We start from the raw sequence: 143385 nt of genomic DNA, 5'->3' as shown, positions 1-143385 counted from the left end.
CCAACAAACACAGCAGGTGAGATGCTTATAAAACGGATAAAACTGGAGTCCGTTTCCTTCGCTCCAACACAACGTCACGTCCGGGTCTTAATACTTTGCTTTATGGAGAAAAAAGGTCAATGCAGAGTGTACGGGTCGTTTATTCGCCGCTTCAGGTCAAACAAAGATACAAACTTACGATCGATCGGCCACGCTCTTTGCCGGCAGCTCTACAGATCAATAGCTCCGGGAAAGACGGTCCAGTACTATAGAGCATCGCTATATTTAAGGGAAAGTTTCCTGTCCAGGGGGTCGTCTCTTCCGGGGCAGATGGTTCTTTCAAGTTCGTTCATGTCTCGTGTCACCTGGAGAGTAACTTCCTTGCTTCCCTGTTGCGTGGCCCTGTTACGTATAGAGTATAATCATTTTGAATCTAAGAGTTACATCATACACACTTTGGTCATTAAAATAGTCATGTTTGGTAATAATGATAAATACATTTGTGTGGCAGGACACACTGACATGCTGACGCTTATGGTCAAGGTTTTCTGGGTTCTGTTGTTGGTAAACTAACTGCTGGACTGGAGTCAGAGTGCTCTTGAGGTTCACCATGAACCCAGGTTAGCAATATGGCTCAACATCTTCTGTGTGTGAGCGTGACTTTCTACCTCTGACCTGGCAAGGATCAACCAGTCGCAAAATAGGTCAAGATCCTCACCCCATTCATATTTTATATTTTTTATGTATTATTTTTTTTATTGTTTATGAAAAATTGCTGGCTACTGGAAAAAAACATTTTTTAATTTTAAAGTTTTACCTTACCTTACCTTACCTTACCTTATTCTGCTCACTCTCCCTCAGTCTTTGTCGGTTCGTCACACTTGTTGTCCCGTGTTCATCTAGTTCGTGTTTCACGTTTCAGACTTCGGATGTATATTTCCTGGACTACCTGTGACGATCCCTCTGCCTGCTGCTAATAAATCTGTCAAGGTTGACAATCAGACACTTTCTGCGCCTGGGTTTCCTTCCGCACCCTGACAGAACGAACTGACCAACAATGAACCCAGCACAAAGTTCCTCCCCCGAGTCCAGTGTGACTTACCGTGAGCAGGTCACGAGTAATGCTTCTTCCCTCGCCAAGCTGAGGTACGGCATGGGGGCAATGGCCGCCTGGCACGTTTCCCAGCAGCAGACACTGGGCCATCAAGTGGCACAGATCCAAGCTCTGGGTGAACAGATGGAGGTGCTCTCCAACCAGTTCCTGCCCCCCCGGGCCTGCCCTCGCTGGAGGAGTTCACCACGGTCCTGGAGCGCATTTTTCAGCGTGGCCCTCTGGGTCGAGAGTCAGCTCGATCTCTCCTCCGCCTGCGCCAAGGGGCACAGCACGTGTCGGACTTCGCCATCCAGTTCTGCATCATGGCAGCGGAGAGCAACTGGCCCGACTCCACGCTCGCTGAGGTCTTCATCGAGGCCCTCACTCCCCGGATCCGAGTTCACCTCATCCCGCTGTCGCTGCCAGGGACCCTGGATAAGATGATCGAGCTGGTCACCCGCATCGAGATTCGTCAACGCGCCGAGGAGTCCCGGGGTCGGGCACCCATTTCTGCCATCCAGCGGTTCCACTCTGCCCATGCACCGCACCGCCGTCTGCCACGTGCAGTCTGAGGACATCGAGTGACACCGTGCCAGGAGATGTCCAGTAAAGGAGAGGAGGGTCAGGACGGGTCCGGCACCACCATCTCCTCATCCCTCACGTCCCGCCATTTCTGTGACTCTGAGCCGGTACGGGCACCACTGGTCCGTACCCGCATTCATCGATTCAGGAGCGGACGGTAACTTCGTCTCAGTGGCGCCGGTGAGTCGACACGACATTCCTCTCCGGCGGCTGCAACGTCCCATCCCGGTCCAAGCTCTCGACGGTCACGTCCTGAGCCGAGTGGAGCGCCGCACTCTACCGCTCTGCCTCCCTTTCGCTGATGGCCACGTCAAAGAGATCCAGCTCCTCGTCATGGCCTGCTCACCGCACCCCCTCATCTTGGGTCTCCCCTGGCTCCAGCAACACCAGCCACGGATCCAGTGGTCTCCTCTCTCGGTGGTCGGGTGGGGGTTGGGTTGTGACCAGCAGTGTTTCACCTCTCTCTCTCTCTCTGTTCTGCCCGTAGGCTCGCCTCTCCTTCCAGTGCGCCTAACCGAGTCGCCGATATCTCCTGCGTCCTGCGTGAGTACCATGACCTGAGGGAGGTTTTTTCTAAGACTTGTGCCATAAGTCTACCTCCTCATCGGTTCTATGATTGCGCGATTGATCTATTACCCGGTGCTGAGCCACAACAAGGGCGCTTGTACTCCCTCTCTCTCCCTGAGACTGAGGCCATGAACACTTATATAAAGGAGTCATTGGCGACAGGCATCATTCGTCCCTCTTCTTCCCCGGCTGGCGTGGGTTTTTTCTTTGTAGGCAAGTAGGACAGGTCCCTCAGACCATGTATTGATTACCGCTCGCTTAATAACATCACTATTAAGAACCGCTATTCCCTCCTGCTTATGTCATCTGTGTTCGAGACTCTTAAAGGGGCCACTGTGTTCACCAAATTAGACTTGCGCAACGCCTATCATCTCGTTCGCATTCGCCAGGGCGACGAATGGAAAAGTCATGTCGTTCGGCTTAACCAATGCCCCTGTGGTTTTTCAAGCCTTGATGAATGACGTATTACGGGAGTTCCTTAAGCAGTTTGTTTTCGTTTATTTAGACGATATCCTGATTTTTTGGAAGGACGAACGGTCCCACCGCCAGCATGTACACTCAGTCCTTAGCCGTCTTCTCGCGCATCAACTGTTTGTCAAGGCAGAGAAGTGGGAGTTTCATGTCCAGACCGTCTCATTCCTCGGTTATATCATCATCATCGTCCTGTCCCAGAGATGCTCTGCAGATGGCAAGATTCACCCCTGTGCCTTCTTTACCGCAAGCTCACTACCGCGGAACGGAACTATGATGTGGGGGATCGAGAGCTCCTCGCCATCAAGGGGGTTCCGCCACTGGCTGGAGGGGGCGGATAACCCGTTTGTGGTTTGGACCGACCACCACAACCTAGAATATCTGAGAACTGCATGCCGGCTGAACCCACGGCACACCCAGTGGTCATTATTCTTCGCCAGATTCAACTTCATGGTAACTTTGGTAGACCTGGGAGCAAGAACTGTAAAGCAGATGCCCTTTCGCGCATTTTTGACCCCACTGACTCTGACACAGCCCCGATCCTGAAGCCGGGGCTTGTCGTGGGGTCGCTGGTTTGGGAGGTCGAGGAGCGAGTCCGGAGAGCCAACTGCCGGACTCCTCCTCCGACTTCTGGTCCTTCTAACCGTCTCTTTGTGCCGGAAAACCTCCGCAAGCAGGTCCTCCACTGGTGCCATGCGTCCAAGTGGTCCTGTCACCCAGGACAGCAACGGTCCCTAACTCTGGTGCGGCGGCGGTTCTGGTGGCCTGGGCTTGCGAGGGACGTCGCGAAGTCGGCCTGTCCGGTGTGTACAACCAGCAAGACCTCATCCGCTCCCTCGTCTGGGAAGCTGCTTCGGCTGCCAGTGCCTGATCGTCCATGGTCCCATATATCTATGGACTTCGTCACCGGACTGCCGGCCTCAGAGGGCATGACTGCGGTGCTGACTGTCGTCGACAGGTTCTCCAAGATGGCCCACTTTGTCCCGCTGCCCAAGCTACCGGACCACGAGACATGGCCGAGGCGGTCCTGGCCCATGTGTTCCGTGTCCACGGCCTGCCCCGGGACATTGTCTTGGACCGGGGGCCCCAGTTCACCTCCCGCTTTTGGACAGAGTTCTGCCGACTCATCGGGCCCGGCCCAGCCTCACCTCAGGGTATCACCTCAGGCCAATGGCCAAACAGAGAGGGTCAACCAGGACCTAGAGACCTCTCTCCGCTGCCTGGTCTACGGCGCTCCCACCACCTGGGTCAAGGCTCTTCCGTGGGTCGAGTACGCACACAACTCGCTCACATGCTCCTGCACGGGAATGAGTCCGTTCGAGTGTGCCTACAACCTCCTCCCTTTCCTGATCTCAAGGAGGAGGTCCAAGTCCCGTCGGCTCTAGTCCAGCGGTGCAAGTTGACCTGGATTAAGGCAAGAAAGAAACTTTTGAGTTTGGCGGCCTCCGCCAAGTCTGCCGCTGTCTGGCGGCATTCAGACGCTCCCGCCTACAAGGTGGCGGACCGAGTGGGGCTCAGCACCAAAGACATCAGTCTCCACTTACCTTCACATAAGCTCGCTCCCCATTTCATGGGACCCTATGCCATCACCAAGGTGGTGAACCCTGTCGCGGTCCGCCTACGCCTTCCTAAGGAGATGCGCATTCACCCCACTTTCCACGTTTCGAAGGTTAAACCCGCTAGAGTGTCCCCGCTGGTTCCGGCCTCTAAACCTCCTCCCCCTCCTAGGGTGGTTGAGGGTGAGAAGGTGTTCAAGGTACGGAAGATCCTCAACTCTCAGCGGGTTGGTCGGGGCTACCAGTACCTGGTGGATTGGCAGGGTTACGGGCCTGAGGAGCGTTCCTGGGAGCCCACTCGGAACATTCTCGACAGGAGTACAATGCTCAGACTAAAAAAACATTCCATCACCCAAGACCCAGAGCTAAGACTTTTCACGTGTATTTTTGTTGTCTCTGTATTGCCTCATTCTGTGTTTTGTTTTTTTGTTCTGGGTTTTTCTCTCTCCTGCCTGGTACATTTTCTCATTTTTCTGCCTGCCTGTGCCCTTGACCTGTTTTTCTGGATATCGTACCTGTCGGATATATATTTCCTGGACTGCTGCTAATAAATCTGTCAAGTTTGACAATCAGACACTTTCTGCGCCTGGGTTTCCTTCAGCACCTTGACAATTATTCAATCCAAAAAAGAATTACTTCCATCAAAAAATATATTTTTCAATTTAAAATCGATTTTTTCAAACTGCTTTGTTTGACTTAAGTTTTGTGTAGGGCCATATTATGGGTAGGATGTTTCTGTTTTAATCTATGTCTTTCTGCCTTCATTGATCAATAACCAGCAGCAAACCACCTGCAACACACACAAAAACAAGATAGATTCATGAAACAACAGGCAAATATTAAGATAAATAAAAATATAATGAAGTCAATCTTATCTAATCTATAGTGTATTTTAGGCAATACAGTATCATATATGCTAATTTTTCATAGAAATGCTTTCGGGTATTCCTTACATGGTCGTGTTTGACATGATAAAAATGATTTCTATACGTGTAATGTGTGAGGATATCTTACTGTAACACTGATGGATATTATTATGAATCATGATATAAATATCAGTCAGTTTCTGTTAATAAATATCAGAAATGGACAGAATCTTTACTTGCATCTACAATTGTATTCCATGGCACTTTTAAACAAACAAGCACAATATCCCATTTGATTCCTGTGGTGTGACGGGTCTACATTCCGTGCACGGCGGAGGGATACAGTAATGATGTGACCTAATAGAAATCAGATGTACGCATGTTTTGAACAGATTCTACGTCTGAGGTGTGTAAAAAATTAAGGTCAAATATAGATTTTTTCAAGTTAAATAAACAAGGAACATTTATTAGGAACTGGATCATTACTTTGTCAATGTGTGTTTTTCTAAACTCCTGTTTATTAGCGTGTGATGTCAGCTCTGCAGGATCGCGATTACTGTTGACAAACCTCACATAGATCGCTCATAATAGCAGCTAAATATAAAGAAAACATATGTCCATATACGCAATCTCAATGAAAGGGTCTATTTTCATACAAAAGCGCACCGGATTATAAAGAGTATCAAGCGAAATAGCACATCCAGACTTTATTTTACTCATTCATAAAACAATCTCAACATTGTAAGTAAGTAAGTAAGTAAGTAATTTTTATTTATATAGCAATTTTCCAGACCAGGAGTTGTAACACCTACAAATATACAATATAGTCACTTTTACAGGACCGTTTAAGCATTTATAACTCCGCGGGAGCCTCTTGAACAATCCAAGCTTCAAAAAATACAAATCAATCAGAATCAGAATCAGAATCCTTTATTGTCCCGCGAGGGGAAATTTGTTTTAACAACAGCAAGAGTAATATACCAACAAAATAAAAAATAAAATAAAATAAAACACCCAGAAATAAAATATTAAAAAGAAAAGAAAAAATCTAAATAGAATAGAAAATAAATCTGCACTATATTATATACTGAAGACATATTCTAAATTACTTTCCTATAGGTGTATCCATTGATGAGTTGAATGTATGTCCTTTGTGTAATCAACTGTTAAACATTGATAATGTCATCTCTCATTCAGATCTTAAACATCCTGTGTTGTGTTTTACGACAGCTCCCTTCCCACAGCGGGGGTCTAGGGCTCAGGGGCTCTGCCAATTGTGACTTAACTTTTATGGCCCTTGGTGACATGGCTTAAAGTTGACTGTGAAGATAACATACTGTATGTATTGGGGGAGGAAGGATAAAGCCACAGTAACAAATGTTGTGATTGTTTAGACAAGGATGTTCCCGACTTTTGAAGTATCAAGACACAGAATTTAGGGCCCTCGAACCTGGTTGGAGATAACAGGTGTGAAGGAGGTCAGGAGATTCTTTGTTTAGATTAGTGATCAGATCAAACAACATCTGTTGTTCATTATGGAGTCAGATTTGGGGAACTTAACTTATGATGGGAGTGTCTTGAGTGTTTTGAGGGCTTTAAAAGACGAGACGATCTAAAGATTAAGGGCCACTCTCTGGGAGGACCTGGGTGAGCCAGGATGACTGACAGAGACTGGACCAAGCGCTGGAACTGTGGTATTTCTGAGCAATTTGAATAATTTGCATTTCTTTGTTTAACTGTTGTGTTTAAGGTCTTGTAAGACCTACTTTGGTAATCATACTTTGTTATCAATAAATTGACTGTTTTAATTCTAAAATGTCACTCTTCCTTGGATCAAACGAATGCGCAGAACTCATTAGACAGGAAAGAGATTTGAGTTCCTTTAAATTGGTGGACCCTCGACGTGATCCAAGGAGGAAAAGACGACTCCGGTTGAGGTGACGGGGCCTGGATTCCTGGACTCAAAAATTACAAGCTGCGCAGCATAAAACGGTAAGAAGACACCACTTTATTGATTAGAAGTCTTCTTTTGAGTCCAGATCCAAGTTTCGTGGCTGAGATCAAGATAAATTTAAATTTAAATAAGTATAGAGCAAAGTGTGTTTGATTGTTCGGAAATACCAGAGGTTGATTGTTAAATTTTGTTGTTGTTGTTAAATATGTGTAAGGAAAAAGGTCAGATGTGCTGCTTTTGATTTGAAATTTTATAAAGTAAGAAAATAAGGGTCATTTTTGATTTAATGAATCAAGTTTTATGAACCTAAAGGGTGTCAACATAAATAACTTGTTCATTGAATGAGAAATGATCATAAGCTGTTAAAATTGATAAAAGTTAAAAAATAAGGGTCGTTTTTGATTTAATGAAGCAAGTTGTACGAACCTGAGGGGGTAGACACAAACAACTTGTTCATTGAATAGGAAATGATCATAAGCTGTTAAAATTAAAAAGTTAAAAAATAAGGGTCATTGTTGATGCAATGAGACAAGTTGTATGAACCCAACTTGTTCATTGAATTAAACATGATCATAAAATGTTAAGATTAAATCAATAAGGGTTGTGACTACTTTCACGATCATAGAAAAGGAGACACATCTGGAAGAAAAAATAAATAAAAAATAGATAAATAATAAAAAATAAATAAAAATAGAATTGAAACAAATATTTTAATAAAGGCTTAGGCTTAAGACGCCTAATATTGATTGGGAATCAATGCCTTTAAGGTTTGGAACCTGCGTTCTCCTCGGGCTGGGCCCGGAGTATTGAGTTGTATCAATAACTTGAAGAACCGAAAAAGGTTGGAGGCCTTGGGGTCTGATCCGCCCCTAAAGAACCAAAGGAGTTAGACTCCAAGTTCAAACTAGGTTGAGTCTTTATAAAAAAAAATAAAAAAAAGGTTAGGAACCTGCGTTCTCCTCTGGATGGGGCCGGAGTATTGAGTTGTATCAATATCTAGAAGAACCGAAAGGGTTGGAGGCCCTGGTGATTACAACCAAAAGAGCCCAGAGTGGGACTCTGAGTTTGAACTAGGTTTAATTAAAGACGTCATTTTTGTTAGTTTTGTTTTGCGTTGTATTGTGATTATAGCTGGATTTTGTGTTGTCAAGAAATTCATTTTCTATGAAATTGAAATTAATCTGTGGTTCGAAGTGGAATTTTGGGTGCAGCCTGCTGAGCTGAGGAAAAAACCTACGATCTTGTCCTTTTTTAGGTGAATCCCTGGACTAAAACGCAGACAGAGCGTTGATAAAACAAATTCTCTTGAACTAAAACGTATAACATCTTTAATGTTACGTTTTTCTTTTCTTTCCATATTCTCTTGAAAAAACGTAACTTCTGTGAATGTTACGTTCTCCTTTTATATTTCCTTTGATAACAAACTTACAGCGTCTTTGAACGTTGCATTTTTTCTTCTTTTACTTTCCTAATTTACAGCCGCTGTGCTGAGAAACGTCTGTGGACGTTTTCATTTCTTGTAACAAAATGAGTGTGGAAATTGACCGGGAGAAAGAATGGTTTGACTGGGGAATGGTTCCACGGTGTGGTGAATCTGTTGGGATGCAACTTGAAAAAATATTTGAGCAAATGAGAAGTTCTGTCCCAACAGCCAAGGATGCAAAGGAAGTTGAAAAAGAGGGTAAAAAGAATGTGAAAGAATGGCAGAGTACGGGATTATTTTTAGCAAATAATCACAGATATGTTGTGTTGAAAGGATGTGCAGAGAAATGTTGGAAGGAGAGTGTCTCTGAGAGGAGAAATGAGGGGGAAATTCCCCACAACCCCGAAATACAGAAACACAGGAGAAACCTGGAACTACATGCAGGATCACGGCAAACATCCACGTCACTCGACCATCTGATCGACGGGAGGAAAGCAGACAACTTTCTAAAGCCAGTGACTTGACATGGAACTATTGACGACCCAAGAGACTTCTGACTCGGTAATATGAACACAAAAATACACTTATTATGAATGGTTTGGAAAACTAGGCCTTAAAATATTGTTATTGAAAATAAAAATTCCTATTAAAAATACCAAATTGATAAGAACTGAATACAATAAATTACTCGAAAGAAAATAATTAAGATGATAGCGCTAAAAATCCTATACCAATAAAAAGTAACAATAGGTAAAAAGATAAAAGCTTTTAAATAAATTAAAATAAAACATATAAAAGGAAATACTTAATATTTCCTTTGTTCCTCAACATCAGTGAAAAGACAAGAAACTAACTGTTAAAGATAAAAATGAATTTGAACATATTAAAGTAAAACCAGTTCCATTATTGAACAGGCTCATTGTTGGACAGAGTTCTGTCATGGAGTAACACATGTCTTAACAGGGGGGCTGGTAAGGTCAAAAGGACACTGTGTAGCAACAGGCATCCCTCCATACTGTGAATTTTACTTTTTGTAAATCTTAGTTTAAAAGCTTAAAAACACAACCCACATTGTATCATGAGGTTAAATCTAGTTGGTTTTATGGTTGTTCTGTGAATTTATGTTGCTTGACTCTATTTGGTTGGACTATGGAAGACTCTTGTCTTGATAAGAGTTATGGTTACTTGTTTAAATTGTGAGCTAAAGTTAGTCCTTGTTGTAAAGTTTCGACTCTGACTGAGATTGTTCTTTGTGGCTTGTTTGTTTACTCTGAGACTGTGTCAGCTGTTTTAACATCTAGGATTGTTTAAATTAGGTATATTTTTTAGGTTTTCAAGATCATTTTATAATTCAAAGCAAGTTCTGCTCCACTGAGTGTTTTCTTGTCCATGACATGGAATTAGACTGAACCTCTAGAGGGAGGAGCTCTATCTGTGGGATTGTTCACTACTTGGGGTTAGACTCTGAGATCTGTTCCTGCTCTACTAACACACTCCTTCCACTCTGTGACTTTTAACACAATTTTGAGACATAGTGTCTATCTAATTACACTTTTTCAAAAAAGCTTTTCTTTAATGGAGATGAAATTTTCTGTCAAACAATCAAAGTACTATGGGTCACAGTGAAACATCAGAAAATGACCATTACTTTGACAAACAATTTTCTGGGGTCCAACAGTCATCACAACAAATGTTTGATTTAAGAAAAAGGCAAAGTGGCTTCTCTCCCCTCTACTGTTATCACTCTCGCCCTATGAAGCAGCCTGGTTCAGGAGAGTATGGAAGGCTGGTTCGCTTATGACGGGTAAGATCCTGACTAAAACCATGGGACAACCTAAGACAGGCACAGTCACGATTACTTGACCTAAGTCCCGTGAGAAGATTTCTCACTGATGGGACCATGCAGGTGATGCTGGTGAGCCGAGGTGGAAGAGAAAGTTTGTCAGAACCCTGTCTGATGATACGACGAAGCCACTCATGGGTCATGTTTTGCGAAACAGGCCAAACCCAATACATTGACTGATCCCATGAGGATGTTTGCAGCTGAAGAAAATCCTCCTTTTCTTGCATGATATTGTTTTCTTGACATTTTCTTGTCCGTTAATTAAAAGCATTGAAAGCTCTGATTTAAAATAGAAAAGGGGAATTCTCTGTAGAGAAGATTTTGAGATTTTTATTTTTTGATTGGGAAGTATAATTCTCTAGTAGAAGAGATTCTGAACAGTCATAACTGTGAGACGGTGTAATGTAGGGAGTTAGGAAATTTAAGTGAAATGAAATAGTTTAAAAAACGGGAAGTAAACTATCCTTTTATCTGCTACTTTTGGAAAGAAAACAGGGATAAAAGGAGAGGAAGAAGATATATGGTTGAAAATGTAGTATCATTGAATTGGGATAATTTTTAGGATAAGTATTGCTACATTATATTCTGATTGTAAATGATTTGATACGCTGACTGGTTTGGAGTGACAGGCTTGACAACAGAACAATCTCAGATCTACTTTGAAGATGAAAGAGGAAACTTGTTAATTTGTGTTTAGGAATGTTGAGACTTTACCAACCAGAAGTGAATGAATAATCGAAGAGATAAAGAAGTTAATGAAGAAGTTGATTCTTAATTCAGTCTGTTGAGGTCTGTAAGTAAAAATAATTTTTAACTTAGATTTGAAAAGTAATCACGAGGCTTGATACATTGTCATTAGCGCTGATGGCAGTGAGATCATGTCCTATGAAGGATTTTATAGAAGTAATAATTGATAATACAATTAAAATGATTGATTTTCAGATTCTTTAGGGAACAGTTTGGTGTGTGTCATAAAGAAAAATATAAATACTTTAAATAACTATAAGGGGTTAGAATATTTTTGGGAACTTTTGATAATTGTTGATTTGAGGGTTACTTTAAAATGGTTAAATTCTAAACTTAAACTGGAAATCACTTATTATGAATTTGATTTGTGTAAAGTTTAATAAAAAAAACGTTATGAGTCGAACAACTGGATAAATGAATTGAAGAAAGAACATTTAAAAGAAATAACCGCTTTATATTTGAATCATCAGTTTGATCAGATGATACTGAACTTATGCATTTGACTGACTTACAGACATGACATGACGTAGACCGAACACTGTGCATCTGCAGTGCAACAGATTTTGTGTCTATGTGTTTGTGTGTTTGTGTGTCTGTGTGTCTATGTGTCCATGTGTCTATTTGTCTGTGTGTCTATGTGAGTGCCAGGATGCAAGAACATGAGATCATGTGTGTGTTTGCACTGAGAGAAAGAAGCAATGAACACTAACATATTAACGGCATGTGATACGTGCATGTGCATGATTCAATTGATCATTGTTTTGATATTTGTCTAACGAAGTGAACAAGATTTATCCTAAAGGTTCCAGGAATGCTGCACCTCAAGTGAGGTGGAGAAGAGTCCTCATAAATCTCTTCTTTCCTCAATTCTGTGTGTGTGAGAGTGAGAGAGACCCTTCACCAAAAACGTTTATTTTGCAGGATCAGGTCGGAACCTGAAGGCTCCATTTCACATATCAATGATGTTTAGTAACAGTGTTTGTTTCTAATGATGACTTAAATTCTCCAGGAACAGAAGCAACACATTTCAGTAGTTTGGTGGTCTAGAGACACCAGGACCTTGTTGAGTGTGTTGTGTCTCATGATATTGTGATAATGTGTAACTTTCTTGTCCTTTGTGATGAACATTGTGCGCTTGCGAAATAACCTTCAATTTTATACAGAAAATAATTTGCAGCACTGATAGGTTTAAGTGTGGGACCTCCAGGACTAAGAGCTCACCGCCGACATGGCTTTGAGGGTCTGAGAAAGGAGACCTAGTCCAGACGAACGGCGAGTCTAGCAGAGAGGTCGAAGGTGCCACGCTAGAGACAGGACGAGCTGAAGGAGGGTGTAACGTGAGACCAGACCAGACACGTGAGGGTTCTACACAGGAGGCTTAACCAGCTACATCCAAGTCCGGACCGGATTGGAGTTCCAGGTGGACAGAAGATGCGTGCTGTCCCCAACAAGTGGTAGAACGTTACCACCAACTGCGGCCCTACAATCTGCGGCCCCTACTTCCTGTGGTCCCTGCATCCTCACTCCTTGAAGTCTCACTGCTTTTCACCAGCAGTGATCCACCCCTGCACCTGATGAAGTCTCGCTGCCAGCGATGACCTTTTCCACCACATCACTACCGCTTGATGGCAATTTTCCTGCTTTTGCCTATTTCCTTAAACCATTTTGAAATATGGCTTTCCACAACAACCAGCGGAAACACCCTAAAATGCCTACATGAGTGCATTGTCCTGAGTCTTGAGCCCACATGGACTGGGGCGCTCAGGGAATTTCCATTTCTTTCTATCAAAGAGGTGCTGAATGGAATCCTGCGCCTCCACCAAGCGATCATGTCCCTCATTGAGAGTTTGTTTTGCTCATGAAATCATCTCAATTCACTTGATGAACTAAAAAGTTTGGAAGCCCACAAACGACATTGGTAGCTCGCTTGAATACTCTTTGAATGATATCCCTTGTAATGCTGCCTTTCTGACACAAACTTGGGAATTAACTATTGAGGTTTTCTTGTTTTAAGATTCACACTGGAAGTGATAAAATCTTGGTTGGTTTTGAACAAATAGATAGATAATGTTATTGAGATTTCACTGTAGCAATTGGTATTGTTCAGTGAAAGGAGGGTGTATGATTCATATCAAATTCACAGGTTAAATAGTTTTTGAATGCTTCCAAAAGTAAGAAACAGACACATAGGGTGTCCGTAAAAATTGAAAGATTGTATGAGATGATATTTTTGGGAGTAATCTGTGAGCATGAATTTAGTTGGAAGCCACAGTATTTAAAAAATAATAATAATTTGGAAAAAAGAAATGAGAAAAATCTAATTGTATAATCTACAAAGTCTGGGATTTGTAAAATTTTTGCATATTATAATTCTCACGTATAAGGCCATATATGAAATTGTGTTGAGGTTTTGGGGAAATACATGTAGAAATACATAGACCCTATGATTAAAAACTCCAGAATGAGTTATTAAAATAATTCGCAATGTTTCCCATTAGAAAAACTACTAATACATAACTTAGAAAGTCTGGCATTTTAAAAATTAGTTGACATTGTACATTTAAAAACATTAGAAGCATTATTTTGAGTTAAGAATTGAGAACTAATGTTAAATATAGTTGGTTTCATTTATGTAAGCGAAATAATGAAAGAGGCTTTGTGACATAGTTTTGTAGAAACTGGTCAGTTTAAAAATAAAATACATTTAAAAAAATATAAATGAAAAGCTAATAACATTGAAATGTAAAATACCTAAGGATTACAAGGGGAAATGAATGAAATGTGAAATGATTGTTTTTATTTTTTTTGTTTAGAAAATTGATATTTTGGGTTTATTTCATGGATTACATAGGATAGGAAAATAAGTTTGGGCTTCAGCCTGCTCCTTTTTCGATTACAGAGTTTGTTTAAGGGTTTGTGGTGAGAAAATGGTGTGTAGAAGTTATGAAAATAACTGCAAACTGATTGATCATTTACCATGTACCAGATTTTGAGACAAAAGGTTTGTTTTGAACTTAAACATTTTAAAGGTTGACCTCTGGTTTCAGAGGTCAAAGGAGGGATTGAAGACATATTCTAAATTACTTTCCTATAGGTGTATCCATTGATGAGTTGAATGTATGTCCTTTGTGTAATCAACTGTTAAACATTGATAATGTCATCTCTCATTCAGATCTTAAACATCCTGTGTTGTGTTTTACGACAGCTCCCTTCCCACAGCGGGGGTCTAGGGCTCAGGGGCTCTGCCAATTGTGACTTAACTTTTATGGCCCTTGGTGACATGGCTTAAAGGTGACTGTGAAGATAACATACTGTATGTATTGGGGGAGGAAGGATAAAGCCACAGTAACAAATGTTGTGATTGTTTAGACAAGGATGTTCCCGACTTTTGAAGTATCAAGACACAGAATTTAGGGCCCTCGAACCTGGTTGGAGATAACAGGTGTGAAGGAGGTCAGGAGATTCTTTGTTTAGATTAGTGATCAGATCAAACAACATCTGTTTTTCATTATGGAGTCAGATTTGGGGAACTTAACTTATGATGGGAGTGTCTTGAGTGTTTTGAGGGCTTTAAAAGACGAGACGATCTAAAGATTAAGGGCCACTCTCTGGGAGGACCTGGGTGAGCCAGGATGACTGACAGAGACTGGACCAAGCGCTGGAACTGTGGTATTTCTGAACAATTTGAATAATTTGCATTTCTTTGTTTAACTGTTGTGTTTAAGGTCTTGTAAGACCTACTTTGGTAATCATACTTTGTTATTAATAAATTGACTGTTTTAATTCTAAAATGTCACTCTTCCTTGGATCAAACGAATGCGCAGAACTCATTAGACAGGAAAGAGATTTGAGTTCCTTTAATACACAATCATATTTACAAGAATAACAAGAAAGGTGCAGTTAAATAATTATCTTTGTGTGTTCTTATTGTGGAATCTGATGGCAGCAGGGAGGAAGGACCTGCGGTACCTCTCCCTCACACACCGGGGATGGAGCATCCTATCACTGATGGAGCTCCTCAATGCCCTCAGTGTGTGTTGGAGAGGGTGAGACAAGTTCTTCCTCATGGAGGCCAACTTGCTCCGTATCCTCCTCCCAGTCACTTCCTCCACAGGATCCAGGGGGCGCCCTAAGACGTAACCGGCCTTCTTAATAAGGCTGTCCAGTTTAGCCCTATCCTTTGCTGTCATGCTGCTCCCCCAGCAGACCACACCGTTGAAGATGGCAGAGGCCACTACTGAGTCATAGAATGACTTCAGGAGTGGCCCCTGGACACCAAACTACCTCAACCTCCGGAGCAGGTAGAGTCTACTCCGCCCTTTTTTATAAAGAGCAGCAGTGTTATCCACCCAGTCCAGGCGGTTGTTGAGGTGAACACCCAGGAACTTGTAAGACGTGACAATCTCAATGTCCTGTCCCTGGATGTTCAGTGGTGAGGGGGAGATGGAGGGACACCGCCGGAAATCCACAATCAACTCCTTAGTTTTGCTGGAGTTGATCTGGAGGTGGTTTTCCAGGCACCAGTCAACAAAGTCCTGGACAAGTCCCCGGTACGACCCATCATCCCCGTCCTTAATGAGGCCGACGATGGCGGAGTCGTCCGAGAACTTTTGCAGGTGACTGGTGGGAGACAGGTGTTGGAAATCTGCAGTGTACAGTGAAAAAAGGAACGGTGCCAACACTGTTCCCAGGGGGACCCCTACACTGCACAGTACAGTCTTTGAAACACCATCCCGGGTCCTCACGAACTGTGGACGGTTGGTGAGGTGAGTGTCCGCTCCAGACAGCTCCAGCTTGTCCCTCAGGATGTTCGACCTGATGGTATTGAAAGCACTGCTTAGATCCAGGAAAAGGATCCTCACAGTGCTTCCAGGCGACTCCAGGTGAGAAAGTGCTCAGTGGAGAAGGAAGATGATGGCGTCCTCCACACCGATGTCAGGTTGGTAGGCAAACTGCAACGGATCCATGGAGGAGCGCACCAGAGGACTCAGGTAACTAAGGACCAGCCGCTCCAGAGCCTTCATAAGGTGGGATGTCAAGGCCACAGGTCTGTAGCAGCTGGGATCCTTAGGGTGCTGAGTCTTCGGCACCGGTACCACACAGGACGTCTTCCACAGTAGTGGAACTCTTCCCAGGGTCAAGCTCATGTTGAACAGAAGTCCAACAATTTCACATAGCTGGTCAGAGCACGTCTTGAGTACTTTGCCACCGATGCCGTCTGGTCCAGGGGCCTTTGTTGTCCTGGTTCTCCTGAGCTGATTTCTCACCTGGAGAGGTGTGAGGGACAGGCTGGGGTGGGGGGGCATTGTCCCCTGTGGAGTCAGCGGGGGGGCTGAAACAATACAACCTCGGGGGGGAGGAGAAGGTAAAAGTAGAGGTGTGAATGGTGTAGAAGACGGGGGGGGGGGAGCCGACACCTCAAACCTTGAAAAATAACCGTTTAAGTTGTCAGCCCAATTCTGATCGCCCGCCGCTACCGCTTGAATAGAATAGAATAGAAAAGCTTTATTCATCCCCAGAGGGGAAACACACTTTACAACAGCGCAGTTTAAAAAAATAAAGTGCAAGGAAAAAAATAAAAATAAAAGAGATAACAAAAATAAAATAAAAACGATCTTAAAAATATACAAATTATTTACAAAATTAGAAATTTAATACTATTAACAAATTACAATAGAATAAAATAAAATAAAATAAAAATAAAAACAAAAAAATAAAATAAAACACACAAGAAGAAAAACACACTACGGATTAGCATCAGGATATTTAAAGTAGAGAGTTAAATATCCTGACACCAGTTGGGATGAAGGACCTTCTATAACGCTCCGTCCTACACTGGGGGTGCCTGAGCCTGCCACTGAAGGAGCTGGCCAGCTCCTCCACGGTCAGGTGCAGTGGGTGAAGAGCGTTGTCCCTGATGGAGGATAGTCTGGAGAGTGTCCTCCTCTCTCCCACCTCCTCCACCGAGTCCAGCGAGCGGCCCAGGACAGATCCGGCCCTCGTGACCAGCCTGTTCAGTCTCTTCCTGTCCCGGTCCGTGCTGCCTGCTCCCTAGCAGACCACAGCGTAGTGGATAGCAGAGGCTACCACGGAGTCATAAAAGGTCCTTAAAAGTGGTCTGCACACTCCGAAGGACCTCAGTCTCCCCAGGAGGTGGAGGCGACTTCGGCCCTTCTTGTACACGGCGTTGATGTGTGTGGACCAGTTCAGTTGTTCAGTTCAGAGGTGAACACCCAGGTATTTGAAGCTGTCCACTAGCTCAATGTCCGAGCCCTGGGTGGGGACTTTTCCTGAAGTCAATCACCATCTCCCTTGTCTTACCGGTGTTTAAGCAAAGGTAGTTGCTCTCACACCAGTCAACAAAGTCCTTGATGACTGACCTGTACTCCAGCTCGCCCCCCCCAGACACGCAGCCCACAATGGCCGAGTCGTCAGAAAACTTCTGGAGGTGACAGCTGCTGGAGTCATAGGTAAAGTCCGCCGTGTAGAGGGAAAAAGGAAAGGTGACAGCACTGTCCCTTGAGGCACCCCGGTACTGCAGATGGTGACCTCAGACCTGCAGTCCTGCAGCCTCACATACTGCGGCCTGTTGGTGAGGTAGTCGTCCATGCTGCCAGCTGTGTCCCAACTCCTGTGTCCTCCATCTTCTTCCTTAGCAGCGCCGGCTGGATGGTGTTGAAAGCACTTGAGAAGTCAAAAAACATGACTCTCACAGTGCTACCGGCGGCTTCCAGATGAGTCAGTGCCCGGTGCTGCAGGTAGATGACGGCGTCGTCCACCCCCATCTTTGGCCTGTAGGCGAACTGCAGCGGATCCAACGCAGAGCTCACCGTCGTGCGTAGCTCGCGGAGTACCAGCCTCTCCAAGGTCTTCATCAGATGGGAGGTCAGGGCGACTGGTCTGAAGTGGCTTGGTTCCTTCGCGTGCACCGCCTTGGGAACCGGAACCACACAGGAGGTCTTCCACTGGACCGGGACCTTCTCCAGTTTGAGGCTCAGGTTGAAGATGTGTGTGTCCAACTCACAAAGTTGATCAGCACAGTCCCTGAGCAGTCTGGGGCTGAGTCCATCTGGTCCAGCAGCTTTCCTGATCTTCAGTCGCCTTAATTCTCTCCTCACCTGTTCCGATGTAACAGAGAGAGGTGGCTGTGGGGGGTTGGGCAGCTGAAGTAGGGCGTGTTGTGGGGGAGAAAGGTGGCTTGGAGGTGAGAACAGTTGGGGGGAGGGGGCTGAAGCAGGGGAAAAACAGCTTTGTGAAGAGTGGGGGGCAGAGATGGAGGGGGGAGGGGGGCCCTGATCAAACCGGTTGAAATACTGGTTAAGTTCAGTGGCCCATCTTTGGTCTCCCCCTGCTGTGGCTCTGGCTCCACTCTGGCCATGACCTGAGATGTTCTTCAGGCCTTTCCACACATCCCTTGTGTTTCCCTGCGCCAGTTGCTCCTCCAGTTTCCTCTTGTATTCCTCCTTGGCCTTCCTGATCGCCTTCTTGAGCTCTCGCTGGACCTCTTTAAGCTCCTCTCTGCTCCCTGAAGCAAACACCCTCTTCTTCTTGTTCAGCAGAACTTGAAGTTGAGGGGTCACCCATGGCTTGGTGTTGGCAAAGCACCGCACCTTGCGGGTCGGCGTGATGTTGTCCTCACAGAACTTTATGTAATCCGTGGAATGGTCATTGAAGGTGTCGATGTCATCACCATGAGAGAACACGCTCCAGTCTGTAGACTCAAAGCAGTCTCTCAGCCTCTCATTGGCTTCATCATTCCACATCTTAACAGTTCTTTTCTGTGCAGGCTGTCTCCTCACCATGGGAGTGTATTCAGGTCGCAGACGTATCAGGTTGTGATCAGAGCGGCCGAGGGGGGGCAGGGCGGTGGAGGTGTAGGCACCTTTTACATTTGCATACAAAAGGTCCAGAGTCTTGTCCTCCCGGGTGTGGCACTTCACGTATTGTGTGAAGGTGGGAAGAATGGAGGAGAGTGAGGCATGGTTGAAATCCCCGTTTATGAGCAGGAGAGAGTTCGGGTGTTTGAGCTGCAGGTCCAACAGAGGCGCTCAGCCTCTCGCTCGCTGCGGCTGCGTCCGCAGAGGGAGGAATGTAAACAGTGAACACAATCACATGTGAGAACTCCCTCGGGATGTAATACGGGCGGATGCCCACCGCAACAAACTATGTCCTTAGTGCACACTTGTTCTTTAATGGAGACATGCGCGGGATCGCTCCATCTCTCATTAATAAACACCGCCACTCCTCCTCCTCTCCTCTTTCCATCCATGTCCCGGTCCGCACGAACCATCTTGAACCCCTCCAGGGAAACAACAGAGTCTGGGATCTTCTCCGTCAGCCAGGTCTCCGTGAAACATAGAAGGCTGCAATCCCGGAAATCTCTCTGATGCCGGGTCAGCGCAGCAAGCTCGTCCGTTTTATTCACGATCGAACGTACATTTCCCATGATGATCGATGGAATAAAGGGACGGAACCTACGTTTCTTCTCTTGTTTCATCCGACCTGCTCTGCATCCGCGTCTTTTTCTCTTGATTTCCACGGGAATCGTCCATTCCGCGCTGAGAGAGAGAGCGGTGTTGCGCAACAGCTGATCCCTTGTGTAAACAATAGACCCGCTGAGCGTGTCTGCCGACGGAGTTCCCAAAAGTGACGAAAATAGCAGAAAACCGTATGCAAAAGTTGTAAAAGTGGTCTCGTTTTGTGCACAACGGCAACAAGATCCGACCACTCTAAAGAAAAAATTAAAAAGATGCCAAAAAAATGGAAAAAGTGTAATAAAAAGTAAGAAGAAAGAGGGAGCTGTTGTAACCAGCTGCTGCTCGTGCGGCGCCATCTTGGTGAGTCTGTTATTGGCCAGACTCTCTTCCATCTTCCTCCTGTACCTCTCCTTTCCCTCCCTGATCTTTCTTCTCAGCTCCTTCTGGACTGCCATCAGATCCTCTTTGTTTCCTGACCTAAAGACTCTCATCTTCTCCTTTAAGAGAGCCTTTATATCAGGATTAATCCAGGGTTTGTTGTTGGAGAAGCATCGTACAGTTTTGGTTGGTACAATGCTCTCCACACAGAAGTTGATGTAGTCCGTGACACATGTAGTTAGACTGTCAATATCCTCCTTGTGGGACTCACTGAAAATGCTACAGTCCGTGGTCTCAAAGCAGACCTTCAGAGCTTCCTCAGCTTCATCAGACCACTTCTTGACCGAGCGAGTCACTGCTGGTTGCCTGCTCACAAGTGGCTTGTAAACAGGTAGGAGATGGACCAGACAGTGGTCAGCTCATCCCAAAGGAGGAAGGGGGGATGATAAATAAGCGTCTTTAGTGTCGCATAAAAAAGGTCGAGTGTGTTATTGTCCCTGGTGGCACAAGTGACGTACTGCTTGAATTTGGGCAGACAGGAAGAAAGAGATGCGTGATTAAAATCACCGGAGATGATAAAGAGGGCCTGAGGGCTCTGAGTCTGTAACCCGTTCACCACTCCAGTGATGACGTCACATGCTGCCTCCGCGCTCGCCGATGGTGGGATGTACACAAGCACCGCGACAACATGTGAAAACTCCCGTGGCAAGTAGAAGGGTCTCAGACTCAGCGCCAAAAGTTAAATGTCAGGAGAGCAGTGTTGATCCTTTAGAGTGACGTGCCTGGGAAGGCACCACTTCTCATTAACGAACACCGCCAGTCCTCCGCCCTTTCTCTTCCCGCTCATCTCCGTCCGGTCCGCGCGCAATAAACAGAATCCATCCAGCGCAGCAATCGCGTCCGTGTGGTTCTGGTTCAGCCACGTCTCCGTAAGCATCAGCATGCTGCACCGTCGATATTGCGGGTCGAACCTGGTCGCCGCCGCGAGTTCGTCCATCTTGTTTGGAAGAGATCTCACGTTGCCCATGACGACGGACGGGAGCGCTGGTCGATAAGCTCTCCTCAGCTCCCGGCGTCTAACTCCGGCGTGGCATCCCTGTTTCCTCTTCATAATATCCCGGGGGATGATGGGTCGCTCCTCCGGCCGCACCGCAGAGAAACGCAGTGCCAGCAGCTGCATTTTTTACCGATTTTTGGACGCGTGTACCACCTCAAATTGGTTCGAGGTCGGTAAGCTTAATCGGGGGTAGAATCACACTGTCGACATTAAACATTTCAAGTGTGCTGCATAGTTTTAGATTTACAGTAGCCAAATGACAACACCGACACGTCACGTCACGTTACCGTGGCAACGAAGAGTTGGGCGAAACGTCAAATGTTACCCGGGCCGTCTGAATCCGACGTTGGGGAGTTCTCTGTATATTATTGGGTGACTCAGGACGGCTAAAACCAACGTTTTTGTCCCCCTCTATACCGTCACCCTGAACAACATTAATGCAACTTCCTTTTGTATATTAACATAGAGAACAACACTGACAAACTGTCGTTCTGCATATTTTTATTTTTATTATCTGACATAATTTCACATAATAAATCACATATTATATTGAACAACAAATACATTTTTCGAAATATGTTATTCTTCAATTCTGTTAAAGTGGAGTATTATCCTGTACACATTCAAAAATTATGTTTAAATAAATTAATACAAATTCTGTCATGTTTTTTTTTGTTTTACATTTTATTGGATCTTTATACACATCAAATCAAAATAACATCACATCAAACACCATAAATGTATTGAAATGGTAATTAAAACAATCTTAGTCACTTAAATATCTACAAAGGTATAATCATATCAGTAGAAGAAATAAAACATCAAAATGTTGTTTTTTTTTTGTTGCAGCAATAAGATCGACGGTGTTAATAGTATTTTTGCTTTTTTAAATGTGATACTCTATACAAGTGTAGAGTTTAATGTAATTATTTATTTTTTGAAAATAGTTGTTTAAGAACTCTAACTGAGCCTGTGTCTCTCTTGCTGGTGCTACATTAAATTACTGACCAGCAAAGTCACCCTTTGACAACACCAACCAACCTTCAACCAGCTCCACCACATACACTTAGACCTTGAATAATAGTAAGTAAGTAAGTAAGTACGTAATTCTTATTTGTATAGCGCTTTTCTAGACCAGGGTCACAAAGCGCTTAAACAATCAAAACAACATTCAATAAAGTATATATTTTAAAGGTCAAGATAAAACTGATAACACAACAGGAGTTCCAGAAAATCAAGGAAAAGCCTGAACAAATAGAAACATCGTTTCTTAAAGGAGTCAGTAGACTCCATCAAGCGCAAAGAGAGAGGAAGATTGTTCCAGAGCTTAGGAGCAACAGCCTGAAAAGATTTCTCTCCTCTGGTCCTGAACCGTGTGCGAGGAACCATAAGTAGATTCTGATCCACAGACTTCAGAGCCTGAGCTGGGGTGTAAGGCTGGATCAGATCAGTGATGTGAGGAGGAGCCTGACCATCAATAGCTCTGAAAGTAAGAACCAGAATTTTAAAGTTGATCCTAAAAGAAACTGGAAGCCAGTGAAGAGTTTTAAGGATCGGAGAAATGTGAGATCTTCTACTTGAGCGGGTTAGAATTCTCGCTGCAGAGTTTTGTATTAACTGCAGGCGAGACAGCTCCTTCTTGTAAGACATGAAAACAAACTGTTACAATAGTCCAGACGAGAAGGAACAAACGCCTGGATTACAAGATCCAGATCATGTTCCGACAACATTTTACTAAGTTTAGAGATTTTTCTCAGTTGAAGGAAACAGTTTCTGATCAGTTTTCTGCAGTGTTGAACAAGAGACATGTCTTTATCAAACAACTCCCAGGTTTCTCAGGCTCAGTTTGACAGATTAATGTTATTAATCTAAATGTCACCCCACACACTACCAGGTTCACCCGTGCCTAAAACCGACAATGCATGGTCGAGGTCTGCTCAGGATCTTTACACATGAGTGGAAACGTTATCTCCATTTTCTTGGTTGTTAATCACTTGCTCCTTGCTGTTGGTGCAAACTTGATCCCTCAGCCAAGAGCCTACGTGGGCTAAAGCAATGTGGCCATTGTAAAAGTTCCAAAACAGGAGTCCACAGACAGAACAAACCGCCAGCAGCAACCCAATCTGCAGAGACAGGAGAGCGTAATCGTATTGTTGAGGTTGGGTCTCTTCTGTCTTTTCTTCAATGGTGACATTGTACTGGGCAACTGTGGTTTTGTATTCAGCATCTTTGGAGCTCATCACAGACAGACAGCGGTAGTGACCAGTGTCAGACTTTGAGACCTTCAGGATGAGCAGTCCATCTTGTTGCTCCAGACGATGAGGTGAAGAGATCAGTGGGGAGTTATCTTTCTCCCACCTCATCGTTGCCAGCTTTGATTCCAGAGAGCAGAAAAGTTTTAAATATCCAGGAGCAGTAAGAGATTTATTCTCAGTTTGAGGTTCTATGAAAGACACAGGTCAACATTTTAGCTGTTCTTATATTCATTATATTGGAGGCGACTTTTGTCAGGGGTGTGATTCACTCACCAGTCTTTGGACACAGAGAAGCATTGCCTTCTTTCACACTCTGGAGCAGTTCTCTGAAGAAAAATATAATTATGTTTTAATATGTTTTTATCTCAAAATAACCATGATGTGTACTGTGATCCACCCTGAACACTGCACCTCATATTTTAGAACAGATACTCACCCCTGTGAATCAGAAAGAGCTGAACATTTGCCAGCAGCGTGGTCCCAGCCACAGTAAGGGTCTCTGGCAAGAACACAGTCCATGCAAGACAAAGATCTTCCACAGGAGGATAGGGACACCTGTACTACTCCAGAGTCTGAGCCTGCGTAGATCTGACGCTGCACATCAGAAAAAAGACTCATGTCAGGGATTCAATTCAACATGATGCTCAACACTTTGTCATAAAATTACCGTGACATTGGAGAACTTGAGAATCTTGATGGGCTCTGAGGTCTTAAAGACTTGAACTTCCTCTATGATGAAAATCTCACCACCATAGTTCACAGCTTTCAGGATGGTTCCTTTATCTTTCATGTCAGAAAACAAACAGTTGTTTTTATGTCTGACATTAATTAAATACTTATTACCATATTTTAACAGATTTTCATGATTTGTTTTATATTTGCACATTATTTTTTTCTAATCAAGAGACAATGACAAATACACACTTGTGCCGATGAACATCACATGATGTTTGTCTCCATCTGTGGTCTGAACCTGGTCAATGATGATGTTTCTGAATTCTCCTCCTCCTTTCAACATCAACGCTTTTCCTCCCAGTGGCTCAATGGCCTCCTTAATTATTATGGGAAGATCAACTCTACCTTCAACCATGAATATATGGGATCTTCTACTATCATTGATTCCAGCCTTCCGTGCTGCATTATCTATGCACTGCAAGAAGATGAGCAGAAGCAGGATTTCATAAGATGTATGGAATATATTTCAAACAAATTTTAACATAGCAAACCTACTGAGCCAGGTCGAGGAACTGGTAATGGATCTTTGTTGGGCATCCATCCATCAGAATACCTTATCATGAATGTTCCTTCTGAAAACACTCTGCTGATGTCTGTCACACTGTAGACACACACTGCTGAGCAACTGCATAGAAAGAATGTGTAACGATGGATAAACTTTGAGAAGCAACAGTATTAAAACTTGGATGAAAGATACACACGTCTGTGATGTGAAGACAGCAAAGAACAAACATGACTTCCAGTCTTGTTGGGGGTCACACCAGCGGAATGTGTCCTGGATCATGGAAGTTCCTTTGCAACCTGGAACTGGACATTCTAGTCTGGCTTTAACAAATGATGTCCACTTGTTCAGAAGATCAAAAAGACCTCCATGGTCTCCCTAAAAAACACCAACATTACTTTAATGTAAACACAAGGAAGAAACAACATAAAGATCTATTAATAAAGACATCCAATTTTTTTTGTTTTCACCTTGCAGACTCGAGCTACTCGGCTAACATGCATAGTTGTATTGTCATACTCCACAGCTTTCTCACTGAAGAACAAGTAGATCTTGTCATCATCTCCAGTGTCACTGTTTTCACTCTCAGGCATCATCTCCATTGAAACAAATGTCGGATCTGTCATGGATAGATGAATGTGATGAAGATCTGAAACACTGATGTTTGATCTCATTTACCAAAGAAGCTTGTCTGGTATGTTTTGATTGCAGATCCTTTTGAGAAAACCTCTCCAACAGCTGAGTACACATCGTCTCCTTTAAATAAAAAAAATGTTTTAGTGCAGAAAAAGATTCATCACATACTTTAACATTATAAATCTGACCGATCATGAGGGAGGCAGAGCTCTCAGAAGGATCAAGTGGACAAACTGATACTTCATTATTTCCCTCGAGAGTCAAGTTTCCATCCATGTATGACTGCAAACACATCAATAAAGGTAATCTAATATGAGTCCTCAAAAATGTTCACATAAAATGACTATTTGATAAATGATGATGAAAATGTTTTGTTGTTTTGCAAAAACATCTTTCATGAACACATCATTATATAAACATACAGTTCTCACCATGTAATCACTCTGTGGTTTTAAAGCATTGGTTCCACACACTAACATCCGGCCGTCCTGTTTTTTCAGCAGGGTTTTAATTTGGTTCCTGCATTCAGTCTGTTGGTTCATAAAATCACCCAAAGATTAAGTTCTGGATTACACATATGAAAACACACATCTTAACTTACAGCTGCATCAATTGCTTTATTTTCACACATCAAAGCCTGTTTTGGTGTCACGTCCCATTTCACCTGAAAGATTACATCACGTGAAATGTTAAAGAGCACAGAGGCAGAATGAACAAAGTATAGTAGTTTTCTTACTGAGTCATTTTTCTTTGTGATGTCATTGAGGTCGAGGGCGTACACCGTCCCACTGGCACCCACCATCAGCAGGCCCAGGTCCTCCCTCAGCAGCATGGTGGAGTAGTCCAACACTCCCTTCTCTTGAAACGTGTTATTATTGTCACCTTGGTAGAAGATAAATGATGAATAAACTACTGGAATAATGTATCATTAATGAAGAATAAACTGGGTAGGTAGGTAGAACTTTATTGATCCTTCAACAAAGGTCTTCAACAGGTCTCATTCGGGAAATTGTTTTTTTCCAACTAGCCACAGCAAATATAGCAATTTTTCATTAAAATAAATCAAAATAAAATAAGAACAGGAACAAAGAGAAATAAAGAGAAAGAACAAGTTCATACAATCTTAAGTCTAAAGATAAAGAACATAGATCAAAGAAAATAACAAAGACAAAGGATACAAGGACTAACATAGAATACAAAGACTAACATAGAAGAAACTACTGGACTAACGTATCATTAATGATGAATAAACTACTGGACTAATGTATCATTAATGATGAATAAACTACTGGACTAATGTATCATTAATGATGAATAAACTACTGGACTAATGTATCATTAATGATGAATAAACTACTGGACTAATGTATCATTAATGATGAATGAACTCATGGACTATTGTACCAAGAACAAAGTCTTAAGTGTTACTTACTGTCATAAGGCACAGATCTGCGAGGGACAGGGTCCAGTACTGATGCCAGGGCCGACAGCAGGGGCAGAAAGTACAGCAGTAGATTCATTCTTGCTTCTCAGAATTGTCAGGTTTCTTTAAGGTTGTGTACCAGATAATGCCGGATGTAGCTATAGTTATAATCTAACTGTGTAGAAATGAAAGGCATTAAAGGCTGATTCTTTTGTATGACAAATAAAGTCTCACAATAGTGACTGTGTTATGTAGTGAAAATGACTTTGTTCCTATGTGATAATTTAACTTAGCAAGAAGCTAAGTGGAATTCATGAAGCAGAAATTATACTAAAGTTAGCAATGTTGACATATTAATATTTTTGGGGCGACTTAAATATATATTAACACTTATAATCAACAAGTGTATAGCATGTATTATTAATATGTACTCTTCTATGAGGATCTTCATTTTTTTAATAATTTGTTTACTCTCTCTACCAATAGTATAAATTGGGGGCCTGAAAACCCACAACCGTGGAGCCAGATGTGGCCGTAAAAAACATTTTAGTGAACACTTCAACAAACACCTAATACACGTGATAACAGCAAAACATTTAAGTAAGATTTTTCTTCTCTGTATGAATGTAGATGTTTTTGTTAAGTGATCTGTTTTTCTGCTTGATCAATTTTGAAGTATTCACTTTGAATACAAACAGAAGAATTTCACGGCTATGGTTCAATATATGTATACATTCAATCACAACAACAATAACAACAATGTTGTTTTTTTAATTTTAATATATCTTGTTTCATAAAGTTTCTCAATTAGCAAAAATTGATGGTTTCCATCATCAGGTGAACTCTTAGTTGGCTTTGTTTTGAAGTAAATATGTACAGCCAGTGATGGACCTGCAACACCTTCTCTGCTGGCCTAAGAAAGAACCAAATGATAGACTTATTTTAACAAAAATTAAATATAAGATATATAAGTGCATAATTATTTTTCCCATGAATATTTACTTAATAAATAATTCCAAATGGTCGCCTTCTTTCATAAGTTTCCCCCTGGTCACACTACTTCCAAACATGAATATTTATATAACAGTATTTATCCAATCAGAGCTCAGCCATCATTTGTTGTTAGTTCGGGACTGAAATAAAACATAGTTGTCGATTAGACTCACGCATTACCTAATGAAGTTGTTGACGACGCCAGGGCCTTCCAGCAGGCATACGGTGAAGTCATAGTATTCCACTTCTTTGATTCGTTAATCAGAGAGTGTGCTAGCTAATACAGGGAACTTGTGTTGATTTACAACCCACAGTGAATGAAAGAGAAGAAATTAACTTGGTTGCAGATTTTTTGTCAAAGCCATTTTCAAAAAGGAACATATTTATTTGTGTCTATTCCTCTAGATCTAGAGTATATATAATTTTGTTTATGTAACTTATATACTGTAGTTGTTTAATCCATGACAGGTGGGATGCCTGGGTAGTGAATCTAAATTTGGTCATACTAGTCATAAAATCAATGTGTTTAGAAGTGCTTTAATGTACTCAATCTGGTGGGAATTTGGGTGATTACCGAGAAATCATGTAACTTCTGGTAAGAAGTGCCCTCCTTGCAAGATCTATAAAATGTCTTGAATCCTAGATATTGATGATGAATACACTGAAACGCGTGTCAACCGCCTGGGTTTATCCAACATGTCCTCACATCCGAGGCGTCATATCGTCCGACGCCATGCAATGCCCCCGGGCGTCACTAGGGTGACGGTATAGGGGGGACAAAAACGTCGGTTTTAGCCTACCTGAGTCACCCAGTAATATACAGAGCACTCCCCAACGTCAGATTCAAACGACCCGGGTAATATTTGATGCGTCGCCAAACTCTTTGTTGTCATGGTAACGTAACGTGACGTGTTGATGTTGTTATTTGGCTACCGTAATTCTAAAACTATGAAGCGCACTTGAAATGATTAATGTCAACAGTGCGATACCTTCACTTGTTCTAACCGACCTTGAACCACTTTCAGGTGGTACACGGTGACCATAAATCGTTAAAAAGTGCTTCATTTGTATTTTTTTAAGGTTGGATTATTCACGCATCGCGGAAGTCAAGAGGCTCTTGTGGAGTAATACATGCTTAAAAGGTCCTGTAAAAGTTAATATATTGTATATTGTTAGGTGTTACAACTCTACAATGTTGACATTTTTTAATGAATGAGTAAAATAAAGTCTGGATGTGGTATTTCGCTTGATCCTCTTTATTATCCGGTGAGCTTTCGTATGAAAATAGAACCTTTCATTGAGATTGCGTTTATGGACGTATGTTTTCTTTTTATTTAGCTGCGATCATGAGCGATCTACGTAACATTTGTCAACAGTAATCGCGATCCTGCAGAGGTGACGTCACACACGCTAATAAACGGGAGTTTAGTAAAACACACATTGACAAAGTAATGATCCAGTTCCTAAAAAATTATCCTTGTTTATTTAACTTGAAAAATGTGCATTTAATCTGGAATAGAATGAGATATTGTGCTTGTTTGTTTAAAAGCGCCATGGAAAAGAATTGTAGATGTGTACTTGTATAAAGACCGAGTTCAGTTTTGTAGTTTCAGCGTCAGCTAAAAAGTTTTCAAACTGCCACACTACATACAAAACTTCCTTCAAACCTCCGGATGTTGACGTCACACTTGTTGACAAAGAGCTATAGCATTTTGTGCTCGCGCTCCTGCAGAGCGGATATAATTATTGCTTTAAGTCAACTCTATAAAATAATGTTTTCATTGCGTGTAATGTAACTTTCTGTTGTGCGTTGTGCACGAGAGCTAGTTCGCTAAAACACTGAATAGCTTTTTAAATTATAATGCAACTCACAAACGTATTTTGTTTGATATTTTGAAAGTACGAAAATATATTTATATTCCAATAAAAAGTTTGCTATATTGGTAGGTCATGGTAGGCGATTTATTTTATTGATATTCAAGATATTGTTTTCATTCATCACTTCTGCATATTAATATAGATAACATATTTATCGTATTTAAATATATAAGTATATTTTATTTTAACCCTTTTGGATGAGGGATTTGATCTGTTGTAGTTCTCTTTAAATGAAAGAATATATATAAAATAATAATGAAAAGTATTTTAAATTCCAGCATAAAAAGGTAAACCAGATTGGAAACACCATAAAACAATGGACTCAGGAAACATGGAGAGCTTATCTCTGAGTGCATGATCAAGTATACTTTCTTGTATTTATTTATTTATTATATTCAAAAGGGAGCACTAGTATGTTTTTGTTTAGTTTTTGCATGGAAGTTACCTCCAAGAACTGCCCAGAACTCCAGACCTGCTTGACATGAAACCTTTCTCTCTGTGGTTCCTGCCAAATGATTTCAAATGTGAAGTAAGTGAGTAAGTAATATTTGTAAGCATAGTGAACACAAAAACCTACAGCACATCCCATCATTGAAATAATCTAAAATGCAATTCTATGTTCTTTTCTAGTTGGGATGAGATGTGCTGGACTAACCATCGGAGGTGGAAGGGGTCAATTCCTCTCTGGAATAGCATCGACCAACAAACACAGCAGGTGAGATGATTATAAAACGGATAAAACTGGAGTCCGTTTCCTTCGCTCCAACACAACGTCACGTCCGGGTCTTAATACTTTGCTTTATGGAGAAAAAAGGTCAATGCAGAGTGTACCGGTCGTTTATTCGCCGCTTCAGGTCAAACAAAGATACAAACTTTTACGATCGATCGGCCACGCTCTTTGCCGGCAGCTCTACAGATCAATAGCTCCGGGAAAGACGGTCCAGTACTATAGAGCATCGCTATATTTAAGGGAAAGTTTCCTGTCCAGGGGGTCGTCTCTTCCGGGGCAGATGGTTCTTTCAAGTTCGTTCATGTCTCGTGTCACCTGGAGAGTAACTTCCTTGCTTCCCTGTTGCGTGGCCCTGTTACGTATAGAGTATAATCATTTTGAATCTAAGAGTTACATCATACACACTTTGGTCATTAAAATAGTCATGTTTGGTAATAATGATAAATACATTTGTGTGGCAGGACACACTGACATGCTGACGCTTATGGTCAAGGTTTTCTGGGTTCGGTTGTTGGTAAACTAACTGCTGGACTGGAGTCAGAGTGCTCTTGAGGTTCACCATGAACCCAGGTTAGCAATATGGCTCAACATCTTCTGTGTGTGAGCGTGACTTTCTACCTCTGACCTGGCAAGGATCAACCAGTCGCAAAATAGGTCAAGATCCTCACCCCATTCATATTTTATATTTTTAATGTATTCTTTTTTTTATTGTTTATGAAAAATTGCTGGCTACTGGAAAAAAACAATTTTTAATTTTAAAGTTTTACCTTACCTTACCTTACCTTACCTTATTCTGCTCACTCTCCCTCAGTCTTTGTCGGTTCGTCACACTTGTTGTCCCGTGTTCATCTAGTTCGTGTTTCACGTTTCAGACTTCGGATGTATATTTCCTGGACTACCTGTGACGATCCCTCTGCCTGCTGCTAATAAATCTGTCAAGGTTGACAATCAGACACTTTCTGCGCCTGGGTTTCCTTCCGCACCCTGACAGAACGAACTGACCAACAATGAACCCAGCACAAAGTTCCTCCCCCGAGTCCAGTGTGACTTACCGTGAGCAGGTCACGAGTAATGCTTCTTCCCTCGCCAAGCTGAGGTACGGCATGGGGGCAATGGCCGCCTGGCACGTTTCCCAGCAGCAGACACTGGGCCATCAAGTGGCACAGATCCAAGCTCTGGGTGAACAGATGGAGGTGCTCTCCAACCAGTTCCTGCCCCCCCGGGCCTGCCCTCGCTGGAGGAGTTCACCACGGTCCTGGAGCGCATTTTTCAGCGTGGCCCTCTGGGTCGAGAGTCAGCTCGATCTCTCCTCCGCCTGCGCCAAGGGGCACAGCACGTGTCGGACTTCGCCATCCAGTTCCGCATCATGGCAGCGGAGAGCAACTGGCCCGACTCCACGCTCGCTGAGGTCTTCATCGAGGCCCTCACTCCCCGGATCCGAGTTCACCTCATCCCGCTGTCGCTGCCGGGACCCTGGATGAGATGATCGAGCTGGTCACCCGCATCGAGATTCGTCAACGCGCCGAGGAGTCCCGGGGTCGGGCACCCATTTCTGCCATCCAGCGGTTCCACTCTGCACATGCACCGCACCGCCGTCTGCCACGTGCAGTCTGAGGACATCGAGGGACACCGTGCCAGGAGATGTCCAGTAAAGGAGAGGAGGGTCAGGACGGGTCCGTCACCACCATCTCCTCATCCCTCACGTCCCACCATTTCTGTGACTCTGAGCCGGTACGGGCACCACTGGTCCGTACCCGCATTCATCGATTCAGGAGCGGACGGTAACTTCGTCTCAGTGGCGCCGGTGAGTCGACACGACATTCCTCTCCGGCGGCTGCCACATCCCATCCCGGTCCAAGCTCTCGACGGTCACGTCCTGAGCCAAGTGGAGCGCCGCACTCTACCGCTCTGCCTCTCTTTCGCTGATGGCCACGTCAAAGAGAACCAGCTCCTCGTCATGGCCTGCTCACCGCACCCCCTCATCTTGGGTCTCCCCTGACTCCAGCAACACCAGCCACGGATCCAGTGGTCTCCTCTCTCGTGGTCGGGTGGGGGTTGGGTTGTGACCAGCAGTGTTTCACCTCTCTCTCTCTCTCTGTTCTGCCCGTAGGCTCGCCTCTCCTTCCAGTGCGCCTAACCTCGTCGCCGATATCTCCTGCGTCCTGCGTGAGTACCATGACCTGAGGGAGGTTTTTTCTAAGACTTGTGCCATAAGTCTACCTCCTCATCGGTTCTATGATTGCGCGATTGATCTATTACCCGGTGCTGAGCCACAACAAGGGCGCTTGTACTCCCTCTCTCTCCCTGAGACTGAGGCCATGAACACTTATATAAAGGAGTCATTGGCGACAGGCATCATTCGTCCCTCTTCTTCCCCGGCTGGCGTGGGTTTTTTCTTTGTAGGCAAGAAGGACAGGTCCCTCAGACCATGTATTGATTACCGCTCGCTTAATAACATCACTATTAAGAACCGCTATTCCCTCCTGCTTATGTCATCTGCGTTCGAGACTCTTAAAGGGGCCACTGTGTTCACCAAATTAGACTTGCACAACGCCTATCATCTCGTTCGCATTCGCCAGGGCGACGAATGGAAAAGTCATGTCGTTCGGCTTAACCAATGCCCCTGTGGTTTTTCAAGCCTTGGTGAATGACGTATTACGGGAGTTCCTTAAGCAGTTTGTTTTCGTTTATTTAGACGATATCCTGATTTTTTGGAAGGACGAACGGTCCCACCGCCAGCATGTACACTCAGTCCTTAACCGTCTTCTCGCGCATCAACTGTTCGTCAAGGCAGAGAAGTGGGAGTTTCATGTCCAGACCGTCTCATTCCTCGGTTATATCATTAGCCCTCGTAGAATCTCTATGGATCCCGCCAAGGTACAGGCGGTCTCCGACTGGCCGGCCCCCATCCTCCGGCAACCTGATTCCCGTCTCCAGTTCCTGGTCGAGGTCGACGCTTCTAGCACGGTCCTGTCCCAGAGATGCTCTGCAGATGGCAAGATTCACCCCTGTGCCTTCTTTACCACAAGCTCACTACCGCGGAACGGAACTATGATGTGGGGTGCCCTTTCGCGAATTTTTGACCCCACTGACTCTGACACAGCCCCGATCCTGAAGCCAGGGCTGGTCGTGGGGTCGCTGGTTTGGGAGGTCGAGGAGCGAGTCCGGAGAGCCAACCGCCGGACTCCTCCTCCGACTTCTGGTCCTTCTAACCGTCTCTTTGTGCCGGAAAACCTCCGCAAGCAGGTCCTCCACTGGTGCCATGCGTCCAAGTGGTCCTGTCACCCAGGACGGCAACGGTCCCTAACTCTGGTGCGGCGGCGGTTCTTGTGGCCTGGGCTTGCAAGGGACGTTGCGGAGTCGGCCTGTCCGGTGTGTACAACCAGCATGACCTCATCCGCTCCCTCGTCTGGGAAGCTGCTTCGGCTGCCAGTGCCTGATCGTCCATGGTCCCATATATCTATGGACTGCGTCACCGGACTGCCGGCCTCAGAGGGCATGACTGTCGTCGACAGGTTCTCCAAGATGGCCCACTTTGTCCCGCTGCCCAAGCTACCGGACCACGAGACATGGCCGAGGCGGTCCTAGCCCATGTGTTCCGTCTCCACGGCCTGCCCCGGGACATTGTCTTGGACCGGGGGCCCCAGTTCACCTCCCGCTTTTGGACAGAGTTCTGCCGACTCATCGGGCCCGGCCCAGCCTCACCTCAGGGTATCACCTCAGGCCAATGGCCAAACAGAGAGGGTCAACCAGGACCTAGAGACCTCTCTCCGCTGCCTGGTCTACGGCGCTCCCACCACCTGGGTCAAGGCTCTTCCGTGGGTCGAGTACGCACACAACTCGCTCACATGCTCCTGCACGGGAATGAGTCCGTTCGAGTGTGCCTACAACCTCCTCTCTTTCCTGATCTCGAGGAGGAGGTCCAAGTCCCGTCGGCATTGGCTCTAGTCCAGCGGTGCAAGTTGACCTGGATTAAGGCAAGAAAGAAACTTTTGAGTTTGGCGGCCTCAGACGCTCCCGCCTACAAGGTGGCGGACCGAGTGGGGCTCAGCACCAAAGACATCAGTCCCCACTTACCTTCACATAAGCTCGCTCCCCATTTCATGGGACCCTATGCCATCACCAAGGTGGTGAACCCTGTCGCGGTCCGCCTACGCCTTCCTAAGGAGATGCGCATTCACCCCACTTTCCACGTTTCGAAGGTTAAACCCACTAGAGTGTCCCCGCTGGTTCCGGCCTCTAAACCTCCTCCCCCTCCTAGGGTGGTTGAGGGTGAGAAGGTGTTCAAGGTACGGAAGATCCTCAACTCTCAGCGGGTTGGTCGGGGCTACCAGTACCTGGTGGATTGGCAGGGTTACGGGCCTGAGGAGCGTTCCTGGGAGCCCACTCGGAACATTCTCGACAGGAGTACAATGCTCAGACTAAAAAAACATTCCATCACCCAAGACCCAGAGCTAAGACTTTTCACGTGTATTTTTGTTGTCTCTGTATTGCCTCATTCTGTGTTTTGTTTTTTTGTTCTGGGTTTTTCTCTCTCCTGCCTGGTACATTTTCTCATTTTTCTGCCTGCCTGTGCCCTTGACCTGTTTTTCTGAATATCGAACCTGTCGGATATATATTTCCTGGACTACCTGTGACGATCCCTCTGCCTGCTGCTAATAAATCTGTCAAGTTTGACAATCAGACACTTTCTGCGCCTGGGTTTCCTTCAGCACCTTGACAATTATTCAATCCAAAAAAGAATTACTTCCATCAAAAAATATATTTTTCAATTTAAAATCGATTTTTTCAAACTGCTTTGTTTGACTTAAGTTTTGTGTAGGGCCATATTATGGGTAGGATGTTTCTGTCTTAATCTATGTGTCTTTCTGCCTTCATTGATCAATAACCAGCAGCAAACCACCTGCAACACACACAAAAACAAGATAGATTCATGAAACAACAGGCAAATATTAAGATAAATAAAACTATAATGAAGTCAATCTTATCTAATCTATAGTGTATTTTAGGCAATACAGTATCATATATGCTAATTTTTCATAGAAATGCTTTCGGGTATTCCTTACATGGTCGTGTTTGACATGATAAAAATGATTTCTATACGTGTAATGTGTGAGGATATCTTACTGTAACACTGATGGATATTATTATGAATCATGATATAAATATCAGTCAGTTTCTGTTAATAAATATCAGAAATGGACAGAATCTTTACTTGCATCTACAATTGTATTCCATGGCACTTTTAAACAAACAAGCACAATATCCCATTTGATTCCTGTGGTGTGACGGGTCTACATTCCGTGCACGGCGGAGGGATACAGTAATGATGTGACCTAATAGAAATCAGATGTACGCATGTTTTGAACAGATTCTACGTCTGAGGTGTGTAAAAAATTAAGGTCAAATACAGATTTTTTCAAGTTAAATAAACAAGGAACATTTATTAGGAACTGGATCATTACTTTGTCAATGTGTGTTTTTCTAAACTCCTGTTTATTAGCGTGTGATGTCAGCTCTGCAGGATCGCGATTACTGTTGACAAACCTCACATAGATCGCTCATAATAGCAGCTAAATATAAAGAAAACATATGTCCATATACGCAATCTCAATGAAAGGGTCTATTTTCATACAAAAGCGCACCGGATTATAAAGAGTATCAAGCGAAATAGCACATCCAGACTTTATTTTACTCATTCATAAACAATCTCAACATTGTAAGTAAGTAAGTCATTTTTATTTATATAGCGCTTTTCCAGACCAGGAGTTGTAACACCTAAAAATATACAATATAGTCACTTTTACAGGACCGTTTAAGCATTTATAACTCCGCGAGAGCCTCTTGAACAATCCAAGCTTCAAAATACAAATCAATCAGAATCAGAATCAGAATCCTTTATTGTCCCGCGAGGGGAAATTCGTTTTAACAACAGCAAGAGTAATATACCAAAAAAAAAAAAAATAAAATAAAATAAAACACCCAGAAATAAAATATTAAAAAGAAAAGAAAAAATCTAAATAGAATAGAAAATAAATCTGCACTATATTATATACACAATCATATTTACAAGAATAACAAGAAAGGTGCAGTTAAATAATTATCTTTGTGTGTTCTTATTGTGGAGTCTGATGGCAGCAGGGAGGAAGGACCTGCGGTACCTCTCCCTCACACACCGGGGATGGAGCATCCTATCACTGATGGAGCTCCTCAATGCCCTCAGTGTGTGCTGGAGAGGGTGAGACAAGTTCTTCCTCATGGAGGCCAACTTGCTCCGTATCCTCCTCCCAGTCACTTCCTCCACAGGATCCAGGGGGCGCCCTAAGACGTAACCGGCCTTCCTAATAAGGCTGTCCAGTTTAGCCCTATCCCTTGCTGTCATGCTGCTCCCCCAGCAGACCACACCGTTGAAGATGGCAGAGGCCACTACTGAGTCATAGAATGACTTCAGGAGTGGCCCCCGGACACCAAACGACCTCAACCTCCGGAGCAGGTAGAGTCTACTCCGCCCTTTTTTATAAAGAGCAGCAGTGTTATCCACCCAGTCCAGGCGGTTGTTGAGGTGAACACCCAGGAACTTGTAAGACGTGACAATCTCAATGTCCTGTCCCTGGATGTTCAGTGGTGAGGGGGAGATGGAGGGACACCGCCGGAAATCCACAATCAACTCCTTAGTTTTGCTGGAGTTGATCTGGAGGTGGTTTTCCAGGCACCAGTCAACAAAGTCCTGGACAAGTCCCCGGTACGACCCATCATCCCCGTCCTTAATGAGGCCGACGATGGCGGAGTCGTCCGAGAACTTTTGCAGGTGACTGGTGGGAGACAGGTGTTGGAAGTCTGCAGTGTACAGTGAAAAAAGGAACGGTGCCAACACTGTTCCCTGGGGGACCCCTACACTGCACAGTACAGTCTTTGAAACACCATCCCGGGTCCTCACGAACTGTGGACGGTTGGTGAGGTAGTCCACAATCCTGAGGTGAGTGTCCGCTCCAGACAGCTCCAGCTTGTCCCTCAGGATGTTTGACCTGATGGTATTGAAAGCACTGCTTAGATCCAGGAAAAGGATCCTCACAGTGCTTCCAGGCGACTCCAGGTGAGAAAGTGCTCAGTGGAGAAGGAAGATGATGGCGTCCTCCACACCGATGTCAGGTTGGTAGGCAAACTGCAACGGATCCATGGAGGAGCGCACCAGAGGACTCAGGTAACTAAGGACCAGCCGCTCCAGAGCCTTCATAAGGTGGGATGTCAAGGCCACAGGTCTGTAGCAGCTGGGATCCTTAGGGTGCTGAGTCTTCGGCACCGGTACCACACAGGACGTCTTCCACAGTAGTGGAACTCTTCCCAGGGTCAAGCTCATGTTGAACAGAAGTCCAACAATTTCACATAGCTGGTCAGAGCACGTCTTGAGTACTTTGCCACCGATGCCGTCTGGTCCAGGGGCCTTTGTTGTCCTGGTTCTCCTGAGCTGATTTCTCACCTGGAGAGGTGTGAGGGACAGGCTGGGGTGGGGGGGCATTGTCCCCTGTGGAGTCAGCGGGGGGGCTGAAACAATACAAGCTCGGGGGGGAGGAGAAGGTAAAAGTAGAGGTGTGAATGGTGTAGAAGACGGGGGGGGGGGAGCCGACACCTCAAACCTTGAAAAATAACCGTTTAAGTTGTCAGCCCAATTCTGATCGCCCGCCGCTACCACTTGAATAGAATAGAATAGAAAAGCTTTATTCATCCCCAGAGGGGAAACACACTTTTACAACAGCGCAGTTTAAAAAAATAAAGTGCAAGGAAAAAAATAAAAATAAAAGAGATAATACAAATTAAATAAAAACGATCTTAAAAATATACAAATTATTTACAAAATTAGAAATTTAACACTATTAACAAAATACAATAGAATAAAATAAAATAAAATAAAATAAAATAAAAGTAAAATAAAACACACGAGAAGAAAAACACTACGGATTAGCATCAGGATATTTAAAGTAGAGAGTTAAATATCCTGACACCAGTTGGGATGAAGGACCTTCTATAACGCTCCGTCCTACACTGGGGGTGCCTGAGCCTGCCACTGAAGGAGCTGGCCAGCTCCTCCACGGTCAGGTGCAGTGGGTGAAGAGCGTTGTCCCTGATGGAGGATAGTCTGGAGAGTGTCCTCCTCTCTCCCACCTCCTCCACCGAGTCCAGCGAGCGGCCCAGGACAGATCCGGCCCTCGTGACCAGCCTGTTCAGTCTCTTCCTGTCCCGGTCCGTGCTGCCTGCTCCCCAGCAGACCACAGCGTAGTGGATAGCAGAGGCTACCACGGAGTCATAAAAGGTCCTTAAAAGTGGTCTGCACACTCCGAAGGACCTCAGTCTCCCCAGGAGGTGGAGGCGACTTCGGCCCTTCTTGTACACGGCGTTGATGTGTGTGGACCAGTTCAGTTTATTGTTGAGGTGAACACCCAGGTATTTGAAGCTGTCCACTAGCTCAATGTCCGAGCCCTGGATGCTCACCGGTTGATGTGGTGGGGACTTTTTCCTGAAGTCAATCACCATCTCCCTTGTCTTACCGGTGTTTAAGCAAAGGTAGTTGCTCTCACACCAGTCAACAAAGTCCTTGATGACTGACCTGTACTCCAGCTCGCCCCCCCCAGACACGCAGCCCACAATGGCCGAGTCGTCAGAAAACTTCTGGAGGTGACAGCTGCTGGAGTCATAGGTAAAGTCCGCCGTGTAGAGGGAAAAAAGGAAAGGTGACAGCACTGTCCCTTGAGGCACCCCGGTGCTGCAGATGGTCACCTCAGACCTGCAGTCCTGCAGCCTCACACACTGCGGCCTGTTGGTGAGGTAGTCCATCGTCCATGCTGCCAGCTGTGTCCCAACTCCTGCGTCCTTCATCTTCTTCCTTAGCAGCGCCGGCTGGATGGTGTTGAAAGCACTTGAGAAGTCAAAAAACATGACTCTCACAGTGCTACCGGCGGCTTCCAGATGATTCAGTGCCCGGTGCTGCAGGTAGATGACGGCGTCGTCCACCCCCATCTTTGGCCTGTAGGCGAACTGCAGCGGATCCAACGCAGAGCTCACCGTCGTGCGTAGCTCGCGGAGTACCAGCCTCTCCAAGGTCTTCATCAGATGGGAGGTCAGGGCGACTGGTCTGAAGTGGCTTGGTTCCTTCGCGTGCACCGCCTTGGGAACCGGAACCACACAGGAGGTCTTCCACTGGACCGGGACCTTCTCCAGTTTGAGGCTCAGGTTGAAGATGTTTGTGACCAACTCACAAAGTTGATCAGCACAGTCCCTGAGCAGTCTGGGGCTGAGTCCATCTGGTCCAGCAGCTTTCCTGATCTTCAGTCGCCTTAATTCTCTCCTCACCTGTTCCGATGTAACAGAGAGAGGTGGCTGTGGGGGGTTGGGCAGCTGAAGTAGGGCGTGTTGTGGGGGAGAAAGGTGGCTTGGAGGTGAGAACAGTTGGGGGGAGGGGGCTGAAGCAGGGGAAAAACAGCTTTGTGAAGAGTGGGGGGCAGAGATGGAGGGGGGCCCTGATCAAACCGGTTGAAATACTGGTTAAGTTCAGTGGCCCATCTTTGGTCTCCCCCTGCTGTGGCTCTGGCTCCACTCTGGCCATGACCTGAGATGTTCTTCAGGCCTTTCCACACATCCCTTGTGTTTCCCTGCGCCAGTTGCTCCTCCAGTTTCCTCTTGTATTCCTCCTTGGCCTTCCTGATCGCCTTCTTGAGCTCTCGTTGGACCTCTTTAAGCTCCTCTCTGCTCCCTGAAGCAAACACCCTCTTCTTCTTGTTCAGCAGAACTTGAAGTTGAGGGGTCACCCATGGCTTGGTGTTGGCAAAGCACCGCACCTTGCGGATCGGCGTGACGTTGTCCTCACAGAACTTTATGTAATCCGTGGAATGGTCATTGAAGGTGTCGATGTCATCACCATGAGAGAACACGCTCCAGTCTGTAGACTCAAAGCAGTCTCTCAGCCTCTCCTTGGCTTCATCATTCCACATCTTAACAGTTATTTTCTGTGCAGGCTGTCTCCTCACCATGGGAGTGTATTCAGGTCGCAGACGTATCAGGTTGTGATCAGAGCGGCCGAGGGGGGGCAGGGCGGTGGAGGTGTAGGCACCTTTTACATTTGCATACAAAAGGTCCAGAGTCTTGTCCTCCCGGGTGTGGCACTTCACGTATTGTGTGAAGGTGGGAAGAATGGAGGAGAGTGAGGCATGGTTGAAATCCCCGTTTATGAGCAGGAGAGAGTTCGGGTGTTTGAGCTGCAGGTCCGACACTGAGGCGCTCAGCCTCTCGCTCGCTGCGGCTGCGTCCGCAGAGGGAGGAATGTAAACAGTGAACACAATCACATGTGAGAACTCCCTCGGGATGTAATACGGGCGGATGCCCACCGCAACAAACTCTATGTCCTTAGTGCACACTTGTTCTTTAATGGAGACATGCGCGGGATCGCTCCATCTCTCATTAATAAACACCGCCACTCCTCCTCCTCTCCTCTTTCCATCCATGTCCCGGTCCGCACAAACCATCTTGAACCCCTCCAGGGAAACAACAGAGTCTGGGATCTTCTCCGTCAGCCAGGTCTCCGTGAAACATAGAAGGCTGCTCTCCCGGAAATCTCTCTGATGCCGGGTCAGCGCAGCAAGCTCGTCCGTTTTATTCACGATCGAACGTACATTTCCCATGATGATCGATGGAATAAAGGGACGGAACCTACGTTTCTTCTCTTGTTTCATCCGACCTGCTCTGCATCCGCGTCTTTTTCTCTTGATTTCCACGGGAATCGTTCATTCTGCGCTGAGAGAGAGAGCGGTGTTGCGCAACCCCAACAGCTGATCCCTTGTGTAAACAATAGACCCGCTGAGCGTGTCTGCCGACGGAGTTCCCAAAAGTGACGAAAATAGCAGAAAACCGTATGCAAAAGTTGTAAAAGTGGTCTCGTTTTGTGCACAACGGCAACAAGATCCGACCACTCTAAAGAAAAAATTAAAAAGACGCCAAAAAAATGGAAAAAGTGTAATAAAAAATAAGAAGAAAGAGGGAGCTGTTGTAACCAGCTGCTGCTCGTGCGGCGCCATCTTGGTGAGTCTGTTATTGGCCAGACTCTCTTCCATCTTCCTCCTGTACCTCTCCTTTCCCTCCCTGATCTTTCTTCTCAGCTCCTTCTGGACTGCCATCAGATCCTCTTTGTTTCCTGACCTAAAGACTCTCATCTTCTCCTTTAAGAGAGCCTTTATATCAGGATTAATCCAGGGTTTGTTGTTGGAGAAGCATCGTACAGTTTTGGTTGGTACAATGCTCTCCACACAGAAGTTGATGTAGTCCGTGACACATGTAGTTAGACTGTCAATATCCTCCTTGTGGGACTCACTGAAAATGCTCCAGTCCGTGGTCTCAAAGCAGACCTTCAGAGCTTCCTCAGCTTCATCAGACCACTTCTTGACCGAGCGAGTCACTGCTAGTTGCCTGCTCACAAGTGGCTTGTAAACAGGTAGGAGATGGACCAGACAGTGGTCAGCTCGTCCCAAAGGAGGAAGGGGGGATGATTAATAAGCGTCTTTAGTGTTCGCATAAAAAAGGTCGAGTGTGTTATTGTCCCTGGTGGCACAAGTGACGTACTGCTTGAATTTGGGCAGACAGGAAGAAAGAGATGCGTGATTAAAATCACCGGAGATGATAAAGAGGGCCTGAGGGCTCTGAGTCTGTAACCCGTTCACCACTCCAGTGATGACGTCACATGCTGCCTCCGCGCTCGCCGACGGTGGGATGTACACAAGCACCGCGACAACATGTGAAAACTCCCGTGGCAAGTAGAAGGGTCTCAGACTCAGCGCCAAAAGTTAAATGTCAGGAGAGCAGTGTTGATCCTTTAGAGTGACGTGCCTGGGAAGGCACCACTTCTCATTAACGAACACCGCCAGTCCTCCGCCCTTTCTCTTCCCGCTCATCTCCGTCCGGTCCGCGCGCAATAAACAGAATCCATCCAGCGCAGCAATCGCGTCCGTGTGGTTCTGGTTCAGCCACGTCTCCGTAAGCATCAGCATGCTGCACCGTCGATATTGCGGGTCGAACCTGGTCGCCGCCGCGAGTTCGTCCATCTTGTTTGGAAGAGATCTCACGTTGCCCATGACGACGGACGGGAGCGCCGGTCGATAAGCTCTCCTCAGCTCCCGGCGTTTAACTCCGGCGCGGCATCCCTGTCTCCTCTTCATAATATCCCGGGGGATGATGGGTCGCTCATCCGGCCGCACCGCAGAGAAACGCAGTGCCAGCAGCTGCATTTTTTACCGATTTTTGGACGCGTGTACCACCTCAAATTGGTTCGAGGTCGGTAAGCTTAATCGGGGGTAGAATCACACTGTCGACATTAAACATTTCAAGTGTGCTTCATAGTTTTAGATTTACAGTAGCCAAATGACAACACCGACACGTCACGTCACATTACCGTGGCAACGAAGAGTTGGGCGAAACGTCAAATGTTACCCGGGCCGTCTGAATCCGACGTTGGGGAGTTCTCTGTATATTATTGGGTGACTCAGGACGGCTAAAACCAACGTTTTTGTCCCCCTCTATACCGTCACCCTGAACAACATTAATGCAACTTCCTTTTGTATATTAACATAGAGAACAACACTGACAAACTGTCGTTCTGCATATTTTTATTTTTATTATCTGACATAATTTCACATAATAAATCACATATTATATTGAACAACAAATACATTTTTCGAAATATGTTATTCTTCAATTCTGTTAAAGTGGAGTATTATCCTGTACACATTCAAAAATTATGTTTAAATAAATTAATACAAATTCTGTCATGTTTTTTTTTGTTTTACATTTTATTGGATCTTTATACACATCAAATCAAAATAACATCACATCAAACACCATAAATGTATTGAAATGGTAATTAAAACAATCTTAGTCACTTAAATATCTACAAAGGTATAATCATATCAGTAGAAGAAATAAAACATCAAAATGTTTGTTTTTTTTTGTTGCAGCAATAAGATCGACGGTGTTAATAGTATTTTTGCTTTTTTAAATGTGATACTCTATACAAGTGTAGAGTTTAATGTAATTATTTATTTTTTGAAAATAGTTGTTTAAGAACTCTAACTGAGCCTGTGTCTCTCTTGCTGGTGCTACATTAAATTACTGACCAGCAAAGTCACCCTTTGACAACACCAACCAACCTTCAACCAGCTCCACCACATACACTTAGACCTTGAATAATAGTAAGTAAGTAAGTAAGTACGTAATTCTTATTTGTATAGCGCTTTTCTAGACCAGGGTCACAAAGCGCTTAAACAATCAAAACAACATTCAATAAAGTATATATTTTAAAGGTCAAGATAAAACTGATAACACAACAGGAGTTCCAGAAAATCAAGGAAAAGCCTGAACAAATAGAAACATCTTAAGATGTTTCTTAAAGGAGTCAGTAGACTCCATCAAGCGCAAAGAGAGAGGAAGATTGTTCCAAAGCTTAGGAGCAACAGCCTGAAAAGATTTCTCTCCTCTGGTCCTGAACCGTGTGCGAGGAACCATAAGTAGATTCTGATCCACAGACTTCAGAGCCTGAGCTGGGGTGTAAGGCTGGATCAGATCAGTGATGTGAGGAGGAGCCTGACCATCAATAGCTCTGAAAGTAAGAACCAGAATTTTAAAGTTGATCCTAAAAGAAACTGGAAGCCAGTGAAGAGTTTTAAGGATCGGAGAAATGTGAGTTCTTCTACTTGAGCGGGTTAGAATTCTCGCTGCAGAGTTTTGTATTAACTGCAGGCGAGACAGCTCCTTCTTGTAAGACATGAAAACAAACTGTTACAATAGTCCAGACGAGAAGGAACAAACGCCTGGATTACAAGATCCAGATCATGTTCCGACAACATTTTACTAAGTTTAGAGATTTTTCTCAGTTGAAGGAAACAGTTTCTGATCAGTTTTCTGCAGTGTTGAACAAGAGACATGTCTTTATCAAACAACTCCCAGGTTTCTCAGGCTCAGTTTGACAGATTAATGTTATTAATCTAAATGTCACCCCACACACTACCAGGTTCACCCGTGCCTAAAACCGACAATGCATGGTCGAGGTCTGCTCAGGATCTTTACACATGAGTGGAAACGTTATCTCCATTTTCTTGGTTGTTAATCACTTGCTCCTTGCTGTTGGTGCAAACTTGATCCCTCAGCCAAGAGCCTACGTGGGCTAAAGCAATGTGGCCATTGTAAAAGTTCCAAAACAGGAGTCCACAGACAGAACAAACCGCCAGCAGCAACCCAATCTGCAGAGACAGGAGAGCGTAATCGTATTGTTGAGGTTGGGTCTCTTCTGTCTTTTCTTCAATGGTGACATTGTACTGGGCAACTGTGGTTTTGTATTCAGCATCTTTGGAGCTCATCACAGACAGACAGCGGTAGTGACCAGTGTCAGACTTTGAGACCTTCAGGATGAGCAGTCCATCTTGTTGCTCCAGACGATGAGGTGAAGAGATCAGTGGGGAGTTATCTTTCTCCCACCTCATCGTTGCCAGCTTTGATTCCAGAGAGCAGAAAAGTTTTAAATATCCAGGAGCAGTAAGAGATTTATTCTCAGTTTGAGGTTCTATGAAAGACACAGGTCAACATTTTAGCTGTTCTTATATTCATTATATTGGAGGCGACTTTTGTCAGGGGTGTGATTCACTCACCAGTCTTTGGACACAGAGAAGCATTGCCTTCTTTCACACTCTGGAGCAGTTCTCTGAAGAAAAATATAATTATGTTTTAATATGTTTTTATCTCAAAATAACCATGATGTGTACTGTGATCCACCCTGAACACTGCACCTCATATTTTAGAACAGATACTCACCCCTGTGAATCAGAAAGAGCTGAACATTTGCCAGCAGCGTGGTCCCAGCCACAGTAAGGGTCTCTGGCAAGAACACAGTCCATGCAAGACAAAGATCTTCCACAGGAGGATAGGGACACCTGTACTACTCCAGAGTCTGAGCCTGCGTAGATCTGACGCTGCACATCAGAAAAAAGACTCATGTCAGGGATTCAATTCAACATGATGCTCAACACTTTGTCATAAAATTACCGTGACATTGGAGAACTTGAGAATCTTGATGGGCTCTGAGGTCTTAAAGACTTGAACTTCCTCTATGATGAAAATCTCACCACCATAGTTCACAGCTTTCAGGATGGTTCCTTTATCTTTCATGTCAGAAAACAAACAGTTGTTTTTATGTTTGACATTAATTAAATACTTATTACCATATTTTAACAGATTTTCATGATTTGTTTTATATTTGCACATTATTTTTTTCTAATCAAGAGACAATGACAAATACACACTTGTGCCGATGAACATCACATGATGTTTGTCTCCATCTGTGGTCTGAACCTGGTCAATGATGATGTTCCTGAATTCTCCTCCTCCTTTCAACATCAACGCTTTTCCTCCCAGTGGCTCAATGGCCTCCTTAATTATTATGGGAAGATCAACTCTACCTTCAACCATGAATATATGGGATCTTCTACTATCATTGATTCCAGCCTTCCGTGCTGCATTATCTATGCACTGCAAGAAGATGAGCAGAAGCAGGATTTCATAAGATGTATGGAATATATTTCAAACAAATTTTAACATAGCAAACCTACTGAGCCAGGTCGAGGAACTGGTAATGGATCTTTGTTGGGCATCCATCCATCAGAATACCTTATCATGAATGTTCCTTCTGAAAACACTCTGCTGATGTCTGTCACACTGTAGACACACACTGCTGAGCAACTGCATAGAAAGAATGTGTAACGATGGATAAACTTTGAGAAGCAACAGTATTAAAACTTGGATGAAAGATACACACATCTGTGATGTGAAGACAGCAAAGAACAAACATGACTTCCAGTCTTGTTGGGGGTCACACCAGCGGAATGTGTCCTGGATCATGGAAGTTCCTTTGCAACCTGGAACTGGACATTCTAGTCTGGCTTTAACAAATGATGTCCACTTGTTCAGAAGATCAAAAAGACCTCCATGGTCTCCCTAAAAAACACCAACATTACTTTAATGTAAACACAAGGAAGAAACAACATAAAGATCTATTAATAAAGACATCCAATTTTTTTTGTTTTCACCTTGCAGACTCGAGCTACTCGGCTAACATGCATAGTTGTATTGTCATACTCCACAGCTTTCTCACTGAAGAACAAGTAGATCTTGTCATCATCTCCAGTGTCACTGTTTTCACTCTCAGGCATCATCTCCATTGAAACAAATGTCGGATCTGTCATGGATAGATGAATGTGATGAAGATCTGAAACACTGATGTTTGATCTCATTTACCAAAGAAGCTTGTCTGGGATGTTTTGATTGCAGATCCTTTTGAGAAAACCTCTCCAACAGCTGAGTACACATCGTCTCCTTTAAATAAAAAAAATGATTCATCACATACTTTAACATTATAAATCTGACCGATCATGAGGGAGGCAGAGCTCTCAGAAGGATCAAGTGGACAAACTGATACTTCATTATTTCCCTCGAGAGTCAAGTTTCCATCCATGTATGACTGCAAACACATCAATAAAGGTAATCTAATATGAGTCCTCAAAAATGTTCACATAAAATGACTATTTGATAAATGATGATGAAAATGTTTTGTTGTTTTGCAAAAACATCTTTCATGAACACATCATTATATAAACATACAGTTCTCACCATGTAATCACTCTGTGGTTTTAAAGCATTGGTTCCACACACTAACATCCGGCCGTCCTGTTTTTTCAGCAGGGTTTTAATTTGGTTCCTGCATTCAGTCTGTTGGTTCATAAAATCACCCAAAGATTAAGTTCTGGATTACACATATGAAAACACACATCTTAACTTACAGCTGCATCAATTGCTTTATTTTCACACATCAAAGCCTGTTTTGGTGTCACGTCCCATTTCACCTGAAAGATTACATCACGTGAAATGTTAAAGAGCACAGAGGCAGAATGAACAAAGTATAGTAGTTTTCTTACTGAGTCATTTTTCTTTGTGATGTCATTGAGGTCGAGGGCGTACACCGTCCCACTGGCACCCACCATCAGCAGGCCCAGGTCCTCCCTCAGCAACATGGTGGAGTAGTCCAACACTCCCTTCTCTTGAAACGTGTTATTATTGTCACCTTGGTAGAAGATAAATGATGAATAAACTACTGGAATAATGTATCATTAATGAAGAATAAACTGGGTAGGTAGGTAGAACTTTATTGATCCTTCAACAAAGGTCTTCAACAGGTCTCCTTCGGGAAATTGTTTTTTTCCAATTAGCCACAGCAAATATAGGAATTTTTCATTAAAATAAATCAAAATAAAATAAGAACAGGAACAAAGAGAAATAAAGAGAAAGAACAAGTTCATACAATCTTAAGTCTAAAGATAAAGAACATAGATCAAAGAAAATAACAAAGACAAAGGATACAAGGACTAACATAGAATACAAAGACTAACATAGAAGAAACTACTGGACTAACGTATCATTAATGATGAATAAACTACTGGACTAATGTATCATTAATGATGAATAAACTACTGGACTAATGTATCATTAATGATGAATAAACTACTGGACTAATGTATCATTAATGATGAATAAACTACTGGACTAATGTATCATTAATGATGAATGAACTCATGGACTATTGTACCAAGAACAAAGTCTTAAGTGTTACTTACTGTCATAAGGCACAGATCTGCGAGGGACAGGGTCCAGTACTGATGCCAGGGCCGACAGCAGGGGCAGAAAGTACAGCAGTAGATTCATTCTTGCTTCTCAGAATTGTCAGGTTTCTTTAAGGTTGTGTACCAGATAGTGCCGGATGTAGCTATAGTTATAATCTAACTGTGTAGAAATGAAAGGCATTAAAGGCTGATTCTTTTGTATGACAAATAAAGTCTCACAATAGTGACTGTGTTATGTAGTGAAAATGACTTTGTTCCTATGTGATAATTTAACTTAGCAAGAAGCTAAGTGGAATTCATGAAGCAGAAATTATACTAAAGTTAGCAATGTTGACATATTAATATTTTTGGGGCGACTTAAATATATATTAACACTTATAATCAACAAGTGTATAGCATGTATTATTAATATGTACTCTTCTATGAGGATCTTCATTTTTTTAATAATTTGTTTACTCTCTCTACCAATAGTATAAATTGGGGGCCTGAAAACCCACAACCGTGGAGCCAGATGTGGCCGTAAAAAACATTTTAGTGAACACTTCAACAAACACCTAATACACGTGATAACAGCAAAACATTTAAGTAAGATTTTTCTTCTCTGTATGAATGTAGATGTTTTTGTTAAGTGATCTGTTTTTCTGCTTGATCAATTTTGAAGTATTCACTTTGAATACAAACAGAAGAATTTCACGGCTATGGTTCAATATATGTATACATTCAATCACAACAACGATAACAACAATGTTGTTTTTATAATTTTAATATATCTTGTTTCAAAAAGTTTCTCAATTAGCAAAAATTGATGGTTTCCATCATCAGGTGAACTCTTAGTTGGCTTTGTTTTGAAGTAAATATGTACAGCCAGTGATGGACCTGCAACACCTTCTCTGCTGGCCTAAGAAAGAACCAAATGATAGACTTATTTTAACAAAAATTAAATATAAGATATATAAGTGCATAATTATTTTTCCCATGAATATTTACTTAATAAATAATTCCAAATGGTCGCCTTCTTTCATAAGTTTCCCCCTGGTCACACTACTTCCAAACATGAATATTTATATAACAGTATTTATCCAATCAGAGCTCAGCCATCATTTGTTGTTAGTTCGGGACTGAAATAAAACATAGTTGTCGATTAGACTCACGCATTACCTAATGAAGTTGTTGACGACGCCAGGGCCTTCCAGCAGGCATACGGTGAAGTCATAGTATTCCACTTCTTTGATTCGTTAATCAGAGAGTGTGCTAGCTAATACAGGGAACTTGTGTTGATTTACAACCCACAGTGAATGAAAGAGAAGAAATTAACTTGGTTGCAGATTTTTTGTCAAAGCCATTTTCAAAAAGGAACATATTTATTTGTGTCTATTCCTCTAGATCTAGAGTATATATAATTTTGTTTATGTAACTTATATACTGTAGTTGTTTAATCCATGACAGGTGGGATGCCTGGGTAGTGAATCTAAATTTGGTCATACTAGTCATAAAATCAATGTGTTTAGAAGTGCTTTAATGTACTCAATCTGGTGGGAATTTGGGTGATTACCGAGAAATCATGTAACTTCTGGTAAGAAGTGCCCTCCTTGCAAGATCTATAAAATGTCTTGAATCCTAGATATTGATGATGAATACACTGAAACGCGTGTCAACCGCCTGGGTTTATCCAACATGTCCTCACATCCGAGACGTCATATCGTCCGACGCCATGCAATGCCCCCGGGCGTCACTAGGGTGACGGTATAGGGGGGACAAAAACGTCGGTTTTAGCCTACCTGAGTCACCCAGTAATATACAGAGCACTCCCCAACGTCAGATTCAAACGACCCGGGTAATATTTGATGCGTCGCCAAACTCTTTGTTGTCATGGTAACGTAACGTGACGTGTTGATGTTGTTATTTGGCTACCGTAATTCTAAAACTATGAAGCGCACTTGAAATGATTAATGTCAACAGTGCGATACCTTCACTTGTTCTAACCGACCTTGAACCACTTTCAGGTGGTACACGGTGACCATAAATCGTTAAAAAGTGCTTCATTTGTATTTTTTTAAGGTTGGATTTTTCACGCATCGCGGAAGTCAAGAGGCTCTTGTGGAGTAATACATGCTTAAAAGGTCCTGTAAAAGTTAATATATTGTATATTGTTAGGTGTTACAACTCTACAATGTTGACATTTTTTAATGAATGAGTAAAATAAAGTCTGGATGTGGTATTTCGCTTGATCCTCTTTATTATCCGGTGAGCTTTCGTATGAAAATAGAACCTTTCATTGAGATTGCGTTTATGGACGTATGTTTTCTTTTTATTTAGCTGCGATCATGAGCGATCTACGTAACATTTGTCAACAGTAATCGCGATCCTGCAGAGGTGACGTCACACACGCTAATAAACGGGAGTTTAGTAAAACACACATTGACAAAGTAATGATCCAGTTCCTAAAAAATTATCCTTGTTTATTTAACTTGAAAAATGTGCATTTAATCTGGAATAGAATGAGATATTGTGCTTGTTTGTTTAAAAGCGCCATGGAAAAGAATTGTAGATGTGTACTTGTATAAAGACCAAGTTCAGTTTTGTAGTTTCAGCGTCAGCTAAAAAGTTTTCAAACTGCCACACTACATACAAAACTTCCTTCAAACCTCCGGATGTTGACGTCACACTTGTTGACAAAGAGCTATAGCATTTTGTGCTCGCGCTCCTGCAGAGCGGATATAATTATTGCTTTAAGTCAACTCTATAAAATAATGTTTTCATTGCGTGTAATGTAACTTTCTGTTGTGCGTTGTGCACGAGAGCTAGTTCGCTAAAACACTGAATAGCTTTTTAAATTATAATGCAACTCACAAACGTATTTTGTTTGATATTTTGAAAGTACGAAAATATATTTATATTCCAATAAAAAGTTTGCTATATTGGTAGGTCATGGTAGGCGATTTATTTTATTGATATTCAAGATATTGTTTTCATTCATCACTTCTGCATATTAATATAGATAACATATTTATCGTATTTAAATATATAAGTATATTTTATTTTAACCCTTTTGGATGAGGGATTTGATCTGTTGTAGTTCTCTTTAAATGAAAGAATATATATAAAATAATAATGAAAAGTAATTTAAATTCCAGCATAAAAAGGTAAACCAGATTGGAAACACCATAAAACAATGGACTCAGGAAACATGGAGAGCTTATCTCTGAGTGCATGATCAAGTATACTTTCTTGTATTTATTTATTTATTATATTCAAAAGGGAGCACTAGTATGTTTTTGTTTAGTTTTTGCATGGAAGTTACCTCCAAGAACTGCCCAGAACTCCAGACCTGCTTGACATGAAACCTTTCTCTCTGTGGTTCCTGCCAAATGATTTCAAATGTGAAGTAAGTGAGTAAGTAATATTTGTAAACATAGTGAACACAAAAACCTACAGCACATCCCATCATTGAAATAATCTAAAATGCAATTCTATGTTCTTTTCTAGTTGGGATGAGATGTGCTGGACTAACCATCGGAGGTGGAAGGGGTCAATTCCTCTCTGGAATAGCATCGACCAACAAACACAGCAGGTGAGATGATTATAAAACGGATAAAACTGGAGTCCGTTTCCTTCGCTCCAACACAACGTCACGTCCGGGTCTTAATACTTTGCTTTATGGAGAAAAAAGGTCAATGCAGAGTGTACCGGTCGTTTATTCGCCGCTTCAGGTCAAACAAAGATACAAACTTTTACGATCGATCGGCCACGCTCTTTGCCGGCAGCTCTACAGATCAATAGCTCCGGGAAAGACGGTCCAGTACTATAGAGCATCGCTATATTTAAGGGAAAGTTTCCTGTCCAGGGGGTCGTCTCTTCCGGGGCAGATGGTTCTTTCAAGTTCGTTCATGTCTCGTGTCACCTGGAGAGTAACTTCCTTGCTTCCCTGTTGCGTGGCCCTGTTACGTATAGAGCATAATCATTTTGAATCTAAGAGTTACATCATACACACTTTGGTCATTAAAATAGTCATGTTTGGTAATAATGATAAATACATTTGTGTGGCAGGACACACTGACATGCTGACGCTTATGGTCAAGGTTTTCTGGGTTCTGTTGTTGGTAAACTAACTGCTGGACTGGAGTCAGAGTGCTCTTGAGGTTCACCATGAACCCAGGTTAGCAATATGGCTCAACATCTTCTGTGTGTGAGCGTGACTTTCTACCTCTGACCTGGCAAGGATCAACCAGTCGCAAAATAGGTCAAGATCCTCACCCCATTCATATTTTATATTTTTTATGTATTTTTTTTTTTATTGTTTATGAAAAATTGCTGGCTACTGGAAAAAAACAATTTTTAATTTTAAAGTTTTACCTTACCTTACCTTACCTTACCTTATTCTGCTCACTCTCCCTCAGTCTTTGTCGGTTCGTCACACTTGTTGTCCCGTGTTCATCTAGTTCGTGTTTCACGTTTCAGACTTCGGATGTATATTTCCTGGACTACCTGTGACGATCCCTCTGCCTGCTGCTAATAAATCTGTCAAGGTTGACAATCAGACACTTTCTGCGCCTGGGTTTCCTTCCGCACCCTGACAGAACGAACTGACCAACAATGAACCCAGCAGAAAGTTCCTCCCCCGAGTCCAGTGTGACTTACCGTGAGCAGGTCACGAGTAATGCTTCTTCCCTCGCCAAGCTGAGGTACGGCATGGGGGCAATGGCCGCCTGGCACGTTTCCCAGCAGCAGACACTGGGCCATCAAGTGGCACAGATCCAAGCTCTGGGTGAACAGATGGAGGTGCTCTCCAACCAGTTCCTGCCCCCCCGGGCCTGCCCTCGCTGGAGGAGTTCACCACGGTCCTGGAGCGCATTTTTCAGCGTGGCCTTCTGGGTCGAGAGTCAGCTCGATCTCTCCTCCGCCTGCGCCAAGGGGCACAGCACGTGTCGGACTTCGCCATCCAGTTCCGCATCATGGCAGCGGAGAGCAACTGGCCCGACTCCACGCTCGCTGAGGTCTTCATCGAGGCCCTCACTCCCCGGATCCGAGTTCACCTCATCCCGCTGTCGCTGCCAGGGACCCTGGATGAGATGATCGAGCTGGTCACCCGCATCGAGATTCGTCAACGCGCCGAGGAGTCCCGGGGTCGGGCACCCATTTCTGCCATCCAGCGGTTCCACTCTGCACATGCACCGCACCGCCGTCTGCCACGTGCAGTCTGAGGACATCGAGGGACACCGTGCCAGGAGATGTCCAGTAAAGGAGAGGAGGGTCAGGACGGGTCCGGCACCACCATCTCCTCATCCCTCACGTCCCACCATTTCTGTGACTCTGAGCCGGTACGGGCACCACTGGTCCGTACCCGCATTCATCGATTCAGGAGCGGACGGTAACTTCGTCTCAGTGGCGCCGGTGAGTCGACACGACATTCCTCTCCGGCGGCTGCCACATCCCATCCCGGTCCAAGCTCTCGACGGTCACGTCCTGAGCCGAGTGGAGCGCCGCACTCTACCGCTCTGCCTCTCTTTCGCTGATGGCCACGTCAAAGAGAACCAGCTCCTCGTCATGGCCTGCTCACCGCACCCCCTCATCTTGGGTCTCCCCTGGCTCCAGCAACACCAGCCACGGATCCAGTGGTCTCCTCTCTCATGGTCGGGTGGGGGTTGGGTTGTGACCAGCAGTGTTTCACCTCTCTCTCTCTCTCTGTTCTGCCCGTAGGCTCGCCTCTCCTTCCAGTGCGCCTAACCTCGTCGCCGATATCTCCTGCGTCCTGCGTGAGTACCATGACCTGAGGGAGGTTTTTTCTAAGACTTGTGCCATAAGTCTACCTCCTCATCGGTTCTATGATTGCGCGATTGATCTATTACCCGGTGCTGAGCCACAACAAGGGCGCTTGTACTCCCTCTCTCTCCCTGAGACTGAGGCCATGAACACTTATATAAAGGAGTCATTGGCGACAGGCATCATTCGTCCCTCTTCTTCCCCGGCTCGCGTGGGTTTTTTCTTTGTAGGCAAGAAGGACAGGTCCCTCAGACCATGTATTGATTACCGCTCGCTTAATAACATCACTATTAAGAACCGCTATTCCCTCCTGCTTATGTCATCTGCGTTCGAGACTCTTAAAGGGGCCACTGTGTTCACCAAATTAGACTTGCGCAACGCCTATCATCTCGTTCGCATTCGCCAGGGCGACGAATGGAAAAGTCATGTCGTTCGGCTTAACCAATGCCCCTGTGGTTTTTCAAGCCTTGGTGAATGACGTATTACGGGAGTTCCTTAAGCAGTTTGTTTTCGTTTATTTAGACGATATCCTGATTTTTTGGAAGGACGAACGGTCCCACCGCCAGCATGTACACTCAGTCCTTAACCGTCTTCTCGCGCATCAACTGTTCGTCAAGGCAGAGAAGTGGGAGTTTCATGTCCAGACCGTCTCATTCCTCGGTTATATCATTAGCCCTCGTAGAATCTCTATGGATCCCGCCAAGGTACAGGCGGTCTCCGACTGGCCGGCCCCCATCCTCCGGCAACCTGATTCCCGTCTCCAGTTCCTGGTCGAGGTCGACGCTTCTAGCACGGTCCTGTCCCAGAGATGCTCTGCAGATGGCAAGATTCACCCCTGTGCCTTCTTTACCGCAAGCTCACTACCGCGGAACGGAACTATGATGTGGGGTGCCCTTTCGCGAATTTTTGACCCCACTGACTCTGACACAGCCCCGATCCTGAAGCCGGGGCTGGTCGTGGGGTCGCTGGTTTGGGAGGTCGAGGAGCGAGTCCGGAGAGCCAACCGCCGGACTCCTCCTCCGACTTCTGGTCCTTCTAACCGTCTCTTTGTGCCGGAAAACCTCCGCAAGCAGGTCCTCCACTGGTGCCATGCGTCCAAGTGGTCCTGTCACCCAGGACGGCAACGGTCCCTAACTCTGGTGCAGCGGCGGTTCTTGTGGCCTGGGCTTGCGAGGGACGTCGCGGAGTCGGCCTGTCCGGTGTGTACAACCAGCATGACCTCATCCGCTCCCTCGTCTGGGAAGCTGCTTCGGCTGCCAGTACCTGATCGTCCATGGTCTCATATATCTATGGACTGCGTCACCGGACTGCCGGCCTCGGAGGGCATGACTGTCGTCGACAGGTTCTCCAAGATGGCCCACTTTGTCCCGCTGCCCAAGCTACCGGACCACAAGACATGGCCGAGGCGGTCCTAGCCCATGTGTTCCGTCTCCACGGCCTGCCCCGGGACATTGTCTTGGACCGGGGGCCCCAGTTCACCTCCCGCTTTTGGACAGAGTTCTGCCGACTCATCGGGCCCGGCCCAGCCTCACCTCAGGGTATCACCTCAGGCCAATGGCCAAACAGAGAGGGTCAACCAGGACCTAGAGACCTCTCTCCGCTGCCTGGTCTACGGCGCTCCCACCACCTGGGTCAAGGCTCTTCCGTGGGTCGAGTACGCACACAACTCGCTCACATGCTCCTGCACGGGAATGAGTCCGTTCGAGTGTGCCTACAACCTCCTCTCTTTCCTGATCTCGAGGAGGAGGTCCAAGTCCCGTCGGCATCGGCTCTAGTCCAGCGGTGCAAGTTGACCTGGATTAAGGCAAGAAAGAAACTTTTGAGTTTGGCGGCCTCAGACGCTCCCGCCTACAAGGTGGCGGACCGAGTGGGGCTCAGCACCAAAGACATCAGTCCCCACTTACCTTCACATAAGCTCGCTCCCCATTTCATGGGAAGCTATGCCATCACCAAGGTGGTGAACCCTGTCGCGGTCCGCCTACGCCTTCCTAAGGAGATGCGCATTCACCCCACTTTCCACGTTTCGAAGGTTAAACCCACTAGAGTGTCCCTGCTGGTTCCGGCCTCTAAACCTCCTCCCCCTCCTAGGGTGGTTGAGGGTGAGAAGGTGTTCGAGGTACGGAAGATCCTCAACTCTCAGCGGGTTGGTCGGGGCTACCAGTACCTGGTGGATTGGCAGGGTTACGGGCCTGAGGAGCGTTCCTGGGAGCCCACTCGGAACATTCTCGACAGGAGTACAATGCTCAGACTAAAAAAACATTCCATCACCCAAGACCCAGAGCTAAGACTTTTCACGTGTATTTTTGTTGACTCTGTATTGCCTCATTCTGTGTTTTGTTTTTTTGTTCTGGGTTTTTCTCTCTCCTGCCTGGTACATTTTCTCATTTTTCTGCCTGCCTGTGCCCTTGACCTGTTTTTCTGAATATCGAACCTGTCGGATATATATTTCCTGGACTACCTGTGACGATCCCTCTGCCTGCTGCTAATAAATCTGTCAAGTTTGACAATCAGACACTTTCTGCGCCTGGGTTTCCTTCAGCACCTTGACAATTATTCAATCCAAAAAAGAATTACTTCCATCAAAAAATATATTTTTCAATTTAAAATCGATTTTTTCAAACTGCTTTGTTTGACTTAAGTTTTGTGTAGGGCCATATTATGGGTAGGATGTTTCTGTCTTAATCTATGTGTCTTTCTGCCTTCATTGATCAATAACCAGCAGCAAACCACCTGCAACACACACAAAAACAAGATAGATTCATGAAACAACAGGCAAATATTAAGATAAATAAAAATATAATGAAGTCAATCTTATCTAATCTATAGTGTATTTTAGGCAATACAGTATCATATATGCTAATTTTTCATAGAAATGCTTTCGGGTATTCCTTACATGGTCGTGTTTGACATGATAAAAATGATTTCTATACGTGTAATGTGTGAGGATATCTTACTGTAACACTGATGGATATTATTATGAATCATGATATAAATATCAGTCAGTTTCTGTTAATAAATATCAGAAATGGACAGAATCTTTACTTGCATCTACAATTGTATTCCATGGCACTTTTAAACAAACAAGCACAATATCCCATTTGATTCCTGTGGTGTGACGGGTCTACATTCCGTGCACGGCGGAGGGATACAGTAATGATGTGACCTAATAGAAATCAGATGTACGCATGTTTTGAACAGATTCTACGTCTGAGGTGTGTAAAAAATTAAGGTCAAATACAGATTTTTTCAAGTTAAATAAACAAGGAACATTTATTAGGAACTGGATCATTACTTTGTCAATGTGTGTTTTTCTAAACTCCTGTTTATTAGCGTGTGATGTCAGCTCTGCAGGATCGCGATTACTGTTGACAAACCTCACATAGATCGCTCATAATAGCAGCTAAATATAAAGAAAACATATGTCCATATACGCAATCTCAATGAAAGGGTCTATTTTCATACAAAAGCGCACCGGATTATAAAGAGTATCAAGCGAAATAGCACATCCAGACTTTATTTTACTCATTCATAAACAATCTCAACATTGTAAGTAAGTAAGTAAGTAAGTCATTTTTATTTATATAGCGCTTTTCCAGACCAGGAGTTGTAACACCTAAAAATATACAATATAGTCACTTTTACAGGACCGTTTAAGCATTTATAACTCCGCGAGAGCCTCTTGAACAATCCAAGCTTCAAAATACAAATCAATCAGAATCAGAATCAGAATCCTTTATTGTCCCGCGAGGGGAAATTCGTTTTAACAACAGCAAGAGTAATATACCAAAAAAAAATAAAATAAAATAAAATAAAACACCCAGAAATAAAATATTAAAAAGAAAAGAAAAAATCTAAATAGAATAGAAAATAAATCTGCACTATATTATATACACAATCATATTTACAAGAATAACAAGAAAGGTGCAGTTAAATAATTATCTTTGTGTGTTCTTATTGTGGAGTCTGATGGCAGCAGGGAGGAAGGACCTGCGGTACCTCTCCCTCACACACCGGGGATGGAGCATCCTATCACTGATGGAGCTCCTCAATGCCCTCAGTGTGTGCTGGAGAGGGTGAGACAAGTTCTTCCTCATGGAGGCCAACTTGCTCCGTATCCTCCTCCCAGTCACTTCCTCCACAGGATCCAGGGGGCGCCCTAAGACGTAACCGGCCTTCCTAATAAGGCTGTCCAGTTTAGCCCTATCCCTTGCTGTCATGCTGCTCCCCCAGCAGACCACACCGTTGAAGATGGCAGAGGCCACTACTGAGTCATAGAATGACTTCAGGAGTGGCCCCCGGACACCAAACGACCTCAACCTCCGGAGCAGGTAGAGTCTACTCCGCCCTTTTTTATAAAGAGCAGCAGTGTTATCCACCCAGTCCAGGCGGTTGTTGAGGTGAACACCCAGGAACTTGTAAGACGTGACAATCTCAATGTCCTGTCCCTGGATGTTCAGTGGTGAGGGGGAGATGGAGGGACACCGCCGGAAATCCACAATCAACTCCTTAGTTTTGCTGGAGTTGATCTGGAGGTGGTTTTCCAGGCACCAGTCAACAAAGTCCTGGACAAGTCCCCGGTACGACCCATCATCCCCGTCCTTAATGAGGCCGACGATGGCGGAGTCGTCCGAGAACTTTTGCAGGTGACTGGTGGGAGACAGGTGTTGGAAATCTGCAGTGTACAGTGAAAAAAGGAACGGTGCCAACACTGTTCCCAGGGGGACCCCTACACTGCACAGTACAGTCTTTGAAACACCATCCCGGGTCCTCACGAACTGTGGACGGTTGGTGGGGTAGTCCACAATCCAGTCCGTGAGGTGAGTGTCCGCTCCAGACAGCTCCAGCTTGTCCCTCAGGATGTTCAACCTGATGGTATTGAAAGCACTGCTTGGAGCCAGGAAAAGGATCCTCACAGTGCTTCCAGGCGACTCCAGGTGAGAAAGTGCTCAGTGGAGAAGGAAGATGATGGCGTCCTCCACACCGATGTCAGGTTGGTAGGCAAACTGCAACGGATCCATGGAGGAGCGCACCAGAGGACTCAGGTAACTAAGGATCAGCCGCTCCAGAGCCTTCATAAGGTGGGATGTCAAGGCCACAGGTCTGTAGCAGCTGGGATCCTTAGGGTGCTGAGTCTTCGGCACCGGTACCACACAGGACGTCTTCCACAGTAGTGGAACTCTTCCCAGGGTCAAGCTCATGTTGAACAGAAGTCCAACAATTTCACATAGCTGGTCAGAGCACGTCTTGAGTACTTTGCCACCGATGCCGTCTGGTCCAGGGGCCTTTGTTGTCCTGGTTCTCCTGAGCTGATTTCTCACCTGGAGAGGTGTGAGGGACAGGCTGGGGTGGGGGGGCATTGTCCCCTGTGGAGTCAGCGGGGGGGCTGAAACAATACAAGCTCGGGGGGGAGGAGAAGGTAAAAGTAGAGGTGTGAATGGTGTAGAAGACGGGGGGGGGGGGCCGACACCTCAAACCTTGAAAAATAACCGTTTAAGTTGTCAGCCCAATTCTGATCGCCCGCCGCTACCACTTGAATAGAATAGAATAGAAAAGCTTAATTCATCCCAAGAGGGGAAACACACTTTTACAACAGCGCAGTTTAAAAAAATAAAGTGCAAGGAAAAAAATAAAAATAAAAGAGATAATACAAAATAAAATAAAAACGATCTTAAAAATATACAAATTATTTACAAAATTAGAAATTTAACACTATTAACAAAATACAATAGAATAAAATAAAATAAAATAAAATAAAAATAAAATAAAACACACGAGAAGAAAAACACTACGGATTAGCATCAGGATATTTAAAGTAGAGAGTTAAATATCCTGACACCAGTTGGGATGAAGGACCTTCTATAACGCTCCGTCCTACACTGGGGGTGCCTGAGCCTGCCACTGAAGGAGCTGGCCAGCTCCTCCACGGTCAGGTGCAGTGGGTGAAGAGCGTTGTCCCTGATGGAGGATAGTCTGGAGAGTGTCCTCCTCTCTCCCACCTCCTCCACCGAGTCCAGCGAGCGGCCCAGGACAGATCAGGCCCTCGTGACCAGCCTGTTCAGTCTCTTCCTGTCCCGGTCCGTGCTGCCTGCTCCCCAGCAGACCACAGCGTAGTGGATAGCAGAGGCTACCACGGAGTCATAAAAGGTCCTTAAAAGTGGTCTGCACACTCCGAAGGACCTCAGTCTCCCCAGGAGGTGGAGGCGACTTCGGCCCTTCTTGTACACGGCGTTGATGTGTGTGGACCAGTTCAGTTTATTGTTGAGGTGAACACCCAGGTATTTGAAGCTGTCCACTAGCTCAATGTCCGAGCCCTGGATGCTCACAGGTTGATGTGGTGGGGACTTTTTCCTGAAGTCAATCACCATCTCCCTTGTCTTACCGGTGTTTAAGCAAAGGTAGTTGCTCTCACACCAGTCAACAAAGTCCTTGATGACTGACCTGTACTCCAGCTCGCCCCCCCCAGACACGCAGCCCACAATGGCCGAGTCGTCAGAAAACTTCTGGAGGTGACAGCTGCTGGAGTCATAGGTAAAGTCCGCCGTGTAGAGGGAAAAAAGGAAAGGTGACAGCACTGTCCCTTGAGGCACCCCGGTGCTGCAGATGGTCACCTCAGACCTGCAGTCCTGCAGCCTCACACACTGCGGCCTGTTGGTGAGGTAGTCCATCGTCCATGCTGCCAGCTGTGTCCCAACTCCTGCGTCCTTCATCTTCTTCCTTAGCAGCGCCGGCTGGATGGTGTTGAAAGCACTTGAGAAGTCAAAAAACATGACTCTCACAGTGCTAGCGGCGGCTTCCAGATGATTCAGTGCCCGGTGCTGCAGGTAGATGACGGCGTCGTCCACCCCCATCTTTGGCCTGTAGGCGAACTGCAGCGGATCCAACGCAGAGCTCACCGTCGTGCGTAGCTCGCGGAGTACCAGCCTCTCCAAGGTCTTCATCAGATGGGAGGTCAGGGCGACTGGTCTGAAGTGGCTTGGTTCCTTCGCGTGCACCGCCTTGGGAACCGGAACCACACAGGAGGTCTTCCACTGGACCGGGACCTTCTCCAGTTTGAGGCTCAGGTTGAAGATGTTTGTGACCAACTCACAAAGTTGATCAGCACAGTCCCTGAGCAGTCTGGGGCTGAGTCCATCTGGTCCAGCAGCTTTCCTGATCTTCAGTCGCCTTAATTCTCTCCTCACCTGTTCCGATGTAACAGAGAGAGGTGGCTGTGGGGGGTTGGGCAGCTGAAGTAGGGCGTGTTGTGGGGGAGAAAGGTGGCTTGGAGGTGAGAACAGTTGGGGGGAGGGGGCTGAAGCAGGGGAAAAACAGCTTTGTGAAGAGTGGGGGGCAGAGATGGAGGGGGGCCCTGATCAAACCGGTTGAAATACTGGTTAAGTTCAGTGGCCCATCTTTGGTCTCCCCCTGCTGTGGCTCTGGCTCCACTCTGGCCATGACCTGAGATGTTCTTCAGGCCTTTCCACACATCCCTTGTGTTTCCCTGCGCCAGTTGCTCCTCCAGTTTCCTCTTGTATTCCTCCTTGGCCTTCCTGATCGCCTTCTTGAGCTCTCGTTGGACCTCTTTAAGCTCCTCTCTGCTCCCTGAAGCAAACACCCTCTTCTTCTTGTTCAGCAGAACTTGAAGTTGAGGGGTCACCCATGGCTTGGTGTTGGCAAAGCACCGCACCTTGCGGATCGGCGTGACGTTGTCCTCACAGAACTTTATGTAATCCGTGGAATGGTCATTGAAGGTGTCGATGTCATCACCATGAGAGAACACGCTCCAGTCTGTAGACTCAAAGCAGTCTCTCAGCCTCTCCTTGGCTTCATCATTCCACATCTTAACAGTTATTTTCTGTTTAGGCTGTCTCCTCACCATGGGAATGTATTCAGGTCGCAGACGTATCAGGTTGTGATCAGAGCGGCCGAGGGGGGGCAGGGCGGTGGAGGTGTAGGCACCTTTTACATTTGCATACAAAAGGTCCAGAGTCTTGTCCTCCCGGGTGTGGCACTTCACGTATTGTGTGAAGGTGGGAAGAATGGAGGAGAGTGAGGCATGGTTGAAATCCCCGTTTATGAGCAGGAGAGAGTTCGGGTGTTTGAGCTGCAGGTCCGACACTGAGGCGCTCAGCCTCTCGCTCGCTGCGGCTGCGTCCGCAGAGGGAGGAATGTAAACAGTGAACACAATCACATGTGAGAACTCCCTCGGGATGTAATACGGGCGGATGCCCACCGCAACAAACTCTATGTCCTTAGTGCACACTTGTTCTTTAATGGAGACATGCGCGGGATCGCTCCATCTCTCATTAATAAACACCGCCACTCCTCCTCCTCTCCTCTTTCCATCCATGTCCCGGTCCGCACAAACCATCTTGAACCCCTCCAGGGAAACAACAGAGTCTGGGATCTTCTCCGTCAGCCAGGTCTCCGTGAAACATAGAAGGCTGCTCTCCCGGAAATCTCTCTGATGCCGGGTCAGCGCAGCAAGCTCGTCCGTTTTATTCACGATCGAACGTACATTTCCCATGATGATCGATGGAATAAAGGGACGGAACCTACGTTTCTTCTCTTGTTTCATCCGACCTGCTCTGCATCCGCGTCTTTTTCTCTTGATTTCCACGGGAATCGTCCATTCCGCGCTGAGAGAGAGAGCGGTGTTGCGCAACCCCAACAGCTGATCCCTTGTGTAAACAATAGACCCGCTGAGCGTGTCTGCCGACGGAGTTCCCAAAAGTGACGAAAATAGCAGAAAACCGTATGCAAAAGTTGTAAAAGTGGTCTCGTTTTGTGCACAACGGCAACAAGATCCGACCACTCTAAAGAAAAAATTAAAAAGACGCCAAAAAAATGGAAAAAGTGTAATAAAAAATAAGAAGAAAGAGGGAGCTGTTGTAACCAGCTGCTGCTCGTGCGGCGCCATCTTGGTGAGTCTGTTATTGGCCAGACTCTCTTCCATCTTCCTCCTGTACCTCTCCTTTCCCTCCCTGATCTTTCTTCTCAGCTCCTTCTGGACTGCCATCAGATCCTCTTTGTTTCCTGACCTAAAGACTCTCATCTTCTCCTTTAAGAGAGCCTTTATATCAGGATTAATCCAGGGTTTGTTGTTGGAGAAGCATCGTACAGTTTTGGTTGGTACAATGCTCTCCACACAGAAGTTGATGTAGTCCGTGACACATGTAGTTAGACTGTCAATATCCTCCTTGTGGGACTCACTGAAAATGCTCCAGTCCGTGGTCTCAAAGCAGACCTTCAGAGCTTCCTCAGCTTCATCAGACCACTTCTTGACCGAGCGAGTCACTGCTAGTTGCCTGCTCACAAGTGGCTTGTAAACAGGTAGGAGATGGACCAGACAGTGGTCAGCTCGTCCCAAAGGAGGAAGGGGGGATGATAAATAAGCGTCTTTAGTGTTCGCATAAAAAAGGTCGAGTGTGTTATTGTCCCTGGTGGCACAAGTGACGTACTGCTTGAATTTGGGCAGACAGGAAGAAAGAGATGCGTGATTAAAATCACCGGAGATGATAAAGAGGGCCTGAGGGCTCTGAGTCTGTAACCTGTTCACCACTCCAGTGATGACGTCACATGCTGCCTCCGCGCTCGCCGACGGTGGGATGTACACAAGCACCGCGACAACATGTGAAAACTCCCGTGGCAAGTAGAAGGGTCTCAGACTCAGCGCCAAAAGTTAAATGTCAGGAGAGCAGTGTTGATCCTTTAGAGTGACGTGCCTGGGAAGGCACCACTTCTCATTAACGAACACCGCCAGTCCTCCGCCCTTTCTCTTCCCGCTCATCTCCGTCCGGTCCGCGCGCAATAAACAGAATCCATCCAGCGCAGCAATCGCGTCCGTGTGGTTCTGGTTCAGCCACGTCTCCGTAAGCATCAGCATGCTGCACCGTCGATATTGCGGGTCGAACCTGGTCGCCGCCGCGAGTTCGTCCATCTTGTTTGGAAGAGATCTCACGTTGCCCATGACGACGGACGGGAGCGCCGGTCGATAAGCTCTCCTCAGCTCCCGGCGTTTAACTCCGGCGCGGCATCCCTGTCTCCTCTTCATAATATCCCGGGGGATGATGGGTCGCTCATCCGGCCGCACCGCAGAGAAACGCAGTGCCAGCAGCTGCATTTTTTACCGATTTTTGGACGCGTGTACCACCTCAAATTGGTTCGAGGTCGGTAAGCTTAATCGGGGGTAGAATCACACTGTCGACATTAAACATTTCAAGTGTGCTTCATAGTTTTAGATTTACAGTAGCCAAATGACAACACCGACACGTCACGTCACGTTACCGTGGCAACGAAGAGTTGGGCGAAACGTCAAATGTTACCCGGGCCGTCTGAATCCGACGTTGGGGAGTTCTCTGTATATTATTGGGTGACTCAGGACGGCTAAAACCAACGTTTTTGTCCCCCTCTATACCGTCACCCTGAACAACATTAATGCAACTTCCTTTTGTATATTAACATAGAGAACAACACTGACAAACTGTCGTTCTGCATATTTTTATTTTTATTATCTGACATAATTTCACATAATAAATCACATATTATATTGAACAACAAATACATTTTTCGAAATATGTTATTCTTCAATTCTGTTAAAGTGGAGTATTATCCTGTACACATTCAAAAATTATGTTTAAATAAATTAATACAAATTCTGTCATGTTTTTTTTTGTTTTACATTTTATTGGATCTTTATACACATCAAATCAAAATAACATCACATCAAACACCATAAATGTATTGAAATGGTAATTAAAACAATCCTAGTCACTTAAATATCTACAAAGGTATAATCATATCAGTAGAAGAAATAAAACATCAAAATGTTTGTTTTTTTTTGTTGCAGCAATAAGATCGACGGTGTTAATAGTATTTTTGCTTTTTTAAATGTGATACTCTATACAAGTGTAGAGTTTAATGTAATTATTTATTTTTTGAAAATAGTTGTTTAAGAACTCTAACTGAGCCTGTGTCTCTCTTGCTGGTGCTACATTAAATTACTGACCAGCAAAGTCACCCTTTGACAACACCAACCAACCTTCAACCAGCTCCACCACATACACTTAGACCTTGAATAATAGTAAGTAAGTAAGTAAGTACGTAATTCTTATTTGTATAGCGCTTTTCTAGACCAGGGTCACAAAGCGCTTAAACAATCAAAACAACATTCAATAAAGTATATATTTTAAAGGTCAAGATAAAACTGATAACACAACAGGAGTTCCAGAAAATCAAGGAAAAGCCTGAACAAATAGAAACATCTTAAGATGTTTCTTAAAGGAGTCAGTAGACTCCATCAAGCGCAAAGAGAGAGGAAGATTGTTCCAAAGCTTAGGAGCAACAGCCTGAAAAGATTTCTCTCCTCTGGTCCTGAACCGTGTGCGAGGAACCATAAGTAGATTCTGATCCACAGACTTCAGAGCCTGAGCTGGGGTGTAAGGCTGGATCAGATCAGTGATGTGAGGAGGAGCCTGACCATCAATAGCTCTGAAAGTAAGAACCAGAATTTTAAAGTTGATCCTAAAAGAAACTGGAAGCCAGTGAAGAGTTTTAAGGATCGGAGAAATGTGAGTTCTTCTACTTGAGCGGGTTAGAATTCTCGCTGCAGAGTTTTGTATTAACTGCAGGCGAGACAGCTCCTTCTTGTAAGACATGAAAACAAACTGTTACAATAGTCCAGACGAGAAGGAACAAACGCCTGGATTACAAGATCCAGATCATGTTCCGACAACATTTTACTAAGTTTAGAGATTTTTCTCAGTTGAAGGAAACAGTTTCTGATCAGTTTTCTGCAGTGTTGAACAAGAGACATGTCTTTATCAAACAACTCCCAGGTTTCTCAGGCTCAGTTTGACAGATTAATGTTATTAATCTAAATGTCACCCCACACACTACCAGGTTCACCCGTGCCTAAAACCGACAATGCATGGTCGAGGTCTGCTCAGGATCTTTACACATGAGTGGAAACGTTATCTCCATTTTCTTGGTTGTTAATCACTTGCTCCTTGCTGTTGGTGCAAACTTGATCCCTCAGCCAAGAGCCTACGTGGGCTAAAGCAATGTGGCCATTGTAAAAGTTCCAAAACAGGAGTCCACAGACAGAACAAACCGCCAGCAGCAACCCAATCTGCAGAGACAGGAGAGCGTAATCGTATTGTTGAGGTTGGGTCTCTTCTGTCTTTTCTTCAATGGTGACATTGTACTGGGCAACTGTGGTTTTGTATTCAGCATCTTTGGAGCTCATCACAGACAGACAGCGGTAGTGACCAGTGTCAGACTTTGAGACCTTCAGGATGAGCAGTCCATCTTGTTGCTCCAGACGATGAGGTGAAGAGATCAGTGGGGAGTTATCTTTCTCCCACCTCATCGTTGCCAGCTTTGATTCCAGAGAGCAGAAAAGTTTTAAATATCCAGGAGCAGTAAGAGATTTATTCTCAGTTTGAGGTTCTATGAAAGACACAGGTCAACATTTTAGCTGTTCTTATATTCATTATGTTGGAGGCGACTTTTGTCAGGGGTGTGATTCACTCACCAGTCTTTGGACACAGAGAAGCATTGCCTTCTTTCACACTCTGGAGCAGTTCTCTGAAGAAAAATATAATTATGTTTTAATATGTTTTTATCTCAAAATAACCATGATGTGTACTGTGATCCACCCTGAACACTGCACCTCATATTTTAGAACAGATACTCACCCCTGTGAATCAGAAAGAGCTGAACATTTGCCAGCAGCGTGGTCCCAGCCACAGTAAGGGTCTCTGGCAAGAACACAGTCCATGCAAGACAAAGATCTTCCACAGGAGGATAGGGACACCTGTACTACTCCAGAGTCTGAGCCTGCGTAGATCTGACGCTGCACATCAGAAAAAAGACTCATGTCAGGGATTCAATTCAACATGATGCTCAACACTTTGTCATAAAATTACCGTGACATTGGAGAACTTGAGAATCTTGATGGGCTCTGAGGTCTTAAAGACTTGAACTTCCTCTATGATGAAAATCTCACCACCATAGTTCACAGCTTTCAGGATGGTTCCTTTATCTTTCATGTCAGAAAACAAACAGTTGTTTTTATGTTTGACATTAATTAAATACTTATTACCATATTTTAACAGATTTTCATGATTTGTTTTATATTTGCACATTATTTTTTTCTAATCAAGAGACAATGACAAATACACACTTGTGCCGATGAACATCACATGATGTTTGTCTCCATCTGTGGTCTGAACCTGGTCAATGATGATGTTTCTGAATTCTCCTCCTCCTTTCAACATCAACGCTTTTCCTCCCAGTGGCTCAATGGCCTCCTTAATTATTATGGGAAGATCAACTCTACCTTCAACCATGAATATATGGGATCTTCTACTATCATTGATTCCAGCCTTCCGTGCTGCATTATCTATGCACTGCAAGAAGATGAGCAGAAGCAGGATTTCATAAGATGTATGGAATATATTTCAAACAAATTTTAACATAGCAAACCTACTGAGCCAGGTCGAGGAACTGGTAATGGATCTTTGTTGGGCATCCATCCATCAGAATACCTTATCATGAATGTTCCTTCTGAAAACACTCTGCTGATGTCTGTCACACTGTAGACACACACTGCTGAGCAACTGCATAGAAAGAATGTGTAACGATGGATAAACTTTGAGAAGCAACAGTATTAAAACTTGGATGAAAGATACACACGTCTGTGATGTGAAGACAGCAAAGAACAAACATGACTTCCAGTCTTGTTGGGGGTCACACCAGCGGAATGTGTCCTGGATCATGGAAGTTCCTTTGCAACCTGGAACTGGACATTCTAGTCTGGCTTTAACAAATGATGTCCACTTGTTCAGAAGATCAAAAAGACCTCCATGGTCTCCCTAAAAAACACCAACATTACTTTAATGTAAACACAAGGAAGAAACAACATAAAGATCTATTAATAAAGACATCCAATTTTTTTTGTTTTCACCTTGCAGACTCGAGCTACTCGGCTAACATGCATAGTTGTATTGTCATACTCCACAGCTTTCTCACTGAAGAACAAGTAGATCTTGTCATCATCTCCAGTGTCACTGTTTTCACTCTCAGGCATCATCTCCATTGAAACAAATGTCGGATCTGTCATGGATAGATGAATGTGATGAAGATCTGAAACACTGATGTTTGATCTCATTTACCAAAGAAGCTTGTCTGGGATGTTTTGATTGCAGATCCTTTTGAGAAAACCTCTCCAACAGCTGAGTACACATCGTCTCCTTTAAATAAAAAAAATGTTTTAGTGCAGAAAAAGATTCATCACATACTTTAACATTATAAATCTGACCGATCATGAGGGAGGCAGAGCTCTCAGAAGGATCAAGTGGACAAACTGATACTTCATTATTTCCCTCGAGAGTCAAGTTTCCATCCATGTATGACTGCAAACACATCAATAAAGGTAATCTAATATGAGTCCTCAAAAATGTTCACATAAAATGACTATTTGATAAATGATGATGAAAATGTTTTGTTGTTTTGCAAAAACATCTTTCATGAACACATCATTATATAAACATACAGTTCTCACCATGTAATCACTCTGTGGTTTTAAAGCATTGGTTCCACACACTAACATCCGGCCGTCCTGTTTTTTCAGCAGGGTTTTAATTTGGTTCCTGCATTCAGTCTGTTGGTTCATAAAATCACCCAAAGATTAAGTTCTGGATTACACATATGAAAACACACATCTTAACTTACAGCTGCATCAATTGCTTTATTTTCACACATCAAAGCCTGTTTTGGTGTCACGTCCCATTTCACCTGAAAGATTACATCACGTGAAATGTTAAAGAGCACAGAGGCAGAATGAACAAAGTATAGTAGTTTTCTTACTGAGTCATTTTTCTTTGTGATGTCATTGAGGTCGAGGGCGTACACCGTCCCACTGGCACCCACCATCAGCAGGCCCAGGTCCTCCCTCAGCAACATGGTGGAGTAGTCCAACACTCCCTTCTCTTGAAACGTGTTATTATTGTCACCTTGGTAGAAGATAAATGATGAATAAACTACTGGAATAATGTATCATTAATGAAGAATAAACTGGGTAGGTAGGTAGAACTTTATTGATCCTTCAACAAAGGTCTTCAACAGGTCTCCTTCGGGAAATTGTTTTTTTCCAATTAGCCACAGAAAATATAGCAATTTTTCATTAAAATAAATCAAAATAAAATAAGAACAGGAACAAAGAGAAATAAAGAGAAAGAACAAGTTTATACAATCTTAAGTCTAAAGATAAAGAACATAGATCAAAGAAAATAACAAAGACAAAGGATACAAGGACTAACATAGAATACAAAGACTAACATAGAAGAAACTACTGGACTAACGTATCATTAATGATGAATAAACTACTGGACTAATGTATCATTAATGATGAATAAACTACTGGACTAATGTATCATTAATGATGAATAAACTACTGGACTAATGTATCATTAATGATGAATAAACTACTGGACTAATGTATCATTAATGATGAATGAACTCATGGACTATTGTACCAAGAACAAAGTCTTAAGTGTTACTTACTGTCATAAGGCACAGATCTGCGGGGGACAGGGTCCAGTACTGATGCCAGGGCCGACAGCAGGGGCAGAAAGTACAGCAGTAGATTCATTCTTGCTTCTCAGAATTGTCAGGTTTCTTTAAGGTTGTGTACCAGATAATGCCGGATGTAGCTATAGTTATAATCTAACTGTGTAGAAATGAAAGGCATTAAAGGCTGATTCTTTTGTATGACAAATAAAGTCTCACAATAGTGACTGTGTTATGTAGTGAAAATTACTTTGTTCCTATGTGATAATTTAACTTAGCAAGAAGCTAAGTGGAATTCATGAAGCAGAAATTATACTAAAGTTAGCAATGTTGACATATTAATATTTTTGGGGCGACTTAAATATATATTAACACTTATAATCAACAAGTGTATAGCATGTATTATTAATATGTACTCTTCTATGAGGATCTTCATTTTTTTAATAATTTGTTTACTCTCTCTACCAATAGTATAAATTGGGGGCCTGAAAACCCACAACCGTGGAGCCAGATGTGGCCGTAAAAAACATTTTAGTGAACACTTCAACAAACACCTAATACACGTGATAACAGCAAAACATTTAAGTAAGATTTTTCTTCTCTGTATGAATGTAGATGTTTTTGTTAAGTGATCTGTTTTTCTGCTTGATCAATTTTGAAGTATTCACTTTGAATACAAACAGAAGAATTTCACGGCTATGGTTCAATATATGTATACATTCAATCACAACAACGATAACAACAATGTTGTTTTTTTAATTTTAATATATCTTGTTATAAAGTTTCTCAATTAGCAAAAATTGATGGTTTCCATCATCAGGTGAACTCTTAGTTGGCTTTGTTTTGAAGTAAATATGTACAGCCAGTGATGGACCTGCAACACCTTCTCTGCTGGCCTAAGAAAGAACCAAATGATAGACTTATTTTAACAAAAATTAAATATAAGATATATAAGTGCATAATTATTTTTCCCATGAATATTTACTTAATAAATAATTCCAAATGGTCGCCTTCTTTCATAAGTTTCCCCCTGGTCACACTACTTCCAAACATGAATATTTATATAACAGTATTTATCCAATCAGAGCTCAGCCATCATTTGTTGTTAGTTCGGGACTGAAATAAAACATAGTTGTCGATTAGACTCACGCATTACCTAATGAAGTTGTTGACGACGCCAGGGCCTTCCAGCAGGCATACGGTGAAGTCATAGTATTCCACTTCTTTGATTCGTTAATCAGAGAGTGTGCTAGCTAATACAGGGAACTTGTGTTGATTTACAACCCACAGTGAATGAAAGAGAAGAAATTAACTTGGTTGCAGATTTTTTGTCAAAGCCATTTTCAAAAAGGAACATATTTATTTGTGTCTATTCCTCTAGATCTAGAGTATATATAATTTTGTTTATGTAACTTATATACTGTAGTTGTTTAATCCATGACAGGTGGGATGCCTGGGTAGTGAATCTAAATTTGGTCATACTAGTCATAAAATCAATGTGTTTAGAAGTGCTTTAATGTACTCAATCTGGTGGGAATTTGGGTGATTACCGAGAAATCATGTAACTTCTGGTAAGAAGTGCCCTCCTTGCAAGATCTAAAAAATGTCTTGAATCCTAGATGTTGATGATGAATACACTGAAATGCGTGTCAACCGCCTGGGTTTATCCAACATGTCCTCACATCCGAGGCGTCATATCGTCCGACGCCATGCAATGCCCCCGGGCGTCACTAGGGTGACGGTATAGGGGGGACAAAAACGTCGGTTTTAGCCTACCTGAGTCACCCAGTAATATACAGAGCACTCCCCAACGTCAGATTCAAACGACCTGGGTAATATTTGATGCGTCGCCAAACTCTTTGTTGTCATGGTAACGTAACGTGACGTGTTGATGTTGTTATTTGGCTACCGTAATTCTAAAACTATGAAGCGCACTTGAAATGATTAATGTCAACAGTGCGATACCTTCACTTGTTCTAACCGACCTTGAACCACTTTCAGGTGGTACACGGTGACCATAAATCGTTAAAAAGTGCTTCATTTGTATTTTTTTAAGGTTGGATTATTCACGCATCGCGGAAGTCAAGAGGCTCTTGTGGAGTAATACATGCTTAAAAGGTCCTGTAAAAGTTAATATATTGTATATTGTTAGGTGTTACAACTCTACAATGTTGACATTTTTTAATGAATGAGTAAAATAAAGTCTGGATGTGCTATTTCGCTTGATCCTCTTTATTATCCGGTGAGCTTTCGTATGAAAATAGAACCTTTCATTGAGATTGCGTTTATGGACGTATGTTTTCTTTTTATTTAGCTGCGATCATGAGCGATCTACGTAACATTTGTCAACAGTAATCGCGATCCTGCAGAGGTGACGTCACACACGCTAATAAACGGGAGTTTAGTAAAACACACATTGACAAAGTAATGATCCAGTTCCTAAAAAATTATCCTTGTTTATTTAACTTGAAAAATGTGCATTTAATCTGGAATAGAATGAGATATTGTGCTTGTTTGTTTAAAAGCGCCATGGAAAAGAATTGTAGATGTGTACTTGTATAAAGACCGAGTTCAGTTTTGTAGTTTCAGCGTCAGCTAAAAAGTTTTCAAACTGCCACACTACATACAAAACTTCCTTCAAACCTCCGGATGTTGACGTCACACTTGTTGACAAAGAGCTATAGCATTTTGTGCTCGCGCTCCTGCAGAGCGGATATAATTATTGCTTTAAGTCAACTCTATAAAATAATGTTTTCATTGCGTGTAATGTAACTTTCTGTTGTGCGTTGTGCACGAGAGCTAGTTCGCTAAAACACTGAATAGCTTTTTAAATTATAATGCAACTCACAAACGTATTTTGTTTGATATTTTGAAAGTACGAAAATATATTTATATTCCAATAAAAAGTTTGCTATATTGGTAGGTCATGGTAGGCGATTATTTATCGTATTTAAATATATAAGTATATTTTATTTTAACCCTTTTGGATGAGGGATTTGATCTGTTGTAGTTCTCTTTAAATGAAAGAATATATATAAAATAATAATGAAAAGTATTTTAAATTCCAGCATAAAAAGGTAAACCAGATTGGAAACACCATAAAACAATGGACTCAGGAAACATGGAGAGCTTATCTCTGAGTGCATGATCAAGTATACTTTCTTGTATTTATTTATTTATTATATTCAAAAGGGAGCACTAGTATGTTTTTGTTTAGTTTTTGCATGGAAGTTACCTCCAAGAACTGCCCAGAACTCCAGACCTGCTTGACATGAAACCTTTCTCTCTGTGGTTCCTGCCAAATGATTTCAAATGTGAAGTAAGTGAGTAAGTAATATTTGTAAGCATAGTGAACACAAAAACCTACAGCACATCCCATCATTGAAATAATCTAAAATGCAATTCTATGTTCTTTTCTAGTTGGGATGAGATGTGCTGGACTAACCATCGGAGGTGGAAGGGGTCAATTCCTCTCTGGAATAGCATCGACCAACAAAAACAGCAGGTGAGATGATTATAAAACGGATAAAACTGGAGTCCGTTTCCTTCGCTCCAACACAACGTCACGTCCGGGTCTTAATACTTTCCTCTATGGAGAAAAAAGGTCAATGCAGAGTGTACCGGTCGTTTATTCGCCGCTTCAGGTCAAACAAAGATACAAACTTTTACGATCGATCGGCCACGCTCTTTGCCGGCAGCTCTACAGATCAATAGCTCCGGGAAAGACGGTCCAGTACTATAGAGCATCGCTATATTTAAGGGAAAGTTTCCTGTCCAGGGGGTCGTCTCTTCCGGGGCAGATGGTTCTTTCAAGTTCGTTCATGTCTCGTGTCACCTGGAGAGTAACTTCCTTGCTTCCCTGTTGCGTGGCCCTGTTACGTATAGAGTATAATCATTTTGAATCTAAGAGTTACATCATACACACTTTGGTCATTAAAATAGTCATGTTTGGTAATAATGATAAATACATTTGTGTGGCAGGACACACTGACATGCTGACGCTTATGGTCAAGGTTTTCTGGGTTCTGTTGTTGGTAAACTAACTGCTGGACTGGAGTCAGAGTGCTCTTGAGGTTCACCATGAACCCAGGTTAGCAATATGGCTCAACATCTTCTGTGTGTGAGCGTGACTTTCTACCTCTGACCTGGCAAGGATCAACCAGTCGCAAAATAGGTCAAGATCCTCACCCCATTCATATTTTATATTTTTTATGTATTATTTTTTTTATTGTTTATGAAAAATTGCTGGCTACTGGAAAAAAACAATTTTTAATTTTAAAGTTTTACCTTACCTTACCTTACCTTACCTTATTCTGCTCACTCTCCCTCAGTCTTTGTCGGTTCGTCACACTTGTTGTCCCGTGTTCATCTAGTTCGTGTTTCACGTTTCAGACTTCGGATGTATATTTCCTGGACTACCTGTGACGATCCCTCTGCCTGCTGCTAATAAATCTGTCAAGGTTGACAATCAGACACTTTCTGCGCCTGGGTTTCCTTCCGCACCCTGACAGAACGAACTGACCAACAATGAACCCAGCAGAAAGTTCCTCCCCCGAGTCCAGTGTGACTTACCGTGAGCAGGTCACGAGTAATGCTTCTTCCCTCGCCAAGCTGAGGTACGGCATGGGGGCAATGGCCGCCTGGCACGTTTCCCAGCAGCAGACACTGGGCCATCAAGTGGCACAGATCCAAGCTCTGGGTGAACAGATGGAGGTGCTCTCCAACCAGTTCCTGCCCCCCCGGGCCTGCCCTCGCTGGAGGAGTTCACCACGGTCCTGGAGCGCATTTTTCAGCGTGGCCCTCTGGGTCGAGAGTCAGCTCGATCTCTCCTCCGCCTGCGCCAAGGGGCACAGCACGTGTCGGACTTCGCCATCCAGTTCCGCATCATGGCAGCGGAGAGCAACTGGCCCGACTCCACGCTCGCTGAGGTCTTCATCGAGGCCCTCACTCCCCGGATCCGAGTTCACCTCATCCCGCTGTCGCTGCCAGGGACCCTGGATGAGATGATCGAGCTGGTCACCCGCATCGAGATTCGTCAACGCGCCGAGGAGTCCCGGGGTCGGGCACCCATTTCTGCCATCCAGCGGTTCCACTCTGCACATGCACCGCACCGCCGTCTGCCACGTGCAGTCCGAGGACATCGAGGGACACCGTGCCAGGAGATGTCCAGTAAAGGAGAGGAGGGTCAGGACGGGTCCGGCACCACCATCTCCTCATCCCTCACGTCCCACCATTTCTGTGACTCTGAGCCGGTACGGGCACCACTGGTCCGTACCCGCATTCATCGATTCAGGAGCGGACGGTAACTTCGTCTCAGTGGCGCCGGTGAGTCGACACGACATTCCTCTCCGGCGGCTGCCACATCCCATCCCGGTCCAAGCTCTCGACGGTCACGTCCTGAGCCGAGTGGAGCGCCGCACTCTACCGCTCTGCCTCTCTTTCGCTGATGGCCACGTCAAAGAGAACCAGCTCCTCGTCATGGCCTGCTCACCGCACCCCCTCATCTTGGGTCTCCCCTGGCTCCAGCAACACCAGCCACGGATCCAGTGGTCTCCTCTCTCGTGGTCGGGTGGGGGTTGGGTTGTGACCAGCAGTGTTTCACCTCTCTCTCTCTCTCTGTTCTGCCCGTAGGCTCGCCTCTCCTTCCAGTGCGCCTAACCTTGTCGCCGATATCTCCTGCGTCCTGCGTGAGTACCATGACCTGAGGGAGGTTTTTTCTAAGACTTGTGCCATAAGTCTACCTCCTCATCGGTTCTATGATTGCGCGATTGATCTATTACCCGGTGCTGAGCCACAACAAGGGCGCTTGTACTCCCTCTCTCTCCCTGAGACTGAGGCCATGAACACTTATATAAAGGAGTCATTGGCGACAGGCATCATTCGTCCCTCTTCTTCCCCGGCTGGCGTGGGTTTTTTCTTTGTAGGCAAGAAGGACAGGTCCCTCAGACCATGTATTGATTACCGCTCGCTTAATAACATCACTATTAAGAACCGCTATTCCCTCCTGCTTATGTCATCTGCGTTCGAGACTCTTAAAGGGGCCACTGTGTTCACCAAATTAGACTTGCGCAACGCCTATCATCTCGTTCGCATTCGCCAGGGCGACGAATGGAAAAGTCATGTCGTTCGGCTTAACCAATGCCCCTGTGGTTTTTCAAGCCTTGGTGAATGACATATTACGGGAGTTCCTTAAGCAGTTTGTTTTCGTTTATTTAGACGATATCCTGATTTTTTGGAAGGACGAACGGTCCCACCGCCAGCATGTACACTCAGTCCTTAACCGTCTTCTCGCGCATCAACTGTTCGTCAAGGCAGAGAAGTGGGAGTTTCATGTCCAGACCGTCTCATTCCTCGGTTATATCATTAGCCCTCGTAGAATCTCTATGGATCCCGCCAAGGTACAGGCGGTCTCCGACTGGCCGGCCCCCATCCTCCGGCAACCTGATTCCCGTCTCCAGTTCCTGGTCGAGGTCGACGCTTCTAGCACGGTCCTGTCCCAGAGATGCTCTGCAGATGGCAAGATTCACCCCTGTGCCTTCTTTACCGCAAGCTCACTACCGCGGAACGGAACTATGATGTGGGGTGCCCTTTCGCGAATTTTTGACCCCACTGACTCTGACACAGCCCCGATCCTGAAGCCGGGGCTGGTCGTGGGGTCGCTGGTTTGGGAGGTCGAGGAGCAAGTCCGGAGAGCCAACCGCCGGACTCCTCCTCCGACTTCTGGTCCTTCTAACCGTCTCTTTGTGCCGGAAAACCTCCGCAAGCAGGTCCTCCACTGGTGCCATGCGTCCAAGTGGTCCTGTCACCCAGGACGGCAACGGTCCCTAACTCTGGTGCGGCGGCGGTTCTTGTGGCCTGGGCTTGCGAGGGACGTCGCGGAGTCGGCCTGTCCGGTGTGTACAACCAGCAAGACCTCATCCGCTCCCTCGTCTGGGAAGCTGCTTCGGCTGCCAGTGCCTGATCGTCCATGGTCCCATATATCTATGGACTTCGTCACCGGACTGCCGGCCTCAGAGGGCATGACTGTCGTCGACAGGTTCTCCAAGATGGCCCACTTTGTCCCGCTGCCCAAGCTACCGGACCACGAGACATGGCCGAGGCGGTCCTAGCCCATGTGTTCCGTCTCCACGGCCTGCCCCGGGACATTGTCTTGGACCGGGGGCCCCAGTTCACCTCCCGCTTTTGGACAGAGTTCTGCCGACTCATCGGGCCCGGCCCAGCCTCACCTCAGGGTATCACCTCAGGCCAATGGCCAAACAGAGAGGGTCAACCAGGACCTAGAGACCTCTCTCCGCTGCCTGGTCTACGGCGCTCCCACCACCTGGGTCAAGGCTCTTCCGTGGGTCGAGTACGCACACAACTCGCTCACATGCTCCTGCACGGGAATGAGTCCGTTCGAGTGTGCCTACAACCTCCTCTCTTTCCTGATCTCGAGGAGGAGGTCCAAGTCCCGTCGGCATCGGCTCTAGTCCAGCGGTGCAAGTTGACCTGGATTAAGGCAAGAAAGAAACTTTTGAGTTTGGCGGCCTCAGACGCTCCCGCCTACAAGGTGGCGGACCGAGTGGGGCTCAGCACCAAAGACATCAGTCCCCACTTACCTTCACATAAGCTCGCTCCCCATTTCATGGGACCCTATGCCATCACCAAGGTGGTGAACCCTGTCGCGGTCCGCCTACGCCTTCCTAAGGAGATGCGCATTCACCCCACTTTCCACGTTTCGAAGGTTAAACCCACTAGAGTGTCCCCGCTGGTTCCGGCCTCTAAACCTCCTCCCCCTCCTAGGGTGGTTGAGGGTGAGAAGGTGTTCAAGGTACGGAAGATCCTCAACTCTCAGCGGGTTGGTCGGGGCTACCAGTACCTGGTGGATTGGCAGGGTTACGGGCCTGAGGAGCGTTCCTGGGAGCCCACTCGGAACATTCTCGACAGGAGTACAATGCTCAGACTAAAAAAACATTCCATCACCCAAGACCCAGAGCTAAGACTTTTCACGTGTATTTTTGTTGTCTCTGTATTGCCTCATTCTGTGTTTTGTTTTTTTGTTCTGGGTTTTTCTCTCTCCTGCCTGGTACATTTTCTCATTTTTCTGCCTGCCTGTGCCCTTGACCTGTTTTTCTGAATATCGTACCTGTCGGATATATATTTCCTGGACTACCTGTGACGATCCCTCTGCCTGCTGCTAATAAATCTGTCAAGTTTGACAATCAGACACTTTCTGCGCCTGGGTTTCCTTCAGCACCTTGACAATTATTCAATCCAAAAAAGAATTACTTCCATCAAAAAATATATTTTTCAATTTAAAATCGATTTTTTCAAACTGCTTTGTTTGACTTAAGTTTTGTGTAGGGCCATATTATGGGTAGGATGTTTCTGTCTTAATCTATGTGTCTTTCTGCCTTCATTGATCAATAACCAGCAGCAAACCACCTGCAACACACACAAAAACAAGATAGATTCATGAAACAACAGGCAAATATTAAGATAAATAAAAATATAATGAAGTCAATCTTATCTAATCTATAGTGTATTTTAGGCAATACAGTATCATATATGCTAATTTTTCATAGAAATGCTTTCGGGTATTCCTTACATGGTCGTGTTTGACATGATAAAAATGATTTCTATACGTGTAATGTGTGAGGATATCTTACTGTAACACTGATGGATATTATTATGAATCATGATATAAATATCAGTCAGTTTCTGTTAATAAATATCAGAAATGGACAGAATCTTTACTTGCATCTACAATTGTATTCCATGGCACTTTTAAACAAACAAGCACAATATCCCATTTGATTCCTGTGGTGTGACGGGTCTACATTCCGTGCACGGCGGAGGGATACAGTAATGATGTGACCTAATAGAAATCAGATGTACGCATGTTTTGAACAGATTCTACGTCTGAGGTGTGTAAAAAATTAAGGTCAAATACAGATTTTTTCAAGTTAACTAAACAAGGAACATTTATTAGGAACTGGATCATTACTTTGTCAATGTGTGTTTTTCTAAACTCCTGTTTATTAGCGTGTGATGTCAGCTCTGCAGGATCGCGATTACTGTTGACAAACCTCACATAGATTGCTCATAATAGCAGCTAAATATAAAGAAAACATATGTCCATATACGCAATCTCAATGAAAGGGTCTATTTTCATACAAAAGCGCACCGGATTATAAAGAGTATCAAGCGAAATAGCACATCCAGACTTTATTTTACTCATTCATAAAACAATCTCAACATTGTAAGTAAGTAAGTAAGTAAGTCATTTTTATTTATATAGCGCTTTTCCAGACCAGGAGTTGTAACACCTAAAAATATACAATATAGTCACTTTTACAGGACCGTTTAAGCATTTATAACTCCGCGAGAGCCTCTTGAACAATCCAAGCTTCAAAATACAAATCAATCAGAATCAGAATCAGAATCCTTTATTGTCCCGCGAGGGGAAATTCGTTTTAACAACAGCAAGAGTAATATACCAAAAAAAAATAAAATAAAATAAAATAAAACACCCAGAAATAAAATATTAAAAAGAAAAGAAAAAATCTAAATAGAATAGAAAATAAATCTGCACTATATTATATACACAATCATATTTACAAGAATAACAAGAAAGGTGCAGTTAAATAATTATCTTTGTGTGTTCTTATTGTGGAGTCTGATGGCAGCAGGGAGGAAGGACCTGCGGTACCTCTCCCTCACACACCGGGGATGGAGCATCCTATCACTGATGGAGCTCCTCAATGCCCTCAGTGTGTGCTGGAGAGGGTGAGACAAGTTCTTCCTCATGGAGGCCAACTTGCTCCGTATCCTCCTCCCAGTCACTTCCTCCACAGGATCCAGGGGGCGCCCTAAGACGTAACCGGCCTTCTTAATAAGGCTGTCCAGTTTAGCCCTATCCTTTGCTGTCATGCTGCTCCCCCAGCAAACCACACCGTTGAAGATGGCAGAGGCCACTACTGAGTCATAGAATGACTTCAGGAGTGGCCCCTGGACACCAAACGACCTCAACCTCCGGAGCAGGTAGAGTCTACTCCGCCCTTTTTTATAAAGAGCAGCAGTGTTATCCACCCAGTCCAGGCGGTTGTTGAGGTGAACACCCAGGAACTTGTAAGACGTGACAATCTCAATGTCCTGTCCCTGGATGTTCAGTGGTGAGGGGGAGATGGAGGGACACCGCCGGAAATCCACAATCAACTCCTTAGTTTTGCTGGAGTTGATCTGGAGGTGGTTTTCCAGGCACCAGTCAACAAAGTCCTGGACAAGTCCCCGGTACGACCCATCATCCCCGTCCTTAATGAGGCCGACGATGGCGGAGTCGTCCGAGAACTTTTGCAGGTGACTGGTGGGAGACAGGTGTTGGAAATCTGCAGTGTACAGTGAAAAAAGGAACGGTGCCAACACTGTTCCCAGGGGGACCCCTACACTGCACAGTACAGTCTTTGAAACACCATCCCGGGTCCTCATCCTCGGGTGAGGTGAGTGTCCGCTCCAGACAGCTCCAGCTTGTCCCTCAGGATGTTCAACCTGATGGTATTGAAAGCACTGCTTGGAGCCAGGAAAAGGATCCTCACAGTGCTTCCAGGCGACTCCAGGTGAGAAAGTGCTCAGTGGAGAAGGAAGATGATGGCGTCCTCCACACCGATGTCAGGTTGGTAGGCAAACTGCAACGGATCCATGGAGGAGCGCACCAGAGGACTCAGGTAACTAAGGATCAGCCGCTCCAGAGCCTTCATAAGGTGGGATGTCAAGGCCACAGGTCTGTAGCAGCTGGGATCCTTAGGGTGCTGAGTCTTCGGCACCGGTACCACACAGGACGTCTTCCACAGTAGTGGAACTCTTCCCAGGGTCAAGCTCATGTTGAACAGAAGTCCAACAATTTCACATAGCTGGTCAGAGCACGTCTTGAGTACTTTGCCACCGATGCCGTCTGGTCCAGGGGCCTTTGTTGTCCTGGTTCTCCTGAGCTGATTTCTCACCTGGAGAGGTGTGAGGGACAGGCTGGGGTGGGGGGGCATTGTCCCCTGTGGAGTCAGCGGGGGGGCTGAAACAATACAAGCTCGGGGGGGAGGAGAAGGTAAAAGTAGAGGTGTGAATGGTGTAGAAGACGGGGGGGGGGAGCCGACACCTCAAACCTTGAAAAATAACCGTTTAAGTTGTCAGCCCAATTCTGATCGCCCGCCGCTACAGCTTGAATAGAATAGAATAGAAAAGCTTTATTCATCCCCAGAGGGGAAAGACACTTTTACAACAGTGCAGTTTAAAAAAATAAAGTGCAAGGAAAAAAATAAAAATAAAAGAGATAATACAAAATGAAATAAAAACGATCTTAAAAATATACAAATTATTTACAAAATTAGAAATTTAACACTATTAACAAAATACAATAGAATAAAATAAAATAAAATAAAAATAAAAACAAAAAAATAAAATAAAACACACGAGAAGAAAAACACTACGGATTAGTATCAGGATATTTAAAGTAGAGTTAAATATCCTGACACCAGTTGGGATGAAGGACCTTCTATAACGCTCCGTCCTACACTGGGGGTGCCTGAGCCTGCCACTGAAGGAGCTGGCCAGCTCCTCCACGGTCAGGTGCAGTGGGTGAAGAGCGTTGTCCCTGATGGAGGATAGTCTGGAGAGTGTCCTCCTCTCTCCCACCTCCTCCACCGAGTCCAGCGAGCGGCCCAGGACAGATCCGGCCCTCGTGACCAGCCTGTTCAGTCTCTTCCTGTCCCGGTCCGTGCTGCCTGCTCCCCAGCAGACCACAGCGTAGTGGATAGCAGAGGCTACCACGGAGTCATAAAAGGTCCTTAAAAGTGGTCTGCACACTCCGAAGGACCTCAGTCTCCCCAGGAGGTGGAGGCGACTTCGGCCCTTCTTGTACACGGCGTTGATGTGTGTGGACCAGTTCAGTTTATTGTTGAGGTGAACACCCAGGTATTTGAAGCTGTCCACTAGCTCAATGTCCGAGCCCTGGATGCTCACCGGTTGATGTGGTGGGGACTTTTTCCTGAAGTCAATCACCATCTCCCTTGTCTTACTGGTGTTTAAGCAAAGGTAGTTGCTCTCACACCAGTCAACAAAGTCCTTGATGACTGACCTGTACTCCAGCTCGCCCCCCCCAGACACGCAGCCCACAATGGCCGAGTCGTCAGAAAACTTCTGGAGGTGACAGCTGCTGGAGTCATAGGTAAAGTCCGCCGTGTAGAGGGAAAAAAGGAAAGGTGACAGCACTGTCCCTTGAGGCACCCCGGTACTGCAGATGGTCACCTCAGACCTGCAGTCCTGCAGCCTCACATACTGCGGCCTGTTGGTGAGGTAGTCCATCGTCCATGCTGCCAGCTGTGTCCCAACTCCTGTGTCCTCCATCTTCTTCCTTAGCAGCGCCGGCTGGATGGTGTTGAAAGCACTTGAGAAGTCAAAAAACATGACTCTCACAGTGCTACCGGCGGCTTCCAGATGAGTCAGTGCCCGGTGCTGCAGGTAGATGACGGCGTCGTCCACCCCCATCTTTGGCCTGTAGGCGAACTGCAGCGGATCCAACGCAGAGCTCACCGTCGTGCGTAGCTCGCGGAGTACCAGCCTCTCCAAGGTCTTCATCAGATGGGAGGTCAGGGCGACTGGTCTGAAGTGGCTTGGTTCCTTCGCGTGCACCGCCTTGGGAACCGGAACCACACAGGAGGTCTTCCACTGGACCGGGACCTTCTCCAGTTTGAGGCTCAGGTTGAAGATGTGTGTGACCAACTCACAAAGTTGATCAGCACAGTCCCTGAGCAGTCTGGGGCTGAGTCCATCTGGTCCAGCAGCTTTCCTGATCTTCAGTCGCCTTAATTCTCTCCTCACCTGTTCCGATGTAACAGAGAGAGGTGGCTGTGGGGGGTTGGGCAGCTGAAGTAGGGCGTGTTGTGGGGGAGAAAGGTGGCTTGGAGGTGAGAACAGTTGGGGGGAGGGGGCTGAAGCAGGGGAAAAACAGCTTTGTGAAGAGTGGGGGGCAGAGATGGAGGGGGGAGGGGGGCCCTGATCAAACCGGTTGAAATACTGGTTAAGTTCAGTGGCCCATCTTTGGTCTCCCCCTGCTGTGGCTCTGGCTCCACTCTGGCCATGACCTGAGATGTTCTTCAGGCCTTTCCACACATCCCTTGTGTTTCCCTGCGCCAGTTGCTCCTCCAGTTTCCTCTTGTATTCCTCCTTGGCCTTCCTGATCGCCTTCTTGAGCTCTCGCTGGACCTCTTTAAGCTCCTCTCTGCTCCCTGAAGCAAACACCCTCTTCTTCTTGTTCAGCAGAACTTGAAGTTGAGGGGTCACCCATGGCTTGGTGTTGGCAAAGCACCGCACCTTGCGGGTCGGCGTGACGTTGTCCTCACAGAACTTTATGTAATCCGTGGAATGGTCATTGAAGGTGTCGATGTCATCACCATGAGAGAACACGCTCCAGTCTGTAGACTCAAAGCAGTCTCTCAGCCTCTCCTTGGCTTCATCATTCCACATCTTAACAGTTATTTTCTGTGCAGGCTGTCTCCTCACCATGCGAGTGTATTCAGGTCGCAGACGTATCAGGTTGTGATCAGAGCGGCCGAGGGGGGGCAGGGCGGTGGAGGTGTAGGCACCTTTTACATTTGCATACAAAAGGTCCAGAGTCTTGTCCTCCCGGGTGTGGCACTTCACGTATTGTGTGAAGGTGGGAAGAATGGAGGAGAGTGAGGCATGGTTGAAATCCCCGTTTATGAGCAGGAGAGAGTTCGGGTGTTTGAGCTGCATGTCCGACACTGAGGCGCTCAGCCTCTCGCTCGCTGCGGCTGCGTCCGCAGAGGGAGGAATGTAAACAGTGAACACAATCACATGTGAGAACTCCCTCGGGATGTAATACGGGCGGATGCCCACCGCAACAAACTCTATGTCCTTAGTGCACACTTGTTCTTTAATGGAGACATGCGCGGGATCGTCCATTCCGCGCTGAGAGAGAGAGCGGTGTTGCAACCCCAACAGCTGATCCCTTGTGTAAACAATAGACCCGCTGAGCGTGTCTGCCGACGGAGTTCCCAAAAGTGACGAAAATAGCAGAAAACCGTATGCAAAAGTTGTAAAAGTGGTCTCGTTTTGTGCACAACGGCAACAAGATCTGACCACTCTAAAGAAAAAATTAAAAAGACGCCAAAAAAATGGAAAAAGTGTAATAAAAAGTAAGAAGAAAGAGGGAGCTGTTGTAACCAGCTGCTGCTCGTGCGGCGCCATCTTGGTGAGTCTGTTATTGGCCAGACTCTCTTCCATCTTCCTCCTGTACCTCCCTGATCTTTCTTCTCAGCTCCTTCTGGACTGCCATCAGATCCTCTTTGTTTCCTGACCTAAAGACTCTCATCTTCACCTTTAAGAGAGCCTTTATATCAGGATTAATCCAGGGTTTGTTGTTGGAGAAGCATCGTACAGTTTTGGTTGGTACAATGCTCTCCACACAGAAGTTGATGTAGTCCGTGACACATGTAGTTAGACTGTCAATATCCTCCTTGTGGGACTCACTGAAAATGCTCCAGTCCGTGGTCTCAAAGCAGACCTTCAGAGCTTCCTCAGCTTCATCAGACCACTTCTTGACCGAGCGAGTCACTGCTAGTTGCCTGCTCACAAGTGGCTTGTAAACAGGTAGGAGATGGACCAGACAGTGGTCAGCTCGTCCCAAAGGAGGAAGGGGGGATGATAAATAAGCGTCTTTAGTGTTCGCATAAAAAAGGTCGAGTGTGTTATTGTCCCTGGTGGCACAAGTGACGTACTGCTTGAATTTGGGCAGACAGGAAGAAAGAGATGCGTGATTAAAATCACCGGAGATGATAAAGAGGGCCTGAGGGCTCTGAGTCTGTAACCCGTTCACCACTCCAGTGATGACGTCACATGCTGCCTCCGCGCTCGCCGACGGTGGGATGTACACAAGCACCGCGACAACATGTGAAAACTCCCGTGGCAAGTAGAAGGGTCTCAGACTCAGCGCCAAAAGTTAAATGTCAGGAGAGCAGTGTTGATCCTTTAGAGTGACGTGCCTGGGAAGGCACCACTTCTCATTAACGAACACCGCCAGTCCTCCGCCCTTTCTCTTCCCGCTCATCTCCGTCCGGTCCGCGCGCAATAAACAGAATCCATCCAGCGCAGCAATCGCGTCCGTGTGGTTCTGGTTCAGCCACGTCTCCGTAAGCATCAGCATGCTGCACCGTCGATATTGCGGGTCGAACCTGGTCGCCGCCGCGAGTTCGTCCATCTTGTTTGGAAGAGATCTCACGTTGCCCATGACGACGGACGGGAGCGCCGGTCGATAAGCTCTCCTCAGCTCCCGGCGTTTAACTCCGGCGCGGCATCCCTGTCTCCTCTTCATAATATCCCGGGGGATGATGGGTCGCTCCTCCGGCCGCACCGCAGAGAAACGCAGTGCCAGCAGCTGCATTTTTTACCGATTTTTGGACGCGTGTACCACCTCAAATTGGTTCGAGGTCGGTAAGCTTAATCGGGGGTAGAATCACACTGTCGACATTAAACATTTCAAGTGTGCTTCATAGTTTTAGATTTACAGTAGCCAAATGACAACACCGACACGTCACGTTACCGTGGCAACGAAGAGTTGGGCGAAACGTCAAATGTTACCCGGGCCGTCTGAATCCGACGTTGGGGAGTTCTCTGTATATGATTGGGTGACTCAGGACGGCAAAAACCAACGTTTTTGTCCCCCTCTATACCGTCACCCTGAACAACATTAATGCAACATCCTTTTGTATATTAACATAGAGAACAACACTGACAAACTGTCGTTCTGCATATTTTTATTTTTATTATCTGACATAATTTCACATAATAAATCACATATTATATTGAACAACAAATACATTTTTCGAAATGTGTTATTCTTCAATTCTGTTAAAGTGGAGTATTATCCTGTACACATTCAAAAATTATGTTTTAATAAATTAATACAAATTCTGTCATGTTTTTTTTTGTTTTACATTTTATTGGATCTTTATACACATCAAATCAAAATAACATCACATCAAACACCATAAATGTATTGAAATGGTAATTAAAACAATCTAAGTCACTTAAATATCTACAAAGGTATAATCATATCAGTAGAAGAAATAAAACATCAAAATGTTTTGTTTTTTTTGTTGCAGCCATAAGATCGACGGTGTTAATAGTATTTTTGCTTTTTTAAATGTGATACTCTATACAAGTGTAGAGTTTAATGTAATTATTTATTTTTTGAAAATAGTTGTTTAAGAACTCTAACTGAGCCTGTGTCTCTCTTGCTGGTGCTACATTAAATTACTGACCAGCAAAGTCACCCTTTGACAACACCAACCAACCTTCAACCAGCTCCACCACATACACTTAGACCTTGAATAATAGTAAGTAAGTAAGTACGTAATTCTTATTTGTATAGCGCTTTTCTAGACCAGGGTCACAAAGCGCTTAAACAATCAAAACAACATTCAATAAAGTATATATTTTAAAGGTCAAGATAAAACTGATAACACAACAGGAGTTCCAGAAAATCAAGGAAAAGCCTGAACAAATAGAAACATCTTAAGATGTTTCTTAAAGGAGTCAGTAGACTCCATCAAGCGCAAAGAGAGAGGAAGATTGTTCCAAAGCTTAGGAGCAACAGCCTGAAAAGATTTCTCTCCTCTGGTCCTGAACCGTGTGCGAGGAACCATAAGTAGATTCTGATCCACAGACTTCAGAGCCTGAGCTGGGGTGTAAGGCTGGATCAGATCAGTGATGTGAGGAGGAGCCTGACCATCAATAGCTCTGAAAGTAAGAACCAGAATTTTAAAGTTGATCCTAAAAGAAACTGGAAGCCAGTGAAGAGTTTTAAGGATCGGAGAAATGTGAGTTCTTCTACTAGAGCGGGTTAGAATTCTCGCTGCAGAGTTTTGTATTAACTGCAGGCGAGACAGCTCCTTCTTGTAAGACATGAAAACAAACTGTTACAATAGTCCAGACGAGAAGGAACAAACGCCTGGATTACAAGATCCAGATCATGTTCCGACAACATTTTACTAACTTTAGAGATTTTTCTCAGTTGAAGGAAACAGTTTCTGATCAGTTTTCTGCAGTGTTGAACAAGAGACATGTCTTTATCAAACAACTCCCAGGTTTCTCAGGCTCAGTTTGACAGATTAATGTTATTAATCTAAATGTCACCCCACACACTACCAGGTTCACCCGTGCCTAAAACCGACAATGCATGGTCGAGGTCTGCTCAGGATCTTTACACATGAGTGGAAACGTTATCTCCATTTTCTTGGTTGTTAATCACTTGCTCCTTGCTGTTGGTGCAAACTTGATCCCTCAGCCAAGAGCCTACGTGGGCTAAAGCAATGTGGCCATTGTAAAAGTTCCAAAACAGGAGTCCACAGACAGAACAAACCGCCAGCAGCAACCCAATCTGCAGAGACAGGAGAGCGTAATCGTATTGTTGAGGTTGGGTCTCTTCTGTCTTTTCTTCAATGGTGACATTGTACTGGGCAACTGTGGTTTTGTATTCAGCATCTTTGGAGCTCATCACAGACAGACAGCGGTAGTGACCAGTGTCAGACTTTGAGACCTTCAGGATGAGCAGTCCATCTTGTTGCTCCAGACGATGAGGTGAAGAGATCAGTGGGGAGTTATCTTTCTCCCACCTCATCGTTGCCAGCTTTGATTCCAGAGAGCATAGAAGCTTTACATTTCCAGGAGCAGTAAGAGATTTATTCTCAGTTTGAGGTTCTATGAAAGACACAGGTCAACATTTTAGCTGTTCTTATATTCATTATGTTGGAGGCGACTTTTGTCAGGGGTGTGATTCACTCACCAGTCTTTGGACACAGAGAAGCATTGCCTTCTTTCACACTCTGGAGCAGTTCTCTGAAGAAAAATATAATTATGTTTTAATATGTTTTTATCTCAAAATAACCATGATGTGTACTGTGATCCACCCTGAACACTGCACCTCATATTTTAGAACAGATACTCACCCCTGTGAATCAGAAAGAGCTGAACATTTGCCAGCAGCGTGGTCCCAGCCACAGTAAGGGTCTCTGGCAAGAACACAGTCCATGCAAGACAAAGATCTTCCACAGGAGGACAGGGACATCTGTGCTACTCCAGAGTCTGAGCCTGCGTAGATCTGACGCTGCACATCAGAAAAAAAGACTCATGTCAGGGATTCAATTCAACATGATGCTCAACACTTTGTCATAAAATTACCGTGACATTGGAGAACTTGAGAATCTTGATGGGCTCTGAGGTCTTAAAGACTTGAACTTCCTCTATGATGAAAATCTCACCACCATAGTTCACAGCTTTCAGGATGGTTCCTTTATCTTTCATGTCAGAAAACAAACAGTTGTTTTTATGTTTGACATTAATTAAATACTTATTACCATATTTTAACAGATTTTCATGATTTGTTTTATATTTGCACATTATTTTTTTCTAATCAAGAGACAATGACAAATACACACTTGTGCCGATGAACATCACATGATGTTTGTCTCCATCTGTGGTCTGAACCTGGTCAATGATGATGTTTCTGAATTCTCCTCCTCCTTTCAACATCAACGCTTTTCCTCCCAGTGGCTCAATGGCCTCCTTAATTATTATGGGAAGATCAAGTCTATCTTCAACTATGAATTTATGAGGTCTTCTACTATCATTGATTCCAGCCTTCCGTGCTGCATTATCTATGCACTGCAAGAAGATGAGCAGAAGCAGGATTTCATACGATGTATGGAATATATTTCAAACAAATTTTAAAATAGCAAACCTACTGAGCCAGGTCGAGGAACTGGTAATGGATCTTTGTTGGGCATCCATCCATCAGAATACCTTATCATGAATGTTCCTTCTGAAAACACTCTGCTGATGTCTGTCACACTGTAGACACACACTGCTGAGCAACTGCATAGAAAGAATGTGTAACGATGGATAAACTTTGAGAAGCAACAGTATTAAAACTTGGATGAAAGATACACACGTCTGTGATGTGAAGACAGCAAAGAACAAACATGACTTCCAGTCTTGTTGGGGGTCACACCAGCGGAATGTGTCCTGGATCATGGAAGTTCCTTTGCAACCTGGAACTGGACATTCTAGTCTGGCTTTAACAAATGATGTCCACTTGTTTAGAAGATCAAAAAGACCTCCATGGTCTCCCTAAAAAACACCAACATTACTTTAATGTAAACACAAGGAAGAAACAACATAAAGATCTATTAATAAAGACATCCAATTTTTTTTGTTTTCACCTTGCAGACTCGAGCTACTCGGCTAACATGCATAGTTTTATAGTCATACTCCACAGCTTTCTCACTGAAGAACAAGTAGATCTTGTCATCATCTCCAGTGTCACTGTTTTCACTCTCAGGCATCATCTCCATTGAAACAAATGTCGGATCTGTCATGGATAGATGAATGTGATGAAGATCTGAAACACTGATGTTTGATCTCATTTACCAAAGAAGCTTGTCTGGGATGTTTTGATTGCAGATCCTTTTGAGAAAACCTCTCCAACAGCTGAGTACACATCGTCTCCTTTAAATAAAAAAAATGTTTTAGTGCAGAAAAAGATTCATCACATACTTTAACATTATAAATCTGACCGATCATGAGGGAGGCAGAGCTGTCAGAAGGATCATGTGGACAAACTGATACTTCATTATTTCCCTCGAGAGTCAAGTTTCCATCCATGTATGACTGCAAACACATCAATAAAGGTAATCTAATATGAGTCCTCAAAAATGTTCACATAAAATGACTATTTGATAAATGATGATGAAAATGTTTTGTTGTTTTGCAAAAACATCTTTCATGAACACATCATTATATAAACATACAGTTCTCACCATGTAATCACTCTGTGGTTTTAAAGCATTGGTTCCACACACTAACATCCGGCCGTCCTGTTTTTTCAGCAGGGTTTTAATTTGGTTCCTGCATTCAGTCTGTTGGTTCATAAAATCACCCAAAGATTAAGTTCTGGATTACACATATGAAAACACACATCTTAACTTACAGCTGCATCAATTGCTTTATTTTCACACATCAAAGCCTGTTTTGGTGTCACGTCCCATTTCACCTGAAAGATTACATCACGTGAAATGTTAAAGAGCACAGAGGCAGAATGAACAAAGTATAGTAGTTTTCTTACTGAGTCATTTTTCTTTGTGATGTCATTGAGGTCAAGGGCGTACACCGTCCCACTGGCACCCACCATCAGCAGGCCCAGGTCCTCCCTCAGCAGCATGGTGGAGTAGTCCAACACTCCCTTCTCTTGAAACGTGTTATTATTGTCACCTTGGTAGAAGATAAATGATGAATAAACTACTGGAATAATGTATCATTAATGAAGAATAAACTGGGTAGGTAGGTAGAACTTTATTGATCCTTCAACAAAGGTCTTCAACAGGTCTCCTTCGGGAAATTGTTTTTTTCCAATTAGCCACAGCAAATATAGCAATTTTTCATTAAAATAAATCAAAATAAAATAAGAACAGGAACAAAGAGAAATAAAGAGAAAGAACAAGTTCATACAATCTTAAGTCTAAAGATAAAGAACATAGATCAAAGAAAATAACAAAGACAAAGGATACAAGGACTAACATAGAATACAAAGACTAACATAGAAGAAACTACTGGACTAACGTATCATTAATGATGAATAAACTACTGGACTAATGTATCATTAATGATGAATAAACTACTGGACTAATGTATCATTAATGATGAATAAACTACTGGACTAATGTATCATTAATGATGAATAAACTACTGGACTAATGTATCATTAATGATGAATGAACTAATGGACTATTGTACCAAGAACAACGTCTTAAGTGTTACTTACTGTCATAAGGCACAGATCTGCGAGGGACAGGGTCCAGTACTGAGGCCAGGGCCGACAGCAGGGGCAGAAAGTACAGCAGTAGATTCATTCTTGCTTCTCAGAATTGTCAGGTTTCTTTAAGGTTGTGTACCAGATAATGCCGGATGTAGCTATATTTATAATCTAACTGTGTAGAAATGAAAGGCATTAAAGGCTGATTCTTTTAAGTATGACAAATAAAGTCTCACAATAGTGACTGTGTTATGTAGTGAAAATGACTTTGTTCCTATGTGATAATTTAACTTAGCAAGAAGCTAAGTGGAATTCATGAAGCAGAAATTATACTAAAGTTAGCAATGTTGACATATTAATATTTTTGGGGCGACTTAAATATATATTAACACTTATAATCAACAAGTGTCTAGAATGTATTATTAATATTTACTCTTCTATGAGGATCTTTGTTTTTTCATGACTTGTTTTCTCTCTGTACCAATAGTATAAATTGGGGGCCTGAAAACCCACAACCGTGGAGCCAGATGTGGCTGTAAAACATTTTAATAAACACTTCTACAAACTAATACATATGATAACAGCAAAACACTTAAGTAAGATTTTTGTAAAGGTTTGTGTTTGTGTTAAGTGATCTGTTTTTCTGCTTGATAAATATTGAAGTATTCACATTGAATACAAACAGAAGAATTCCACGGCTATGTTACAAAATATGTATTTATTCTGTACATGACCATCTCATTCTGGCCTCTGTGACCTTATGTTTACTATGTTTGTCACTTTAACACACAGAACCATTTGAACCATCTATCAGAAGATGATGGTCTGCCTTGTGATGCTGCTTGTGGTGAAGATGTGTTCATCATCTGCACCTAAATGATCTTGGAACCAAATATACCAAAACAATTTCACCTCTGCTCTCTGTAAAGAAGCAACTTATTTTCAGATTGAATAATTAAAACACAAACATCCTACGCATCATATGTCACTGCCACAAAAAAAGATAACTTCAGAGAAAGCGCTTTTAATAATATCTTAGATTGAAGTAACATTTTTTGAACAAAAAATAAATTGTTTTTTGTTGTTTTCTTTTGACATTTTATTGAATCTTTATACACATCAGGAAAAAAAAGAATCAAATAATTAACAATGAATTCTTCAAAAATAATTAAAACAATCTTGGTCATATCATCTTAAATATCTACGAATACATAATCACATCAGTAGAAGAAATAAAACATCAAAATGTAGCTGTCATAAGATGGACAGTGTAAATAGTATTGGAACTACTTTAAATGTAATACAAGTGTAGAGTGTAATGAAATCGTGTTTTTTTTTGGTTTAAATCTTTCTCTCTGTGGTTCATGCAAAAGCCCATGACTTGTATATAATGATTAATAAAAGTATTTTCGTATGAACTGAACTGCGTCTCTATAACCTGTGAGTGAGCCTACCTTATATGAATGATTTCTAAAAGTATCAAATATCTGAGCTGAAATTTGCCAAACGAATATGACCAGACTTAAAAACAGTCACGTGACTCCTCTGGCTCTAAGATTTCCCTTGATTGTTCGCACCTGTGTGATGCGCTTGATTAGTAACACCTGTCGCGAGTGTATAAAGCTGGAGGTGAGTTCAGGAGCTCGTGAACAGTCGCGCTAACAGGTGATTTAAATTATATTTTAATTGCATTACACTCGAGTTAATTTTCAGGGGTTGGCACAATGCATACATTTCTAAATGTATTTTTCAGTGCAAATGATTAAACTCTTGAAGCTTAATATTGGAAGTTTGTCTCTTTTGTGCTTTTCAGATGACTTGTTGAACCTGAAGAGCTCGAGGTGTTTGCAGTGGGTGAGTAAAATGCTACTCCGAGTAGTATCTGATCCTGTCGTCAATCTCTGAAGCGTCTAACCGTGAGTACCTTTTCCATTAATACTCGAGCCCCAGCAGCTGCAGCCCCTATCCCGCCGAGCTACAACTCAAAGCTCGAGCACCTACCTCCGCCATCAGGCCCCATGTCTCTCATGCCCATAGATGAAGATGCCACCTCGGCTCTCTGGAGCTTGATTGTTTGCAACTGTGATCAGTTTGATGGTGATGCATGAGCTCAAAGAGCTGCAGATGTTTTCAGCGGATGAGGAACGTTCTGGTCCAGTCGTCCAACAATCTCTGAAGCGTCTAACCGTGAGTACCTTTTCTTTTCCTATCGCGGTGCAGGGCAGTGACAGGCACATACACCACACACACTAAAAGTTATTAAACGGGCAAAATGGATAATAAACGGGCTTTAAAAGGACTAAATATTTACGTCTTTTTGGACTAGTTTTATTTTCCATCTGAAATTTCCAATTTGAGGAGGAAGACTTGAAGGCCCAGCGGATCTTCGACCAACAGGTTAGACTTTCTTCTCCACTTTTTTGACAAGTGCTACTTTGACAAATTAAGCTACATCTGCTAAAGTGTCAAGTATATGAATTAAACTTATATTTGAATTGAGCTAAAACATTCAACAGACATTCATTTTAAAATTGCTATCAAGTTCCAAGAATGTTACAACATTGTTCTTTACTTCAGGTGGAAGATGTTGGGGCTGCTGGACTTCTTGACAATGGCGCAGGTTCTAAGAAGACGGCGATGAAGATGCAACGTTAAAGTGTGATGTTTGACCAATGTAAAAATTGTTATCACTCATGTCTGTACTGGTTATGTATGATTAGCTAATGTTGACAGGCTAATGAGAATTAATTATTTATTGTATGTATATACATTATATTGACATGCTAAGGCTAATGTTAGCATAATTGACCAGCAAATCTGATGCTTGCATTACTTTTATTCAGAAGATGCTAATGCTAAAACATTAACTGCAGGTGAGGTGACTCCTGTGCCGTGGAGAAGCAGCTAAAGTTATAGTACCTGCCAACATTAACTTGACCTTTTTTTTTTTCTTTCCAGCGGTCTGCTAATGCTAACGTTGATTTCCTCAGCAGGTGATGGTGACTGCTGTGCCAAGGATGAATAGCTAATGTTGACATGCTAAAGCTAATTGACAATGAATTGTCTATATATTGACATGCTAAGGCTAATGTTATACATGATCACAAATGTTGGCATTCTTGCGCTGCAGACCTGATGCTAACTTGACTTTTATTCAGAAAGTGCTAATGCTAAGACTTTCACTGCTGTGCCAAGGAGGTGCAGCTAAAGTTATAATAATCGCCATCATTGCCTCAAAGATGATGACACTAACTTAACCTTTTTTCTTTCCAGCGGGTGCTAATGCTAATATTGATTTCCTCAGCAGGTGACTGACTGCTGTGCCAAGGATGAATAGCTAATGTTGACATGCTAAAGCTAATTGACAATGAATTGTCTATATATTGACATGCTAAGGCTAATGTTATACATGATCACAAATGTTGGCATTCTTGCGCTGCAGACCTGATGCTAACTTGACTTTTATTCAGAAAGTGCTAATGCTAAGACTTTCACTGCTGTGCCAAGGAGGTGCAGCTAAAGTTATAATAATCGCCATCATTGCCTCAAAGATGATGACACTAACTTGACCTTTTTTCTTTCCAGCGGGTGCTAATGCTAATATTGATTTCCTCAGCAGGTGACTGACTGCTGTGCCAAGGATGACTAGCTAATGTTGACATGCTAAAGCTAATTGACAATGAATTGTCTATATATTGACATGCTAAGGCTTATTTTATACATGATCACAAATGTTGGCATGCTTGAGCGGCAGACCTGATGCTAACTTGACTTATTTAGAAGATGCTAATGCTAAGAATTTCACTGCAGGTGAAGTAACTGCTGTGCCGAGTAGGAGCAGCTAAAGTTATAATACCCGCCATCATTGCCTCAAAGATGATGACACTAACTTGAACTTTTTTCTTTCCAGCGGCTGCTAATGCTAACATTGATTTCCTCAGCAGGTGACGGTGACTGCTGTGCCAAGGATGAATGGCTAATGTTGACATGCTAAAGCTAATTGACAATGAATTGTCTATATATTGACATGCTAAGGCTAATTTTATGCATGATTGAGCTGCAGACCTGATGCTAACTTGACTTTTATTCAGAAAATGCTAATGCTAAGACTTTCACTGCAGTGCCAAGGAGGAGCAGCTAAAGTTATAATACCCGCCATCATTGCCTCAAAGATGATGACACTAACTTAACCTTTTTTCTTTCCAGCGGCTGCTAATGCTAACATTGATTTCCTCAGCAGGTGATGGAGACTGCTGTGCCAAGGATGAATAGCTAATGTTGACATGCTAAAGCTAATTTACAATGAATTGTCTATATATTGACATGCTAAGGCTAATTTTATGCATGATTGAGCTGCAGACCTGATGCTAACTTGACTTTTATTCAGAAAATGCTAATGCTAAGACTTTCAATACAGTGCCAAGGAGGAGCAGCTAAAGTTATAATACCCGCCATCATTGCCTCAAAGATGATGACACTAACTTAACCTTTTTTCTTTCCAGCGGGTGCTAATGCTAATATTGATTTCCTCAGCAGGTGATGGTGACTGCTTTGCCAAGGATGAATAGCTAATGTTGACATGCTAAAGCTAATTGACAATGAATTGTCTATATATTGACATGCTAAGGCTAATGTTGTACATGATCACAAATTTTAGCATGCTTGAGCTGTAGACCTGATGCTAACTTGACTTTTATTCAGAAAATGCTAATGCTAAGACTTTCACTGCAGTGCCAAGGAGGAGCAGCTAAAGTTATAATACCTGCCATCATTGCCCCAAAGATGATGACACTAACTTAACCTTTTTTCTTTCCAGCGGGTGCTAATGCTAATATTGATTTCCTCAGCAGGTGACGGTGACTGCTTTGCCAAGGATGAATAGCTTATGTTGACATGCTATAGCTAATTGACAATGAATTGTCTATATATTGACATGTAAATGTTATACATGATCACAAATGTTGGCATTCTTGAGCGGCAGACCAGATGCTAACTTGACTTATTTAGAAGATGCTAATGCTAAGAATTTCACTGCAGGTGAAGTAACTGCTGTGCCGAAGAGCAGCTAAAGTTATAATACCCGCCAACATGAACTCAAAGATAATGATGCTAACCTGACCTTTTTTCTTTCCAGCGGGTGCTAATGCTAACATTGATTCTCAGCAGGTGATGGTGACTGCTGTGCCAAGGATGAATAGCTAATGTTGACATGAATTTTCTATATATTGACATGCTAAGGCTAATTTTATACATGATCACAAATGTTGGCATGCTTGAGCCGCAGACCTGATGCTAACTTGACTTATTTAGAAGATGCTAATGCTAAGAATTTCACTGCAGGTGAAGTAACTGCCGTGCCGAGGAGCAGCTAAAGTTATAATACCCGCCATCATTGCCTCAAAGATGATGACACTAACTTGACCTTTTTTCTTTCCAGCGGGTGCTAATGTTAACATTGATTTCCTCAGCAGGTGATGGTGACTGCTGTGCCAAGGATGAATAGCTAATGTTGACATGCTAAAGCTAATTGACAATGAATTGTCTATATATTGACATGCTAAGGCTAATTTTATGCATGATTGAGCTGCAGACCTGATGCTAACTTGACTTTTATTCAGAAAATGCTAATGCTAAGACTTTCAATACAGTGCCAAGGAGGAGCAGCTAAAGTTATAATACCCGCCATCATTGCCTCAAAGATGATGACACCTACTTAACCTTTTTTCTTTCCAGCGGCTGCTAATGCTAATATTGATTTCCTCAGCAGGTGACGGTGACTGCTGTGCCAAGGATGAATAGCTAATGTTGACATGCTAAAGCTAATTGACAATGAATTGTCTATATATTGACATGCTAAGGCTAATGTTGTACATGATCACAAATTTTAGCATGCTTGAGCTGTAGACCTGATGCTAACTTGACTTTTATTCAGAAAATGCTAATGCTAAGACTTTCACTGCAGGTGAAATAACTGCTGTGCCGAGGAGGAGCAGCTAAAGTTATAATACCCGCCATCATTGCCTCAAAGATGATGACACTAACTTAACCTTTTTTCTTTCCAGCGGGTGCTAATGCTAATATTGATTTCCTCAGCAGGTGACGGTGACTGCTTTGCCAAGGATGAATAGCTTATGTTGACATGCTATAGCTAATTGACAATGAATTGTCTATATATTGACATGCTAATGTTATACATGATCACAAATGTTGGCATTCTTGACCTGCAGACCTGATGCTAACTTGACTTTTATTCAATAGATGCTAAAACTTTCACTGCTGTGTTAAGGATGAGTAGCCAATGTTGAAATGCTAACACTAATTGTTAGACTTGACTGTATATACATTGACATGCTAAGGATAATGTTGTAAAAGATTGTGCTTTTGCATGATTAACCTGCAGATATTATGCTAATTTGATAGTGCTCATATTTGTAAATGATAAACTCCAACCCTCTGTAGGTGCTACCTCTAACTTTGCCCTCCGCTGGTGATTGAAATGTACTATGAGAAGGTCGGTAGCTTTCTTTAAAAAGCTAATGCTTATAATTATTTTTGTGATTATATATCTTGGCTAACATGAACTCTTTTCAACAGGTGCTAATGTTAACTTTGACCTGATTTACAGCAGATTGATGCTTTTTATGCTAAGGAGAGTTACTTGACTTGTAAAGCTAATGCTAATAATGAATATTGTATATATTGGCTAATGCGTACTCTTTTTTTATTTTAAGCAGGTGCTAATGCTGACCTTCTCTGAGGCAGATTTCTGCATACGTGAGTTACTTAAAACTTCTTTTTTTTGTAAATCTATTGGCCATCTTTTGTTTTGATTTTTTTCCAGCAGGTTTTACTGCTAACTCTGACTTTCTCCATAGCGGATTGATGCTAAGGTGAGAAATTCAATTTACAAGAAAATGCTTAAGTTCTTTCTCATTCCAAATATGTGATTAATGGTTGAATATCCTGATGCTAACGGTTCATCCACAGGTGCTAACATGTATTTTCCAGCGAGTGTTGGTGAGTAGTTAAATTTGACATGCGTGCTGCATGTCATGTGACCAGGAGTACCTGACGAGGGTGCATATTAACATATTACGGGTGTTTCGATGGTTGATCATGCCAACCTTCTTATCCACCAAGGTTTGAACTTGAACACAAGGGTTCAAAAAGGTTTTCTTTTAAATTCAAAAGAACAAAAGTTTACTTTTACATCCAGAATGGTTGAAAATGTTTTTTCATCCAGCAAAGGTTTGAAATAGATTTCTATTCACAAGGGTTCATTAACAATGGTTGTGTTTTCTACACAAAGGTTCTCTTTTGAAATGCAAAGGTCCAAAAATCTTTACTTTTTATATGCAGAATGGTTGGAAATGTTTGGTTTTATCCAGCAAAGGTATGAAATGGTTTTCTATTCACAAGGGTTCATTAACAATGGTTTGAAATGTTTTATACATAAAGGTTCGCTTTTGATATTCAAGGGTCTAAAAAAATCTTTACTTTTACATTCAGAATGGTTTAAAATGTTTCATAAACATTTGAGGTGTTCACACTTGATCTACAAAAGTTTGAAACGCTTGGGTTTTTTCTCCATGGTTTGACAAATTTGATATTCAATGGTTCATTTTTATGTATAAGGTGTTTGTTTAATAGTTTGCTATATCAATGGTTATAAATGTGTGGGGTTTTGTTTTTTCATCAAAGGTTTCAAATGGTTTGAAAATTGTACTTTATATAGATGGTCTGAAAAGGTTCGAACTGTTGACAAAGGGTTTATTCTTTATCCAAATTTTTATGCACAAGGTGTGTAAATGTTTATATTTTAATGTAACCATACTTTTTTTTTCCTCTTTCCTCAGTTTTTTTTTTTTAAACTTAAGTGTTTACCCTTACCTTAGTGGTTTGTACTTGGATATTCAAAGGTTAAGCTCTATGTACAAGGTGTTTGAGTATAAAAGTGTTAAATTCTGTTTTTCTGAAAGTATTTACATGATGTGTTTAAACTATTTTAAATGTTTATACTTTTATCTGCTATTAACTCTTTGTGCTCCAACAGGCAAAACCAGCGGATGACTGTCATGTGACCAGAACCTGAGGCCTTCATCGTGGCTGGCTTGAAAGGCATCCAGATCACCTTTTTCAGTTTTCCCACTTGTTGAAATAAAAGAAAATCAAACTTTTTACCGACTCATCTTAATTGACTACTTTGGTCTTATGGGATTTTACTTAAAAATGTAGTTTTGTTTGTAAGGCAAAGGGGAAAACAAGTATGTGAGTCCCCTGTACAGTTACTGGAAACTACTCTTTGTTTATAAACTGGGAGCGTTCTAAATCAACCAGTTTTGCAGGACCACCTCTTACTATGATCGACGCAAACGACTGTGGAACTCGGTTCATGTTTTCCTTTAATCTTAAACTGACTTGGGTCTTATTTTGATTTTAACCAGTAAAGGGTATAGACATGATTAATTATTTTTCTTTCATAAAATCAATGCTGAGATTATTTAAACTTGTATTTTGAATGTAACTCATGCGTTGCAGGATTTCCTAGATCGTGTACTGACAGTTACGATTGAACATTTGTTGACATGATTCCTCCGATCAAATTAAATGTTTGATGCAGGAAGGGAAATACAAGCACTTGTCAGTAATGTTTTTACTGATCTATGAAAAATCGAATCAAGACTGACATTTTTGTTTGTTAAGTTACGTTTCCTGGATATAATCAGTTATAACGCATGACCAGGATGGTTAAAATCTGATTTCATTATGAATGTAAAGTATGTAAATGAATTGTCATGGTGTATTATATGCCTTATAAAAAAGTTTTATTTTCAGAACCTCTAAGTTCTGGTTGATTTAACTTTAAAATTACCTGAAGTTGGAGCACCACCTTTGCGTCTTAGTCAAAAGGAAACTATTAAATTTACGTGGATAATAATTAATTGGCCTCATTCATTATGAAACACTAGTTTGAATCAAGCTCATTAACTGAAGTCACGTTGTCGTGATTAATGTTCTTTACTGAGTAAGAGGCTCTTAAATTGGTTATACAAAAATATGAAAAAGGCAACTGACGTACTTTTCATAGGATTTATTGAAAGAAGCAAAGAGAAATGGCAGAGCAGTTAAGAACAATGTAATGGAACGATGATGCTTGCTTTGATATCATGGAAGGAACAATATTAATTACTCCGGAAGTAACGGACTTGAAGGCTTTGAAAATAGTAAACTTCTGGGAAAGCTTATCGACTTATCTTGAGCTAATCTTGCTACCTCTGATCAATTTGAAAAATCCCAACACATCAATCAACGCAAGAGTGACGAGGAGTTGGAGGATGAGCCCGGATGAAGGCCCTGGATCCAGCAATGTCGGGTCTAATTGGTTCCGTTCCTGGTCCTTTGTTGCAGGCTGGCAAAGATCTTTCCTGAGGGAGTTGGTGTTACCAACCAGAGACGTATCTTTACTCGACTTAAGGGGTCACAAGTCTTTGACGCACAGATCTTTCTGGAAGAGCAGTTTGGTTGCTTGGTGGAGCCAGAGAGATTCCGCCTTGCTTGGATTGTGTGCAGCTTGCTTGCGTCTTGAGAAGGTAAGCAGCTGGGTGCTTCTCTCACCAAGTTGCAGGAAGGAGGCAGGAGTCAGGAACTGCAGGGAAGAGTCAAGAGAGTGAGCCATTTCGCGCGGCTCTTTTTAAAGCCATCCACTCGTGCTCCTGATTGGTGGGTGACATCTGATTCCTCACCCCCACATTGGCTGGAGATGGTCCACCCCTCTGTCCTTTGGTTTTCTCTCCTCCTTAGAATTGACTTTGAAACTTATTTTATTTGATGTTATTGAAAGATCTGAGGCTCACATAAAATGCTGACCGGGACAGGAAGAGACTGAACAGGTCACGAGGGCCGGCTCTGTCCTGGGCCACTCGCTGGACTCGGTGGAGGAGGTGGGAGAGAGGAGGACACTCTCCAGACTATCCTCCATCAGGGACAACGCTCTTCACCCACTGCACCTGACCGTGGAGGAGCTGGCCAGCTCCTTCAGTGGCAGGATCAGGCACCCCCAGTGTAGGACGGAGCGTTATAGAAGGTCCTTCATCCCAACTGGTGTCAGGATATTTAACTCTCTACTTTAAATATCCTGATGCTAATCCGTAGTGTGTTTTTCCTCTCGTGTGTTTTATTTTATTTTTTACTTTTTTGTTTTTATTTTTATTTTATTTTATTCTATTGTATTTTGTTAATAGTGTTACATTTCTAATTTTGTAAATAATTGTATATTTTTAAGATCTTTTTTATTTTATTTTGTATTATCTCTTTTATTTTTATTTTTTTCCTTGCACTTTATTTTTTTAAACTGCGCTGTTGTAAAAGTGTGTTTCCCCTCTGGGGATGAATAAAGCTTTTCTATTCTATTCTATTCTAACTTATCATAACCTTTCCAGCTCTTTCTAAGGATCAGAATGATATCAAACATTATGTTATTGAACAAGAAAAATACATTTAATACTCTGAAAGGTCATCTGGTCATCCTGCTCCATCTCAATATTTAGAATTTGAACAGAGACAGAGAAGAACAGCGGTTCAGTTTGAAACATCAAGACAGAACTAAATCTAGGTGGCTGTGAAGTACCAGTCAGCTGCATGGATCCATCTCAGTCTGAGACTGAGATGGATTATGCAGACGTTTCAGTCAGTGAGAAGAATAATCTTGCAGATGATGAATCATTGATCTGCTCTGGGTATAGCTGTTTGCGGTGTAACAAATGTTTTAGAAGGAAAGAAAATATTAAGGGACATACAAGAATCCACACAGGGGATAAACCCGTTTGCTTTTCAGAATGTGGCAAATGCTATAGACAGAAGGACAGTCTAAAGATCCACATGGGTATTCATACAGAGGAGAAACCAATCTGCTGTCAAATTTGTGGAAAGTGTTTCAATAAGAGAAAGCTGAAAATACACGAGAGAAACTGTTCAGCTGCTCTGAATGTTGTAAATGTGAAAGAAAATGCAAAGTGTCACATGAGAATTCATACAAGAAAGAAAACATACCCTTGCTGATGGATCATAAACATATACATGCACTTTAAGAGCTCAGTTAAACCTTTCTTATAAGTGTTGGTGCCTATTATAATTGTTCATAAAAGTTCATTTCCCTCAACTATTGGGTTTCGTCTATAGCCAATATTGAATATCAGTGGTTGGACATGTGTTCTATTATTTTCTAAAAAATGTTGGTTTATTTAGGTTTTCTTTCAGCCCATAATTGAGTTTTTAAGGATATTCTTGTTTCGCTACAGATATGGTGTCCAGGAAGACAAAAGATACCTTGGGGTGTCAATCTTGCGACTGAAATGTACACTGATTGTGTTCTACTATATATAAATATATGTTCTTCTATTTATTGTTTGAGGATTTTCACAATAATAAAAAATATACATTTGTACATGTTGGTCTGGTTTAACCTGAGTTGAACCGTGCAGCGTACAACAAACCCAAGCTTTTATGTCTGTTAATTATAACGTTAAATCTGGAATAATTAGTTATCATTAAAGTTAAAATCGAATTTATGGCTTAAAACGAATAAGTCATCAATAAATCAGGAACTGTTAACACATGTTTTTACAACTTAAGTTTTTAACACTTCTACCTTAGATATTTAATTGTATTTCAATCATATTTATCTCATCTTAGCTATACCAGTTTATTTCTTCATTATATTATTCATTATATTTTACATTTTTATTTTAGATTGCTGTCTCTTTACAATGGATGCTTCTAGTAATGTAAGATCTCTGTGAGATTAATAAGTGTGTATCTAAATTGACTTTTTTTTTGTTTTAAATCATTTAGAATACACCCAAAACTAATGATCCTTTTATTTTTTGTTTGCATTCCTGCAGATTCATTATATTTAAATAAAAGACAAAGAAAAGAGGGTAGAAAAAAAGAGTTAGACGAAGATTTATACTATAATAAGTATATATTTTAAATGATATAAAGGAACAAGCAGCACAGAAAATTAAATGAATTAATGAAAGCTATATAAATTATAACTTATAGAAGAACCTTAAAACAGCAGTTCAGGTCGAAAGATTAAACAGAACCAAATCCAGGTGGCTTTGAAAAACCAGAACCAGTCAGCTGCATGGATGTTTAAAAAAAAAAGTTTTTCGTCCTTGTTCTGCTTGCTGGCGCCCTCTTCTGGCGCCAAGCAGAACCTACAATTAAAGAAGGATGTTTTTTAATTAAATTGCATCGGGTGAAACTTTGATCGAAAATAGCAGCTATTGATGTTGTTTTCTCTTTCAAACTCACTAAATAAATGTATCCGTAAAAAATGTAACTCGTGATTTTTAATCAAAATGTTTTATTGAAAACACATACAACCATTTACATTCATGCATTAAATATAATGCTCTCAAAAACACTGCTATGTCACGTTGATTTAGTGTCACAAAGAGTCATTATTGAATTAACAACCGTCAACTGACAAATTATGTCAAAGGTAGAGGTACAGGAAGTCATGACGTCAATGAAGGTCACAATAAATATAAAAATTACGAAAATATTTCGCTGCAGATGATTTTTTTTTTTAATTGTAGGAATATTTGCATAACATGATACTGTCGAGCTGTAGACTTGACACACACACGTGGATCAATGAAGCAAAAAGAGGGGCTACAGTGCAGTAAAACACTAGCAATACTAAGTCAATAATACATTAATGCTTTCATGGCGAGCACCACGGGCTAAGACTGCAGGTCAAATGTGCTGCAAGGATTTTTCCCCTTGAGACGATTTCATGTAAACATTTGTCTTGCCGTTGTTATGCTAGTTGATATGTGGCAGTTATCTCTGCCGTGCAGCATTCAAGCACGTAGAGCAGTAGTATAATATTGCTGCTCAGCTCAGCTGCTCATTGTCCTTAGAAAATGTCATTTGAAAGTTAGTTTCATGTTGCCAAAAGACAGTTTTGAATACACCACCACGCAAGGGGATTTGAAACACAATAGCACATAGTCATCCTCTTGATCCCATTGTGAAGGCACATGATGAGTCGTCATGGTGAAGACTTTTATCCTTGCAGAAAGGAAGTTAGTCCTGACTCGCTCGCCGCTTCTCCAGTTTCATTTTCAGTTCCTCGTTGAGGGCTGCAGGAGGATAAAGATCGTACAAGTCAGGGGTGATTCCACTGATTTATAGTGAGCGACTGTTTACTGACTCTGAGTGAGGGGTGAGGGCGAGAGGATGAGTCTTCTCATGGGGTTCGTGGGTGACGCAGGCACTGGCGAGGTCAGGATTCGGCGGTCGGGGGCGGGAGATCTTGTCAGCGGGCTGCTGGGCCAGCGTTCTTCATGGACAGATACATTTTTCATAAACATATTGTAAAGAGCATTCTTGAGTTGACACCAACCTTGTTTTGGTGGCAGTGCGGGGACTTTTCGCAGAGGACTGGGCGGGGCAGTGTGGAGGATCTTTTCACCGTTCTCATCATTGGCAGACACATAAGCTGATGATGGAAAATGAAAGCATGAAAAGAAGGTCTCTAAGGGGGAGAAGTAGGTCAAGAAAAACCCACTGATGTTCTCCTCATATGGCTCCTCCAGCAGGAAAGGCTGAAGAGTTCCGGCTGTCTTCTCCACCAGAGCGTCGATAACTTCATGAAGTGTAGCACAAGGAATCTGGAGAATCAAGACTCTGTTAGTGTCTTTTCAGATCTTTGCTTTAGAGGGTTTTTTTTATTTCTTTTGAAAAAGTTCAACACAATTAGATTCTGTTATTTTGTGACTTAAATATAGTCAGAACTCAACAAATATCAGTTAAATTCTTAAATTACTTAGCACCAATACTTATAAATTATAATACATTATTTTCTGATTATAATTGAAGCAAAATAAAGAAATCACCAAGCTATCAAATAATCTGTTCTCACTTAAAAAAGAAAACACAAAACATAAATAAGAATAACAATCTTAAAAAATAAAGTAATTATTAATGGCTTAAGCTTTAATGGTCTAATAAATCACACAAAATAACATTTATGTCTCAGGAGACATGTAGATAAAGAGTTTAGGAAGACGACACTTTCATAAGGTCCTCCCTGTCACTATTTACGCAGTTGGGAAGCCAAGTCGTCAAGGATTGTGAGTTGACAATCACATAAAAAGGGAAACTTCTTTAATGTCTACCTTTCTCCAACCAAGACGCTGTGTCCGGCAACCTCGGGCACTGCCATCTTCTCAAGAGTTCGCCTTTGCAAAGTGGAATGTATGTGACTTGGTGTCAGCCAGAAAGAAACAAACGCTCGGAACAGACTGAGCATTACAAGATTGACATCCAAGCATCCAAGAGACTAAAGTAACCAGTCACTCAGAACAAACTCTCCAAACTGGTCACAAATTGATTCTCATGGAGCAAAAAGAAACCACTCATCATGGGTTGGGGTTTGTGATAGGCTGCTGAACAACGTTCTCAATTACGGACGCATTAGTGACTGTATAGCTACCGTTAGCCTATCACTTCCACTTAGAACCACAAAATGCAGAATAGGCTATGTATATAGCCCAACATCAAAAAGAGCTCAAGAGAACCCATCATTTGTAGACACACTCTACAATGGACTCAGCCATGCCATTAAAGTTCCAGCTAGCATTCGTATGCGGCAACTTCAATGCCAAATTAGAAAAAACTCAGCAAAACGGACAAAGAAGCAGGACTAGGCATGTGCATTGGGTCTCACGGAATAGGCAAGAGAAATCACAATGGGAAAGCCTTGGCATCCTTTATTAGTGCCAATGGCCTGTTTTCAACAAACACAGCCTTCAAACACCCGGCCCGCCACAGAACAACCTGGATTGGGCACAGGGCTGACCACAAGGCAGGGGCAGTTTCCAAAGCTACAATTGCCATATTCAACCAAATAGACTTCCCACTCAAAAATAAAACTGAAGAGTAAACCATTACTTAAGGATTCCCGCACATACGGAGGAACTGACCTAAACTCAGACCATAAACCTGTAGTCACATGCATTAGGATGGACAAAATCTAGGTAAAGAATAAAACACAGAGACAGAAAGTCCCAACCAAAGAGAACCTTGCAAAGCTCGTCAACGACCCTAAAACACAAGAGCAGAACAATAAAATCCTGCAAGAAAAAATTGCCAACATAAGCTTTGAACAAAATCCCAACAAAGTATTAGACTTAGCCTTGACACACCGCGCCAACTGTCGAGCGTCGGGCAGTCAGGTGTATTCTGGCCCTATTTCTCGGAAAAAACTGCCTCGTACACACCAAAGAGACTGTGGGCAAAAGTGTACGTTCTGCGCATCAGCGACAGCAGGTGACGCTGCGGCACGTGGCGTCAGAGAGGAGTAAAACCCGGAAATGCTCTGGGACTAGTCCAGAACGGTCGGTGACTGGCATTGTCAGGCCTTGGTCTTCTTATTGTTGTGGAAGAAAGACGTTGCAGAAAAAACGCCCGGCAGATGAGATTGCGTCCACAAAGGAAAGTTGAAATATGTTCAAAGCCGTTCATGCCCTCATGGTTGCACTACTCCAACCAACATTATCAGTGCACAAAACAGAAGGCCTGTTCATCGCAACGAACATGGGAAAGGAAGAAGCAATCAGGAAATTGTTTCAAAAACAGGCCATAAAGACCCTTAACAACGGACGCTCAGCGGGGCCGGACGGAATTAGCAATGAACTATATAAGTATGGGATTGATATCATATCACCAATCATTGCCTCCATCATTAACCCATTATGCCTTTGAACATCTCCATCCAATCGAATCCATTGGTCAGGGCACTTTGATTGCCCTGCCCAAACCCAAAAAACCACCTGGTCCACCTGTGAACCTTCACCCTATTGTCCTCCTCAACAGCATACAGATAATCCTGTCTACTGTTGCTCTCCACTGCACCACGGACAAAATAGACAATTTCACAGGACCCTATCAAAGTGGGTTCAAGAGGGGACGCAACTGTGCGGATATAGTGTTGGCCCAACGTATGCTAGTTTCTATGGTCATGATCAAGCACTGGGACTTCTACAAGATGGGTATAGACATGTCCCGAGCCTTTGACACCATCAAAAGGTCCAAAATCCTGGAATTGCTCGATCAGGCAGGATGCAACGATGATGAACTTCGACTGGTTAGACTATTACTGGCAGGAACCAAGCTGAAAGTCAGAGTCAAAAGCACTTACTCAGCAGACTTTGAAACAACTATTGGCTCCCCACAAGGAGATAGTCTATCCACGGTGCTGTTCACCTGCTACCTTGCATCTGCACTTCATCTTTCTGGAGGACTTCATCATGACCAGGCTCTCAAATTTCCAACCTAGGCATCCCACTAGAGATGGAACATGCAGATGGCGTGGACTTTGTTGATGAAGAAAAGGACACATTACAAAGACTCCTTCCAATAGCTGCCAAAAACCTGAAAGAGTCAAACCTGTTTGTCAACGAGGGCAAGACAGAATTCACACACATCTACCTGGCTGACACTCAGGAAACAAGAGAGAATGACAAATCACTCCGAGGAGTGGAGAGTTGGAAGAAGATCTTGGGATCGCTACTATCCAGCTCCTCAGACATAGAGGCATGCTGCATGGCTAGCATCGCCTTCCAATCATTTTGGAAACTGTAGATCAAAGATTCCGCTTGCAAAAAAGTTGCAAATATACAATGCAACTTGTGTCTCCATAATGCTATACAACAGCAACAGCTGGGCAGTGCCAAAATCACAGGGTACCAATGGCCCCACATAATCTCTAATAAAGCACTATATACGATGTGCAACACCACCCCACTGTCAACAAAAGGTTAACCACCTAAGGTGGTGCATGTTTGGGCACATCCTCCGTATGCCCGAAAGACACACCAGCACAAAAGGCACTAGAATTTGCCGTAGTGGGGTGCAACAAATACAAGGCCAGGATAGGAAGACATTGCTCAAACCTGTGTCCTGAGAAGAGACCTAAAAAACAAAGGAATGGGAAACCTAAAAACTGCAAAGAAATCCAGAGAGTTACGGCAGCTTGCAGGAAAAAAAAATACAGTGGAAAGAAATGAAGAAAGACTGAATGCAGCCAGAGGTTGTTTCCACAACTACCTGAGCCGCAGAATACAGTGAATCATCCTCATAAGACATGTAAGAAACCTTTATGCAACTAAATAATAATAATAAAATATAGTGGAAAAACATCAATAAAAAAACAGGGGCTGAACAAGGGAACAGAAAAATTGTTAAATTTGTATTTATAATTTCATACTAGCAATACTTATTAAATAATTTATTAATTATTAAAGCAACAGGACACTAAGAAGAAAATACAACCAACAATTGATTAGAATTTGCGTTAATGTTGAAGCCATAAATTAAAACTGAAACGAAATTACAAACTACAAAAAAAGTTTAGATGAAACCTTTGTGCTAATTCAAAATATTACCGAAGAATTTTGCATTCTGCAATTAATGGTTGAAGCTTTGTTGGGATAAAACTTAAATAAAATAATGTGTATATATATATATATATATATATATATATATATATACAGTGTATCACAAAAGTGAGTACACCCCTCACACTAAATAAATGAAACTTTGACACAATGAAAGGTCTGTGAGTTGCTTGTATAACAGTGTAAATGTATTGTTGCCTCAAAATATAGCCATTAATAGCTAAATCCCTGGCAACAAAAGTATGTACACGCCTTAGTAAAAGTTCCTGAAGTGTCAATATTCTCTCCTGGGTATGGAGTTTGCCAGAGCTTCACAGTTTGCCACTGGAATGCTCTTCCACTCCTCCATGACGACATCACAGAGCTGGCAGATATTCAAGACTTTGAGCTCCTCTTTAGTAAAGCAGTGGTCGTCTTAGAGGTGTGTTTCATTATCATAATGGAACACTACCCTGCGACCACGTTTCTGGAGGAAGGGGATCATGCTCTGCTTCAGTATTTCACAGTACATGTTGGAGTTCATGTTTCCCTAAATGACATGTAACTCCCAACACCTGCTGCACTCATGCAGGCCAGACCATAACGTTGACAACCGACCAGACACGGTTGCCTTTAACTGAGAAAAATCTTAGGTAAATGGTGTCACAACACGATCTGGAGCTTATAATTCATGCATTCATGTCTTCTCGTTTAGACTATTGCAACAGTTTCTTTTCATGTCTAAACTATGAAGAACGATAAATTACTTATGTATAAATAAATGTATACATGTATAAATACATAACAAAATGTGTAAATAAATGTTTGGATCAAAATGTCAAAATAAATAAATCACCTGATTTAATTTTTGTCAAAGAATGGAGCTATTTTACGTATAAATACACATTTTGTCTTCTATTTATTTAGGTATTTATACATTTTGATATTACGTTGTTCGTATGTAAATTAAGTGGGCGGGTCGAAAATCAGTCTAAAGCAGTGATTGGTTGCAGCCTTGGATCAACTACCACTGCCTAGAGAGCATCACATGTTTTTCTTAGCTTCACGGCTAACTTTGGATAATCCTGGAAAGATGGACCGTGTTCATGCTATTGCTAATATTTTATGATCTGATAAAGTTGTAAATTAGACAAGATCACAGACCAGTGTGTAGTGTATTTAGTTGTGCAGAATTTATGTTCCTAAGTAAGTTGTGTGTCCAGTCAACTGCGTTGTTCTAGTGATCAGAGAATCTGAGTTAGTCATTTCCTGCACAGCTGGGTGAGCAAACCACAATGTAATATGTCTGTAGTCAAACAACTTGTATAAATACTCAGGTGTCAACTATGTGCGAATATAAACAATTGTAGCGGTGGTTTCTCTTCTCTCTCTCGCTCTCTGCGAATGTTGAATGTTAAATTGTTATTCATAACGTGTTGCTAATTAAAAATAAATAAATATATGCATACATTAAGATAAATAAAAAAATGCAGAAAATTGATAATCTTGGAATCGATCTCGCACGGTTGGGTCCAGAGGTGAGTACTTTACCACTGAGCCAAAAATTATGAAATTCACGTAGTTCATTCATTAGACTCGTGGTTGTTGAAAAGCATCAGTCTCATGCACATGAACAACACAAGCAACTTATCAAGTTTGTTTGCTAAGATTTCAGAAAAGATTATTCCACTCTTCGTGCCGTGTCGATGCTCTAGACTAGTTGCTGCAGGAGCGAGCTAGTTTTAAGATGGACATCGATTGCTTGAGTTTGTTTCACGTGTTTTAACCAATCACTGCCTAAGACTGATGTTCGACCCGCCTACTTAATTTAAAAACGGACAACAAAATGTCAAAATGTATATATACCAAAAAAAAATAGAAGACAAAATGTATAAATAAAAGTCAAAATTTGTATTTATACATAAAATAGCTCCATTCTTTACATACTACATTTTGACATTCATCCACACATTCATTTATACATTTTGTTACATATTTTTAAACATTTATTAATACATAAGTCATTTATCGTCTTTTATACTAAACAAGAAAGAGCTTTCTCGCTTGCAGTTGCAATACAAAACTCTGCAGCAAGAATTCTGACCTGCTCTTGTAGAAGAACTCACATTTCTCTGACCCTTAAAACTCTTCACTGGCTGCCAGTTTCTTTCAGGATCAATTTTAAATTCTGGTTCTTACTTTCACAGCTATTCATGGTCAGATTCCTCCTTACATCACTGATCTGATCCAGCCTTACACCCCAGCTTGGGCTCTGAGGTCTGTGGATCAGAATCTACCGATGGTTCCTGAACATGCTTCTGGACCAGAGGAGAGAAATCCTTCCAGACTGTTGCTCCTAAGCTTCGGAACCATCTTCCTCTCCCTCTGTGTTTGATGATCTACTGACTCCTTCAAGAAACATCTTAAAACACTTGTATTTGTGCAGTATTCTTCCTAATTTTCTGGGACTCCTGTGTTTGTCTTATGTGTCTTGAACTTTTAAAGTATATATTTTAACTGTGTATTGTTTTGATTGTTAAAGCGCTTTGTGACCCTGGTCTAGAAAGGCGCTCTAGAAATACCCATTACTTGGTCTGGAAAAGCGCTATATAAATACAAATTACTTACTTACTTACATTCCCACCACCATGCTTGACTTTAGGCATGACACACTTATTTTTCAAAGACAGCATTTGGAATGACGCTGAGCACGTGCACTCAGCTTCTTTGGACGACCAACGCTATTATGAGTGGACTCTGCTCTTTTAAAACGCTGGGTGAACTTGGCCACTGTGCCGCAGCTCAGCTTCAGGGTGTTGGCAATTTTCATGTAGCGCAACAATTTGTCTTTTAAGATCCTCAGAGAGTTCTTTGCCATGGGGTGCCATGTTGGAACTTTCAGTCAAATTTGCATACTTGCGTACTTAAACGTAGTATTTTTAGTGCGTAAGTGCGTCTCAATTCTGAGTATGCAAAATGTAGTGCGTCATGCACATTAAATTGGCGTACTAAAACGCCCACAAAACTGAGTATCGATCGATTGACACTTTCTACCCTAAACCGTCGCCATCTTAGTGACGTTGACGCTGTAAACGAAATAACGTCATATATATAGATATATATCTATATATCTATATATATAGATATATACTGTACCTACAGGTGCATTTTCAGCAGCAGTAGGAGGATGACACGTCTTCGGTGCTGATACCGGCGTAAATATCTTGCGAATAATTCGTTTCTCATACTTCTTCTTCCAAACTTGCAAAATGTGCTGCCAGCAGGTGTCAGTGATAGTGTTCATACAGCTGGTTGCAACATCGTTAAATAGAAGTAGAAGAAGAAGCTGTCGCGTCCTTTCTGGTTAGTGCGTAGCGGCAGTGTTTGATTTGAGACATACTATCTGTCGAGAATTTGCGTACTAGTTAGTACTCACTTTTGTTGCCGGTGGTTTAGATGGTTTATATATATATATATATATATATATATATATATATATATATATATATATAAATAATTCAGATTAAAAATAAAATGCAAACAACTTAAAGAGCATTGATGCAACAATCAAGAAGAGTTACATAAATGCTTTAAAGAACTGTGTCCCTGAGAGTATCAAATACACTGATAAGGACAAAATGAAAATGGTTTAGATTTAAGACTTCAAAGGAGGCGGTCAGTACTTGGATGGACAGTTGAACTCACTGGGTTTTCTACGTCGATGACATATCCGCCCTGGTCCCTCTGGGTCACACGGTAGTGTCTGAACACGGAACTGAGAGGCGAGAGGACGTTCAGGTGTGGCAGCGGTGCTGATGTTGAGCAGACGTTTACCCATTGAGGTCTTGTCGTGTCGTCACAGCTAGCGAGCATCCGTCTCTCCCGGGCCGGAGCAGCATGTTGCCACAATCGGGGTGTCGCTCCAAGAGGACCTCCGCCTCGTTCCTGGACACTGGACGGAAACATCTGGCGAACAGGGATGTTACGAGCAGGGGGGGGGGGGAATGAGAACAGGAACATTTATCATCATTTATCATTCCTGACACACTCACGGAGGGATCTCGCCCACTAGTGGCACGGAGAGAGGTGAAGGAGGTGCACGTGTGGGGGTGTGCGTCCTCCTTCTGGATCTTTCCTTGTCCACCACCTCCTTCAACATCTGGAGTTGACCCGGCAGTAGCGTGAGGCATGATGGGACGTTCAGCTGGTTGGCAACATAGTAGTAGGTAAGTGGTGAAAATATGAAAACAGATCTGAAAGTAATTACATCTATGACCGAGTAGAGGAAACCCTTCCACAGCTCCCTGGATTCAAGATTGGGTGCCTGGCAGAGAAACAGAAGGACAAAGACAGAACTCCTTGGATATTTTCAACCACTTCATTTTGCTCTTAAGACTTGAGACACAACTAAAAACAAAGAAATGTATTTAAATCCATCTTTATTTGAACATTTATCTTTGTTTGTCAATCATTGTTTTTATTCATTGTGTTTATTCTTTATGAGAAGATAACAAAAATAATTAGAGACACGTTATTTGACAACTGCACACAGAGGCGTGCAATACACCGTTTAGACACTAGAGGGAACCAAAAACTATATATTTTTTTACTTTTCCTTTGGTTTCATTCCTTGCCGCTCATCATTGAACTAAATATATTGTTGCATTTTTTGTTTGACTTCATGATGCCATTTTCAACAAAATATATATTGTAATTTATATAAAATAGATTTAAAAATTATTATTAGTTCATAATTATTAAATAAATAAAAGAAAGTTTAACTTGTTTTATGCCTAGTGCTTTATATTTAATAGTAATTTTTACTTTGGATTTTCTATAATGTCCTAATTTGTCTCTTATCTTTATTTATCTGTTCATTTTAATCTACAAGAACAAAAGAAACTATTTTACTTAATTTTAATTCCTGTGTAAGACCAGAGTTAGCCATTTATATCATGTATATATTTTTAAAAGTTAAAGACAGAAGCGAAAAGACATAACAATCTAAGTAACCCATGACAAAACTATCAAATGTCTAGTATCTAATAAGGTTAACTCACATATTTTCTGTGATTTATTAGTTACTGATGTTTTTAAAACAATGAATAAAAATAAATACATCCCTGCATATGTGTTTAAGTATTGAAAAATACTTGCTAAAACAAGTTCTCATTAGCAAGGCAAAACTGCAACTAATTGCATTTGCAACATAGATAGATACTAATAATGATCAGCTCATATCTTTTCAATCAAACTTCATAAAATAGTTAACATGATGTAAGTTTAGGTCACCAGAAACTGAACAAATGATGGGTTCAGAGGTCAAAGCATGTTGTTGAAACAAGAGTGTTATGCTATATTTGTGAAGTGGTAGTTGTAAATGTTGGCAGAAACTTCCTCATGAATCATGGTTTACTGCAGCCAAACAGTCATATACTGTACATATCAATGCTCGACTTTACTGTGAGTTTAGTTTCTCCATCCTTCATCCGCAGGGTGAGTCGGGCCGCCTCCAGGTTTCGGTCGCGACTGCAGTCGTCTTTCAGGGAAACGAATCCTTGAAGATCCAGCTTCTCCACGAACTGTAACACACGCGGCTATTTAAATCATCATCACATCCATGACGAAGGCTCGATGGTGTCGCTCACATGTGTGTCCTTGGCATTGTTGAAGAAAAACAAGGTGTTCCCACAAAGACACGTCCAAAGACGTTTGGGTGCCTGTCGAGAAAAACACAAAATAGACACGTCTCTGTTGAACCGATTCAATTCCAGGGTTGTGTATTGGCAAGAACCTGGCGTTACACCGGGTCAACAACACGATACATTGTGATACTGTAAAACATAAAGATATATTTGAGTATTGTCGAGTACTTGACTCTGGTGTTGCTGAATATACAGACCACATGACTCTTGACGAAGCCGTAACTGATTTCATTCGTTTTGAAACTGAAATATGTCCAAACATGGGCTTTAAAAGCAGCTGGAAGCGATTGTATCCTCTCATCCTCAGTCATCACCATGATTTTTGCAGTATATCATTAGTCTTTTAGCTGTGGAGCACATCATGACTGCTGCCATCTAGCCGCTGGAAAGTTAATTTCAACTCAAAACCTACCAAACAGTGTGAATATTTGCATGTTAATTGTACATTGAAAAAATAAAAATCAAGTTATTGGACTAAAATATAAACCATAAAACAACTGACATTTAAGCATTTTGTTTTAAATAATTATATTTAATAATTTAACTCAATTATTAAAATATATTACAAGGTTTTTATTGAAATATTTAATAATTTGTATTTCAATAAATTGTTTGTTGCTATGTACCTTAATTTAGGTTGTTTTGTTTTTTTCTGATGATATAAATAAAACCATGATGTATATATTTTGTTTCATATTCGAATAAAATAAAGTGCCAACAGAAAATATTCAATTTAAAAGGCCAAACCTTTTTTTATTGGGTTGATGAAGAAGGAAAATAATATATCTTTTAATTAAAATATCAAACGATATACGTTAAAAATGTATTTCGAAAATAGCCGACTTTTTTAATTGAATTATCTAAAAAATTAAAAAATAATAATAATTCAACCTTTCAATATATACATTCATGAATTAAAAAAAATATTTAAACTTATTCAACCTTTTAATATATACATTAATGAATTAAAAAAAATATCTAAACTAATTAAACCTTTCAATATGTACATTAAAGAATTACATAATATATTTAAACTCATTCAACCTTTCAATATATACATTAAAGAATTAAAAAAATATTTTAACTAATTAAACCTTTCAATATATACATTAAAGAATTAAATAATATATTTAAACTAATTCAACCTTTCAATAAATACATTAAAGAATTTAATAATATATTTAAACTAATTCAACCTTTCAATATATACATTAAAGAATTAAATAATATATTAAAACTAATTCAACCTTTCAATATATACATTCATGAATTAAATAATTTATTAAAACTAATTCAACCTTTCAATATATACATTCATGAATTAAAAAAATATTTAAACGTATTCAACCTTCTAATATATAGAAGGTTGAATACGTTTAAATATTAATGAATTAAAACAAATATTTAAACTAATTAAACCTTTCAATATGTACATTAAAAAAAATAATAATATATTTAAACTCATTCAACCTTTCAATATATACATTAAAGAATTAAATAATATATTTTAACTAATTCAACCTTTCAATATATACATTAATGAATTAAATAATATAGTTAAACTAATTCAACCTTTCAATATATACATTAATGAATTAAATAATGTATTTAAACTAATTCAACCTTTCAATATATAAATTATAAAATATTAAATAAATAACAACAAATTCAGCCTTTCAATTGATAAATTATAAAAATGTAATTAAAAAAAAGTCGACTATTCAATATATAAATTATTAAATTAAATGATAAAAAAAAAAATCAAATGCTTAAAAGACAAAAACATTTCAATACAAAATTAAAGTTTACAATTTTAAATTCTAATTCCACCTCCATAATTGCCACCACCCCGATATTTTTCTCTAGATCCCCTGCTCTAATGGTCATTTGATTGTCCCTGGAGACTGTCTGCGGGGAAGGACAGCTGCTGCCAGTCCTCTGGTCCTGCACCTGAGCCTCAAGGTTCTATTGCAATAAAGTCCCCCTAATGATGGTCTGGTGGAGGGGTCGTCATCAGGGGGGAAAGGTACTCCCCAAAACCCATCTAACACCCGTCTGATCGGAAACAACGTAGATTTTGCGCACATATGATCGACGTATGTATTTGTATAATAACAGGATAATAACGGGGTGAACGATGGGATGAAGATGGGGACCCACAACACGCGTGGAGACGGTCCCTCATAAAAACATGTCCGCGCCGTGATCCGCGTCATAATAATAATAATAATAATAATATTTCTTCCGCAAAAACGACTCATGGACGCGCCTCGCCCAGTCTGACACGAGGAGGAAGTTGACAGCTCGGAGAAGCTCGCGCCGGTGATCCGAGCACCAGCAGCAGCATCAGATCTCACCACAACACAGGGGGGGGGTTCACCGGGGCTGCACCCACCTTCTCTCGCGGTCCTCGCTTCTCCAGGTAGCCCTCGTAGTAGCAGGGCGGGAGCTGCGCCCGGGGTCCCCCCGGCCCTGAGCGCTGCCTGACGGGTGCAGCCGCCATGAGAGTCGCTGGCTGTGCACCGGCGGAGGACAAAGGGGGAGCTCAGGGATCCGGGGATTGACACGCCTTCCCCCGCGAGGAGATGGAGCTGTGACGATAATCCAACAACTGGAGGGTCTGTGTGCTGGAGCCGGGGGGTCACGCTCGATAATGGGTGTGTTAAAAAAAAATTAAATAAAAAGACTTTTTTTTAAATATTAAAGTATTCGTGTAGAACAGATGAACAAGTCATGTCCAAATAAGATTAAATTCCATTTTAATCTTCTTAAACCAGTTTAATATCCGCTCAACATAAATGTGTCATTTAGTCAAGATCTAATTCATCCATGAGACCCTCCTAGTTTAAAAATAAACTAGATATGGTCTCGTATTCCTTCCAGTACTACTGCAACCCTCACAATGTGTTAGTATTGAATTGATCATGTATACACATTTACAACAGCTCACCAAAACACTGCAGTTAAAAAATTGAATTTTTTTAATTCAAATAATTTAAATACACTTTACCGCAATGTTTTTTTGTATTTTTTTTAATCAATACTCACTTATTTTTCACACACTTTTCTGAAATTTCAACATTTTTTATCATTTTCTTTTTTGGTTTAAATTACAAATAAATATTATAGATCATTTTTGAAGTGATTACTGAGGACGAGAGGATGCAGTCAAATCCAGCAGCTTTCAAAAGCTGGTGTTTGAACATGTTTTGGTTTCAAAACAAATGAAACGGTTAAGACTTCATCAAGAATCATGTGGTCTGTAAATTCTACAACACCAGAGTCAAGTACTCGACAACACTACTAATATATTGTTTTTTCTAAAGTATCGAAATATAACACATCGATGCCTCTGTGTCGTGATACGCATCTTCTTGCTAATACACACCCCTCTTAACTTATATTGGTTAAAACAAGTCTTTTACATCAATTTACCTGAACATTTATTAATTAAAAAATGTTAATAAAATTAAAGAGAAACTAAAGAGATCCATGAATACTGTTGAAGTATTGATAGGTACTGACTACACTTGTGTAAACAATAAACAAATGTGTGGATTTACTTTAATCCATCTCTATCTTTCTTTTACAAAACAATGATGAAAATTGAATTTGAGTTTTGTTGGAAACTACAATTACTTTGGGACACGTTTAAATGTAAATATCTTTGTATTTATTGGAACAAGCAAACCAACATAATTTTATCAACTTTGCGAGTACATACAGGATACAAAATACACATGTTAAATATAGGTTAAAGTGACCCATAATCACAGATCATGTGGATAATCCAGCAATATCCCACTTTCAGATTTGACGGCAGTTACAAAATAAAGCGTTGTGTGTAGGAAGAGTAAAGGCATGATTGATAACATACATTATATTTTCACACAAACAATCCTTAATTTGAATCATTAAAAAGGATAATACTTCAGTTAACCTCACGGTTTAATATAAATGCAACAATCACAATTCCATTTTTAAAAATGTTCCCCCTATGTTCCCTTTTGCAAAAACAGAAGTACCTTCCAAACCAGCAGAAAATAAACATTGATCATGAGCCTTTGTTTCCACGACATGACTCATTAGCAACCTGAGCCCCAGACTCCTCATCTGGCCCCTGACTGGGGGGGGCTTTTGTTTGCCTGTGATGAGAAATATACAGTCACACCTGAACCACAACCCCTGGTTCTAGCGGAAAAAAAAAGAATCAATGGCAGCACCATATAAGAGGGTACATGATGAGAAAAGGGGGCAGGGGTGCAGGGGCAGGTGGTGAATAAAGACTGGTGAGGGGGTTCGGGGGGGGGGGCATAATCCACTGTGGCCACCGCTGCTTAAAAGACCTGTCTGTTCCACTCCTGGAGTGCACAAAGACGAGGCAGCCGAGTTGGTCTGACAACAGGGTCGTTACACAAGAAGGAAAGTAGGTCTTTTGATACAAACATTTCATCATCTGGAAAATAGAGCAATTGAGTACCGGCTTTCTCTGTTGTTCCAGCGGATAAAAGAAAAAGCAACGTTTTTTGTTGTGCAGATCACCTTTGAAGCCTGTATCCCACAAGAAAATGACAAAAAAAAAAGAATAAATCGAGCAGCAAACGTTGTTAGCGACCCTGCTGCTGCGGAATGTTAGCTTTTTTAAAGTGGCTTTAAACTGCCGTGAATGGACCCCAATGACGTTTTGTATATTTTTCGAGATGGATATGAAGCTGTCAATTTGTCAACCCAACACAAAAGTTATGATTAAAATAAAACGTTTTACATGGGTACCACTGCAAGGGTTCACTAGAACCGGCAGGTGGCAGTAGAGGAACGTGTGATAGAGACCAGAAGAGGCTGCTGGTCCTCCATGTCCCTCTAGTGTTTAGTAAACAAAAAAAGTAATGACTGGAATGTTAGTGTACCATACAAACATCGAAAGCAGGTCTTGTATAACTTCATAAATGATCCTTTTTTTAACAAAAGCAGACTCCATTCCCTTGATAAAGACCACAGCTTTCTAACGACGAAAGAATTAGACTGATGTTACCCACGAGTTCCTGCCGTTTTCCTCTAGTTGGAAAGAGGTACGGTTATGTTCACAAAGGAGATGGGGAAGAATCCTGTCTGACCGCGCAGGGTTCCCTCCATCCAGTTCTCATCGATTTGACTGGTCAAGGTGATGACATCCCCTTCTTTGAATCCCAGCTCTCCCTCGTTCTCCGGCTCAAAGTCGTACAGAGCTTGACAGCTCGGCTTTGCTGTGTTGGGGGAAAAAAAGGTCAAGACTTAAATCTGGATTGAGGCTACAGTTTTACTCAAACAAAGTATCTTAAACTTAAATTTAATTCGACAGAGTCATCTGATACATCCTCCAGTATCTTTCTAACAATACCACATGTTTGTTTGTTCAAAGAAATTGATAATACCATTAGTTATTAAGAGCAGTACATCTGTGAACATTCCAGCAGTCAACACTTGTTATTCTCTACTGGTTCTTAGCGTTGTGGTTTGTGGTGCAGGAAACACAATGTGAAGAGAAGTGATGAAATGATGGTTTGAACAGATAGAGACACTGGCCAGGAATGATAGAAGTAAAAGTGCTTTGTTCCTACCTTGCAGATGAAAATAGTCAACATGAAAAGAAACAATAGAATAAATATATAATATCGAAAAATAAATGTTTTGTTCCTGATAATAATAAGGTTTGGGGGTTTTTCTAGACTATTAATGAGTGAAAATGTTGGCAAAATATTGGGTAAAATTAGATATTACTTTATACTAGTTTACTGCACCTTTAAGTTAAGGAATACCAGGTTAAGGTTAAACTTCAATTTCATCGATTTCATGAAAATATTGAAACCTAGTGTTGAGCCTCAGAATGTAAAAACTCCCAAGGTGCACGTTTGAGTCCCATGATTCATGGGTTGAGACAGTTTTCATCCCTTTAAGAGGACACATATATGTTTGTGTACGGTGTAGAATGGAACAGCAGCTGTTTTTAGTTGAGATGACCTGGCCTCAGATGTTAATGATCACACAGTTGACAACCGATCTAGAGAAAACACCTCAAAAGACCAGCTGACTAAGGTTACAGTTTAACTTCCTGTTTGGTTTCTGGCCTTTTTGTTTCACACGTTCCTGAACTAATCAGACCAATACATGCTTCTCTCAACAAAATTGCAGTCTCTGGTTGTATCTGAGGCTAAGGATTTGATACTAATCCTACTGCAGGAGAGCATCGATCAGATCCAAACACCATGACTCTGCAACTTTTCCATACATAAAAAACATGGTCGTGACTCCAGGAGATGCAGCGTTTTCCTCCATATATATTCTGTCAATACGCTGAAATAGTACTAGTGGAAAAAAATAATAGGGAAGAGGAAAAAAGCAGATTTACCATTAGAGTAGGCTGGAGGACTTGTTGGATAAGACGAATCACTGCCGTTGGAAGGAGCTGCGTCTCCGTAGTCAAAAGACGGTCTTTGTTTTGGTGTGTATTGCTGCCGTGGTTGTGAATTAGCTTGATTTATTCTGCCAAACGACAAGGAATGATTTAACAAACATTAACAGACATTTTTTACAACCTCAATCAAGGATTTTTTAGATATTACCAAGTTATTATTTGGTCAGTTTTAGTAGGATCTGAATAGAGAATGTAAATATACATTTTACACTGTTAACAAGTCAAGAAATTAACAATAAATAAATAAACAAAGGGTGTACAAATGTTACCAAACCTTGCTACATTTACAAGAAAAAAATAACTTAAATTAAGACAAATATTTCTTGAGTGAAGAATGTTTCTTGGTAATGTAATGTAATGTATAATTGGTATGCTGCGTTTTTTTTTAATGCAGTAATAAGCAGTCATTTATTATAAGGCCAGATAACACAGACATAAAAGTGAACCAACTTGACTTGTAGATTGCCGAGGAGGTTCTCCAGAATATCGGAAGACTGTCTGTGGTATTCCAGCAGGTGCGTCACCAGAGACGAGAGCTGGCTCACGTGCTCCACCTGCACAGGGACCACATTTCACTGAGCAGGACACGAAGAATCATAATGACATGATCCTGGTTGCTTCAGACAAAACAAACATGGACGTGCACGACGTGGGAAGCACTAGGATCGAACATATTTTTCCTAATCGCTGGCATAAGTAGTTATTTATCTCCAATTAAGTTTTTGCAAAATTGCATTATAATAACAATGTTATTAAGTTGTTGCAATACGTACATCTGACTCCAGCATGTGGTTCATTGACCTTGAGGCCCGATCTATGGAATCGTGAAACTTCTCCATGGCCTGTCTGATCTCCTCATCTGGGATTTTACCCTGTCGTTTCTTTTTGTAATCGTAGTCCAGACGACGTCCCTCCAGCTTCTTCAACTCTCGCTGATGGAACCAAGAGGAAAAAAATAAATAACGAGTCTAGTCGTGCGACCAAAGAGTAAACACTACGTATTTACCTGCAAGTCTTTGATGTCTTTGTCAGCGAAGGAGTGGAGCGGGTCAATGAAGTTCTGCTTGACATTAGTGTCTAGAGAATCCTTGGTCTCAGCCAACATCCTCATTGATTCTCCAACTTCAACCAGTGCGGCACCTACAGGTGTTAGAAGACGTAAAATGATGCGTCGCTCCAACAGGAGTATAAATAAAGCACGAATAATGTTTAAATTTAAATCCTTATATACATGATTATCAGTGGGATACATTGCCTTATGCAAGGTGACATTTCTTTCTTAACCATCATCACCAGTCTCTCACCAAAGTGGCTGTCTGTCCCCATGTCTGATCCATACTTGACCATGCAATCCCCCAGGACCCTCTCTTGCTGGGTGTAGTCAGGAGCGTTGGCTATTCCACGGATTTTGGACACCGAGCTGATCGTAGACAGCGCTGACGCGTTGGGCTGGAGGTACTCGGATGTTTTACTCATCAGCTCCACCACCGCTTTGCTGGTAACATCTGCTTTCTGTTGACATGTGAAAGAAATGCCGTCGGAACGTAACCGTCCAGTTAATACAACTGTTACACACACACAGATGTTAATGATGCAACTTTGAAGATGCTGTACGTAAATGAGGAGTAGATGTTGGAGACGGCAGCGTAAAGAATTCAATGCAAAAAGATTTTTATCTTGCCGCTTTACTGCCGTGTTGCAAGCATTGTTACACATTTTAATATTAGCTTTTGTAATTGTAACAATCATATCAACATAAACACTACACAACTTCTTATTACAGTGTTGTTATGGCATGTGCTTAATCCAAGCTGATTTTACAGTTTTCCAGTGTTTTTGCCAGTGAATGTGTACATCCTTTTTGACAGATGGTTTTGCAATTTAACTGGAAAATACAAACTTTATTAAAAAATATTTTTGGGGATTATTTTTTGCGTCCATTTGCTGTTATAGTATGTATTTGCTAATAAATGACAGATGACAGCTGTATAATAATTAACTCTGGTTTAAGATGTCTTCATATTACATATATAGTTTGGTGTATGTGTACAACACAATTATCGCATTATCAATATAGATTTAAACAATAGTCCTCTACATCCCAATCATATCAAAGGAGTATAAAAACAGTGAGAGCCGGAGGAAACAGAACAATACTAAACCCTGTTGTATGACAGATCTAAATGTGTTCTATCCTCCCGAGAGACTACGGAGTATTCCATAACCATCACTCCATTCCTTGGGAAGATTACATTTCTGCATCAGAATCAATGAGATTCTCATCTCTGTATGATTCATAGCTGTACAGTGGAGCTCAGATCTATGCTTGTTTCGCTGTATCTTCACTTGTTTTTGTTATGGAAATTTAATGAATATTAAGTTAACAAACGGATTAAACAAACCTTTTCAAGTTCCTTGAAGTCTTCATCCAGTTTGGTTCCTTCCGCACCACCAACCCTCTCGCTCATATACTGTTGATCACGAAACAAACCAAGGTTAGCACTGGTCTGGAATAGATGGGTGACGCTTTTGCAACATTATATTCTGTTTAAAATAGAGCTTGATTAATATTGTCTGGTGTGTGAAACCATTCACAAGAAGACATTTTGTACTTTACAACTGAAGATATTATTTAATATATCAAATTGTTTTCTGGCAGCATTTATTTTTTGTCTCAAGCTTTGCCTCATTAGCAATAAAAAGACATTCTTGCCTGCACTAAAATAAGTAAGAATCTCTCCTCACTAACTCGTCTCCATTTCCACAGTAAGTTCAGCTAAAAACTGATGATCAAATGAATTCATTCAAATAATATTTTCCACAAGAAAGTGCAGATGCAACTTCTTTTTTTTTTCAAAAAACCTGACTCCAATTGAGAACGGAACTGAAAAACTGTTGTTAAACTCTTTGTCCCAAAACAAATACAGATACACATATGGTGGACACATGCCACCCATATTATTGAGAACAGATGACCCTAAAAACCCCGTTCATTAGTCTGAAGGGCACATCTGCGATTGTTATTCCTTTGTGTGCTCCACAGCTATTATGGGACAAAAAAAACACCCAATGCACAACAGAGCCGTTTACAATCTGGTTAAAGATGAAAGTGCTTTTTAGAATTATGAATAAGTTAAAAAGATGTTAAATAAACCTAATAAACTGAAACCTTAAAACCTTAACCTTCATTATATAAAGAATTTGTCTAACCCGTCTGGTCGGTTCTTTTCCCACTTCAAATAACACGCTCCACATTCTTAAACTCTTGGGCTATTGCATTTTAACATGGTGAGTTGACATATACTGATTAGTCATAGTTGAAAGGTAGATCTTCTTGGAAGTGCAAACTACAGAGGGATTAGATGAGTCACATCATGAAGCCAGGCCAAGAGAAGTGGCCAGCATCGGTTATTAAAGGATGTGTCGTACTGTCATGTGTGTGTGTGTGTGTGTGTGTGTGTGTGTGTGTGTGTGTGTGTGTGTGTGTGTGTGTGTGTGTGTGTGTGTGTGTGTGTGTGTGTGTGTGTGTGTGTGTGTGTGTGTGTGTGTGTGTGTGTGTGTGTGTGTGTGTGTGTGTGTGTGTGTGTGTGTGTGTGTGTGTGTGTGTGTGTGTGTGTGTGTGTGTGTGTGTGTGTGTGTGTGTGTGTGTGTGTTCTTCCTGTTGTCATACTCAATATAGCATCCGTCACTGGAGCAAAAGAAGCAAATACTTTGTAAAAGTCTCTTATAATTAGGGCTGTAGTGATCCTCTAATCTCACGATAAGATTAAATATATATTCAGCTCACGATATATTCAGTTCAAGATTTATTCAGCTCATGATACAATCCGATATAAATTTAGCTCATGAAATATATTCAGCTCACGATGGGCTTCCATATATTCAGCTCATGAAATATATATTCAGTTGAAGATAGGATTAGATATATACAATTTGATGTAGTCGGTTAACAATACAATACTATTCAATATATATGATCAGCTCACGATACGATATATTCAGCTCATGCTACAATTCAAAATATTCTGCTAACAATACGATATATTTGACTAACGATACGATTTGATACGTTTGCAAATGTTACAATTCGATATATTCAGCTAACAATACGATTTGATATAGTCGGCTAACAATACGATACTATGTATTTGGCTCATGACATGACTTTATATACATTCAGCTCACGATACGATAAAAATTCAGCTCATGATAGGATTCGATATATTAAGCTCACGATAAGATACGATATATTTCGCGAACGATACGATACGATATACTTGGCTAATAATACGATACGATATATTTGGCTGACGATACAATAAGATATATTTGGCTAATAATACGATATATTTGGCTAATGATACGATTCGATACATTTGCCCAACGTTAAAATTCGATATTATCTGCTAACGATACCATTTTAAATATTCAGCTAACGATACGATTCGATATATTCGGCTAACAATACGATACTATATATTTGGCTCACCATATGACTCGATATACATTCAGCTTGCGATACGATAAAAATTAATCATTTTATTTTAATTACATTTTTTATTTTTTATTTAATATACGATAAAAAACAATATATGATTTTGGGTTTACTCCGAGCACTCTGGTTTCCTCCCATAGTCCAAAAACATCCATAGGTTAATTGTGAACTTGGGGAAACTGTCCATAGGTATGAGTATGTGTGTGAATGGTTGTATGTATTTGTGTGCTCTGCGACAGACTGGAAACCCCTTGTGGGTGTCCCCCCCGCCTCTCACCCAGAGAAGCTGGGATAGGGTCCAACCCCCTACAACACCCATATGGGCGGGGAATATTTTGTTGTTTTTTATTCAAAAATGAATTCATTGCTGTCGGTTTTTCTTTCCCATTACCTTACAGAAAATTCTGCAAAACATGTGGTCTGGCAACCTTCAAGAAAGACCACGAACATGCTCTCCTGCTGACAAGCTGCTTCTTTCAGCCGAACCCGAAGGCCAACATCTTCAGGGGGAAGCCCGTAAAGAAAAGTTATTGGTGTTGGGAAGTTTGTTGGTATAGGGATGAACTGCATTAGCTACACCCACTTCTTATTACCCTTAAAGACCTTTCACCTGGATAACACAACAAAACAGTACTACAAGGTCGGATTGCCGTAGCAAAAAATATCTGATTATTTCTCCGTCGATGGGTCAGTTATTTGGCTACTTTAGGCCATATTTAAATGCAAGGAAGTCACATTACTAGGATTCCACTGTTAATAGTCAGGGACACACCTACCTGGACAAGAGCCAACAGAGTCTTCAAAACACATGACACCGGTTTGACAAGACTTGCCAGATCAGGCTAAATGTTAGTGGTAGTAGCTTTACCTTTTACCTAAATGATCAGCCTAGGTGAACAACCAAACTTCATACATTCTATTAAAACAAATACACTTTTCAGTGTAAGGTATAATATATCCTGGAAGAAATAAGTCCAGACTCGTTTAAAATTACTGTGTTGGTAAATGTAAACAAATCTGTATGTCAAATATGATTCATACACATCGTTAAAATGATTGGTAATGAAGTTTTAATATGTAATAATCTTAGGTGTATTGTAAATACACGAGAGTATATTTGGCATCACTCTACGTCAAACTTGTTTTTAGTACAACTTCTCCTCGGTTAGCCAGCTAGCATGATGCTAACGCAAACTTACCTCTGAGGTACAGCACAAGCTAGCGCGATGCTAAGAGAAAAACACAAATGTTTACCTGGCTGGCTTTGTTCAGCTGCTTCCTTAAACCCGCCACAGACATGTTGTTCTCGCTTCTCTCGTCTCTCACGAGTAGCTTCTGCGGTGGAAAAACGTTCGTCCAAAAAAAGAAAAAAAGTCTCGAAGTCGATACGCGCAGAGCAAAGGAGGGAAGAAACGTCAGCAAACTTTGTACCGGGGATGAGGACTTGCTTAGCAACCACAATTTCCTGGCTACGGCTCACGGTGGGAGGACCATCCAGGGAGGGTTTTTTTTAATGGGTTTTCTCCAGGAGTTTTAGGTGGTTCTTCAGAGGTGAGACTTTTTAATGGTTTGGTTTGACGTCTACATGTGCTTAAATAAAGTCACACATATAATATAGGTGTATGTAAAGTGTGTGCATGCTGCAGATGTTAGTTGTAGAATACAAATTTGCAATACAATGTTTTATTATAAGGATAAATATTGTGTCAGAATTTATCTCCGCTTTTAGTCAGTGTAAATGGTTTAAAAATGTATTTGCTATGTGTATCGGGTGTTTCTAAACTGGTAGATTTATTTATTATTCAATCCAAAAATAAGTTAATCGAAATGTTTTCAATCCAAACAATAGTTACTTCAATAAAAACATTTTTTTAAAGAAAGAACCAAATACGATCAATAAAGAATTCACTCAAAAAAAATAAATGCTTCGATAAATAAATAAACAAAGTCTTTATTTTTTTAAGAGAAGATTTTATTCAAATATATATTTTTAATCAAAATAATAAATATATTTACATTAAGAAAAAGGTTACTTTCAAAAAAGTTTATCAATAACAAAGAAAAAAAAAAGGGTTTCATTAAAAAAAAATCTAAATACGGCCTCGCTAAAAAAAAAGAAACTTCAAAAGTTGTTTCTCTTCAGTTGATTCAAATGTATTTGGGATTGAACGATACGGATCAGGACAAATGTCCTACTGATAATATGACCCAAAAACGAAAAATATTACTAAAAATTAAAGACAGCGGTTTAAGAATATTTTTTAGATTGTATTTAGTCAACTTGTAGTTAATAAAGGAACTTTTTTAAAATCTTTTTTTAGTATTTAATAACGAAGAAACTCATCTACCCTCAATACCCTATCATTTTCAAATTATAAATATATGATTGTCATTTTAGTGAATCCTTACTTCATAATTCTGGAATGAATCCCAATTTTCAAAAGTATTTAGTAATCAATATTAACATTTTCCTCCAGGGGTCGCCAAAGTATTCTTTTTGTTACTTCTGTTGATTTGCTTAGACTTGTAAACTGCCTGCTTAAGCCTCCAATCGGATCATAGCTAACACCTTTATTTCGTTTCGTTTCGCATATTCTTTCCGAATCAATAACGAAACGTATATGTTTTCACGGATTTCTCGTCTGCTTCAGTTTCAAAATGGTGGTCCTTACTCACCATTTCCACCATTCCATGTGGCACATGGAAAAGCCAGCAGACATTTTCATGCCTCAAATATTTCCACCCAGACATTTCAGAGAACTATGTCTCCCGCAGAATAAGTCAAACCACCTGGAAAATACTGACAATCTTTAGATATGTGTCTTTGTGAGAGTAATTAAAATATGTGCACGATCAAACTGTATTTTCCAAACTGGACGTTGATAATGCCAGTAATATAATTGAAAACTTATTTGTCTTAAACTTACATACGACCATGACTTTATTTCAGGTCGTTTTTAATTTATTGATTTTGGATTCTCGTTTGCATTTAATGTGGCTTGTCATTCTTCAAGCAATAATTTTCCTGTGAAAATTGTTAAGAGTCACAAAACTACGACACACGTTTTCAAAAGAAAAAAAACATTTATTACATTCTTGAAACCACGTATAATGTATTCCATTGGACAACAATATATCAAGCTGTGTGACTCAGTTACTTTTGGACTGCTAATATACCTCTTGTACATTTTGTCATACAGGGAAAGAAAAGAGAGACAAACTAACCTTTCGTTTGTTTATCCTAATCTTTCTTCAATTAAAAAAATAGATTACCGACTTTACAAGACAAAAAGTGGAGACACTTAAAGCAACAAAAAAAAAAACGGAACTGTGGATAAAAGACTGACAAATGAAAATCACAGCAAAGAAACATTAAATCCCAATAATGAAGTCTTTAAACTTAACTGATTCTTTTTTCAAAATTCGTCTCAAAGATGTAATGTTACAATATCAGGACAAAACAGAGGGAGGGCTCTTTCAATTTTGTGAGCGACATTCACAAAGAAATCGAACTTACGTCCACAGTGATTATGGTTATGGGTCTCATCTTAGGTGCAAAGGTGTGAGGAGAACAAGGCTAAAAGACGACACTGATAAAGAGACCAAAGATCACAGCTACCTCCCTGAGCGGCAGATCAACAGAACCTGCGAGAAAACTTTAAAACCAGGTAAGCATCACAACCCCTTTAAAAAAAAATAGCAAGTTGCTCTCGATTGACATATGAAAGAAAAACAAACGACATACAAGAGAACTTTTTCATCCTTGCTGGAAATGGGGGACTAACTCAGGGGGGCAGCTGGCGGCTCTGTCCGGCCATCTAAACTAGTGTCCGGTGAGAAGGAGGAAAGTATAAGTGCTTTGTGGAACATGTGTTGGGTTCAAAGAGAGGAACAGCAATTGTACAAAATGACACAGAACCGCCGGCCAGCAAGGAGGGTTATGATACACATGACGGACCAGCTTCATCTGGTCCTTGAATCAACGGAGACATTAGAAGTGAAGGGTGATTATAGTACACCTGCTGTCCTGACTGCTGGTAGAAGAAAGGGGTGACACCCCCCTCCCTCCCCAAAAAAAAATATGCAGTTCTCAAAGTCATCTTTTGCCTTGTGTTCTTAGTGTCCTCTTGTCTCATTAGGCAGGGAGGGGTATGTGTCAATGACAAATTTTTTTTTTTTTCTTCACACGTCCTCCGCTGCTGTGTCGCAACTAGTGTCCACCCCATCGCTTGCATGTTGACTGCGCCTAGCCCAGCTGGGTTTGCTGTCACAAGGAGGGGGTTGTTGCCATGGAAACCTGAGAGTACTGTCAAAAGAACAAAATAGTCCGGAGTCCAAATATCCGCTTTCCGTGTCCATCTTTTTTTTGTCTCGTTCTGACATCCTACTCTGCACTGCTCTGTGTCTTTTTTATCTCGCGCGCTCAACTCTCCATATATAGTATTTACATTCTTATTTAAAATATTTGTTTATAAATGTGTATATAAATTAAAGATAATTTTATCTTATCTTCTCTCTAAGTGGCATTTACAGGGAAAGGGATGTGTGGGACTGAGGTTTTTCATTGCATTACAAGAGCCTACAAAAGGCAGCACCGAACACAGTCTAAAAGTGGGTGAAAATGGTTCTCATCTGATCTTCATGTTTAAGAGAATGATCCTGATCTTGGTCCCAAAGTGATGATCCTTATGTGGCTGCTGTTCTCTTTTCACTGAGTATGAAAATGAATGTTCACTTTTGATTAATCAAGTGACAATTTTAAGGTGAGACCAGTGGATCAGCATGACTTCTCCGACGGCGTTTTATAAAACTCCTAAGAGCGACATTCACGGTGGTTGACTTCTGACGTGTGCCCGGGGTGCTTATTGTCGAGGTACATTCATAACTAGTTGGACGATCCACGAGGGATCCGATGTTTTGAGCTTGGAGCTATCTCATGCTTGTTCTTACTGCTACAATACGCAGACGACCATGAACAAGTGTGGTCTGTAGTGTAAGGTGCTTAAGCCTGCCAGGAAAGGAGAGGACTACTTTGGAATCATGGGAGATGTACATAAAATCCTGGATTGTCATTAAACTGCTGGTTGTTGAGCTTCAACATCTCTAGCCTGTCACTCCTCTAGCTTCCTTTCCTGTTAAATGCTCTCTCGTTTTATTTTTTTTCCATCACTCAATCTCTCTAGCTGTTGGTGGAGTCGGGCAGAGACATCTCGCTGCCGAACACCTCCCGATACAGTGGCGGGAAACTGTAGGCAGTCTCGGGATGGACCAGACGGAAAAACTCCAGCTTGTCGATGTGAAGATTGCAGATTGACTTCATTACAGGTAGCTTGGACACCAACTGTGGGAGGACAATGAAGATTGATTTTTACAAATGTGTCGCTAGCGTCTACTCGTTATTGCATAGCAACGAGGGAACTGTCATTACCTTGTCCAGCCTCTCCTCAGAAGATCCGTTCTTATGTAGGCTGTGTTGCAGGGACAAGTAGACTTTCTCCTGCAGCTTCTGGACCTTCTGTCCTTCTGTCAGCCAGGGCCGATCTGAAAAAAAATCAACAGAATTTTAATATGGGCGCCTTATCAGAGGTGTACAGCTCATGAACAAGCCCATGTTTTTACAGAACTGATAAAAATTGCCCTTTAGCAGTTTTATCAACAGAAGCCATGGAAACAAACATCATAAAAAGAAAATGAAGCGGCTTCCCCTTTATACTCTTTTGTCATCTGTGGAACGAACACTAGTGTAAACTCAACCTTCAAAAAGATTGGACGGTGATCTGTCTATTAAACATTTGTTTGGGGGAGAGTCTGAAGAAAGAGGAATGGTATTTCAAGACCACTTTCCCCCTTTTTTATAATCCCTATCAGTAGTATTTACATTGTGCTCCTGGCACCCCCCACTGTCCGAATAGTGCTATTGCAATGTAGTGAATTGTATGTTTAGACATTGCTCATTCTATGCATATAGTTTAACTCCATGAGTTATCTCTGAAAACAAATGTGTCTGTGGTATCCCTTGTGTTGTCTCTGGGTCAAGGTGACACATTTGTTTTCAGGCCTTGAGGTAACACAAGGGTTAAGGCATCATTTTTTGAACAAACACCCTGTGGTTGTTGGAATAACTGGCTGTATATATTAGAAAGTTAAATAGTATTTTCAAACTCTGGGTTAAGTAGTTGCTGTAACTGGTAGAGCAGAGAGAAGTCATTAATATTAATACCTTTCACGAGTGACTTTGACCTGCTCTGACAGCTCTATGTTTTTAGTGTATTATGAGAAGTAGGTGAGTGCTTTAAACCAGTGCGTCACCGCATGCCTGTACAATAGATGCGAATTAAAAGTATAAATACCAGGAGAAAGGAGAACGGCCGCACTGAACAGAGCCATTTCTTCATCCGACAGCTGCAGACGGCACAGTCCTTTGCCGAGGTCAAACACTGCACTGACCAGATCGTCGCAGCCTGCATGAACACGGCCTTGGTTAGCAAGAGAAAGACACACCGTTCTCACTTCATATAATCAAAAGTTGATCCTCACCAAGTGCTTTGAAGAACTGCGGCGAGGCGAACTTCCCGTTGAAGAAGATGGTGTTGTTGTTGACGTTGAATGCTCGGCACATGCGGATGAGCAGGACCTCCAAACAGCCTGAAGTTTCCGAGACAAAAAGATGTAGAAATGTAGAGAGGAGACGCAGGAGGAGGAAAAGGACAGAACAGACTCGAGGTGCTCCAACGTGCACAGACATGACACAAAATGCAAATGTTTATCATTTAAAAAAGAAATGCTCCAAAGTTCTATGGAAGGATGACATCAGATTTTTTGGACTGACCTGCTTTTAGCAATATGATCTGATCGTTCTGGCAGAGGTCCATGAATCCGGCGATGCGTTTGGCAAACTCCACCACGTACTGGATGGCGTTGGTGATGTGATGAGCGCACTGCTGCCACATCCACTCAGCTGACTGAAAATATATTGATATATAAGTCAGAGACCATAACAACAACACATTACCAAACAGACTTCGGTTGTTATTGTAACAATAATAATAATGTTGACTAATGACAAAGGAATTGAACTACTTTTATGCTACTATTATGTTTGATTACCACCCAAAGTACCCTCCCTGTAATGTCTTTCTTTTCTGCTATTGTGAACTCTGCTGCGAACAAAGGACTGGATTTGTTTAAGTGAAACATGTTTCAGAAATGCATCACAGCTTGCCGTGACCGAATGACGTAATCCTGACCTACTAAACCTGAACTACTTTTGCTTCCTCAAGCAGTATTTATTGAAGATGTTGTTTTTTCTTTAGTGCAATTTACCTTGTTCTGAAAAGCACGCGTCTCCTCCGGCGTGTATTGCGCCCAGGTGAATCTCTTCATGTCCTCGGCGCTGTACTGACACGTCTCCAAGTGCGACTTCACGATACTCTGAGTGATTCGCTCTGTGGACGGAATCAACATACAAACGATAAGTTTTTCATTCTAGAGTTTTCATTCTAAATTCTTGATGTTTTCAGGCGATTCCCTTAAGGGGGCTTGTTTATGATCTGGGCACCTCTTCCCTTTTTTAAAAAAAAAAACAGGATTAAAAAAATGTTCTTTCTGCCAGGGAGGAAACTCTAATGATATATGATCGCAACCACAACTTCCCCTGTATTTAGACGTCATTACAAGTCAATTTGTACATTTAACCTGTTGTAAATGGATGATCTACTTCCTCATAATGTTGATTTAAAGTCCCGTTTTCAGATGGAACCTTATGCTTTAAACGGCAACTAGTGCTGCACACTTTAATCTAGAAACATATATTTGTTCTGTCGTCATATTATATCATATTAAGGACTTAAGAAATGTAGTTTCTTTACTAATATCATCTCTTCAAAACTCACATCAAGGAAAACATTTACACTCACCAAGGTCTGTTATTGAGCAATTGTCGGGCAGATTGTCCAGCAACCCTTGTGCGTGCATGAGCTGAATTCCATGGCTGTCAACTCCGTCCAGCATCGTCTGCTGCGGAGAGTTCTGATTGGACAGGGATGATGAGGACGAGGAGGCCGATGAAGAGTTGGAGGTGTTCCCCGTGCTGGTGCCACCGCTTCCCCCCAGGAGGTCCAGGCTGCAGTACTCGCTGGCCTCCTCGGGGGTCAGCGGCAGGTCGAACAGGTCGGGCAGGGTTGCGATGTCGTCGAGGTCGCTGAGGGTGGAGCTGGAGCCGCCGCTGCTGTAGGAGCGACTCAGACCCTCTTCGACGTCCTCGCCCCGTCCTCCACAAACGCTGTCTTCCCTGGACAAGGAGAGGGTGGTGCCGCCTCCTCCTACGGAGCCCACACACTCCTGGGTCTTCTGATGCTTTTGCACTTCGGCGTACAGGCTGTCGCGCTGCTTCTTGGACATACGGCCAAACTTCACCGCTGTTGGAGAAAAGAGTTGAGGATTAGAAGAAGTAGCACACGATGAAGACAATGTATCAGAAAATGGCCTCTACCTAGTAGAACCTGTACTTCTTATACCAAATAAATACCTTTTTATAAGGTATTGAATAACATAGATAAAACTATAGTATTCGTTTGTACAAGTAAATGTAATGTTAAACTGTGATGAACAGAATATCACATTTTAAAAATGATGAACCAAGTAGTAAATAGCTTATTTTATATGTTCTCATGTTACCATAGCAGTACAGTATGTTCCTGTATATTTAGATTTCCTGCTGACAAGTCAACACCTTATCCATCTATATACTGAATTTGTTTACCCTGGCCTGCCTTTCAGAGAAGTGAAATACGAGCGGAGAAAAACATGTGGCGATCCCTCTCTCTCGACAGCTGAAGAGAAACGCTCAAGTGCAGGGCGTCAAATTCTCCTCGTCTCAGCTTTAATTTGAAAGGCAAGAACACCTCCAACCTAACTTCTGCATTTGTAAGTAGCGCTCCTCTGACTGCGGTTTGTACAGAACACCGCAAGATGTTAACAAAGAGTGAAGTGCGAGAGAGAGAGACAGTATGTCCTGTGATGTTCTTTTACCATCTTTGCTCATCCCCAGAGCCAAACACTTCTGTAGGCGGCAGTGCTGGCAACGGTTTCGGTTAGTTCGGTCAATCAGGCAGTTCCTCTGGCGGGAGCACGAGTACATGGCGTTGTTCTGCTGGCTGCGGCGGAAGAACCCCTGCAGAAACGCGAAAATACACACTTGTCAATATGACGCCGCTGCGTTTTTTTTTACAAGGCGCTATTCCTTCGCTCGTGTATCCTCACCTTGCAGCCTTCGCAGGTGATGACTCCATAGTGGATTCCTGAGGACTTGTCCCCGCAGATCTTACACGGGATGACCTCGATTTGAGCTGGAGGAGCAAAAAAAAAAAAAACAACAACAGGTTATGTCATGTCAAGGAAGTGCCATGAAGTAATTATGATTCTGTAATCAAGTCGGGAATGCTGCCAGTCCAGGGCGGCAACAAATAGAATATATGACACCTGACGGTTGGTTCTAACTAGAAGAACATTGCTGTTTGTGTCGATATTGCAATTTTTAAAGTGGCCAGTGATTAAGATAAGATAACAGAGACCAATCAGAGGACAAACATATCGATTGAGCAACAATTTAGACTCATACTTCCTGTTAAAGATGCTTTGGTAAATATACTGTAAACAACCTAAATTATCAAAAGAGAATTGAGTTCAACACACTTGGGCTAGTGGCTCAAACGTGTTTAATAATGTAATTCCCCGACGTTGTTTTCCTGGTGTCAAGTTCAACATTTCACAGGCACAACACATTAAGCGTAATACATTTGCCAATGACACACATGTTTAGTCACCTTGTTGTTTGCTGACAAACATAGGTTTGTCATGTATATATATGTTCATAACATATAGTGTATGTTATGTAACTAACTCGTTCCTGTAGTGAGTACTTGTTACATTCTTCCTTTGACCTATTTAATACCGCTCAAAGTCCACTTTGAAACAAAAGGGTCTTTCTTATATTTGGAATCTTTTCCAAATCTTGGTATTGGGTGATCTAGCTGGATCTTGTGACACTACTTTTTTTTTTTTTACCCCCAAATTTGATTCACTATTATGAAACTATTCATTTGAGGCCATTAAAATGACACATTTCACTTCGGAGGCATCTGAGGTTACAATCTGTGATTTTTTTTTAGTTTCAAAATGAACAGAGTACGTTTGTATTTGGATCCAGATTAGAGGGCACAGGGATTTGTACACGCAGCTGCTCTTAATAAATCATGTGGTTTTTTTTTAAATTTTATTCATTTTGAGATTACATATCGCCCGATAAGACTTTTTATTGTTTGCGATTTATTTAAAATAAAAGGTTCAAAAGTCTGGGTTGTGACTTCACTTGGCCAATTGGCTACCTTAAAAAAAAGGGCCCGAGATAAACGCTGAACCTGGTACCAAAGTACAGCAAGTAATCTGAGGGAAGTGTTTTTCAAACAAGTCCAGACGCAAAATGTCCTAATACCTGCACAAGCAGTTCTAGAGAAGACACACTGACACTGTGTTTGTGCACCCAGTAGGAGGCCCTCATGAGGGGGAACAGAGAGTACACAGACAGATACTCAATCACATGACACAAGCACAACGAGTCTTGATTTCCTAAGGAGGTGGAAAAACAACACTTCCTATCTGATGTGTGTCTTGTGTCTTGTGGCCTGTTTGCTCAACCTCGGATTTCAAAAAATTCAATTTTCGAAGCAGAAAACTAGGGGAGTATTGGAAATCAATTCCGTCTGGGAGATGGTCCGGCTTCTACGGTCTGGAAAATCTCGCTCTCCACTTCTTTCTTCAATTAATGGCAGTTGCTTCGCCTCTAAAGCTCCTGACGAAAATACTCCCGCTGATCAGAGCAGCTGCTGGCATGCAATGGAAAAAAATATCCTCCCCCTCCCTCCCTCCATCCCTCTCAACCTCCACCCCGCCCTCCTCTCTCGATTATATAACTCTCGTCTGTGAGCATTCCTCACAACTCCCATTCAGCCGGCTCACTCTAGCAAACGCCACGGAAACGCCTTCCCCGCCTTCCCATTGGCCGGCCGCGGCTTACAGTGTCTTTGCCACTGGCCGAGTCGTCCGTCAGTCAAGGGCTGTAGCCTGTCAGCACATGTGGACACCCTGTCCTACTGACACACTTTCCCACTGCAAGTAGAGGAGGAGGAAGGGCAGCGTGCGCGCCCCCGCGTCCACGCACAACACTTTTTTAAGGTGGAGCGCCGTCGCACAAAGACTCCCATGCAACCATTTCCCTGAAGGCTCCTGACTCGCATCAGGCTGTTGCATAAGAGCAGAAAGAGGTTTGCGACAAACTTGAAGTTCAGGTTACCGTCGGGCTGATGCCAGGATAGAGTTTCCCACGCCTTTTTCGTCTCTTACTTAGATTATCTAACACATTTTTTTTATAATTTGGGTGAAACCATTTTTTTTAGGAACGGGTGAATCCATTCTTTATCGTAACATTAGCAACACGGACGTTAAATCAATCATTCAATTAAATTGACTATTTGAAAAAAACGAATGTCATTTTGTCCCATGAATACACATTTAAACACGGTCTCCTTACTAAGGCACGGCAAAGCGTTAAGACATTATCTCCATGACGGTCTGACTCCAGACCCCCCGAGCTCGTTGTCATGGCGAGAGATAACAATACACATTTGGGGCTTTCCACTAAAACAGTTGCTTCCACGTACCCCGGCAACTGATAAGTGTTTGAGGTGGAGTTGTAAATTCGATTGCACTCCCAACTGGCCGTCGAGCGACTCAGAGAAAGGTAATGCCAGCTATGCCAAGCCTCTTCTCAATCTTTGACATTGAGCCTCTGCTTTTTTGACCAGCTTCTATTTTGGTCCGGTGTTGAGAGCCAGAATAACACAGATGCCCGCCCGGGCCCATCTTGTTGCTTCACAAACACAAGCATGATCCCAACTCTTCTTGAAACCATAGCAGCTTCTTCTGTTAAAGTAACATTTACCTTTACCCTCGCATATCAACATTGACCTGAGCCAACACACTGCTCTTAGTTATTTGACCTTTAGCTCTTTTTTTTTTTCTTTTTTTTTAGACCTTTGACTGTTAGACTAATCAATAATGAAGCTGCCATTAGCTGACACCATAATAATCTTCCAATTATCCAAACATGCAAGGAAATTACTAGTAACTAATAACTATAATTAGTTGTTAATAAGTATTTCGAGAGATGCGTTTGAATTACCGGAGAGTCACACCCAATCCCAGAAGTATTTCAACTTTTTTTTTTTAAAGCAAATTCTCTGGGTCATGCAATCTGGAGCACGGTTTTCAAAAAAAATCAGATCAGAGTCTTTATCGTACGCACAGAAGCATAAAGACATTTCAAGAGCATCTCAGAAATGCTACGGCACTTGTTGTGTCATGTCGTGCAGCGTAGAGCAGACGCCATCTTTGAAAGAGCCTCCTTTGACATAATAATCAGATTATCAGGCTCCTGTCAAAATGGGAGGTTTTTGTGGAGAAAAACAATCTGAGCCGGTCTGAGGTCACATTCCAAACCTTACTACACTTTTGATGAATCTATTCGTAAGAGCTCTTATCTGTCCAATGACCAAAGAATGGTGCATTGTGGTCCGAGAAAAAATACATTCTTGCTTGGCATGTGCACTATTACTTAACAAAACATGCATCGTTTTCTTGGCGCGCAGCATCTGTCTCTCTGTCGTCGTACATTACTATTACTGTCAGTTTGTCTGCATGTCTGAACTAGTACGAAAGTGCTTTTCTGGTCGAAACCATAATTTTTGTGTTGCAAACCTACATTCTAAATGTAGCAAGCTAAGTAAGGGCTTGTTTACATTTGAACATCCTGCCAGAAATGAAACCTCCCCTCTCTAACCGGGGGGCCCTCTTCTTCTTCCCTCTGTTGCTCTGCACTACAACAATAACTGCAGCAAAAGAAGCAAACAAGTGCAATGGTCAACATTTATCTTGAGTTTGTTGTTTGCACAAAAAAAACAAGGTACAAATATACCACGCCTGATGCAACTTCCTTGTTCTTAACACGACAAGGACGTCTGTAAAATTAAGTTTCTTTAGCAGAAAACAATAAATGAATCAATCTACATTTAATTATTCATCACAAAAATGAAAAAAAAAAGTATGTGTTTTAAAAATATATATATTTTCATTAAGATGGATTTATCCGAATTAATGTTAATGTTGGATTGTAAATATTATCTTATCTTATTGCATAATAATTATAGTACTTGGAGTCAAAATAGAAAAAAAAGGTTTTGCTGTCAACAAATGTTATATAACTGCTTTGTTTTTTCTTTCAACCGTGACTCAGTATTGCATGAATAAATTTAATTTTTTTTTTTACAATCCGCTTTATAAAATGTGTCTATTTCCCGTATGACATGATTAAAATGGTAGCATCAAAAAAAAAACAAAGCTGCTGTGTTCTGTGGCCAAGTTCAAACTCGGTCTGCGTGTCAGAAACCGCGCATGCGTCAGAGCGTCTGTAAACCGCACGTCCGGCGACGCGGCGCTTCCCACATTGCGCGCGCCCTCCCTCCGCTGCGAACGCTGTATAATGTTGGGTGACATAACTGGGTCAGTGGAACAGCCACAGCGTCCCCCCTCCCCTCCGTACAGTCACACCGTCGGCCATGCTGGCAGAGCCATCACAACACGGCGACATCACAACTACGCAGCTCCATTTTAACGCAACGTTCAATAAAATGGCGCAAATAATAACATTATTACTACAAAAAATAAAAAAAATAAGAAAGGAATGAAATTCGACATAAATTGTGTTTTAAGTCAAAAATAAATTGTCTTTATAATAACTAATAATGATATACATTCAAATATTTATTTCATAATTAAATTCTAGTTTTACTCAACGATAACAACCCTAGATGCCCCTCCCCCTTTCTTATTGCATAACTCAAACATGGACCTCAAGGCATTTTTCTCTTTACAGAAGGGGCCCCCCTAGTGAAATCCGACTCACATTTTTCACACAAACTTGTTTCTCCAACTACCACATGCTATCATAGTTCAGTTTAAAAAATAAAATAAAATAAAAATAAAAATGTTCAACTCGACTCCATTTTGAGATTATGTCAAAGAAGTCCGTGTTCCGTGCGCTTTATAATCCACTCCCGGGGGATTATTGCGCACTGGGATGAAAACAAGCGCACCCAAGGTGGGGGGGGGGCAAAAAAATCGCACACATGTGGCCACGCACTTGCTTTTTTTTAAATCAAGTTCACGGTTAAAATATCATATAAATAATCTTACCTCTCATTTTTGGTCGATTTTTTTCTGGTCGTTGAAAGAAGAAAACCTGGAGCCGCCAGGTGCGCACGCGCTTGTTTAAAAACAACCAACAAAAAGTGAAAATGAAAATCTTTCAAAAAATTCTTTTATCGCTCAGTCAGGTCCGAGCGCAACGAAAGAGTGAATAAACTCGTGTCGGTTCTCATCGTCACTGGGTCGAGTTGGGTTCGGAAGAGAAAAGTTCGGCTTGGATTCGTGGGTCCCCCAAAAAGAAAAAAGGTGCTGCTGAGAAGCGGTGCTGTGACTGTGTGGCTTCGCCTCCCTCTCAGTCTACCCTGCTAACCTACTTTCTTCGAGCGTGGACTCTCACATGATCTCACTGCCGACAGCTCCTCCGGCAAAGCGCGGGCGGGCGCGCGCGCGCACGCGGGCACGAGTTTTAAGGTGGCTGTGTCACTCTTTCGAGTTGCTTCCCATAAAGGTTGTTTTTTTCCTTCTTTTATGACACTCCAAAGGTGCGCGTCTGATCACATCACGAGTATGATGATGCGATTGTTGTTTTTGTCATGTCTTTAAAAAATACACTTTGATTTTTTTTTTTTCAATTTTATTGGCAATGTTGTAAACACAACATGGGATTTTTTTTTTATTTCGCTTACAACGATAATGATATTTAACAGCACTGTATTTATTTCTATTTAACTCAATTATTAATAAGTAAGTAATTTATATTTATAGAGCGCTTTTTTAGACCAGGGTCACAAAGCACTTAAACAACAACAAAAACAATACTCAAAAAAAGATATACTAAAAAGATCAATATAACACTAAGAAAAACAAAGAAAATCAAGGACAAGCATGCACGAATAAGAAAGTCTTAAGATGTTTCTTGAAGGAGTCAGTAGATCCATCAGGCGCTTCTATTTGATAATAAGCATGTAACAACATTGTTTGGACTATGCTATGGCAATTTTCCTGCATTTAAATAATATAAAAGAAACCCAATATATCATTGTTTCTACTGTATCGCGATCTATTGTATGTTCCCACTGTATAGTAATACATATCGTATCGCCAGATTCTTTCCAATACACACCCCTAATCTTAATTGAATTTATATTGTGTGTAACTTCCAATCACTTTTTTTATATATGTATATTAAGGTGATACCAAATGAAAATGCTTTGCTTTTTCTGAATTAACATCGGAGATTTAGTTTATTATAGTAGAATGGCTGCAGAATGGCTGACTTGGTGCTTGATTCTATTCTATTGCTTATGATAGATAGATAGATAGATAGATAGATAGATAGATAGATAGATAGATAGATAGATAGATAGATAGATAGATAGATAGATAGATAGATAGATAGATAGATAGATAGATAGATAGATAGATAGATAGATAGATAGATAGATAGATAGATAGATAGATAGATAGATAGGTAGGTAGAACTTTATTGATCCCTCAAGAGGAATTGTTTTTCCAAATAGCAGACGATAATTCATTAAAAATAATAACAAGAACAAAGTTTCTATAAAAAGAAAGTACAATATGACACAATCTAAGTATGTTATGTGTGTTATCTTGTTTAATTATTCTATAATATTCTGTTATGATACCACAAAATAAATCCTATGCTGTCTTCACAAGACTGGAAATACAAGTTTCTGATCTGGTCCGATTTTAAACTTGGTTTAATCTGGATAATTCTTCCCTTTGCACTAAAGGAAATTCACATTATGTAACACACAATAGGCCTTTAGAATGTATTTTATCACCTTATAAGTACTTCCCCATTAAGAAAACGTTACCCTCTAAAGAACAAGAAAAACTCTAGTTGATTCTTAATGCATGGATTTATGTCAAAACATCACATTATAAAAAATATTAAATTGGAGATTCACATCTTAACTTAATCTCTAAATACTATTCTTCAAAAAAGAAAAAGGGTTTTCTACCTCAAAATAACTGCAATTTTCGTTGGACTAGCTAACATAGCAAGGATAGCATTCATGTTTTCTTCCCTTTAAACTGCAGTTCCAACAAATACATTGTTTTCAATGTAGACACAATTCCTGTGTACGTACTTAACGTAGTGGTTAGAATTGATAAAAAGTAAAGGGATGCTGGTTAGATAACACAGTGGTCTGTGAGACATTTGCCGCAAGGAGAGAAAAAATAAATTCTGTTCTATTTATTTTTACTGCCTAAAAGGTGTTTATTTAGAAAAAGAAAACATGTTTTCTCTGAAATAACATTGGTGTGTGACACTAGGCGACAGCTTGGAGACTCACACATACAGCACACCATCATCAGCATACAATCAAATAGGCCTGCATGCAAATACACAAACATCTTGGTGTAACAAGTGCAGAGCTCGTGCTGATTCAGCGTGATGGTGGGATTGTATTTTCACTTTTTCCTACCTGAACATTGGCCCGTAAATATGAGCTTGACATTTAACCGGTCTGCGCCACAGAAAAGGTCAATTTAACAGGTGAATTTCACGAGGTCTCTTTGTGTTTTGCTCACTATTAGATTTCCTAGCTTCTACCAAACCATATGTCCATTTTTTTTAACTCTTTATTTACCATCTACATTCCTTTTTTTCCCCATTGAGAAGTCTTTATTTTCACTGGTGTTTTGCATCCTGTTGGTGCCTAAGTAAATGTAAGATATTTGTTTTGCATTTGTAACTAAATGTGGCGACAGGAACGTCTCGAGAACCCTGAGTCAGTGGGCGTTTGAACCTTTCAGCGGTTTCCCATGAGAGCGCAAACGTGGTTGCAGATGAAAGAAGGTTACGAAAACAAAACCAAACTTCACATCTCTAACACTTAAGGACATTATCTGCTCAACGCTAACTAAGATAACCCGCCGTAATCTGATAAACAGCGCTTAAGGACTTTCAATTCTCCTTTAAAGCACAATCTGCTTAACCATTGCCAACCAATTTTACTTTCCAGTAAATGTATCCAACCAAACGCAACAAGTCTTTTAATAGTTTGATGCTCTTTGTACATTCATTTCCGTGGAAACAATTGTGAAAAATCGTAATCGTCGACGGCCTTTAACCATTACACAACCAGTTATCTTATATTGCATAATACCTTTTGAGCTTTTAAGTCAAGTAAAATTATTGAAATTGGATTACGTGAACGTATGTGTTGCTATAGCAACAGCGGTGATCAGATGGCTGATGTAAGAGCGTGTAGATTGTTTTTTTTTTATGAGCAAGGAAGTTGAGGCTGGAAAAAAAAAAAAAAAATGGTCCTGGCGAGCGTCCCAGTGGTTACACACTCGCTCGTTTCTTTGAGTGTAACAGTGTCACACACCCAATGACCTCGCAGTAGGATCCTTCTTCCTCATCTGTTCATTTTGATCATTCTCAATGTAAACTCCCACAATTCCTGATTTACTTTAAATGCCTTTTTATTTATTTAAATTTAGTTCGATAGTAATAATGAGAGGTTTTTTTTCCAGGAGACGTCAATAAAAAGGATTGTAATTATCGTGTAGGACAGTGTGTGAGATGAGAAGGGGTGAAAGGGCTGGAGGGGGGGGGGGGGTTGAAGCCTTATGATGCAATACTCTGGCAGCCCTGTTATGAAACAGAATGAAGGCAGAGATTACCCAAACTGGGTTAGTAGAGCAGTGGCGAACAGTGCACCTCCAGCCACGGATCCTTTTTCTGTCTCAACACACACACACACACACACACTGACGCACACACGAAGAGAGCGCACGTCCTTTTCGATTAAACTCACTCCGACGTGTTTTTTTATTTACGCGCACATGTGCAATGACTTACTTTTAAGCAATCACTGCAGTTGTTTTCCACTTATCTGGATCTTTTCTCTACCCTCGCTCATCTCCCGTGAAGCCCCTCTGCTCTGTGTCTCCCTTGACAACGGCACTGACACTTTGACCTCAGCTCTTACGTAAGTGCAGCTCGATGGCGGCTGAAGGGGAAAGAGAGAGCGGCGGGGGGGGGGGGAAGGCATGTGTGCGTGTGACTGGATGTGGCCGACCGAAGGCCGGCGTACGGCAGACATTTTGTTGTGCACTGGAAGAATAAAAGCGTGGATAAAAAAATAAAAAAAAGGGGCTAAGAAGAGCTGGAGTTTTGGGAGTGTGCCGGCTGGCGGCAGAATAACAGGATGGAGGGAGGAGAGAAAAATGGAGGGGGATGAATCGAGCAAAATATTTATATCGTGGACTGTCTGACAACAACGGCGGAGCATTAACAAAGAGATGTTCTTGTCCTTGTGTTTCCTCAAGGAAAAGCAGCGTTGCCACAGCAACATCTCATATCCAGCAAGAATACTATCTCTCGGAGCAGACGTCAGAGCTTAACACTCCATTTTCGCCAGACAATGGACAACAGAATTACGCCTTTTGTTCAATTTTAAATTGATGCAAAATTTGTCAAAAAGAAAAAGGGTCAACACAGTTGCAGCAAGTTATATTAGATAAACACCAACAAATATATATGTTAATTACAATATTAATAAGCAGTTTTGTTTTTTTCGTGACAGACTTATACAATAATAACAATAAATAATAATATATTTTAATTAAATGAACCTTTTCATAGCACTCGAGGATGTTTTACAGATACTAAGAAAACTAATTTAAAAAAAAGGGCCAAAGCATGAAATGAACACAAAATAAGGTAATAAACGAATAATAAAGAGAGGGTATGGGTTTAGATTTTTAATTTCAAGAATCACAATTATGGAAGTAAAGTATAATGTATCATATTTAAAGATTAAATCAGTCTATGAAAACTAAAGATGTCTGAGAAATATGTATCTTTTAAGACAAATGTGCACTTTTTTACTATATATGTCGATTTTTTTTGTGTATTTATTTGTTAAAGATTTGTAACAATAATAGTCTAGATCAGAGCTCAACACACAGCTGTGGGGCTAAAAAGTGTCATTTCTTTTCAGGACTTAAATTATCTAATCTAAAATTAT

At 42.1% G+C, this 143385-nt stretch overlaps 7 protein-coding genes and 1 long non-coding RNA gene across 10 annotated transcripts; 1 reads left to right on the top strand and 7 right to left on the bottom strand.

The window, feature by feature from the left end:
• Positions 1–22569: 22569 nt before the first annotated feature.
• On the bottom strand, positions 22570–26716 carry LOC148063625 (semaphorin-4E-like). The gene is made up of 14 exons (XM_087810319.1): positions 26554–26716; positions 25858–26003; positions 25723–25785; positions 25553–25651; positions 25310–25403; positions 25164–25241; positions 24956–25104; positions 24655–24863; positions 24479–24608; positions 24173–24398; positions 23916–24031; positions 23685–23842; positions 23522–23574; positions 22570–23436 (listed from the first exon to the last, which is right to left on the bottom strand). The coding sequence occupies exons 1-14, from the start codon at positions 26639–26641 to the stop codon at positions 22940–22942; spliced, it is 2106 nt and encodes a 701-aa protein (XP_087666445.1). The 5' UTR covers positions 26642–26716; the 3' UTR covers positions 22570–22939.
• A 16058-nt stretch (positions 26717–42774) lies between these two features.
• Positions 42775–47965, bottom strand: LOC148063624 (semaphorin-4E-like). Its single transcript, XM_087810320.1, has 14 exons — positions 47839–47965; positions 47143–47288; positions 47008–47070; positions 46838–46936; positions 46595–46688; positions 46466–46543; positions 46258–46406; positions 45987–46165; positions 45781–45910; positions 45475–45700; positions 45218–45333; positions 44987–45144; positions 44824–44876; positions 42775–44738 (listed from the first exon to the last, which is right to left on the bottom strand). Exons 1-14 carry the CDS (start codon positions 47924–47926, stop codon positions 44242–44244), a joined length of 2076 nt encoding a protein of 691 aa, XP_087666446.1. The 5' UTR covers positions 47927–47965; the 3' UTR covers positions 42775–44241.
• A 16475-nt stretch (positions 47966–64440) lies between these two features.
• LOC148063623 (semaphorin-4E-like) lies at positions 64441–69238 on the bottom strand. The gene is made up of 14 exons (XM_087811774.1): positions 69151–69238; positions 68455–68600; positions 68320–68382; positions 68150–68248; positions 67907–68000; positions 67761–67838; positions 67553–67701; positions 67282–67460; positions 67076–67205; positions 66770–66995; positions 66513–66628; positions 66282–66439; positions 66119–66171; positions 64441–66033 (listed from the first exon to the last, which is right to left on the bottom strand). The coding sequence occupies exons 1-14, from the start codon at positions 69236–69238 to the stop codon at positions 65537–65539; spliced, it is 2076 nt and encodes a 691-aa protein (XP_087667900.1). The 3' UTR covers positions 64441–65536.
• Positions 69239–86210: 16972 nt separating this feature from the next.
• On the bottom strand, positions 86211–90137 carry LOC148063622 (semaphorin-4E-like). The gene is made up of 14 exons (XM_087811999.1): positions 90023–90137; positions 89327–89472; positions 89192–89254; positions 89022–89120; positions 88779–88872; positions 88633–88710; positions 88425–88573; positions 88154–88332; positions 87948–88077; positions 87642–87867; positions 87385–87500; positions 87153–87310; positions 86990–87042; positions 86211–86904 (listed from the first exon to the last, which is right to left on the bottom strand). The coding sequence occupies exons 1-14, from the start codon at positions 90108–90110 to the stop codon at positions 86408–86410; spliced, it is 2076 nt and encodes a 691-aa protein (XP_087668125.1). The 5' UTR covers positions 90111–90137; the 3' UTR covers positions 86211–86407.
• A 6028-nt stretch (positions 90138–96165) lies between these two features.
• LOC148063621 (uncharacterized) lies at positions 96166–98153 on the top strand. Its single transcript, XR_015713588.1, has 4 exons — positions 96166–96524; positions 96748–96787; positions 96858–96903; positions 98067–98153. It is a non-coding gene; the product is annotated as an uncharacterized LOC148063621 (long non-coding RNA).
• Positions 98154–102457: 4304 nt separating this feature from the next.
• stap2a (signal transducing adaptor family member 2a) lies at positions 102458–115740 on the bottom strand. 3 transcript variants are annotated; one of them, XM_087811998.1, is made up of 11 exons: positions 115564–115740; positions 113112–113183; positions 112926–113045; positions 111731–111787; positions 111516–111667; positions 111298–111429; positions 111169–111238; positions 103593–103695; positions 103428–103523; positions 103236–103364; positions 102458–103164 (listed from the first exon to the last, which is right to left on the bottom strand). In XM_087811998.1, the coding sequence occupies exons 1-11, from the start codon at positions 115669–115671 to the stop codon at positions 103109–103111; spliced, it is 1095 nt and encodes a 364-aa protein (XP_087668124.1). In that variant the 5' UTR covers positions 115672–115740; the 3' UTR covers positions 102458–103108. The 3 variants fall into 3 exon arrangements, with proteins under 3 accessions (XP_087668124.1, XP_087668121.1, XP_087668123.1); XM_087811995.1 differs by having other exon boundaries at positions 103428–103695; XM_087811997.1 differs by having other exon boundaries at positions 103236–103523.
• A 1078-nt stretch (positions 115741–116818) lies between these two features.
• LOC148063619 (endophilin-A2-like) lies at positions 116819–125552 on the bottom strand. The gene is made up of 8 exons (XM_087811994.1): positions 125369–125552; positions 122022–122090; positions 120924–121131; positions 120626–120759; positions 120393–120551; positions 120070–120173; positions 119554–119687; positions 116819–118411 (listed from the first exon to the last, which is right to left on the bottom strand). The coding sequence occupies exons 1-8, from the start codon at positions 125411–125413 to the stop codon at positions 118224–118226; spliced, it is 1041 nt and encodes a 346-aa protein (XP_087668120.1). The 5' UTR covers positions 125414–125552; the 3' UTR covers positions 116819–118223.
• Positions 125553–127178: 1626 nt separating this feature from the next.
• On the bottom strand, positions 127179–138768 carry LOC148063618 (nuclear receptor ROR-beta-like). Its single transcript, XM_087810846.1, has 10 exons — positions 138422–138768; positions 133376–133461; positions 133145–133286; positions 132031–132531; positions 131438–131559; positions 130944–131076; positions 130652–130759; positions 130465–130575; positions 129543–129655; positions 127179–129455 (listed from the first exon to the last, which is right to left on the bottom strand). The coding sequence occupies exons 1-10, from the start codon at positions 138426–138428 to the stop codon at positions 129294–129296; spliced, it is 1485 nt and encodes a 494-aa protein (XP_087666972.1). The 5' UTR covers positions 138429–138768; the 3' UTR covers positions 127179–129293.
• Positions 138769–143385: the final 4617 nt, after the last annotated feature.

The sequence above is a fragment of the Callionymus lyra genome, chromosome 16 (assembly GCF_982586985.1).
Source record: "Callionymus lyra chromosome 16, fCalLyr1.hap1.1, whole genome shotgun sequence".
NCBI lineage: Eukaryota > Metazoa > Chordata > Actinopteri > Syngnathiformes > Callionymidae > Callionymus > Callionymus lyra.
Note: the sequence above shows the minus strand (reverse complement) of the source record. Positions and strands in the feature narration are given on the sequence as shown.

Excerpts from the sequence above, each read along its gene's own strand:
- LOC148063625 (XM_087810319.1), bottom strand. The coding sequence starts at position 26,641 with ATGAATCTACTGCTGTACTTTCTGCCCCTGCTGTCGGCCCTGGCATCA. Across the intron at positions 25,652-25,722 it reads ATAAAGCAATTGATGCAGCT|ACTGAATGCAGGAACCAAAT; the intron begins GTAAGTTAAGAT and ends ATGAACCAACAG. Across the intron at positions 23,843-23,915 it reads TCAAGTTCTCCAATGTCACG|CGTCAGATCTACGCAGGCTC; the intron begins GTAATTTTATGA and ends TCTGATGTGCAG.
- LOC148063624 (XM_087810320.1), bottom strand. The coding sequence starts at position 47,926 with ATGAATCTACTGCTGTACTTTCTGCCCCTGCTGTCGGCCCTGGCATCA. Across the intron at positions 46,407-46,465 it reads ATCCCAGACAAGCTTCTTTG|ATCCGACATTTGTTTCAATG; the intron begins GTAAATGAGATC and ends TATCCATGACAG. Across the intron at positions 44,739-44,823 it reads TTCTCTGTGTCCAAAGACTG|AACCTCAAACTGAGAATAAA; the intron begins GTGAGTGAATCA and ends TGTCTTTCATAG.
- LOC148063623 (XM_087811774.1), bottom strand. The coding sequence starts at position 69,238 with ATGAATCTACTGCTGTACTTTCTGCCCCTGCTGTCGGCCCTGGCATCA. Across the intron at positions 68,001-68,149 it reads AACCACAGAGTGATTACATG|TCATACATGGATGGAAACTT; the intron begins GTGAGAACTGTA and ends ATGTGTTTGCAG. Across the intron at positions 67,461-67,552 it reads GAGTAGCTCGAGTCTGCAAG|GGAGACCATGGAGGTCTTTT; the intron begins GTGAAAACAAAA and ends GGTGTTTTTTAG.
- LOC148063622 (XM_087811999.1), bottom strand. The coding sequence starts at position 90,110 with ATGAATCTACTGCTGTACTTTCTGCCCCTGCTGTCGGCCCTGGCCTCA. Across the intron at positions 89,255-89,326 it reads TCACAAAGAAAAATGACTCA|GTGAAATGGGACGTGACACC; the intron begins GTAAGAAAACTA and ends GTAATCTTTCAG. Across the intron at positions 87,868-87,947 it reads CAGTTCCTCGACCTGGCTCA|TGCATAGATAATGCAGCACG; the intron begins GTAGGTTTGCTA and ends ATCTTCTTGCAG.
- stap2a (XM_087811995.1), bottom strand. The coding sequence starts at position 115,671 with ATGGCGGCTGCACCCGTCAGGCAGCGCTCAGGGCCGGGGGGACCCCGG. Across the intron at positions 113,184-115,563 it reads AGCGAGGACCGCGAGAGAAG|GCACCCAAACGTCTTTGGAC; the intron begins GTGGGTGCAGCC and ends TTTTCTCGACAG. Across the intron at positions 103,365-103,427 it reads CGCACTGCCACCAAAACAAG|AACGCTGGCCCAGCAGCCCG; the intron begins GTTGGTGTCAAC and ends CTGTCCATGAAG.
- LOC148063619 (XM_087811994.1), bottom strand. The coding sequence starts at position 125,413 with ATGTCTGTGGCGGGTTTAAGGAAGCAGCTGAACAAAGCCAGCCAG. Across the intron at positions 120,552-120,625 it reads AAGACATCAAAGACTTGCAG|CGAGAGTTGAAGAAGCTGGA; the intron begins GTAAATACGTAG and ends TGGTTCCATCAG. Across the intron at positions 118,412-119,553 it reads TCCTCCAGCCTACTCTAATG|CAAAGCCGAGCTGTCAAGCT; the intron begins GTAAATCTGCTT and ends CCCCCAACACAG.
- LOC148063618 (XM_087810846.1), bottom strand. Across the intron at positions 131,560-132,030 it reads TTGCTCAATAACAGACCTTG|AGCGAATCACTCAGAGTATC; the intron begins GTGAGTGTAAAT and ends TTCCGTCCACAG. Across the intron at positions 129,456-129,542 it reads CTGAGGAGAGGCTGGACAAG|TTGGTGTCCAAGCTACCTGT; the intron begins GTAATGACAGTT and ends GTCCTCCCACAG.